Raw genomic sequence first — 144179 nt, 5'->3', positions numbered from 1 at the left:
GGAAGTGTAAGTATGAGAAAATGGGGTGAAGAAATGGTGTGCATGCATAAAAACGTTTTTAGGTTATAAAGGAAAAAAAAGATACCTAACTTTGTTTTCTTGCTAAATAATTCATGCTACTTGACAAATGGTTGGTTCCACATGTTTCTTAATCATTTAAGGCTGCTAAGGAGCAGATTTTTATTGGTATATACCAATAGTAAATACATCTAGAAGCTGCGTATGATACGGGTACATATACCCTAGGTATACGTATAGAAATCTTTGAGAAAACGGAATGAGGATTCAAATATAGCTATCTTTTGTAAATATACTTATATTGTTTTATGTATTTAAGTCTTTAAAAGTGATTAAATACATTACTTATACGATATATGTATAAACATTATAGGTCATAAGTATTTAAGTCAAATAACGTTACGTATGGTTATCGTTTTGAAAACTTAAGTTAGTAGTTTCAAAATATACTTATAACTTATTGTTATTAATACAAAATGAGATATTAAAACATTCTTAGATCATGTTAAATATGTATATATACATATATATACACAAACGTATAATTATCATATATGGTATCAACTATTGTAATTCGGTGTTGTCAAATGACGTGTTGCGTACATAAAGTACCGGTGTTGTCAAATGACATGTTGCGTACAATCATGGGATCTTATGATTAATCTTCTCGTATTGTTTACGGGTGATCCTGAACCATATAAAATTAAATTATGAGTACATATATATAAAATATCATGTTATTTTAAAAAGATGTGATTTATTTAATTTTCTCCAATTATTTTCGTAGCTAAACTAGTCTTAGATATCCGATCTCGTTTTGGTCATAGTTTCTTCGTTACAACTCCGTTTTCGTTGATTCAACTTGCCACTTCCTTGGATCGAGTCCCTCTTTAAGACTATGAACTGTAAATACCTTAGTTTGTATTCGAAATCACAAGTCATAGGTCAAACTTTAGTGAAACTTATGAAGTTAATCATTTTCCGTCTTGTAAACAACCTTAAATGATTATTTTTCTAAAAATACTTATACTTTGAGTTAAATCATGAAATTTTTATGTGTTATCATATTTATAGTAAAAATCATTTTTCCAGAAAATAAACCTCCAATTCAAAGTTTAAGATGGTTTTTAATTATCCAACCCAAAACAGCCCCCGGTTGCACTCCGATGTCGTAAATTCAGTTTTTAAGGTGTTCTTTGAAAACCCAAGTTATACCTTGTTAAATTAGCATATATTTAAGATATATTACAAGTCTTGAAGTATTTTAAAAGTTAAGTTAGAAGGATCTATTTAGTTTGCAAACAAGTTTGAAAACTTTCAAACTATGTTCTTGTTGTTAAACTTTTATACCACAAAATAAGATAGCTATATATATATGAATCGAATAAGGTTATGAACATAGATTCTACCTCAAGTTCCTTGGACAAGGTTGCTGTAAAAGAGGAGTAAGAACCTAGAACCAAAAGGGTGATGGAAGTGGATGAAAGATTGGAAGTAAGTTGGTGTTCTTGGAAGGATTTCTTGAAGTGTTTTTGTAAGGTTTTCTTATGAGGTTTAAGTGTTGTTTTTGAAGCTAAATGATGGGGAAAATGCTTGGAGATGATCAAGTATGAAGTTAAGAGTATTTTGAGAGAGAAATGGAAGTGTAAGTATGAGAAAATGGGGTGAAGAAATGGTGTGCATGCATAAAAATGTTTTTAGGTTATAAAGGAAAAAAAAGATACCTAACTTTGTTTTCTTGCTAAATAATTCATGCTACTTGACAAATGGTTGGTTCCACATGTTTCTTAATCATTTAAGGCTGCTAAGGAGCAGATTTTTATTGGTATATACCAATAGTAAATACATCTAGAAGCTGCGTATGATACGGGTACATATACCCTAGGTATACGTATAGAAATCTTTGAGAAAACGGAACGAGGATTCAAATATAGCTATCTTTTGTAAATATACTTATATTGTTTTATGTATGTAAGCCCTTTAAAAGTGATTAAATACATTACTTATACGATATATGTATAAACATTATAGGTTATAAGTATTTAAGTCAAATAACGTTACGTATGGTTATCGTTTTGAAACTTAAGTTAGTAGTTTCAAAATATACTTATAACTTATTGTTATTAATACAAAATGAGATATTAAAACATTCTTAGATCATGTTAAATATGTATATATACATATATATACACAAACGTATAATTATCATATATTGTATAGTTCGTGATATCATCGGTCGAACTAGACGGTCAAACGTTGTGTAAAACTCTTTTCGAAAACATAAGTCTCAACAATTTGGATTGCTTATCATGTTGGTAAGGTTTAATTTATGTAAATATTAATCTTATAAGTATAGAACGATCGAAAAAGTGCGGGTCGTTACATTACCTCCCCGTTAAATAAATTTCGTCCCGAAATTTTAAAATTGTACCTATTTTGCGTCATCGAGAAACAAGTGTGGATACTTTTGTTTCATCTGATCCTCTCATTCCCACGTAAACTCGGGACCTCTTCTAGCATTCCAACGAACCTTAACTATCGGTATGTTGCTCTGCTTGAGCTGTTTAACTTCACGATCCATGATTTCGATTGGTTCTTCGATGAATTGTAGTTTCTCGTCGACATGGATTTCTTCAAGAGGAATGGTGAGATCTTCCTTTGCAAGACACTTCTTAAGGTTTGAGACGTGAAAGGTATTATGTACTCCGGCGAGTTGTTGCGGTAACTCGAGTCGATAAGCTACCGGTCCAATTCGTTCGATGATCTTGAACGGGCCTACATATCTTGGGTTCAGTTTACCCCTTTTTCCGAAGCGTATTACACCTTTCCAAGGTGACACCTTTAGCATAACCATGTCCCCGATCTGAAACTCTAATGGTTTCCTTCGGACATCGGCGTAGCTCTTTTGGCGACTACGGGCTGTTTTCAATCTCTCCTTAATTTGTACTATCTTCTCAGTCGTTTCGTGTATGATCTCGGGACCAGTTAATTGTCGATCTCCTACTTCATTCCAACAGATAGGAGATCTACACTTCCTTCCATACAATGCTTCGAATGGTGCAGCTTTAATGCTCGCATGATAACTATTATTATACGAGAATTCTGCTAATGGTAGATATTTATCCCATCCGTTTCCAAAATCGATCACACATGCCCTGAGCATGTCTTCAAGAGTCTGAATCGTTCTTTCACTCTGCCCGTCGGTTTGCGGATGATATGCGGTACTCATATCCAAACGAGTTCCTAGTGCCTCCTGTAGTGATTGCCAGAACTTTGAGGTAAATCTACTATCACGATCGGATATAATGGAAATAGGTATTCCATGTCTTGAAACAATTTCCTTTATATACAATCGTAATAGTTTCTCCATTCTATCCGTTTCCTTTATAGGCAGGAAATGTGCAGACTTGGTGAGACGATCAACAATCACCCAAATGGTGTCGTATCCCCAGGCAGTCTTTGGTAACTTCGTGATGAAATCCATGGTAATACCGTCCCATTTCCATTCTGGGATTTCTGGTTGTTGAAGTAATCCTGACGGCTTCTGGTGTTCTGCTTTGACTTTGGAACAAGTTAAACATTCCCCAACATATGTTGTAACGTCTGTCTTCAAATTAGGCCACCAATAATGCGTCTTAAGATCTTGATACATCTTTCCAACTCCAGGATGTATCGAGTATCTTGTCTTATGTGCCTCATTCAATATTAACTTCCTTAATCCACCCAACTTTGGTACCCAAATACGGTTTGCAAAATATCGAATTCCATCTTCCCGCATAATGAGTTGTTTCCCATACTTCTTCATTATTTCATTTCCTATGTTTTCTTTAGTAAGAGCTTCTCGTTGAGCCTCTTTGATTTGTGAGTTGAGATTCATGCGAATTTTTATGTTCATTGCTCGTACTCGAATTGGTTCTCGTTCCTTTCTGCTTAAAGCGTCAGCCACCACATTCGCTTTCCCGGGATGATAACGAATTTCACAATCATAGTCGTTTATTAACTCGACCCACCTACGTTGCCTCATGTTCAGCTGTTTTTGATCGAAAATATGTTGAAGGCTTTTATGATCAGTAAACACAGTGCATTTAACCCCATACAAGTAGTGTCTCCATATCTTCAATGCAAACACGACTGCTCCCAGTTCTAGATCATGCGTCGTATAATTCCGCTCGTGAATCTTTAATTGTCGGGATGCGTATGCAATAACTTTCTTCCATTGCATAAGAACGCAACCAAAACCTTGTCTCGAAGCGTCACAATATATTTCAAAATCATCGTTCCCTTCTGGTAATGATAAAATAGGCGCCGTAGTCAACTTCTTTTTCAGTAATTGAAATGCACTCTCCTGCTCGGAAGTCCATTCATATTTCTTCCCTTTTTGCGTTAACGCTGTCAACGGCTTAGCTATTCGGGAAAAATCTTGAATAAACCTTCTATAATAACCGGCTAAACCCAAAAATTGGCGTATCTGCATTGGTGTCTTAGGAGTCTCCCATTTTTCAATGGCTTCAATTTTTGCTGGATCAACCTGAATTCCTTTGCTACCAACAACGTGGCCAAGAAATTGCACTTCTTTCAACCAGAAAGCACATTTAGAAAATTTAGCATATAGCTGTTCTTTTCTCAATAACTCTAATATCAACCTTAAATGCTGTTCATGCTCTTGCTCACTCTTGGAATAGATAAGAATATCATCAATGAAAACAATAACAAACTTATCTAAATATGGACTACAAACTCGATTCATGAGGTCCATGAATACAGCTGGCGCATTCGTCAATCCAAACGGCATGACCAAAAATTCGTAATGACCGTAGCGTGTCCGAAAAGCAGTTTTCGGTATATCTTCTTCTTTGACACGTAATTGATGATAACCCGATCTTAGGTCAATTTTCGAGTACACACATGATCCTTGGAGTTGATCAAATAAGTCGTCAATTCTCGGTAGTGGATACCGATTCTTGATAGTTAACTTATTTAATTCACGATAATCTATACACATTCGGAAAGATCCGTCTTTCTTCTTGACGAATAAAATTGGAGCTCCCCACGGTGAAGTGCTTGGTCGTATGAATCCACGGTCTAGTAATTCTTTTAACTGACTTTGAAGTTCTTTTAACTCGGACGGTGCAAGTCTATATGGAGCACGAGCCACTGGTGCAGCTCCTGGTACTAAATCTATTTGAAATTCTACAGATCTAAATGGAGGTAATCCCGGCAACTCTTCCGGAAATACTTCAGGAAAATCTCTTGCCACAGGCACGTCATTGATGCACTTCTCTTTTTCTTTCTTTTCGACTTTATTAACATGTGCTAAGATAGCATAGCACCCTTTCTTCAAGCACTTTTGAGCTTTCAAATAACTAATGAGTTTTAGCTTTGAGTTACCCTTCTCTCCATAAATCATTACTGGTGTTTTATTCTTACGAGGAATGCGAATTGCCTTCTTGGCGCACACAACTTCAGCTCCTATTTTGGACATCCAGTCCATGCCGACTATTACATCAAAACTTCCTAATTCTACGGGTATTAAGTCAATTTTAAATGTTTCTCCGGCTAAATTTATTTTACAATCACGGCAAATTTTATCGGCTTTAATTAGTTTACCATTAGCTAACTCAATCATGTACTTAGCATCTAGAGGTAATGATGAACAATTCAATTTAGCGTGAAAGTCTCTACACACGTAACTTCTATCAGCACCAGTATCAAATATAATAGATGCGGATAAGTTATTAATGGTAAACGTACCCGTAACAAGCTCCGGGTCTTCACATGCCTCTCTAGCATTAATAACAAATGCTCTCCCACGTGCAGGTCCGATATTCTTCTCTGGATTCGGGCACTGGCTCTTATAGTGACCTTGTTTTCCACACCCAAAACAAGTAATGGTAGCCAAAGCAGTTCTATTTGCATTGGTGGCAGGAGTCTTGGTACCATTTGTATTTGTAACGAGAGCCCTACAATCTTCAGCAAGATGACCCTTTCGATTACATTTGTTGCATACCACATTACAGTAACCAGAGTGATGTTTGTGGCATCGGTTGCATAAAGGATTTTGTCCTTTATAACCAAAGCTTAGACCACTACCCGCACCTTGCGTGTTTTCTTGTTTCTTAAAAGATTGTTGTTGGTTACCTCGATCATAATTTCCATTCCACTTTCTTTTGTTACCTGATACCTTCACATCAGTATTGGATACTTTCTTATCCATGATGACCTGATCCATTAGCTCGTTTGCCATAGTTATAGCTTCATGAATTGTCTTAGGTTTCGATGCTGTAACATTTGCCTTGACCTTTTTGGGCAAACCATCTTTGTACATTTCAATCTTCCGTTCTTCGGTTGGAACCAATTCAGGACATAGCAAAACTAATTCCATGAATCGCTGATTGTAGTTGGTGATTTCAGTACCAATAACCTTCAGACTTCGTAACTCATCTTCCAACTTCCTAACCTCGTTCCTTGGACAATATTCGTTGATTAACATTGTTTTAAATTCTTCCCATGGAGTATCATAAGCTACATCTCCTCCTACAGCCTTCACATAATTTTTCCACCACGTGAGTGCACTATCTTGTAAAGTGCACGATGCATACTTGGTCATGTCCTTTTCAACACAACCACTGATTTTAAACACAGTCTCCATCTTTTCTATCCACCGGGTTAAACTGATCGGTCCTTCTGTTCCACTGAATGATGAAGGCTTGCAAGCTTGAAAAGTTTTGTAAGTGCACCCCACACAAGGATTTGGGTTAACTGCAGCACCTCTTGCAGCCTCGACCCATAACATTCTGTCGTTCACTTGCTGATTGATGAGTTCCTGGATTTCTTGTTCCGTCATTCGGTTCAATCGCGCCATATTCTTCTATAAGAATGAAAAGAAAATAATTATTCACATGGAATATTATAGATGTAGTGTATATTTACAGTACATTATAGCTTATTAATAATATGAACCAGGTATTATTATAAAAGCCTTTTCTTCTTATTAGCGTTTTATAATTATATCTAGGGTAGTACCTACCCGTTAATGTCCATACTTAATAGCTTAGTACAGAATCAATTACTACCATCTAAATAATACTTAACCATGGAAAATTATTGCATTTCACACTTCACTATTTTACATATGCTTATCTTACATCGAACATTAAACAAACCACACTAATAATATTATACAAAACATTATATGATCCCATGGTTTAATACGGCAGCGCATCGTTTGGTCTATTTTCTAGGACGTTTAGGTTCAAAGAATCGCTTAACGCTTATCCTGGCTGTCTGCCTATATTTTGGCTGTGGGACTGAAGAACTGGATGCCGGGATAGAACGAATAGGAATAGCAGGAATAGGGGTGGTAGTGTCTAGTAGAGTTGGTGCCACATCATCCTTATTAAACTCAGGATTTGAATTTTCTAATTCATTAGCCTTTCGTTTCTTTCCTAGTTCGAACTCTTCTTTTGTAATTTCCTGTAATTCTTCCTCGGGTTCACTTTCCTCCTCGGGTTCACTTTCCTCCTCGGGTTCACTTTCCTCCTCGGGTTCACTTTCCGGGTTCTCTATAGTCGGTTCATCCGGAATTTGTGAGTCTTCCCCAAAGATATTATTTTCGTCATCGGATAGGTTAATGACTGGAACATCATCTGAAGATTCTGGTTCGGAGTCGCTGAATGTGATAACAAGTTTTGAGCCCGACATCTATCACACAACAACTAACCCATTAGTACTACATAATATTTACATATAAATTTTAACCAACGATGATAAGCAATGGTTTTTAAATAAGACCCGGTCAAAGTCCAGACTTACTAATGTATCCTAACGACTTATCAGTTAGACACACTAATGCAAACCTGGTTCGCTAAGACCACCGCTCTGATACCACATGTCATAACCCGTCCTTAACCGTAAGAACGTGTTAGATAACGTATGATTTCATTGCGAGGTATTGACCTCTATATGCGACATTTTTAAAAGAAAAACTGCATATATTATACATTACAAACCATGATTCTTATTTTTGATACAAGCTTTGGACGAAATAAAGATGATTATCGTTTAGCGATAATCTTCGACTTACAAACTTTACAAATGATGATAACAACACGATTTCTAGCATATTTTACAACACAAGTTCTTGGATATGCAGTTTTATTTTTGACACAAACATGCGTACGCAAGATCCTGCTCAAATTCAACATAATGCAGCGGAAGCTTCTAATTATCACCTGAGAATAAACATGTTTAAAACGTCAACATAAAGTTGGTGAGATATAGGTTTAGTGCCGGCAGCAATATATATATAGACCACAAGATTTCGTATATAAACAGTTTAATAAAAATATTCTAAGTGGTTGAGCACTTGGTAACCATACTTAACATTCAATCACGTCGCATATTCCCTTTAATATGAAATCTTACTACACCGTACCAAGTGTAGTCACAAAACGAAGTACTGTGCAACCGTTGAATACTGGTCGTCCAGTCCGGTTGGGGTTGTCAGGCCCGATAGATCTATCAACAGGATTCGCGTTTACAATACCGCTGTAAATATTAGTTACCAAGCTACAGGGAAGTATGCCAGTGGTACAACTCAACGTAGAATATATTTTCAGTTACTTGTGTCCATAACGTAAAACATAAAATACATGTATTCTCATCCCGAAATATTTAGAGTTTAAAAGTGGGACTATATACTCACTTTCGTCTTGAAGATATATATAATTTGACTTGGTCTCCGGTTGATATCACGAACCTATCCATATATAATATATCAATACCTTTTCTTTTTAAACAAACGTCACATATATATACTTGTTATACTTTTAATACTTTTAATAATTCCTTAGTCCGTAGTTAGCAGTTCGTTGTTAGTAATTCAATTTTAATGGTTCATTTTTAGATGTTTAATATACCCGCAATGAAATAAATAAAACCCCCAACGAAATAAATAAAACCCCATCGTATATGTATTGGTCGAGATTAATCTTGACCCATGGTACCGGTGTTGTCAAATGACGTGTTGCGTACATAAAGTACCGGTGTTGTCAAATGACATGTTGCGTACAATCATGGGATCTTATGATTAATCTTCTCGTATTGTTTACGGGTGATCCTGAACCATATAAAATTAAATTATGAGTACATATATATAAAATATCATGTTATTTTAAAAAGATGTGATTTATTTAATTTTCTCCAATTATTTTCGTAGCTAAACTAGTCTTAGATATCCGATCTCGTTTTGGTCATAGTTTCTTCGTTACAACTCCGTTTTCGTTGATTCAACTTGCCACTTCCTTGGATCGAGTCCCTCTTTAAGACTATGAACTGTAAATACCTTAGTTTGTATTCGAAATCACAGGTCATAGGTCAAACTTTAGTGAAACTTATGAAGTTAATCATTTTCCATCATGTAAACAACCTTAAATGATTATTTTTCTAAAAATACTTATACTTTGAGTTAAATCATGAAATTTTTATGTGTTATCATATTTATAGTAAAAATCATTTTTCCAGAAAATAAACCTCCAATTCAAAGTTTAAGATGGTTTTTAATTATCCAACCCAAAACAGCCCCCGGTTGCACTCCGATGTCGTAAATTCAGTTTTTAAGGTGTTCTTTGAAAACCCAAGTTATACCTTGTTAAATTAGCATATATTTAAGATATATTACAGGTCTTGAAGTATTTTAAAAGTTAAGTTAGAAGGATCTATTTAGTTTGCAAACAAGTTTGAAAACTTTCAAACTATGTTCTTGTTGTTAAACTTTTATACCACAAAATAAGATAGCTATATATATATGAATCGAATAAGGTTATGAACATAGATTCTACCTCAAGTTCCTTGGACAAGGTTGCTGTAAAAGAGGAGTAAGAACCTAGAACCAAAAGGGTGATGGAAGTGGATGAAAGATTGGAAGTAAGTTGGTGTTCTTGGAAGGATTTCTTGAAGTGTTTTTGTAAGGTTTTCTTATGAGGTTTAAGTGTTGTTTTTGAAGCTAAATGATGGGGAAAATGCTTGGAGATGATCAAGTATGAAGTTAAGAGTATTTTGAGAGAGAAATGGAAGTGTAAGTATGAGAAAATGGGGTGAAGAAATGGTGTGCATGCATAAAAACGTTTTTAGGTTATAAAGGAAAAAAAAGATACCTAACTTTGTTTTCTTGCTAAATAATTCATGCTACTTGACCAATGGTTGGTTCCACATGTTTCTTAATCATTTAAGGCTGCTAAGGAGCAGATTTTTATTGGTATATACCAATAGTAAATACATCTAGAAGCTGCGTATGATACGGGTACATATACCCTAGGTATACGTATAGAAATCTTTGAGAAAACGGAACGAGGATTCAAATATAGCTATCTTTTGTAAATATACTTATATTGTTTTATGTATGTAAGCCCTTTAAAAGTGATTGAATACATTACTTATACGATATATGTATAAACATTATAGGTTATAAGTATTTAAGTCAAATAACGTTACGTATGGTTATCGTTTTGAAAACTTAAGTTAGTAGTTTCAAAATATACTTATAACTTATTGTTATTAATACAAAATGAGATATTAAAACATTCTTAGATCATGTTAAATATGTATATATACATATATATATACAAACGTATAATTATCATATATTGTATAGTTCGTGATATCATCGGTCGAACTAGACGGTCAAACGTTGTGTAAAACTCTTTTCGAAAACATAAGTCTCAACAATTTGGATTGCTTATCATGTTGGTAAGGTTTAATTTATGTAAATATTAATCTTATAAGTATAGAACGATCGAAAAAGTGCGGGTCGTTACATTTCGGAAATCATCTGCTTATCATCCTTAGGGAACTGCCTGCTTATCATTCTTAAGTCTAGACACGTCTTACTGCATTTAGTGCATCGATAGTGTATAGACAAAATTCATATCCTAGCGTATCTGTTACTATAGACATTGCCTGACGTATTTCAAAGATTCTCCGTAATTCATGGGATTTTGATATTATATATACATATGTAAATTATGTATTGAAGAGTACCAAACCCAACTCCTATAATCTATTCCAAACCAAAAATTCATTTCTCCGACCATACAAGATGGATTCTTCATCCAGCTCAAATTCCTCCGACTTCGATAGCTTCGCCGATATGGATTTCCATTCGAGCTCCGAGAACAGCGTTACCGGAATGGATCAACCAATTTCCCATCATCTATTCTGGATGAATTGGGGATGGGTTCGTAATATACTAAATTTCTGGAGGCAAGAAGAAGGTGATCCATTCCATCCACCAAATTGTCCTCTTAACGATGAACCTGAAGCACTTACCGGCGAACCTATTCGAAACACCATTTTCTCGCTCATTTCTAGAGTATCTCGTCATGACTACATACTATCCCATATTTCGAATCTTGTTCATTCGCTCGTTCCAACTGTCAATCATCCCGGTATAATAGAAGAAGTCAACGAGCTTCGCGCTCGGGTAGTGGCTTTAGAAAATACGGTGCGAAGGTTACAAACACCAGCAGCAGCACCAGCAGCATAATCTGTATCACTATCAACAACGCCGACAGTACTCTTGTCACCCCCAAAATCTCAACATTACAAACTGTATCTCGGATATCAACATCACATACCTCAAAAACCTCATCGGAACTTCGAGTATGATCTTCGTTCTATATATCGTTCTACATCGATTATCTTCGCTTTACGTATCGTTTTACCTCATTTATCTTCGTTCGACCTGGCGATTATGTAATCTCTAATGCTTTAGAAGTTATGTAATCTAATATTAACGATAAATCAAATGAGTTTAATACTTCATTGACTCATTGAATCTATGATTACATCTGAAGAAAATATATATGCAAGTATATTTTTATAAAGATTGTAATTAAAAATTCTTTCGTACAAACTGTTAATGATGAAAATATTTTAACGGGTGGGTAGTACCCGAGGAATATTTAGAATTCACATTAATAAGTTACGTTGTACATTCTCTAAATCTGATTCAACGGTCATTTACTATCCTACTTACAACTACCGATATACGTATCCGTTCACCACAGAATAACCATTTCTATTCAAATTTCATATTTGGATTTTGATCTATCAGAATCCAACAAGTGGCATAATGAAGAAAACATTGGACAAAAATAAAAAGTGTTAGAAACAAACGAATTAATTAATTGAAATTGTGATAGGATTTCACGCTAACTGTTCCGGCTAACTGTTCCCAGATAACTGATTAACATTTAATTTATCGCAATTTACATTCTCGCAATTTTATTTATCATCATTTAATTTCTGTTATTTACTTTTACGCACTTTAAATAACGGGACACGTATGCAAGGTTTCGACTTATCATATCGACCCATCTATATATATATTTCGGAACAACCGTAGACACTCTATATGTGAAGGCGGGAGTTGGCTATACAGGGTCGGAGTTGATTTCAAAATATATATATACTTTGAGTTGTGATCGACACCGAGACCGGTATACGGGTCACGATACGTATTATTTAATTCGAATATTATATATTAAATTATATATGAATCATTGAACCATCGGACTATTGGACTGCTAACTTTGGACAATTAAAATGAATTAAATTAAAATATTGATTATAACATATGAAACTAAATAATTCTTCAAGTTTGCCACTTGATTTCATCCTAAACCTCATTTGTACTTCGACAATTATAATCCTCGTTCAAATATTTTCATGATTCTTGAAAACACTTCAATCGAGAAGTTGAACCAGCCGCACCTCGTTTACGGAAGAAAGATTTATGCATACAGTTATACACCTGAAACTTTCAAAACCGAAGTTATCGTTAAAACTTATCCGCGTCAAATTCCTTATCATTCATTGGCAAAAAACAACCTTACATTTCTCTTTTCAATATAAGTCAATTTTGTCACAGCTCCACTTTGATTTCTCAGTAGGACCACTCTTATTATAACCTCGATATATATACCTTGTCCTTTCACCATTGTTACCGGAGAACCTTTCATATTCCACGACATCATGTACCAGCAGCTTGTCATCTTTTTGGCAGAATCCGCAATTAGTATTTTAAAAATCTCGCAAAACTTCTCAGTCATAACTATAACGTCTATTCCTAAGGATTTCATACTCCGAAGGTGAAGTTTCTGAAAAACACCCTGAATTATGAAGCAGTTCTTTAAATGCTGATGAAGCAGCGAAAATCGTAAACTATTTTAAACAGTCAAAAGTTTGATGATGAAGCACAGTGTGTCGATAAAACTCAGAAAAAGAGAAGAGTTGGAACCGGAAAACGGTTTGAGCAAAGTATGAAAGAGGTTGTGGATAAATAACAAGAACTGAATCTGCTTTCAAAGGATTCAAACGATTCAGTGCCTGCTGAAATCATTAGTAAAAACCCTACCCCTTATTCTAAACCTCTCCCAATGATATTCTTCATCATCATCTTATCTTAGATATTATAAGATATCTTCATATATTCCGTTATACATATTCTCCATATTTCTGGAGATATTTTCACAACTATTCTTATCTGAGAATATTTATCTCTCCGTAATATCTGCATTACAACATAAAAGAAACTGTGTCAATTTCTAAATGTTGAAACCTCCAAGTTTAAAATATGAATGTTTTAAAGTAGTGTTGGGAACTGATGCATGAATTAGTATAATATAATGAAACTTGATCAACTTCATTATATTACAGTAAGTCATGTTAAGTTTCTAATGGAATGTGATGATTCACAGTACCATCATCATGTGCCATGTTACACGGCTCTTACCTTCTATCAAGTCTCCAAACATATTAGAACGTATCACCTTGATAGTTCTATTTTTTCGGAATATTCGAGTAATTTAACGAATCAAGATCGTGCCATTACAATTTCATTCTAAAACCAATAGCTAGGTTCATTCCAAATTTCCTACCTACGAATTTCGGACCATTGTTCGCTTGGCTCGAGGACGGGAAGAAGAAATGAAGGGACAAAACCTCAGAATAGAAATAGGAACATAAACCACAGCAAATAAGAGAGAGCATTAACTGTGGATGACAATGATTTTAAGGGACGGGAGTAGGAACATCGAAATATAAGGGAAGGTATAAAACCTAACAACAACCCCGAAACTACAAACCGTGCATATCAATACGTATTGCAACGTAAAGGCACGGGAGAATTAAAAACATTATAATTCCAAGGAAAGGATAAAAGAGAATAGATTCTTCTGGTGATAGATGAAAAAGAAGAATGAAAGATATGAAAGTTAGAAATATAACAAGGGTTAGAATTGGATGGAGCATATTAGCGAATGTCTTAAAGTAGGAACTAAAGAGAAAGAATAGAAGATGTGGGAAGAAAGAAAGGGAAGGAGGTAAATTTATAGTGAAATATTCGACAAAGAAATCAAAACAGATTGCCGCGTTAAATCAAAGAAGATCCTGATCGCCGCAAAACTAAATTTTATTACATAAGATTTTCTTTAAAACCCTTAAATCCCGGAAATCGATCATAATCACGTCATCGGTTACAACAATTCTATATTTACTCATTTCACTCTTTTGTGATAGCTTCGCTCGTGCGTCTCACATAACCAAATCGTTTTATCTAAATCTTTCAATAATGATAAAATTTCATTATTACCTCATATTCGTCATGAAAACATTCCTATTGTTATTTATGACAACCTCTACCAAATTTCGAGGACGAAATTTCTTTAATGGATGGGTACTGTAACGACCCGGAAATTTCCGACCAAATTTAAACTCTAATCTCTATATGGTTCCGACACGATAAGCAAAAACCCTAAAGTTGACCCGCACTTTTTCGATCGTTCTATACTTATAAGATTAATATTTACATAAATTAAACCTTACCAACATGATAAGCAATCCAAATTTTTGAGACTTATGTTTTCGAAAAGAGTTTTACACAACGTTTGACCGTCTAGTTTGACCGATGATATCACGAACTATATAACATATGATAATTATACGTTTGTGTATATATATGTATATATACATATTTAACATGGTTTATGGATGTTTTAATATCTCATTTTGTATTAATAACAATAAGTTATAAGTATATTTTGAAACTACTAACTTAAGTTTTCAAAACAATAACCATACATAACGTTATTTGATATAAATACTTATGACTTATAATGTTTATACATATAACGTATAAGTAATGTATTTAATCACTTTTAAGGACTTAAATACATAAAACAATATAAGTATATTTACAAAAGATAGCTATATTTGAATCCTCGTTCCGTTTTCTCAAAGATTTCTACACGTATATTTAGGGTATATGTACCCGTATCATACGCAGCTTCTAGATGTATTTACTATTGGTATATACTAATAAAAATCTGCTCCTTAGCAGCCTTAAATGATTAAGAAACATGTGGAACCAACCATTTGTCAAGTAGCATGAATTATTTTAGCAAGAAAACAAAGTTAGGTATCATTTTTTTTCTTTATATACTAAAAACGTTTTTATGCATGCACACCATTTCTTCACCCCATTTTCTCATACTTACACTCCCATTTCTCTCTCAAAATACTCTTAACTTCATACTTGATCATCTACAAGCATTTTCCCCATCATTTAGCTTCAAAAACCTTACTTAATCACCATAAGAAAACCATACAAAAACACTTCAAGAAATCCTTCCAAGAACACAAACTTACTTCCAATCTTTCATCCACTTCCATCACCCTTTTGGTTCTAGGTTCTTACTCCTCTTTTACAGCAACCTTGTCCAAGGAACTTGAGGTAGTAACTATGTTTATAACCTTATTCGATTCATATATATATAGCTATCTTATTTTGTGGTATAAAATTTTAACAACAAGAACATAGTTTGAAAGTTTTCAAACTTGTTTGCAAACTAAATAGATCCTTCTAACTTAACTTTTAAAATACTTCAAGACCTGTAATATAACTTAAATATATGCTAATTTAACAAGGTAAAACTTGGTTTTTCAAAGAATACCTTAAAAACTGTTTTTACGACGTCGGAGTGCAACCGGGGACTGTTTTGGGTTGGATAATTAAAAACCATCTTAAACTTTGAATTGGAGGTTTATTTTCTGGAAAAATGATTTTTACTATAAATATGTTAACACATAAAAATTTCATGATTTAATTCAAAGTATAGGTATTTTTAGAAAAATGGTCATTAAATGATATTTTTGTAACAAAAATGTTTAACTTCATAAGTTTCACTAAAGTTTCACCTATGCCGTGTGATTTTGAATACAAACTAAGGTATTTACAGTTCATAGTCTTAAAGAGGGACTCGATCCAAGGAGATGGCAAGTTGAATCAACAAAAACGGAGTTGTAACGAAGAAACTATGACCGAAACAAAATCGGATATCCAAGACTAGTTTAGCCACGAAAATAATTGGGAGAAATTAAATAAATCACATCTTTCTAAGATAACATGATATTTTATATATATGTACTCATAATTCAATTTTATATGGTTCAGGATCACCCGTAAACAATACGAGAAGATTAATCATAAGATCCCATGATTGTACGCAACACGTCATTTGACAACACCGGTACTTTATGTACGCAACACGTCATTTGACAACACCGGTACCGTGGGTCAAGATTAATCTCGACCAATACATATACGATGGGGGTTTTATTCATTTCATTGGGGGTTTATTAAACACCTAAAAATGAATCATTAAAATTGAATTACTAACATCGGACTGCTAACTACGGACTAAGGAATTATTAAAAGTATTAAAAGTATAACAAGTATATATATGTGACGATTGTTTAAAAATGAAAATATATTGATATATTATATATGGATAGGTTCGTGATATCAACCGGAAGACCAAGTCAAAATATTTATATCTTCAAGACAACAGTGAGTATATAGTCCCCTTTTAAACTCTAAATATTTTTGGGCTGAGAATACATGCGCTATTTTTATAAATGATTTACGTTATGGACACAAGTAACTGAAAAATATATTCTACGTTGAGTTGTACCACTGGCATACTTCCCTGTAGCTTGGTAACTAATATTTACAGCGGTATTGTAAACGCGAATCCTGTTGATAGATCTATCGGGCCTGACAACCCCAACCGGACTGGACGACCAGTATTCAACGGTTGCACAGTACTTCGTTTTGTGACTACACTTGGTACGGTGTAGTAAGATTTCATATTAAAGGGAATATGCGACGTGATTGAATGTTAAGTATGGTTACCAAGTGCTCAACCACTTAGAATATTTTTATGAAAATGTTTATATATGAAATCTTGTGGTCTATATATATATATATATATATATCGCTGCCGGCATTAAACCTATATCTCACCAACTTTATGTTGACATTTTAAAGCATGTTATTCTCAGGTATGAATTAAGTCTTCCGCTGTGCATTAGCTCGTACTAAGGATACTACTTGAGGCTATTAAGGACTTATATCATAAGGCGTTGCATTCGAGTCATTGAAGTTCATAGAGACTATTATTAAGTAAATGGCGGTTTAGGTCATTTGAATATTATGAAATGTCAGGCGATTATGTCAATTCTGGATGTAACTATAGATTGCCTTTTAAGAATAAATGCAACGTTTGTAAGATGTATCATATAGAGGGCAAGTACCTCGGGACACCCTTCGGATATGATATAAATTTCGAAGTACTAAAGTATCCGGTACTTTGGATGGGGTTTGTTAGGCCCAATAGATCTATCTTTAGGATTCGCGTCAATTAGGGTGTCTGTTCCCTAATTCTTAGATTACCAGACTTAATAAAAAGGGGCATATTCGATTTCGATAATTCAACCATAGAATGTAGTTTCACGTACTTGTGTCTATTTTGTAAATCATTTATAAAACCTGCATGTATTCTCATCCCAAAAATATTAGATTTTAAAAGTGGGACTATAACTCACTTTCACAGATTTTTACTTCGTCGGGAAGTAAGACTTGGCCACTGGTTGATTCACGAACCTATAACAATATATACATAAATATCAAAGTATGTTCAAAATATATTTACAACACTTTTAATATATTTTGATGTTTTAAGTTTATTAAGTCAGCTGTCCTCGTTAGTAACCTACAACTAGTTGTCCACAGTTTGATGTACAGAAATAAATCGATAAATATTATCTTGAATCAATCCACGACCCATTGTATACGTATCTCAGTATTGATCACAACTCAAACTATATATATTTTGGAATCAACCTCAACCCTGTATAGCTAACTCCAACATTCACATATAGAGTGTCTATGGTTGTTCCGAAATATATATAGATGTGTCGACATGATAGGTCGAAACATTGTATACGTGTCTATGGTATCTCAAGATTACATAATATACAATACAAGTTGATTAAGTTATGGTTGGAATAGATTTGTTACCAATTTTCACGTAGCTAAAATGAGAAAAATTATCCAATCTTGTTTTACCCATAACTTCTTCATTTTAAATCCGTTTTGAGTGAATCAAATTGCTATGGTTTCATATTGAACTATATTTTATGAATCTAAACAGAAAAGTATAGGTTTATAGTCGGAAAAATAAGTTACAAGTCGTTTTTGTAAAGGTAGTCATTTCAGTCGAAAGAACGACGTCTAGATGACCATTTTAGAAAACATACTTCCACTTTGAGTTTAATCATAATTTTTTGATATAGTTTCATGTTCATAATAAAAATCATTTTCTCAGAATAACAACTTTTAAATCAAAGTTTATCATAGTTTTTAATTAACTAACCCAAAACAGCCCGCGGTGTTACTACGACGGCGTAAATCCGGTTTTACGGTGTTTTTCGTGTTTCCAGGTTTTAAATCATTAAGTTAGCATATCATATAGATATAGAACATGTGTTTAGTTGATTTTAAAAGTCAAGTTAGAAGGATTAACTTTTATTTGCGAACAAGTTTAGAATTAACTAAACTATGTTCTAGTGATTACAAGTTTAAACCTTCGAATAAGATAGCTTTATATGTATGAATCGAATGATGTTATGAACATCATTACTACCTTAAGTTCCTTGGATAAACCTACTGGAAAAGATAAAAGTGGATCTAGCTTCAATGGATCCTTGGATGGCTCGAAGTTCTTGAAGCAGAATCATGACACGAAAACAAGTTCAAGTAAGATCATCACTTGAAATAAGATTGTTATAGTTATAGAAATTGAACCAAAGTTTGAATATGGTTATTACCTTGTATTAGAATGATAACCTACTGTAAGAAACAAAGATTTCTTGAGGTTGGATGATCACCTTACAAGATTGGAAGTGAGCTAGCAAACTTGAAAGTATTCTTGATTTTATGAAACTAGAACTTTTGGAATTTATGAAGAACACTTAGAACTTGAAGATAGAACTTGAGAGAGATCAATTAGATGAATAAAATTGAAGAATGAAAGTGTTTGTAGGTGTTTTTGGTCGTTGGTGTATGGATTAGATATAAAGGATATGTAATTTTGTTTTCATGTAAATAAGTCATGAATAATTACTCATATTTTTGTAATTTTATGAGATATTTCATGCTAGTTGCCAAATGATGGTTCCCACATGTGTTAGGTGACTCACATGGGCTGCTAAGAGCTGATCATTGGAGTGTATATACCAATAGTACATACATCTAAAAGCTGTGTATTGTACGAGTACGAATACGGGTGCATACGAGTAGAATTGTTGATGAAACTGAACGAGGATGTAATTGTAAGCATTTTTGTTAAGTAGAAGTATTTTGATAAGTGTATTGAAGTCTTTCAAAAGTGTATAAATACATATTAAAACACTACATGTATATACATTTTAACTGAGTCGTTAAGTCATCGTTAGTCGTTACATGTAAGTGTTGTTTTGAAACCTTTAGGTTAACGATCTTGTTAAATGTTGTTAACCCAATGTTTATAATATCAAATGAGATTTTAAATTATTATATTATCATGATATTATCATGTATGAATATCTCTTAATATATGATATATATACATTAAATGTCTTTACAACGATAATCGTTACATATTTGTCTCGTTTAAAAATCATTAAGTTAGTAGTCTTGTTTTTACATATGTAGTTCATTGTTAATATACTTAATGATATGTTTACTTATCATAGTATCATGTTAACTATATATATATATCCATATATATGTCATCATATAGTTTTTACAAGTTTTAACGTTCGTGAATCACCGGTCAACTTGGGTGGTCAATTGTCTATATGAAACATATTTCAATTAATCAAGTCTTAACAAGTTTGATTGCTTAACATGTTGGAAACATTTAATCATGTAAATATCAATCTCAATTAATATATATAAACATGGAAAAGTTCGGGTCACTACAGTAAACTTGAAAGTATTCTTGATTACATACTATCCCATATAATATATTAGTCCAAATATCACATCATATATCCGAAGAACCAAATCTTATTACGTAAGATTTTCTTTAAATCCCTTAAATCCCGGAAATCAACAGTAACTACGTCATCGGTTGAAACGAATATATTTATTTACTCATTTCACTCTCTTTTGTGATAGCTTCTCTCGTACACTTCACATGATCGAAATGTTTTATCTATATCTACCAATAATAATAAAACTCCGTTACTACCTCATATTTGTCATGAGAACATTCCTATTGTATTTATGACAACCTCTACCAAATTTCGGGGACGAAATTTCTTTAACGAGTGGGTACTGTAACGACCCGGAAATTTCCGACCAAATTTAAACCTTAATCTTTATATATTTCCGACACGATAAGTAAAATCTATAATATTGAGTCTCAAAAACTTTGAAACAGTTTACATGAAATGCATTTGAAATTGACTGTGCCTGACGATTCACGAACATTATGTGTATATATGATTTATATTTTTTTTATAACATTAAAATTAGTATTATTAATATTATCAGTATTGCTTTTAATTAAAAGATTATAATTATTAAAATAGAGATTTTAAATGATAAGAATGATTAAAATTATAATTATTAATAATACAATAATTATTAATATAATTACATTTTTTTTAACACTAAAAAAAAACCATTGTTATAATTATAATTAGTATTGTTATTATTATAAAAATTTATCATTATTATCAATATACTAATTATTTATATCCTTATTAGTATTATTATTGTATTATTAGTATTTTTATTATTATTAATATTAATAGGTTTATATTTATTAACATATTTATAGTTATTGATATATTTAAATCTGTATAAAAAAAATATATATATATATATATATCAACAACAGATATATCACGTGTAATATTTTTTCAACATCTGGCATTTATCTTCTTTTGTTAATTGTAGATCCGTGACCTCCTGTCTGCATCCCTTTTCGTTTATAAATCTATTGAGGGTACAAATTACTAGATTTTTTTATCAGACACACAAAATACATGCTTTAATTATAAACTGGAAATTTAAAAGAACATCAAGCAGAAGAAATAGCTGCTATTCGACACCTTGTCTGTGTCGCTTTAAATTTTTTTGTCCATAATTTAATTAGGGATCCATTGATAAATCTGTTAATGAAGTTTTGTTAGGATTCTCGAACTTAAACTCTGTGCAAACTTTCAGTTTCCAATCCTTCTAATCCAATCCGAATTTTTGAAGTCAAAGATATAGGTTCAAAGGTCAAACAATGTGTTCATCATCAAATTAGGAATCGTTTTCATGTTTCAAGTTTAATTATGGGTACCAAAAGTTTTTAGGAGTGAAAAGAAATCTTTTTCGTATTATGATCTTCGGCTAAAACAATATTAAACTAGAAAATCATTTTTTTTTACCATCGATGAACACAGCAAATATGGATCCTTCGTTCTATTTTTTTTTCTTTTTCGATTTAAATCCTGGTATTAAACATTAAAAACCTCAATAAAAACTCACGTTCTATTTAAAACTTGTTTTAAGAGTTTGCTGTTTTGAATCTTGGGTATCATTTGGGTCGACTGGACATGTGAACGAGGAAGAAGAAATAACAGAAGTTATGTTCGGGTTATGAATAACAGTGTGGGTATTAAAACAGATAAACAAGCTAGCTTGACTGGTTAGGCATGTAACTTATTATTCGAGAGGTCCCAGGTTCGATGCCTGGCGACTGCAAACAAATTTTTTTTTTAAAAGAAGCTGTCTTGTTAAGTGTGGACTTGTTGAACTGATAATTGGATTGGGCTGCTAGTGGACTAGTTAGCATTTGAATGGACTAGCAGATTTTGAGCTCTTATGAGGCTTCAAGTTTAGGTATAAATCATTACTATTAATATTATAATTACTAACATTATTATTATTATTATTATTATTATTATTATTATTATTATTATTATTATTAATATTAATATTATTATAATTATTATTAATATTAATATTAATATTATTATTATTATTATTATTATTATTATTATTATTATTATTATTATCATTATTATTATTATCATTATTATTATTATTATTAAGTAATATGTATTATTATAAAAATTGTTTTTTTATTATCATTATTGTTAAACTATTTATCTTTATAAAAATTACTGATATTATCAATATTTTATTCATATTATCATTATTATCATTTTATGAATATTAATATTATTATTACTATTACTATTATTATTATTATCATTATTATTATTAACATTAAGATAATTATTATTATTTTTTTTTAACATTATTTATCAAAATAATACATAAAATAAGAACAGCTAAATTATTAATGAAACATATAATTTACCAATGAAACAATTAATAATAATATATAAATTTATTTGATTATAAGTATATGTTTTAATAGAAATACAATTGATATAGGTTCGTGAATCCGAGGTCAACCTTATACGTGATTAATGGTGTTATATGTATTTTTACTACAAAATACAGTATGGTGAGTATATAGTCCCCTTTTAAACTCTAAATATTTTTGGGCTGAGAATACATGCGCTGTTTTTATAAATGATTTACGTTATGGACACAAGTGATTAAAAAATGATATTCTGCGGATTGATGTGCTAGGTAATTTAGTTATATGTTATTATAGCATGTAAGCGCGAATCCTAAAGATAGATCTATCGGGTTTAACACTCCCATCCAATAGGCTGCACTAGACATAAGAACTAGTGGGCGGATGTTTAGTACTTCGAGGATTATTTATACACTTGCGAGTGTACATATCCATCTTTGCGAAGATGACTTATTATATTATTGTTAAGGTTGGTTACTGAGGCCTCAACATAAGCGGAATGATTTTATACACTTGTGAGTGTATTATATTTTTATATACGAAATCTTGTGGTCCATAGTTATAACGCTGCTAGCATCAAACCTATATCTCACCAACTTTATGTTGACTTTTTAAAGCATGTTTATTCTCAGGTACGAATTAAGTCTTCCGCTGTGCATTAGCTCATACTAAGGACTTTACTTGGAGTCGATCATCGCAATGGAACCAAATGTTGAAGACTTCGTCCGGGAGTATAAGGTCGAGGTCTTTACAGGTGGTATCAGAGCTGAAAGGATCCGAAACTAATCATCCGGATGTTGTCCATATTGATTACAAACGAATTACAATAGTTGATAACATTGCGAGGTACTTGCCCTCTATATGATACATCTTAAAAACGTTGCATTTATTCTTAAAAGGCAATCTATAGTTACATCCATAATTGACATATTCGCCTGACATTTCATAATATTCAAATGACCTAAACCGCCATTTACTTAATAATAGTCTCTATGAACTTCAATGACTCGAATGCAACGCCTTATGATATAAGTCCTTAATGACCTCAAGTAGTATCCTTAGTACGAGATAATGCACAGCGGAAGACTTAATTCATACCTGAGAATAACATGCTTTAAAATGTCAACATAAAGTTGGTGAGATATAGGTTTAATGTCGACAGCGATATAAATATAGACCACAAGATTTCATATATAAACATTTTAATAAAAATATTCTAAGTGGTTGAGCACTTGGTAACCATACTTAACAATTAATCACGTCGCATATTCCCTTTAATATGAAATCTTACTACAATGTACCAAGTGTAGTCACGAAACGAAGTACTGTGCAACCGTTGAATACTGGTCGTCCAGTCCGGTTGGGGTTGTCAGGCCCGATAGATCTATCAACAGGATTCGCGTTTACAATACCGCTGTAAATATTAGTTACCAAGCTACAGGGAAGTATGCCAGTGGTACAACTCAACGTAGAATATATTTTTCAGTTACTTGTGTCCATAACGTAAAACATAAAATACATGTATTCTCATCCCGAAATATTTAGAGTTTAAAAGTGGGACTATATACTCACTTTCGTCTTGAAGATATATATAATTTGACTTGGTCTCCGGTTGATATCACGAACCTATCCATATATAATATATCAATACCTTTTCTTTTTAAACAAACGTCACATATATATACTTGTTATACTTTTAATACTTTGAATAATTCCTTAGTCCGTAGTTAGCAGCTCGTTGTTAGTAATTCAATTTTAATGGTTCATTTTTAGATGTTTAATATACCCGCAATGAAATAAATAAAACCCCCAACGAAATAAATAAAACCCCATCGTATATGTATTGGTCGAGATTAATCTTGACCCACGGTACCGGTGTTGTCAAATGACGTGTTGCGTACATAAAGTACCGGTGTTGTCAAATGACGTGTTGCGTACAAACATGGGATCTTATGATTAATCTTCTCGTGTTGTTTACGGGTGATCCTGAACCATATAAAATTGAATTATAAGTACATATATATAAAATATCATGTTATCTTAGAAATATGTGATTTATTTAATTTTTCCCAATTAATCCCGAAGTTAAACAAGTCTAGGATAACCAATTTTGTTTCGGTCATAGTTTCTTCGTTACAAATCCGTTTTCGTTGATTCAACTTGCCATCTCCTTGGATCGAGTCCCTCTTTAAGACTATGAACTGAAAATACCTTGGTTTGTATTCAAAATCACACGGTATAGGTGAAACTTTAGTGAAACTTATGAAGTTAAACATTTTTGTTACAAAAAAAAAACACTTAATGACCATTTTTCTAAAAATACTTATACTTTGAATTAAATCATGAAATTTTTATGTGTTAACATATTTATAGTAAAAATCATTTTTCCAGAACATAAACCTGCAATTCAAAGTTTAAGATAGTTTTTAATTATCCAACCCAAAACAGTCCCCGGTTACACTCCGACGTCGTAAAAACAGTTTTTAAGATATTCTTTGAAAAACCAAGTTATACCTTGTTAAGTTAGCATATATTTAAGTTATATTACAGGTCTTGAAGTATTTTAAAAGTTAAGTTAGAAGGATCTATTTAGTTTGCAAACAAGTTTGAAAACTTTCAAACTATGTTCTTGTTGTTAAAATTGTATACCACAAAATATGATAGCTATATATATATGAATCGAATAAGGTTATGAACATAGATACTACCTCAAGTTCCTTGGACAAGGTTGCTGTAAAAGAGGAGTAAAAAGCTAGAACCAAAAGGGTGATGGAATTGGATGAAAGATTGGAAGTAAGTTTGTGTTCTTGGAAGGATTTCTTGAAGTGTTTTTGTATGGTTTTCTTATGGTGTTTAAGTAAGGTTTTTGAAGCTAAATGATGGGGAAAATGCTTGGAGATGATCAAGTATGAAGTTAAGAGTATTTTGAGAGAGAAATGGAAGTGTAAGTATGAGAAAATGGGGTGAAGAAATGGTGTGCATGCATAAAAACGTTTTTAGGTTATAAAGGAAAAAAAAGATACCTAACTTTGTTTTCTTGCTAAATAATTCATGCTACTTGACAAATGGTTGGTTCTACATGTTTCTTAATCATTTAAGGCTGCTAAGGAGCAGATTTTTATTGGTATATACCAATAGTAAATACATCTAGAAGCTGCGTATGATACGGGTACATATACCCTAGGTATACGTATAGAAATCTTTGAGAAAACGGAACGAGGATTCAAATATAGCTATCTTTTGTAAATATACTTATATTGTTTTATGTATTTAAGTCTTTAAAAGTGATTAAATACATTACTTATACGATATATGTATAAACATTATAGGTCATAAGTATTTAAGTCAAATAACGTTACGTATGGTTATCGTTTTGAAAACTTAAGTTAGTAGTTTCAAAATATACTTATAACTTATTGTTATTAATACAAAATGAGATATTAAAACATTCTTAGATCATGTTAAATATGTATATATACATATATATACACAAACGTATAATTATCATATATTGTATAGTTCGTGATATCATCGGTCAAACTAGACGGTCAAACGTTGTGTAAAACTCTTTTCGAAAACATAAGTCTCAACAATTTGGATTGCTTATCATGTTGGTAAGGTTTAATTTATGTAAATATTAATCTTATGAGTATAGAACGATCGAAAAAGTGCGGGTCAACTTTAGGGTTTTTACTTATCGTGTCGGAACCATATAGAGATTAGAGTTTAAATTTGGTCGGAAATTTCCGGGTCGTTAGTATTGACCTCTATATGCGACATTTTTAAAAGAGAAACTGCATATATTATACATTACAAACCATAACCATTATTTTTGTTACAAGCTTTAGACAATAAAAAGATGATTATCGTTTAGCGATAATCTTCGACTTACAAACTTTACATATAATGATAACAACACGATTTCGAGCATATTTTACAACACAAATCCTTGGGTATGCAGTTTTATTTTTGACACAAATATGCGTACGCAAGATCCTGCTCAAATTCAACATAATGCAGCGGAAGCTTTAGTAATCACCTGAGAATAGACATGTTTTAAAAGGTCAACATAAAGTTGGTGAGATATAGGTTTAATGCCGGCAGCAATATATATATATATAGACCACAAGATTTCGTATATAAACAGTTTAGTAAAAATATTCTAAGTGGTTGAGCACTTGGTAACCATACTTAACATTTAATAATGTCGCATATTCCCTTTATTATGAAATCTTACTACACCGTACCAAGTGTAGTCACGAAACGAAGTACTGTGCAACCGTTGAATACTGGTCGTCCAGTCCGGTTGGGGTTGTCAGGCCCGATAGATCTATCAACAGGATTCGCGTTTACAATACCGCTGTAAATAACAGTTACCAAGCTACAGGGAAGTATGCCAGTGGTACAACTCAACGTAGAATATATTTTTCAGTTACTTGTGTCCATAACGTAAAACATAAAATACATGTATTCTCATCCCGAAATATTTAGAGTTTAAAAGTGGGACTATATACTCACTTTCATCTTGAAGATATATATATAATTTGACTTGGTCTCCGGTTGATATCACGAACCTATCCATATATAATATATCAATACCTTTTCTTTTTAAACAAACGTCACATATATACTTGTTATACTTTTAATACTTTGAATAATTCCTTAGTCCGTAGTTAGCAGTTCGTTGTTAGTAATTCAATTTTAATGGTTCATTTTTAGATGTTTAATATACCCGCAATGAAATAAATAAAACCCCCAACGAAATAAATAAAACCCCATCGTATATGTATTGGTCGAGATTAATCTTGACCCATGGTACCGGTGTTGTCAAATGACGTGTTGCGTACATAAAGTACCGGTGTTGTCAAATGACGTGTTGCGTACAATCATGGGATCTTATGATTAATCTTCTCGTGTTGTTTACGGGTGATCCTGAACCATATAAAATTGAATTATAAGTACATATATATAAAATATCATGTTAACTTAAAAAGATGTGATTTATTTAATTTTTTTCCAATTATTTTCGTGGCTAAACTAGTCTTGGATATCCGATTTTGTTTCGGTCATAGTTTCTTCGTTACAACTCCGTTTTCGTTGATTCAACTTGCCATCTCCTTGGATCGAGTCCCTCTTTAAGACTATGAACTGTAAATACCTTAGTTTGTATTCAAAATCACACGGCATAGGTCAAACTTTAGTGAAACTTATGAAGTTAATCATTTTCCATCATGTAAACAACCTTAAATGATTATTTTTCTAAAAATACTTATACTTTGAGTTAAATCATGAAATTTTTATGTGTTATCATATTCATAGTAAAAATCATTTTTCCAGAAAATAAACCTCCAATTCAAAGTTTAAGATGGTTTTTAATTATCCAACCCAAAACAGCCCCCGGTGGCACTCCGACGTCGTAAAAACAGTTTTTAAGATAATCTTTGAAAAACCAAGTTATACCTTGTTAAATTAGCATATATTTAAGTTATATTACAGGTCTTGGAGTATTTTAAAAGTTAAGTTAGAAGGATCTATTTAGTTTGGAAACAAGTTTGAAAACATTCAAACTATGTTCTTGTTGTTAAAATTTTATACCACAAAATAAGATAGCTATATATATATATGAATCGAATAAGGTTATGAACATAGATTCTACCTCAAGTTCCTTGGACAAGGTTGTTGTAAAAGAGGAGTAAGAACCTAGAACCAAAAGGGTGATGGAAGTGGATGAAAGATTGGAAGTAAGTTGGTGTTCTTGGAAGGATTTCTTGAAGTGTTTTTGTAAGGTTTTCTTATGAGGTTTAAGTGTTGTTTTTGAAGCTAAATGATGGGGAAAATGCTTGGAGATGATCAAGTATGAAGTTAAGAGTATTTTGAGAGAGAAATGGAAGTGTAAGTATGAGAAAATGGGGTGAAGAAATGGTGTGCATGCATAAAAACGTTTTTAGGTTATAAAGGAAAAAAAAGATACCTAACTTTGTTTTCTTGCTAAATAATTCATGCTACTTGACAAATGGTTGGTTCTACATGTTTCTTAATCATTTAAGGCTGCTAAGGAGCAGATTTTTATTGGTATATACCAATAGTAAATACATCTAGAAGCTGCGTATGATACGGGTACATATACCCTAGGTATACGTATAGAAATCTTTGAGAAAACGGAACGAGGATTCAAATATAGTTATCTTTTGTAAATATACTTATATTGTTTTATGTATTTAAGTCTTTAAAAGTGATTAAATACATTACTTATACGATATATGTATAAACATTATAGGTCATAGTATTTAAGTCAAATAACGTTACGTATGGTTATCGTTTTGAAAACTTAAGTTAGTAGTTTCAAAATATACTTATAACTTATTGTTATTAATACAAAATGAGATATTAAAACATTCTTAGGTCATGTTAAATATGTATATATACATATATATACACAAACGTATAATTATCATATATTGTATAGTTCGTGATATCATCGGTCAAACTAGACGGTCTCCCGGACGAAATCTTCAACAGTTGGTCCCATTGCGATGATCGACTCCAAGTAATACCCTTAATTTGAGCTAATGCACAGCGGAAGACTTAATTCATACCTGAGAATAACATGCTTTAAAATGTCAACATAAAGTTGGTGAGATATATAGGTTTGATGCTAGCAGCGTTATAACAATGGACCACAAGATTTCATATTTATAAACATAATACACTCGCAAGTGTATGAAAAGCATTCCAAGCAGTGGGCACCCGGTAACTAGCCTTAACAAGAGTGTGTACCCCTGAGTTATAATAATATGTGCACCGAATCAAGTGCGATCCGTTAACCTCGAAGTACTAAACACCCGTTCTTCTAGTTTAGTAGTAACTAGAACAACATCTGGGTGGGGGTGTAAAACCCGATAGATCTATCTTTAGGATTCGCGCCTACCAGTTCATAAACCAATAGTTAAAGTTACCAAGCTAGGGGATTTTTGATTCAAACCCATGTAGAACGTAATTTTAGTCACTTGTGTCCATAACGTAAATCATTTATAAAAACAGCGCATGTATTCTCAGCCCAAAACATTTAAAGTTTAAAAGGGACTATATACTCACCACACTGTATTTTGTAGTAAAAATACATATAACACCATTGGTCAATTATAAGGTTGGCTTCGGATTCACGAACCTATATCAATTGCATATCTATTAACACATATACCCTTAATCGAATGAATATGTATATAAGTTATTAGTGATATGATTTTTATGTTAATAACATATATATTTTATTATTAAATTAAAGGTATTCATTAAACAAATTAAAGTATTAATATAGTTTAGTTACTGTCTTGTTAATAATAAAATCATAATGATAATACTAATATTATTCATAATCATAATAATACTAAAATGACACAATTTGTAATAATTTTTCTTATAAAAATATATTAATAATATTCCTAATACTTATAGCTATAATAATAAATATATTATTTATAATAATAGTAATGATAATAATAATGATAATAATAATAATATTAATATTTTGTTAGTAATAATAATATTAGTAACAATTCATTTACCATAATCATAATTATATAATACTAATAATTAACAATAATAATTAAATTTATGATGATAATAATGATAATAATTATTATACAAATATAAAACTACCTTAATAAAGTTGGCCTAAAAAAAATAACGTACTCCCAGGGACTCGAACCCCCGACCTCTCGGAACCCGCTAACATCCTACACCAATGCTCTGTGACTGTCTTTCTTGTTATAATTCCCATACGTTTATACTTAACTGCTTTTCTGTTTCACCTATTTCCTTTCTCCCTCAAAACCCAGAAATCGAACCAGGGATTAATCCCACATATTAACAGGTTTTTAATATATTTTAGGGTTAGTAAACAACACGGAAATAATTTAAAGATTGATTGGAAACAACAAACAAATTGAAAAAAAAACTGTAATAGCATCGATGGTGTTCTTCACCAAATAGAATTCGATTTGTTAAATTAAGAAGGTTTTAGAATTATATTATAACATGAAAAAGGTTTAAAATCGTTTATGTAAACTAAACGATTCATTAATGGATCCTGTAACATATAAACGAATTCGAATTTTCACAATCATTTGACTTTGAATATCGATACCTTAACTCAATAATCTGAATTTGATATAAAAGATTGAGATCTCAAACTTCACAGAAAGTCTAAGTGATAGATTTAGAATAAAACGGTTTTATTAGATTTTGAGGATTCACCCAAATTCGATTTCTGGTTCATCTTGGTCGCGATAGCAGGTCTGCCTTTTCTTTTTTTTTTTAACCCCTCGTATGATAAAACAGATATAGCAGTTATTTAAATTAATTTAATTATGAGTAAAAGGAGAGAATCTGCTTTTTGCTCAAAAATTCGAATCAGACAACTGGTATAAATAGGGAAATGTCGACTGGTTCACAAGGTTAATAGAGGATGGCAGAAAAATACAAAACAGCATCCAATGTTATCCTCTTAATATCTGTTGTATAAAATATATATATATATATAAATTTAATTATTATTTATAATAATAACAATAATAATAATCTTAATAATAATAATAACATTAATGAAATAATAATTTGTATAAAACTAACACTACTTATAATAATTCTAATAAGAATAACATTTTTTTTTTTTTTTGTTAAATATGACAATGTAAGAAAATAAATTAATACTAATAAAATGTTAATAATAATTTATACATATCATAATTAATCTTAATACTATAATAATATTAATACTTTTATTAATATTAGTGTTAATAAAAATACTAATGATAATATTAATAGAAGTAATAATAAAATTTCAATAACACTAATAATAATAATAAAGTAGTTACAATTAAAGGTTCGTGAATCGTCGGAACTGGTCAGAGGGTAATCGAATATATGAACATTGTTTCAAAATTTTCTAGACTCAACATTAAGGTTTTTGCTTATCGTGTCGGAAACGTATGGAGATTAAGGTTTAAATTTGGTCGGAAATTTCCGGGTCGTTACAGTACCCACCTGTTAAAGAAATTTCGTCCCCGAAATTTGGTAGAGGTTGTCATAAATAACAATAGGAATGTTTTCATGACAAATATGAGATAATAACGAAGTTTTATCACTATTGATAGATATAGATAAAACATTTCGATCATGTGAAGCGTACGAGTGAAGCTATCACAAAAGAGTGAAATGAGTGATATGATATCGTTTTAACTGATGACGTGGTTATGATCGATTTCCGGAATTCACGAGATTTAAAGAAAATCTTTCGTAATAAGATTTGGTTCTTTGACGATTTAGGAAACAGGATCTCCTTTGATTTAATGCAGCAAATCTGTTGTGATTTCTTTGTCGGATATTTCACTTATAAAACTACCCCCTTCGTTCCCTTATCTCCATATCCCACATCTTCTACTATTTCTCCTTAATTCTTATGTAAAGATATTCTTAATGGCACAATTTTGATTTGTCAAATTACCAGAATATCCAGGAAAATAGAACTATCAAGATAATTTGTTCTTAATACGTTTCGGAATTGGATAGAATGTAAGAGCCGTGTAACATGGCACATGATGACGGTACTGTGAATCATCATATTCCATTAGAAACTTAACATGACTTACTGTAATATAATGAAGTTGATCAAGTTTCATTATATTATACTAATTCATGCATCAGTTCCCAATACTGCTTCAGATCATTCCTATTTTAAACTCGAAGGTTTTAGAACTTAGAAACTAACACAGTTTCTTTTATGTTGTAACGCAGATGTTAAGGAGTGATAAATGATCCCAGATAAGAATAGTTGTGAAAATATCTCCAGAAATATGGAGAATATGTATAACGAAAAATATGAAGATATCTTATAATATCTAAGATAAGATGATGATGAAGAATATCATCTGGAAAGGTTTAGAATAAGGAGTAGGGTTCTTACTAACGGTTTCAGCAGGCACTGAATCGTTTGGATTCTTTGAAGTCGGGTTTAGTTTTCATGATTTGTCCACGGTCTCCTTCATACTTTGCTCAATCCGTTTTCCAGTTTCAACACTTTTCTTTTTTTTCTGGGCTTTTTCAACATACTGTACTTCATCGTAAACTTTTGACTATTAAGGTTGTTTACGGAAATGAACCATTAGTGTAATAGCAAACCGTTTGAGTGACAAATGCCGTATATCAAACCTATACACGGTTTGATATATGTTTATGTCTTAGTAAATACGTATTGATATATGTCCGTAGTTATCAAAGTATTTATATGTAAATATTATGTAGTACTAATGGGTTAGTTGTTGTGTGATAGATGTCGGGCTCAAAACTTGTTATCACATTCAGCGACTCCGAACCAGAATCTTCAGATGGTGTTCCAGTCATTAACCTATCCGATGACGAAAATAATATCTTTGGGGAAGACTCACAAATTCCGGATGAACCGACTATAGAGAACCCGGAAAGTGAACCCGAGGAGGAAAGTGAACCCGAGGAGGAAAGTGAACCCGAGGAGGAAAGTGAACCCGAGGAGGAAAGTGAACCCGAGGAAGAAATACAGGAAATTACAAAAGAAGAGTTCGAACTAGGAAAGAAACGAAAGGCTAATGAATTAGAAAATTCAAATCCTGAGTTTAATAAGGATGATGTGGCACCAACTCCACTAGACACTACCACCCCTATTCCCGCTATTCCTATTCGTTCTATCCCGGCATCCAGTTCTTCAGTCCCACAGCCAAAATATAGGCAGACAGCCAGGATAAGCGTTAAGCGATTCTTTGAACCTAAACGTCCTAGAAAATAGACCAAACGATGCGCTGCCGTATTAAACCATGGGATCATATAATGTTTTGTATAATATTATTAGTGTGGTTTGCTTAATGTTCGATGTAAGATAAGCATATGTAAAATAGTGAAGTGTGAAATGCAATAATTTTCCATGGTTAAGTATTATTTAGATGGTAGTAATTGATTCTGTACTAAGCTATTAAGTATGGACATTAACGGGTAGGTACTACCCTAGATATAATTATAAAACGCTAATAAGAAGAAAAGGCTTTTATAATAATACCTGGTTCATATTATTAATAAGCTATAATGTACTGTAAATATACACTACATCTATAATATTCCATGTGAATAATTATTTTCTTTTCATTCTTATAGAAGAATATGGCGCGATTGAACCGAATGACGGAACAAGAAATCCAGGAACTCATCAATCAGCGAGTGAACGACAGAATGTTATGGGTCGAGGCTGCAAGAGGTGCTGCAGTTAACCCAAATCCTCGTGTGGGGTGCACTTACAAAACTTTTCAAGCTTGCAAGCCCTCATCATTCAGTGGAACAGAAGGACCGATCGGTTTAACCCGGTGGATAGAAAAGATGGAAACTGTGTTCAAAATCAGTGGTTGTGTTGAAAAGGATATGACCAAATACGCATCGTGCACTTTACAAGATAGTGCACTCACGTGGTGGAAAAATTATGTGAAGGCTGTAGGAGGAGATGTAGCTTATGATACTCCGTGGGAAGAATTCAAAACAATGTTAATCAATGAATATTGTCCAAGGAACGAGGTTAGGAAGTTGGAAGATGAGTTACGAAGTCTGAAGGTTATTGGTACTGAAATCACCAACTACAATCAGCGATTCATGGAATTAGTTTTGCTATGTCCTGAATTGGTTCCAACCGAAGAACGGAAGATTGAAATATACAAAGATGGTTTGCCCAAAAAGGTCAAGGCAAATGTTACAGCATCGAAACCTAAGACAATTCATGAAGCTATAACCATGGCAAACGAGCTAATGGATCAGGTCATCATGGATAAGAAAGTATCCAATACTGATGTGAAGGTATCAGGTAACAAAAGAAAGTGGAATGGAAATTATGATCGAGGTAACCAACAACAATCTTTTAAGAAACAAGAAAACACGCAAGGTACGGGTAGTGGTTTAAGCTTTGGTTATAAAGGACAAAATCCTTTATGCAACCGATGCCACAAATATCACTCTGGTTACTGTAATGTGGTATGCAACAAATGTAATCGAAAGGGTCATCTTGCTGAAGATTGTAGGGCTCTCGTTACAAATACAAATGGTACCAAGACTCCTGCCACCAATGCAAATAGAACTGCTTTGGCTACCATTACTTGTTTTGGGTGTGGAAAACAAGGTCACTATAAGAGCCAGTGCCCGAATCCAGAGAAGAATATCAGACCTGCACGTGGAAGGGCATTTGTTATTAATGCTAAAGAGGCATGTGAAGACCCGGAGCTTGTTACGGGTACGTTTACCATTAATAACTTATCCGCATCTATTATATTTGATACTGGTGCTGATAGAAGTTACGTGTGTAGAGACTTTCACGCTAAATTGAATTGTTCATCATTACCTCTCGATGCTAAGTACATGATTGAGTTAGCTAATGGTAAACTAATTAAAGCCGATAAAATTTGCCGTGATTGTAAAATAAATTTAGCCGGAGAAACGTTTAAAATTGACTTGATACCCGTAGAATTAGGAAGTTTTGATGTAATAGTCGGCATGGATTGGATGTCTAAAATAGGAGCTGAAGTTGTGTGCGCCAAGAAGGCAATTCGCATTCCTCGTAAGGATAAAACGCCAGTAATGATTTATGGAGAGAAGGGTAACTCAAAGCTAAAACTCATTAGTTATTTGAAAGCTCAAAAGTGCTTGAAGAAAGGGTTCTATGCTATCTTAGTACATGTTAATAAAGTCGAAACAAAGGAAAAAGTGAAGAGCATCAATGACGTGCCTGTGGCAAGAGATTTTCCTGAAGTCTTTCCGGAAAAGTTGCCGGGATTACCTCCATTTAGATCTGTAGAATTTCAAATAGATTTAGTACCAGGAGCTGCACCGGTGGCTCGTGCTCCATATAGACTTGCACCGTCCGAGTTAAAAGAACTTCAGAGTCAGTTAAAAGAATTACTGGATCATGGATTCATACGACCAAGTACTTCACCGTGGGGAGCTCCGATTCTATTTGTTAAAAAGAAAGATGGATCTTTTAGGATGTGTATAGATTATCGTGAATTAAATAAGTTAACTATCAAGAATCGGTATCCACTACCGAGAATTGACGACTTATTTGATCAACTCCAAGGATCATGTGTGTACTCAAAAATTGACTTAAGGTCGGGCTATCATCAATTACGTGTCAAAGAAGAGGACATTCCGAAAACTGCTTTTCGGACACGTTATGGTCATTACGAATTTTTGGTCATGCCGTTTGGGTTGACAAATGCGCCAGCTGTATTCATGGACCTCATGAATCGAGTTTGTAGTCCATATTTAGATAAGTTTGTTATCGTTTTCATTGATGATATTCTTATCTATTCCAAGAGTGAGCAAGAGCATGAGCAGCATTTAAGGTTGATATTAGAGTTGTTGAGAAAAGAACAGCTATATGCTAAATTTTCTAAATGTGCTTTCTGGTTGAAAGAAGTGCAATTTCTTGGCCACGTTGTTAGTAGCAAAGGAATTCAGGTTGATCCAGCAAAAATTGAAGCCATTAAAAAATGGGAGACTCCTAAGACACCAATGCAGATACGCCAATTTTTGGGTTTAGCCGGTTATTATAGAAGGTTTATTCAAGATTTTTCCCGAATAGCTAAGCCGTTGACAGCGTTAACGCAAAAAGGGAAGAAATATGAATGGACTTCTGAGCAGGAGAGTGCATTTCAGTTACTGAAAAAAAAGTTGACTACGGCGCCTATTTTATCGTTACCAGAAGGGAACGATGATTTTGAAATATATTGTGACGCTTCGCGACAAGGTTTTGGTTGCGTTCTTATGCAACGAAAGAAAGTTATTGCATACGCATCCCGACAATTGAAGATTCACGAGCGGAATTATACGACGCATGATCTAGAACTGGGAGCAGTCGTGTTTGCATTGAAGATATGGAGACACTACTTGTATGGGGTTAAATGCACTGTGTTTACTGATCATAAAAGCCTTCAACATATTTTTGATCAGAAACAGCTGAACATGAGACAACGTAGGTGGGTCGAGTTAATAAACGACTATGATTGTGAAATTCGTTATCATCCCGGGAAGGCGAACGTGGTGGCCGATGCTTTAAGCAGAAAGGAACGAGAACCAATTCGAGTACGAGCGATGAACATAAAAATTCGCATGAATCTCAACTCACAAATCAAAGAAGTTCAACGAGAAGCACTTACTAAAGAAAATATAGGAAATGAAATAATGAAGAAGTATGAGAAGCAACTCGTTATGCGGGAAGATGGAATTCGATATTTTGCAAATCGTATTTGGGTACCGAAGTTGGGTGGATTAAGGAAGTTGATATTAAATGAGGCACATAAGACAAGATACTCGATACATCCTGGAGTTGGAAAGATGTACCAAGATCTTAAGACACATTATTGGTGGCCTAATTTAAAGACAGACGTTGCAACATATGTTGGGGAATGTTTAACTTGTTCCAAAGTCAAAGCTGAACACCAGAAGCCGTCAGGGTTACTTCAACAACCAGAAATCCCAGAATGGAAATGGGATGGTATTACCATGGATTTCATCACGAAGTTACCAAAGACTGCCTGGGGATATGATGTGTGAAATCTAGTATATAAATTATCTCTGGAAATATGCCTGGTTAAAGATTACTACACACTTACGGGCAGTGTACCCGATCGTGTAATAGTATAAAAATGGTAATTCCAAGTATCGTTCCAAGGACAGTATTAACGTGAGAATTAAGTTTGAAACTAATAAAAGTAAACTAAGTTAAACTATGAAAATTGAAATTACGAGATAGTTTGTTTGCGGCTATTTAACGATTAGCCAAATCAAGGAAGCTTTGAAAATAAAAGACAATATTTTTGGTTTTTAAGTTTAAATAAAATAAATGCAGACTCGACAGAAAAATAAAGATATTTGAATTCAATGGATAAAAGAATGTTCGCCTAGATATCCTATTCGCAGTGTTGGATGATTTGTTATTAAGCACTAGTTCTATTAATCAATGCACGCAATTACAGAGTCGGTTTACCCAGAGTTCTCTTTTAGCAAACACATCAAACTAGGACTTATTGGCTTAGGGTTCCCTTTCACCAAAAACTATCTTTCGTTTGTGACTTAGTAACTAACTAATTACAAGATTAAGATTCAATTGGTTACGCGTTCGCTCCACACAATTCACCCCTGTTTTCTTTAATTACCATACCCGGTTTACCCCCTTGGTCCAGTAAGCACCCAATCGGTTAAGACAAATCAATTGGAAATTAGATCACTAAATTGAAACAGGGTTCCCTTTGTTCAAACAAGATTCACTAATCAACCTAGTATCAATAATTAACACCCACAAGAATGGTTCTTAATCAAAACTCATAATTATCATGCATCAATTAATAAAACATTAAAGTATCATCCAAACACTTGCAAATATTCAATCTAGACAAACATTAAGAGTTTAGCCTACAATCATGGCTGAAATCAAAATAACAATCAAAGACATAGAATAATTCATTGTTGATAACAAAAGAATAAAACTAATTAAAGATTGAAATCTGAAAGATACACGAATGGAGACTTGTTCCCGGAATGATTAATACCTTAGAATGACCTTGAAGATCTCCAAAAATCACCTAGGTTCGTCAAAAAGTGGCTGGAATTCGTCTGGATACGATTATTCTTGATTAGGGTTAAATTCGGGCTTAAATACTTGCCAAAATAGCTGAACCGACAGACCTGTCGCGCCGCGGAGTTAATGGTCGCGCCGCGACATTATACATGAAATTTTGATCTTCTTAACTCAAGTTCTGATTTGAAAACACGTGTACGGCCGCGCCGCGGAGGCCTTTCTCGCGCCGCGGCAATTAACTGTTTCTGGTTCCTTCGACTTTTACACACTTTCTTATCTTGAATCATCTAAAAACCCAATATACCTGCTAATTACTTAACGTTTCCATCCTCGGTGCACCATTAGGAATAACAATCCAACAAAATGCCCCATAAACTTCATAAAACACCACTTTCTAATAATTAGCTCGTCAAACTTCGAACAACTCAATATTATCAATATAACCGCCAAATCGTATCCAAATGGACCAAAATGTAACCGATATCGCCAATGAAAATGTGTATAAAATACGCGATATCAAACCACCCCACACTAGAGTTTTGCTTGCCCTCAAGCAATAGAACTCGAAAATTATCTTCTACAATATAATAACGTCTTCAAATATGATTGTAGAACCAATGAAAAAGAAACCAAACAAGCATCTAGCGTGGGCACGATTTGGCAAAAATAACAACCATGGTTCCCACTTGCATTCCCCCGATGTAACTTCCCAAACCGCAATCAATATAAATCAATATAGTAACCAAAAATAATCTCGATAACGTACCATAATGATGAAGTAAAGAATCTCGAATATAATCTTCAATGGAACCGGGAATCAAGTGGGAACCTAGCACCAAAGAATAAGCAATCGAACACATGTGCCAAGAGAACGCACGGGCTACCCCGCAATTGGTCAAGCCAAGCCTCCCACAGTACCTAACATCGCGAGATGTCGGTAGAAAATAATGTGCTTAGGAGGATACACATTACGTCCGGATATCCTTGATGGTTATGAGGTAACCGTCTAATCCGTTAAGTCAACCATAAAGATTGAAGTTCATCAGGCTTAAAAGCTGATATCTTACCTTTCCGGAGGTTATCCACTGGGAATCTGATCAATCACTGACATTTTGTGTATCATGGTGCGCTTCCCATTAAGCTAGCAAATCTCCCTCATTGAGAAAAGCTTCGACTACCAGTTTCCCTGTTTGATGTTGAGGCCTGGTAGATTTCCAGTCGATTTTAGCAATGACTTTTCAAGACTTTTCGTCACCCTACAACTGGTCTGGACTACAACTTCTGAAATAACTCAGCAAGTGTGTCGTTCGGGAGACTTGACTCCCTTTAGGATGGAGTGGATTCATCCTGTATGGTCATAAAAGGTGGTCGAGCGCATACATTGTCCTTGTTAGGAGAAACAATGAAGACCGCCCTATAAAGTTTTCGATCTAGCGTATGGCCCGGCTTCGACCACACGATCCAATCACCGTTCATACGGTTGACACCCGTTTTTGTACAAGTGACCTACGTATGAACTGTCTGTTCATGTAGGATTTCACATTCAAAATAATGAACGTGTTTCCTCTAAAGTACCTCATCGTGAAATGATGGGTAATGAAATGGTACGCCTTTAGAGGAAAACGTACCAAGTAGGACTATCGGAAGACTTTACTTCCTTATGAGTGGATTTGAGTCACTCGGAAGTGCCAATCTGTTTCAATTGACACCAGTTTTGAAAAATCCCGAAAACCTTCGGGTTCCATAGCTTTTGGCTATGGGTTGTGTTGTCTAAGCAAACACAAGCACGTAGCTATTGCTCCTGAAAAGGACAGCACTGGTGAAGCTCAAGGCTCCTCTTCCCACAGTATCACATCATTAAATGATGTAATAATAAAATGATATAGTTTCGGAAGTATACTATACCAAGTAACCAAAAGTTTTTGATCTGGCACGTGATTCGGTCACAATCACGCTATGCAATCACCGCTCTCTCACGGTTTACACCCGTTTTGGTACAGGTGACCTACTATTGAGTTCCCCGAACTCGTAGGATTTCATGTTCAATGGTAATGAACATGTGGAACAACTTTGGCTTCTTTAAACATCATGAAATATAAAAAACCAAGCCATACTCAAACAAAGGTTTTGGTCGAATTTTTAACTATTTTTATATTTTTTTTTTCTTTTTAACTAACTAATTTTTTCATTTTTTTTTATTTTCCCCTAAATTTTCAATTTTTTTTTACGACCAAAACCCCGTGAAACGTCAAGTCTTTTAAATATCAAAACCAAAATAATGATGATTCTATTAATAACCAACCCGAGAGATTTTACATCCCCCACCCCACACTTGAGATCAAGTAATGTCCCCATCACTTGAGATCAAAAATGGATTAAAATCAAAAGGGTAAGAAAAATAAAAACTTATCGAGCTTAACCACAGATCGTGGAATGACAGTGACAGATGGCGCTGAACTGACTGCCAGCATAAGAACATCGTCCATTCCCGATTCTCACACAAATATCATCACTCAAGTAGTTTTGCTGAACTTAATGCCAGACTTGAAAAACCGTTTCACCAACACACCTAACAAAAAGAAAAACACACCAAATACATAAATGGGCAAAGTGGTACCACCCGGTACCGAAACGCCTTGCCCCAAATAGGTCTCAAAGTACATCATACGAAAAATAAAAATATCTAGTACAACCAAATCGAAAAGAAAATAGTCTTAAACCAATACAACAAGATCAACGGGCACGCAGGCCCTCATCACTGAAACCCGTCATACGGCCAGCTGCCGTACGGGTACTGCTGCTCATATCTGCGCTGGGCATCCTGAAATCTCTCACTCTCATCATAAATCGGGGCCTGAACTCGAGGCCTAACCTCACTCCGATAGTATACTGGTTGCTGAGCGATGGTACCAAAATAATTCTCTGGATCGTGGTAATAGAGGCGATCGTTGTGGCGCTGCCAGTCATGACCATAGGCAATCCACTGCTGATCATGGTTTATTTCATCCAACCTTTCCTCCTGCCTAACATTACTCGCCTCAACTCTTTGTTGGCTCGCCCACATTCTGTTATCATGTTCCCGCTGATCACTGCGGAAATCACGAAACCCACTCGACATACCAACCTGTATATTACCCACCGATGAAACCAAACCATCCCAAATTTCTTGGGAAATTCCCCATTGCTGCTCACCCCCAGCTTGCACATTTGGAGCAACCTGCTCCGGCTCATTCACACCCTGATTAGCACCCCCAACCTCGGGTGCTTGTGGCTCAACAAACGGCACCACAACATCTCGACTCTCATTCCACATAACGAAATTTGCATTAAAATAAAACCTTAGATTAAAAGGTTTCATAATCTGCAGCTGATCAGTCAATCTGGTGCATCTACTAAAATCAATATCGAACCATTTTGCAATTCGTGTAACAAAATGGCCACCAAGAATTGGCCGTGTGGATCGAACCTCTCGTGAATGATTTGACAAATATGTGCCAATAAGATTGCACAAATCCACATGTGCACCTCGTGTATACCTAAACAAAATCCATAGCTCGGTGGAATTTACTTTATCATTCCCATTCCGTCGGGCACAAAAAGTACTTGATAAAAGCTTTTGAAACAACCGTAAGTCTTTTCGTTGAATATCAGAGCCCTTGGATTCATTTGACACAAAAGGCACCAAACCCGATATTTCCTCCCAAAAATCACGCTCAAGATAGCCTTCCTGATTACCAATAAACTCTGTCTCCTGTAAATACCGTTTCAAAAGATTATCGGTCCACCCTTCAAACAAATTCAACGCTCGCGCTAAATCGAATCGACTCATCGCTCTTCTCTCGCCCCCCAATCGAAAAGTTAAGAACCCTTTATCTTCCCCATTTCGTCTAGTACGAAAGCTTAGAGAGGAGAAAAATTCAACAATTAATTCCCTATAAAGATGCTCTCGTAGGGACATAGCGCGTTCCCATGCATCTATTTCGAACCCACAATAAGACAACGACAATATGGAAGCAATTTCCTCTTTAACCTCATCAGATGCTCTGTCTAACTCATCCCAGCTGAAGAACCAAGTAGCTTGGATGTTTCGAACCGAAATAAATGCATAGTATTGAGAAAATTCTTCCTGAACTGTTTCCAACCACACTTCCGGGTCGGTTCGTCGTTCTTCCTCCATACGGGCCTGAGCCGTGGAGGAGGATGGTGCACTAGCTCTGCTTCTCTGCACAAATTAAACAAAGACAAATCCAAACACAAACATTGAAGAGTTAGCGTTAAGCGAAATCAACATGTTCCACATACTTGCATCAATTGTCATCAAACTCGTTTCAACTTCAATTAAACATTTAAACAATAGCAAGTATCCAAAACATATGTTTGTGTTTCATGTATCACATTCAAACTAATTCCAAAACTCTTATAGCATAAATGTGTTTCTTTAAACAACTAACTTTAAACTCCATATAACAAACTTCATCATATCAACCATCCAATTACATCAAGATTAAACAACTCCACATTCAAATAGTCATCTCATTAATCACAAAAACTCAACAAACTTAACCAATTCCAAATTCTCACATGAAACCCGCCCAAATTACCCCACACTATCTTAAAACATACCATCATTAACAATCAACACCCTTTCAAACAAAATCCCCAAATATTTAACATGAAATTCGAATTTAATCACTACCATAATTTCAAAAATCAATATCATGCATAATCAACACAATAAATCATGAAGAAACACAATAATATCAAATTCATCAACAATTAATTCATATTAAAGCATAAAAGATTCAATTAAACATAACCCCTTAAATTTTCAAACATAAACCCTAAAATTAACAAGATTAATCAAGATTAATGAAAGAAAAAGCAAGAGATTAGTTAAAATCGGACCTTAACCGGCATGATGTAGCAATTAATTGAAGAAACTAAGAAGTGATTTGGGTAATTGAATTTAGGGTTTGAAAAGCCTTAGGTGTTCTTGAGATAAGTGTGTGATAATATGTGGTGTAAAACTGATGCATATACCCTAAAAAGGGTCAAATTCGCGACGGGTCATGTAATTATTCGGGTTGGCCCATTTAACTTTAAACAAAACCGGGGGTTCAGTATCTGCGCGCCTGAAATGTCGCGCCGCGATGTTAACTGCCGCGCCGCGGCAGTACACTACCCCTGATGGTTAATTCTTTTGAGAAACGTGAATCCCCAACCCAATGATACCTCGCGCCGCGACCAAAATTACCGCGACGCGGTAATACACATATTTAAATATCATCTTTAAGTCCCTTTCTGTTTCCAACCTACGCACTTCTCCGCGCCGCGAAGGCCGTTGCCGCGACGCGGCAATACAAAGGGAACAGCCACTTCGTTTTTTTACAATTCAGCATCCTTTTTTAAAAAAAACAATAACCAAAAACTACCACAAATCCAACTAGTAATCAATCAAAATCAATCATTTAGCAATTTGGACTCAACAAACCCGTGATCGCACCTAATTATACACACTATACAACAATGTGAACCTTATTTAATGAGTCGTTCACGCAACTCGTCCCCAACTTCAAGTGGCGTTGGGATCGGGTTCAACGTGAACCTCGTCATCAATCACTAACGGACCATCAACATACTTCTTCACACGATGTCCGTTAACCTTAAAGGTGATACCATTCGCATTTTTCAACTCGACCGTACCGTATGGGAACACCTTAACAACCTCAAATGGTCCCGTCCACCGGGACTTAAGTTTTCCCGGTAAAAGCTTTAACCTTGAGTTAAACAAAAGCACTCGATCGCCTTCGTTAAACTCTTTTGGACCCTTTAACTTCCTATCATGCCATTGCTTGGTCTTTTCTTTATAAATCAATGAATTCTCGTACGCATCAAGGCGTAACTCACCAAGCTCATTCAATTGCCCCGCCCTTAGGCGTCCGGCTTCCTTCAAATCTAAATTGCACTTTTGAAGTGCCCACATAGCTTTATGCTCAATCTCCAATGGAAGATGGCACGCTTTCCCATAAACCAACCGATAAGGAGTGGTACCAAGTGGCGTTTTGAAGGCTGTTCTAAACGCCCACAAAGCTTCGTCGAGCTTATTTGCCCACTCCTTCGGATTCGACCCCACAGTTTTCTCAAGAATACTTTTAAGAGCTCGATTGGTATTCTCAACTTGTCCGCTCGTTTGGGGATGGTATGAAGTAGAAACTTTATGGACAACTCCATATCGCTTCAATACCTTCTCCATTTGAGCGTTACAAAAATGAGTACCCCTATCGCTAATTAAAGCTTTAGGAGTTCCAAATCGAGAGAATAAACGCTTAAGGAACGAAATCACAACTCGTGCATCATTTGTGGGTAAAGCTTGCGCTTCGGCCCATTTAGACACGTAGTCAATGGCAACGAGTATGTAACTGTAATTCTGAGATTTCGGAAATGGCCCCATAAAGTCAATTCCCCAAACGTCAAATACTTCGCAAACCTGGATGCTTTGTTGAGGCATCTCATCACGTTTGGTGACTTTACCGGCCCTTTGGCACGAATCACATGACTTACAAACCAGGTGGGCATCTTTGAAGATTGTCGGCCAATAAAAGCCGGCATCATAGACTTTACGCCCCGTAATTTGGGGTCCAAAATGTCCACCGGTAGGTCCACTATGGCACTCGGTTAGAATTCGCATACACTCATCACCGGAAACACACCGGCGGATAACTCCATCGGGACAACAACGAAAAAGATAGGGATTCTCCCAGAAATAGTACTTAAGGTCACTGAAGAATTTCTTCCTCTTTTGATGTGACCACCCTTTCTCCAAGAATCTCCCAACTAGATAATTAGCAATGTCCACGTACCACGGCTCATCAACCTTATCCACCTTCATGAGATATTCGCCGGGAAAATCATCACGAATGGTCGTCTCATCGAGAACCTCACGGGAGGGGTTCTCAAGACGTGAAAGGTGATCGGCCGCCAAGTTTTCAGCACCCTTTTTATCCCGGATCTCCACATCAAATTCTTGCAAAAGCAAGATCCATCTAAGAAGTCGTGGTTTTGCATCCGGTTTAGCAAAAAGGTACTTTAGAGCAGAATGGTCCGTAAAGACAATAGTCTTAGATAAGACTAAGTAGGACCGGAACTTATCAAACGAAAAGACCACCGCAAGGAGCTCTTTTTCAGTGGTAGTATAATTTAATTGCGCTCCTTGCAAGGTCTTGCTTGCATAGTAGATGGGTCGGAAATGCTTCTCGACCCTTTGACCCAAAACTGAGCCAACAGCGAAATCAGATGCATCGCACATAAGCTCGAACGGTAAGGACCAATTTGGAGCAATTATGATTGGTGCATTGATGAGTTTCTCCTTCAAAAGCTCGAATGCCTTTTGGCATTCGTCGGAGAATTTCCACGGGGTGTCCTTTTCAAGGAGTTTATTCATCGGGTTGGCAATCTTAGAAAAATCTTTAATGAATCGCCGGTAAAAACCGGCGTGCCCGAGAAAACTCCTAACACCCTTAACATCGGTAGGGGGTGGAAGGTTCTTAATAGCGGTAACCTTTGCGGGATCCACCTCTATACCGTTTTTAGAAATCTTGTGCCCGAGAACGATGCCCCCTTGAACCATGAAATGGCACTTCTCCCAGTTGAGCACAAGATTAGATTTTTCGCACCTGACCAACATCCGTTCTAAATTAAGAAGGCATGAATCGAAAGTGTCACCGAAGACCGAGAAGTCATCCATGAACACCTCCATGCAATCTTCGATCATGTCATGGAATATGGCCATCATGCACCTTTGAAAGGTGGCCGAAGCATTGCAAAGGCCAAAGGGCATGCGTCGATAAGAAAACGTGCCATACGGGCACGTGAAAGTGGTCTTCTCTTGGTCCTCGGGCGAGATAGGAATTTGAAAATAGCCCGAGAAACCATCGAGAAAGCAATAGAAACTGTTTCCCGCCAACCTCTCTAGCATTTGATCCATGAAAGGTAGCGGGAAGTGGTCTTTACGTGTGGCGTCGTTCAACTTACGGTAGTCGATACAAACACGCCACCCCGTGACAGTCCGGGTGGAAATTAACTCATTTTTATCATTGGTGGTAACAGTCATACCACCTTTCTTAGGTACACAGTGTACCGGGCTAATCCACGGGCTATCAGAAATCGGGTATATCAGACCTGCATCAAGGAGCTTAACGATTTCTTTCTTCACGACATCCTGCATGTGCGGGTTCAACCTCCTTTGACGTTGCACCACAGGTTTGGAGTTATCCTCCATTAGGATTTTGTGGGTGCAATAGGAGGGACTAATACCCTTAATGTCGTGAATCTTCCATGCAATGGCCGGTTTATGGGCCTTTAGCATGGCTACAAGCTCAGTTTTCTGACCTGCTGAAAGAGAAGAAGAAATAATTACCGGAAGCTTAGATTCCTCTTGCAAGTAAGCGTATTCCAAATGATCTGGAAGTGGCTTCAATTCAAGCTCGGGAGGTTCTTCAATTGAAGACTTGCTCCGGTAATTTGAATCACGTTCGAGTTCTTTGAACTCCTCTTCAGTCGGCTCATAGCCGTTTTCCATCAAGGTGGTTAAAAGATCCACCTCCTCAACCTGCACATCCTCATCAATCTCAAACAATGAGCATTCTCCTGAACCCTGTAACTCTGGGAATTCCTGCAAAAACTCAGACTGGACATTCACAGTGTTAAGAAAATAACATGTATCATCAGTGTAACCAGGGTATTTCAAAGCATGGTCGATTGAGAATGTTGCACTCAAATCGTCTATCCGAAGGGTCAACTTTTGGCCATACACATCAATCATACACCTAGCAGTATTTAAGAATGGCCGACCCAAAATTAGTGGAATCCTTTCATCCACTTCCATATCCAAAACCACAAAATCTGCCGGAAAAACTAACGACCCGGTCTTCACTAACATATTCTCTATGATTCCACGAGGGAATTTAATAGAGCGGTCGGCTAGCTGCACAGCCATACGCGTGGGTTTTAACTCCCCGGGGTCTAGCTTTAAGTAAATAGAATAAGGCATTAAATTAATGCTAGCCCCCAAATCCGCCAAAGCCCTCATACAGTCCAAATTACCAAGTAAACAAGGAATGGTAAAACTTCCAGGATCTTCAAGCTTCTCGGGAAGCTTGTTTGCAACAACCGCTGAGCATGCGGCATTCAACCTGACTGAAGACACGTTCTCCAGTTTCCGCCTGTTAGTCAGCAAATCCTTAAGAAACCTCGCATACTTAGGTATACCTGCAATAACATCAATAAAAGGCATATTTATGTTAACTTTTTTAATCAAGTCCATGAACTTGGACTTTTCGGCCTCTAGCTTCTCCAATCGCTGTTTCCTCGGGAATGGGAGCGGTGGTTGATACTCTCTAACTACCGGTTTAGCAGCAACAGTAACCGGTTCCTTCACAACTTTTTCAGCCACCTGTTCCGGCTCCTTTTCCTTTGCCGGTTCACTTTCAACAACTGGCTCACTATCATTAACTAACGGTACCCTTAAGTCATACTCGTCGGGCTTCCTCGGTGGATAATATGCTAAACCACTTCGGGTGGTGATAGCATTAACATGCCCGTTTTTCGGGTTAGTATCCGTCTTGCTCGGTAACTCCCCCGGTTTTCTCTCACTACTCTTATTAGCAAGTTGACCAATCTGCTGTTCTAGATTATGAATAGCTGCTTGTTGATTTCGAAACATTTGGTCATTCTTTTCATTATTCTGAGTAACGGTAGTGACAAGTTGAGTCTGAGATATCACTAACTTCTCGATCATAGCCTCAAGGTTGGACTTTTTCTCTTCGACCTGTGGTTTCTGAAAATAACCGGGAGCTTGCTGCTGAAAACCTCCACTAGAACCCGGTTGGAACCTCGAACCCTGATTACCTTGCGGATTATAAGGATTATTGAAATTCCTATTAAACTGAGCACGTCCCTGAAACTGATTGTTATTCTGCTGACTAATATAGTTGACCTCTTCTTTCTGATTCATAGTCAAACCCGCATCACAATCTTTGCCCAGATGCAAACCTCCACAGTATTCACAACCAACCTTCATACCATGAATATCCTTGTTCATCTTCTCCAAATTCCTACCAAACGAATCCAACTTAGCACTGATAGACCCAAAATCATCATAAGCACCTGTACCTGTAGTCTCTGTTCTCTTAACTGAAGCAGATTGGAAAGACTCATGATCCTGATGCCACTCATGAGAGTAAGCAGCTTGCTTTTCAATGATTTCTAACGCCTCTTCTTCAGTCTTATCCATTAACGTACCACCTGCAGCTTGATCAATACACTGACGCGTAGGAATATCACAACCTTTGTAGAAAATCTGAACCTTCTGTAAATCATTCAACCCGTGTTGCGGGCACGAGCGTAACAAAGTAGCAAAACGGTCCCAAGCATCAAACAATGTCTCACTGCTCTTTTGTCTAAATTGAGAAATATCTGCTTGAAGTCGAGCAGCTCGAGATGCAGGGAAAAACTTTGACAAAAACTTATCCTCCAAAGTCTCCCAAGATCTAATCGTACCCTCAGGTTGCTTATCTAACCATCTCTTAGCTTCTCCCTTAAGAGTCCAAGGGAAAAGTCTTGTCTTAATTGAAGTGTCGGCAACCTCATGTAGCTTAAACAAGTTACAAACATCATTAAAATTACGAAGATGCTCGTTAGCATCCTCGGTATCTTTGCCATAGAATCGGCAATCAGAAGAAATCAAATTCAGGATCGGCCCTGTAATTTGAAAAGGCTGAGTAATATTCGGTTGAGTAATCGAATTGCCTTGGCCTCCTCGGGTGGCCTTTAACTTTTCAGCCATAGTCTGAGGACGGGGTGCTTCTCCTTCGGCCATTTCTTCAGTTTCTGTAGTATCAGACGAAGCGTAAGAGTCTTCTTCGTTAAAAATTTCAGGTGGTGTCTCGGGCACCACAGTCTCAGAAGTACTTCCCAAATTAACGTAAGTATCACCCGATGAAACTGATGAATCCACTGTTAACTTTTGCTTCTGACTTAAAGCTTTAAACAACTCTCTTTCAGGCTCGTCAAATGGTTTAACAATTGGAGAATCTGAAGAACGCGTATGTTGCATGCACTACCTGTAACTGCAAGAACACAGCTAACGAACCGATTAAACGCACCGACTCAATTAGAATTAAATTAAACTAAACAGTTAAAATTAACTAAAAACAAACTTAATTTTCAAACTTAATTTTCAACACAACTGTCCCCGGCAGCGGCGCCAAAAACTTGATGTGTGAAATCTAGTATATAAATTATCTCTGGAAATATGCCTGGTTAAAGATTACTACACACTTACGGGCAGTGTACCCGATCGTGTAATAGTATAAAAATGGTAATTCCAAGTATCGTTCCAAGGACAGTATTAACGTGAGAATTAAGTTTGAAACTAATAAAAGTAAACTAAGTTAAACTATGAAAATTGAAATTACGAGATAGTTTGTTTGCGGCTATTTAACGATTAGCCAAATCAAGGAAGCTTTGAAAATAAAAGACAATATTTTTGGTTTTTAAGTTTAAATAAAATAAATGCAGACTCGACAGAAAAATAAAGATATTTGAATTCAATGGATAAAAGAATGTTCGCCTAGATATCCTATTCGCAGTGTTGGATGATTTGTTATTAAGCACTAGTTCTATTAATCAATGCACGCAATTACAGAGTCGGTTTACCCAGAGTTCTCTTTTAGCAAACACATCAAACTAGGACTTATTGGCTTAGGGTTCCCTTTCACCAAAAACTATCTTTCGTTTGTGACTTAGTAACTAACTAATTACAAGATTAAGATTCAATTGGTTACGCGTTCGCTCCACACAATTCACCCCTGTTTTCTTTAATTACCATACCCGGTTTACCCCCTTGGTCCAGTAAGCACCCAATCGGTTAAGACAAATCAATTGGAAATTAGATCACTAAATTGAAACAGGGTTCCCTTTGTTCAAACAAGATTCACTAATCAACCTAGTATCAATAATTAACACCCACAAGAATGGTTCTTAATCAAAACTCATAATTATCATGCATCAATTAATAAAACATTAAAGTATCATCCAAACACTTGCAAATATTCAATCTAGACAAACATTAAGAGTTTAGCCTACAATCATGGCTGAAATCAAAATAACAATCAAAGACATAGAATAATTCATTGTTGATAACAAAAGAATAAAACTAATTAAAGATTGAAATCTGAAAGATACACGAATGGAGACTTGTTCCCGGAATGATTAATACCTTAGAATGACCTTGAAGATCTCCAAAAATCACCTAGGTTCGTCAAAAAGTGGCTGGAATTCGTCTGGATACGATTATTCTTGATTAGGGTTAAATTCGGGCTTAAATACTTGCCAAAATAGCTGAACCGACAGACCTGTCGCGCCGCGGAGTTAATGGTCGCGCCGCGACATTATACATGAAATTTTGATCTTCTTAACTCAAGTTCTGATTTGAAAACACGTGTACGGCCGCGCCGCGGAGGCCTTTCTCGCGCCGCGGCAATTAACTGTTTCTGGTTCCTTCGACTTTTACACACTTTCTTATCTTGAATCATCTAAAAACCCAATATACCTGCTAATTACTTAACGTTTCCATCCTCGGTGCACCATTAGGAATAACAATCCAACAAAATGCCCCATAAACTTCATAAAACACCACTTTCTAATAATTAGCTCGTCAAACTTCGAACAACTCAATATTATCAATATAACCGCCAAATCGTATCCAAATGGACCAAAATGTAACCGATATCGCCAATGAAAATGTGTATAAAATACGCGATATCAGGATACGACACCATTTGGGTGATTGTTGATCGTCTCACCAAGTCTGCACACTTCTTGCCTATAAAGGAAACGGATAGAATGGAGAAACTATTACGATTGTATATAAAGGAAGTTGTTTCAAGGCATGGAATACCTATTTCCATTATATCTGATCGTGATAGTAGATTTACATCAAAGTTCTGGCAATCACTACAGGAGGCCCTAGGAACTCGTTTGGATATGAGTACCGCGTATCATCCGCAAACTGATGGGCAGAGTGAAAGAACGATTCAGACTCTTGAAGACATGCTCAGGGCATGTGTGATCGATTTTGGAAACGGATGGGATAAATATCTACCATTAGCAGAATTCTCGTATAATAATAGTTATCATGCGAGCATTAAAGCTGCGCCATTCGAAGCATTGTACGGAAGGAAGTGTAGATCTCCTATTTGTTGGAATGAAGTAGGAGATCGACAATTAACTGGTCCCGAGATCATACACGAAACGACTGAGAAGATAGTACAAATCAAGGAGAGATTGAAAACAGCCCGTAGTCGCCAAAAGAGCTACGCCGATGTTCGAAGGAAACCATTAGAGTTTCAGATCGGTGACATGGTTATGTTAAAGGTGTCACCTTGGAAAGGTGTAATACGTTTTGAAAAAAGGGGTAAACTAAACCCAAGGTATGTAGGCCCGTTCAAGATCATCGAACGCATTGGACCGGTAGCTTATCGACTTGAGTTACCGCAACAACTCGCCGGAGTACATAATACCTTTCACGTCTCAAACCTTAAGAAGTGTCTTGCAAAGGAAGACCTCACCATTCCTCTTGAAGAAATCCATGTCGACGAGAAACTACAATTCATCGAAGAACCAATCGAAATCATGGATCGTGAAGTTAAACGGCTCAAGCAGAGCAACATACCGATCGTTAAGGTTCGTTGGAATGCTCGAAGGGGTCCCGAGTTTACTTGGGAACGAGAGGATCAAATGAAACAAAAGTATCCACACTTGTTTCCCGATGACGCAAAATAGGTACAATTTTAAAATTTCGGGACGAAATTTATTTAACCCGCACTTTTTCGATCATTCTATACTTGTAAGATTAATATTTACATAAATTAAACCTTACCAACATGATAAGCAATCCAAATTGTTGAGATTTATGTTTTTGAAAAGAGTTTTACACAACGTTTGACCGTCTAGTTTGACCGATGATATCACGAACTATATAACATATGATAATTATACGTTTGTGTATATATATGTATATATACATATTTAACATGATCTAAGAATGTTTTAATATCTCATTTTGTATTAATAACAATAAGTTATATGTATATTTTGAAACTACTAACTTAAGTTTTCAAAACGATAACCATACGCAACGTATTTGACTTAAATACTTATGACCTATAATGTTTATACATATATCGTATAAGTAATGAATTTAATCACTTTTAAGAACTTAAATACATAAAACCATATAAGTGTATTCACAAAAGATAGCTATATTTGAATCCTCATTCCATTTTTCACAAAATTTCTATACGTATATCTAGAGTATATGTACTCGTATCATACGCAGCTTCTAGATGTATTTACTATTGGTATATACCAATAAAAATCTGCTCCTTAGCAGCCTTAAATGATTAAGAAACATGTGGAACCAACCATTTGTCAAGTAGCATGAATTATTTAGCAAGAAAACAAAGTTAGGTATCTTTTTTTTCCTTTATAACCTAAAAACGTTTTTATGCATGCACACCATTTCTTCACCCCATTTTCTCATACTTACACTTCCATTTCTCTCTCAAAATACTCTTAACTTCATACTTGATCATCTCTAAGCATTTTCCCCATCATTTAGCTTCAAAAACAACACTTAAACCTCATAAGAAAACCTTACAAAAACACTTCAAGAAATCCTTCCAAGAACACAAACTTACTTCCAATCTTTCATTCAATTCCATCACCCTTTTGGTTCTAGCTTTTTACTCCTCTTTTACAGCAACCTTGTCCAAGGAACTTGAGGTAGTAACTATGTTCATAACCTTATTCGATTCATATATATATAGCTATCTTATTTTGTGGTATAAAATTTTAACAACAAGAACATAGTTTGAATGTTTTCAAACTTGTTTGCAAACTAAATAGATCCTTCTAACTTAACTTTTAAAATACTTCAAGACCTGTAATATAACTTAAATATATGCTAATTTAACAAGGTATAACTTGGTTTTTCAAAGAACACCTTAAAAACTGTTTTTACGACGTCGGAGTGTAACCGGGGGCTGTTTTGGGTTGGATAATTAAAAACCATCTTAAACTTTGAATTGAAGGTTTATGTTCTGGAAAAATGATTTTTACTATGAATATGGTAACACATAAAAATTTCATGATTTAATTCAAAGTATAAGTATTTTTAGAAAAATAATCATTTAAGGTTGCCTACATAAAGGAAAAGGTTTAACTTCATAAGTTTCACTAAAGTTTCACCTATACCGTGTGATTTTGAATACAAACTAAGATATTTACAGTTCATAGTCTTAAAGAGGAACTCGATCCAAGGAGATGGCAAGTTGAATCAACGAAAACGGAGTTGTAACGAAGAAACTATGACCGAAACAAAATTGGCTATCCAAGACTAGTTTAACTTCGGGATTAATTGGAGAAAATTAAAATAAATCACATCTTTTTAAGATAACATGATATTTTATATATATGTACTCATAATTCAATTTTATATGGTTCAGGATCACCCGTAAACAACACGAGAAGATTAATCATAAGATCCCATGTTTGTACGCAACACGTCATTTGACAACACCGGTACTTTATGTACGCAACACGTCATTTGACAACACCGGTACCGTGGGTCAAGATTAATCTCGACCAATACATATACGTTGGGGGTTTTATTTATTTCGTTGGGGGTTTATTAAACATCTAAATATGAACCATTAAAATTGAATTACTAACAACGAACTGCTAACTACGGACTAAGGAATTATAAAAAGTATTAAAAGTATAACAAGAATATATATGTGACGTTGTTTAAAAAGAAAAGGTATTGATATATTATATATGGATAGGTTCGTGATATCAACCGGGAGACCAAGTCAAAATATATATATCTTCAAGACGAAAGTGAGTATATAGTCCCACTTTTAAACTCTAAATATTTCGGGATGAGAATACATGTATTTTATGTTTTACGTTATGGACACAAGTAACTGAAAAATATATTCTACGTTGAGTTGTACCACTGGCATACTTCCCTGTAGCTTGGTAACTAATATTTACAGCGGTATTGTAAACGCGAATCCTGTTGATAGATCTATCGGGCTTGACAACCCCAGCCGGACTGGACGACCTGTATTCAACGGTTGCACAGTACTTCGTTTCGTGACTACACTTGGTACAGTGTAGTAAGATTTCATATTAAAGGGAATATGCGACGTGATTAATTGTTAAGTATGGTTACCAAGTGCTCAACCACTTAGAATATTTTTATTAAACTGTTTATATACGAAATCTTGTGGTCTATATATATATTGCTGCCGGCACTAAACCTATATCTCACCAACTATATGTTGACGTTTTAAACATGTTTATTCTCAGGTGATAATTAGAAGTTTCCGCTGCATTATGTTGAATTTGAGCAGGATCTTGCGTACGCATATTTGTGTCAAAAATAAGACTGCATATCCAAGAACTTGTGTTGTAAAATATGCTAGAAATCGTGTTGTTATCATCATTTGTAAAGTTTGTAAGTCGAAGATTATCGCTAAACGATAATCATCTTTATTTCGTCCAAAGCTTGTATTATCATAAGAGTTATGGTTTGTAATGTAAAATAAATGCAGTTGTTCTTTTAAAAATGTCGCATATAGAGGTCAATACCTCGCAATGAAATCATACGTTATCTAACACGTTCTTATGGTTAAGGACGGGTTATGACATGTGGTACTGCTAACTACGGACTAAGGAATTATTAAAAGTATTAAAAGTATAACAAGTATATATATGTGACGATTGTTTAAAAATGAAAATATATTGATATATTATATATGGATAGGTTCGTGATATCAACCGGAAGACCAAGTCAAAATATTTATATCTTCAAGACAACAGTGAGTATATAGTCCCCTTTTAAACTCTAAATATTTTTGGGCTGAGAATACATGCGCTACTTTTATAAATGATTTACGTTATGGACACAAGTAACTGAAAAATATATTCTACGTTGAGTTGTACCACTGGCATACTTCCCTGTAGCTTGGTAACTAATATTTACAGCGGTATTGTAAACGCGAATCCTGTTGATAGATCTATCGGGCCTGACAACCCCAACCGGACTGGACGACCAGTATTCAACGGTTGCACAGTACTTCGTTTTGTGACTACACTTGGTACGGTGTAGTAAGATTTCATATTAAAGGGAATATGCGACGTGATTGAATGTTAAGTATGGTTACCAAGTGCTCAACCACTTAGAATATTTTTATGAAAATGTTTATATTTGAAATCTTGTGGTCTATATATATATATATATATATATATATATATATATCGCTGCCGGCATTAAACCTATATCTCACCAACTTTATGTTGACATTTTAAAGCATGTTATTCTCAGGTATGAATTAAGTCTTCCGCTGTGCATTAGCTCGTACTAAGGATACTACTTGAGGCTATTAAGGACTTATATCATAAGGCGTTGCATTCGAGTCATTGAAGTTCATAGAGACTATTATTAAATAAATGGCGATTTAGGTCATTTGAATATTATGAAATGTCAGGCGATTATGTCAATTCTGGATGTAACTATAGATTGCCTTTTAAGAATAAATGCAACGTTTGTAAGATGTATCATATAGAGGGCAAGTACCTCGCAATGTTATCAACTATTGTAATTCGTTTGTAATCAATATGGACAACGTCCGGATGATTAGTTTCGGATCCTTTCAGTTGGTATCAGAGCGTTGGTCTTAGCGAACCAGGCCTTGCATTAGTGTGTCTAACTAGTAGTTGTTAGGATACATTAAGTGAGTCTGGACTTTGACCGTGTCTGCCTGTCAAAAGTTTTGCTTACCAATCCTAGTCGGAAATCATCTGCTTATCATCCTTAGGGAACTGCCTGCTTATCATTCTTAAGTCTAGACACGTCTTACTGCATTTAGTGCATCGATAGTGTATAGACAAAATTCATATCCTAGCGTATCTGTTACTATAGACATTGCCTGACGTATTTCAAAGATTCTCCGTAATTCATGGGATTTTGATATTATATATACATATGTAAATTATGTATTGAAGAGTTCCAAACCCAACTCCTATAATCTATTCCAAACCAAAAATTCATTTCTCCGACCATACAAGATGGATTCTTCATCCAGCTCAAATTCCTCCGACTTCGATAGCTTCGCCGATATGGATTTCCATTCGAGCTCCGAGAACAGCGTTACCGGAATGGATCAACCAATTTCCCATCATCTATTCTGGATGAATTGGGGATGGGTTCGTAATATACTAAATTTCTGGAGGCAAGAAGAAGGTGATCCATTCCATCCACCAAATTGTCCTCTTAACGATGAACCTGAAGCACTTACCGGCGAACCTATTCGAAACACCATTTTCTCGCTCATTTCTAGAGTATCTCGTCATGACTACATACTATCCCATATTTCGAATCTTGTTCATTCGCTCGTTCCAACTGTCAATCATCCCGGTATAATAGAAGAAGTCAACGAGCTTCGCGCTCGGGTAGTGGCTTTAGAAAATACGGTGCGAAGGTTACAAACACCAGCAGCAGCACCAGCAGCATAATCTGTATCACTATCAACAACGCCGACAGTACTCTTGTCACCCCCAAAATCTCAACATCACAAACTGTATCTCGGATATCAACATCACATACCTCAAAAACCTCATCGGAACTTCGAGTATGATCTTCGTTCTATATATCGTTCTACATCGATTATCTTCGCTTTACGTATCGTTTTACCTCATTTATCTTCGTTCGACCTGGCGATTATGTAATCTCTAATGCTTTAGAAGTTATGTAATCTAATATTAACGATAAATCAAATGAGTTTAATACTTCATTGACTCATTGAATCTATGATTACATCTGAAGAAAATATATATGCAAGTATATTTTTATAAAGATTGTAATTAAAAATTCTTTCGTACAAACTGTTAATGATGAAAATATTTTAACGGGTGGGTAGTACCTGAGGAATATTTAGAATTCACATTAATAAGTTACGTTGTACATTCTCTAAATCTGATTCAACGGTCATTTACTATCCTACTTACAACTACCGATATACGTATCCGTTCACCACAGAATAACCATTTCTATTCAAATTTCATATTTGGATTTTGATCTATCAGAATCCAACAAGTGGCATAATGAAGAAAACATTGGACAAAAATAAAAAGTGTTAGAAACAAACGAATTAATTAATTGAAATTGTGATAGGATTTCACGCTAACTGTTCCGGCTAACTGTTCCCAGATAACTGATTAACATTTAATTTATCGCAATTTACATTCTCGCAATTTTATTTATCATCATTTAATTTCTGTTATTTACTTTTACGCACTTTAAATAACGGGACACGTATGCAAGGTTTCGACTTATCATATCGACCCATCTATATATATATTTCGGAACAACTGTAGACACTCTATATGTGAAGGCGGGAGTTGGCTATACAGGGTCGGAGTTGATTTCAAAATATATATATACTTTGAGTTGTGATCGACACCGAGACCGGTATACGGGTCACGATACGTATTATTTAATTCGAATATTATATATTAAATTATATATGAATCATTGAACCATCGGACTATTGGACTGCTAACTTTGGACAATTAAAATGAATTAAATTAAAATATTGATTATAACATATGAAACTAAATAATTCTTCAAGTTTGCCACTTGATTTCATCCTAAACCTCATTTGTACTTCGACAATTATAATCCTCGTTCAAATCTTTTCATGATTCTTGAAAACACTTCAATCGAGAAGTTGAACCAGCCGCACCTCGTTTACGGAAGAAAGATTTATGCATACAGTTATACACCTGAAACTTTCAAAACCGAAGTTATCGTTAAAATTTATCCGCGTCAAATTCCTTATCATTCATTGGCAAAAAACAACCTTACATTTCTCTTTTCAATATAAGTCAATTTTGTCACAGCTCCACTTTGATTTCTCAGTAGGACCACTCTTATTATAACCTCGATATATATACCTTGTCCTTTCACCATTGTTACCGGAGAACCTTTCATATTCCACGACATCATGTACCAGCAGCTTGTCATCTTTTTGGCAGAATCCGCAATTAGTATTTTAAAAATCTCGCAAAACTTCTCAGTCATAACTATAACGTCTATTCCTAAGGATTTCATACTCCGAAGGTGAAGTTTCTGAAAAACACCCTGAATTATGAAGCAGTTCTTTAAATGCTGATGAAGCAGCGAAAATCGTAAACGATTTTAAACAGTCAAAAGTTTGATGATGAAGCACAGTGTGTCGATAAAACTCAGAAAAAGAGAAGAGTTGGAACCGGAAAACGGTTTGAGCAAAGTATGAAAGAGGTTGTGGATAAATAACAAGAACTGAATCTGCTTTCAAAGGATTCAAACGATTCAGTGCCTGCTGAAATCATTAGTAAAAACCCTACCCCTTATTCTAAACCTCTCCCGATGATATTCTTCATCATCATCTTATCTTAGATATTATAAGATATCTTCATATATTCCGTTATACATATTCTCCATATTTCTGGAGATATTTTCACAACTATTCTTATCTGAGAATATTTATCTCTCCGTAATATCTGCATTACAACATAAAAGAAACTGTGTCAATTTCTAAATGTTGAAACCTCCAAGTTTAAAATATGAATGTTTTAAAGTAGTGTTGGGAACTGATGCATGAATTAGTATAATATAATGAAACTTGATCAACTTCATTATATTACAGTAAGTCATGTTAAGTTTCTAATGGAATGTGATGATTCACAGTACCGTCATCATGTGCCATGTTACACGGCTCTTACCTTCTATCAAGTCTCCAAACATATTAGAACGTATCACCTTGATAGTTCTATTTTTTCGGAATATTCGAGTAATTTAACGAATCAAGATCGTGCCATTACAATTTCATTCTAAAACCAATAGCTAGGTTCATTCCAAATTTCCTACCTACGAATTTCGGACCATTGTTCGCTTGGCTCGAGGACGGGAAGAAGAAATGAAGGGACAAAACCTCAGAATAGAAATAGGAACATAAACCACAGCAAATAAGAGAGAGCATTAACTGTGGATGACAATGATTTTAAGGGACGGGAGTAGGAACATCGAAATATAAGGGAAGGTATAAAACCTAACAACAACCCCGAAACTACAAACCGTGCATATCAATACGTATTGCAACGTAAAGGCACGGGAGAATTAAAAACATTATAATTCCAAGGAAAGGATAAAAGAGAATAGATTCTTCTGGTGATAGATGAAAAAGAAGAATGAAAGATATGAAAGTTAGAAATATAACAAGGGTTAGAATTGGATGGAGCATATTAGCGAATGTCTTAAAGTAGGAACTAAAGAGAAAGAATAGAAGATGTGGGAAGAAAGAAAGGGAAGGAGGTAAATTTATAGTGAAATATTCGACAAAGAAATCAAAACAGATTGCCGCGTTAAATCAAAGAAGATCCTGATCGCCGCAAAACTAAATTTTATTACATAAGATTTTCTTTAAAACCCTTAAATCCCGGAAATCGATCATAATCACGTCATCGGTTACAACAATTCTATATTTACTCATTTCACTCTTTTGTGATAGCTTCGCTCGTGCGTCTCACATAACCAAATCGTTTTATCTAAATCTTTCAATAATGATAAAATTTCATTATTACCTCATATTCGTCATGAAAACATTCCTATTGTTATTTATGACAACCTCTACCAAATTTCGAGGACGAAATTTCTTTAACGGATGGGTACTGTAACGACCCGGAAATTTCCGACCAAATTTAAACTCTAATCTCTATATGGTTCCGACACGATAAGCAAAAACCCTAAAGTTGACCCGCACTTTTTCGATCGTTCTATACTTATAAGATTAATATTTACATAAATTAAACCTTACCAACATGATAAGCAATCCAAATTTTTGAGACTTATGTTTTCGAAAAGAGTTTTACACAACGTTTGACCGTCTAGTTTGACCGATGATATCACGAACTATATAACATATGATAATTATACGTTTGTGTATATATATGTATATATACATATTTAACATGGTTTATGGATGTTTTAATATCTCATTTTGTATTAATAACAATAAGTTATAAGTATATTTTGAAACTACTAACTTAAGTTTTCAAAACAATAACCATACATAACGTTATTTGATATAAATACTTATGACTTATAATGTTTATACATATAACGTATAAGTAATGTATTTAATCACTTTTAAGGACTTAAATACATAAAACAATATAAGTATATTCACAAAAGATAGCTATATTTGAATCCTCGTTCCGTTTTCTCAAAGATTTCTACACGTATATTTAGGGTATATGTACCCGTATCATACGCAGCTTCTAGATGTATTTACTATTGGTATATACTAATAAAAATCTGCTCCTTAGCAGCCTTAAATGATTAAGAAACATGTGGAACCAACCATTTGTCAAGTAGCATGAATTATTTTAGCAAGAAAACAAAGTTAGGTATCATTTTTTTTCTTTATATACTAAAAACGTTTTTATGCATGCACACCATTTCTTCACCCCATTTTCTCATACTTACACTCCCATTTCTCTCTCAAAATACTCTTAACTTCATACTTGATCATCTACAAGCATTTTCCCCATCATTTAGCTTCAAAAACCTTACTTAATCACCATAAGAAAACCATACAAAAACACTTCAAGAAATCCTTCCAAGAACACAAACTTACTTCCAATCTTTCATCCACTTCCATCACCCTTTTGGTTCTAGGTTCTTACTCCTCTTTTACAGCAACCTTGTCCAAGGAACTTGAGGTAGTAACTATGTTTATAACCTTATTCGATTCATATATATATAGCTATCTTATTTTGTGGTATAAAATTTTAACAACAAGAACATAGTTTGAAAGTTTTCAAACTTGTTTGCAAACTAAATAGATCCTTCTAACTTAACTTTTAAAATACTTCAAGACCTGTAATATAACTTAAATATATGCTAATTTAACAAGGTAAAACTTGGTTTTTCAAAGAATACCTTAAAAACTGTTTTTAAGACGTCGGAGTGCAACCGGGGACTGTTTTGGGTTGGATAATTAAAAACCATCTTAAACTTTGAATTGGAGGTTTATTTTCTGGAAAAATGATTTTTACTATAAATATGTTAACACATAAAAATTTCATGATTTAATTCAAAGTATAGGTATTTTTAGAAAAATGGTCATTAAATGATATTTTTGTAACAAAAATGTTTAACTTCATAAGTTTCACTAAAGTTTCACCTATGCCGTGTGATTTTGAATACAAACTAAGGTATTTACAGTTCATAGTCTTAAAGAGGGACTCGATCCAAGGAGATGGCAAGTTGAATCAACAAAAACGGAGTTGTAACGAAGAAACTATGACCGAAACAAAATCGGATATCCAAGACTAGTTTAGCCACGAAAATAATTGGGAGAAATTAAATAAATCACATCTTTCTAAGATAACATGATATTTTATATATATGTACTCATAATTCAATTTTATATGGTTCAGGATCACCCGTAAACAATACGAGAAGATTAATCATAAGATCCCATGATTGTACGCAACACGTCATTTGACAACACCGGTACTTTATGTACGCAACACGTCATTTGACAACACCGGTACCGTGGGTCAAGATTAATCTCGACTAATACATATACGATGGGGGTTTTATTCATTTCATTGGGGGTTTATTAAACACCTAAAAATGAATCATTAAAATTGAATTACTAACATCGGACTGCTAACTACGGACTAGATACCACATGTCATAACCCGTCCTTAACCGTAAGAACGTGTTAGATAACGTATGATTTCATTGCGAGGTATTGACCTCTATATGCGACATTTTTAAAAGAAAAACTGCATATATTATACATTACAAACCATGATTCTTATTTTTGATACAAGCTTTGGACGAAATAAAGATGATTATCGTTTAGCGATAATCTTCGACTTACAAACTTTACAAATGATGATAACAACACGATTTCTAGCATATTTTACAACACAAGTTCTTGGATATGCAGTTTTATTTTTGACACAAACATGCGTACGCAAGATCCTGCTCAAATTCAACATAATGCAGCGGAAGCTTTAGTAATCACCTGAGAATAGACATGTTTTAAAAGGTCAACATAAAGTTGGTGAGATATAGGTTTAATGTCGGCAGCAATATATATATATAGACCACAAGATTTCGTATATAAACAGTTTAGTAAAAATATTCTAAGTGGTTGAGCACTTGGTAACCATACTTAACATTTAATAATGTCGCATATTCCCTTTATTATGAAATCTTACTACACCGTACCAAGTGTAGTCACGAAACGAAGTACTGTGCAACCGTTGAATACTGGTCGTCCAGTCCGGTTGGGGTTGTCAGGCCCGATAGATCTATCAACAGGATTCGCGTTTACAATACCGCTGTAAATAACAGTTACCAAGCTACAGGGAAGTATGCCAGTGGTACAACTCAACGTAGAATATATTTTTCAGTTACTTGTGTCCATAACGTAAAACATAAAATACATGTATTCTCATCCCGAAATATTTAGAGTTTAAAAGTGGGACTATATACTCACTTTCGTCTTGAAGATATATATAATTTGACTTGGTCTCCGGTTGATATCACGAACCTATCCATATATAATATATCAATACCTTTTCTTTTTAAACAAACGTCACATATATATACTTGTTATACTTTTAATACTTTTAATAATTCCTTAGTCCGTAGTTAGCAGTTCGTTGTTAGTAATTCAATTTTAATGGTTCATTTTTAGATGTTTAATATACCCGCAATGAAATAAATAAAACCCCCAACGAAATAAATAAAACCCCATCGTATATGTATTGGTCGAGATTAATCTTGACCCATGGTACCGGTGTTGTCAAATGACGTGTTGCGTACATAAAGTACCGGTGTTGTCAAATGACATGTTGCGTACAATCATGGGATCTTATGATTAATCTTCTCGTATTGTTTACGGGTGATCCTGAACCATATAAAATTAAATTATGAGTACATATATATAAAATATCATGTTATTTTAAAAAGATGTGATTTATTTAATTTTCTCCAATTATTTTCGTAGCTAAACTAGTCTTAGATATCCGATCTCGTTTTGGTCATAGTTTCTTCGTTACAACTCCGTTTTCGTTGATTCAACTTGCCACTTCCTTGGATCGAGTCCCTCTTTAAGACTATGAACTGTAAATACCTTAGTTTGTATTCAAAATCACACGGCATAGGTCAAACTTTAGTGAAACTTATGAAGGTAATCATTTTCCATCATGTAAACAACCTTAAATGATTATTTTTCTAAAAATACTTATACTTTGAGTTAAATCATGAAATTTTTATGTGTTATCATATTCATAGTAAAAATCATTTTTCCAGAAAATAAACCTCCAATTCAAAGTTTAAGATGGTTTTTAATTATCCAACCCAAAACAGCCCCCGGTGGCACTCCGACGTCGTAAAAACAGTTTTTAAGATAATCTTTGAAAAACCAAGTTATACCTTGTTAAATTAGCATATATTTAAGTTATATTACAGGTCTTGGAGTATTTTAAAAGTTAAGTTAGAAGGATCTATTTAGTTTGCAAACAAGTTTGAAAACATTCAAACTATGTTCTTGTTGTTAAAATTTTATACCACAAAATAAGATAGCTATATATATATGAATCGAATAAGGTTATGAACATAGATTCTACCTCAAGTTCCTTGGACAAGGTTGTTTTAAAAGAGGAGTAAGAACCTAGAACCAAAAGGGTGATGGAAGTGGATGAAAGATTGGAAGTAAGTTGGTGTTCTTGGAAGGATTTCTTGAAGTGTTTTTGTAAGGTTTTCTTATGAGGTTTAAGTGTTGTTTTTGAAGCTAAATGATGGGGAAAATGCTTGGAGATGATCAAGTATGAAGTTAAGAGTATTTTGAGAGAGAAATGGAAGTGTAAGTATGAGAAAATGGGGTGAAGAAATGGTGCGCATGCATAAAAACGTTTTTAGGTTATAAAGGAAAAAAAAGATACCTAACTTTGTTTTCTTGCTAAATAATTCATGCTACTTGACAAATGGTTGGTTCCACATGTTTCTTAATCATTTAAGGCTGCTAAGGAGCAGATTTTTATTGGTATATACCAATAGTAAATACATCTAGAAGCTGCGTATGATACGGGTACATATACCCTAGGTATACGTATAGAAATCTTTGAGAAAACGGAACGAGGATTCAAATATAGTTATCTTTTGTAAATATACTTATATTGTTTTATGTATTTAAGTCTTTAAAAGTGATTAAATACATTACTTATACGATATATGTATAAACATTATAGGTCATAAGTATTTAAGTCAAATAACGTTACGTATGGTTATCGTTTTGAAAACTTAAGTTAGTAGTTTCAAAATATACTTATAACTTATTGTTATTAATACAAAATGAGATATTAAAACATTCTTAGGTCATGTTAAATATGTATATATACATATATATACACAAACGTATAATTATCATATATTGTATAGTTCGTGATATCATCGGTCAAACTAGACGGTCAAACGTTGTGTAAAACTCTTTTCGAAAAACATAAGTCTCGACAATTTGGATTGCTTATCATGTTGGTAAGGTTTAATTTATGTAAATATTAATCTTATAAGTATAGAACGATCGCAAAAGTGCGGGTCGTTACATTACCTCCCCGTTAAATAAATTTCGTCCCGAAATTTTAAAATTGTACCTATTTTGCGTCATCGAGAAACAAGTGTGGATACTTTTGTTTCATCTGATCCTCCCGTTCCCACGTAAACTCGGGACCTCTTCGAGCATTCCAACGAACCTTAACGATCGGTATGTTGCTCTGCTTGAGCTGTTTAACTTCACGGTCCATGATTTCGATTGGTTCTTCGACGAATTGTAGTTTCTCGTCGACATGGATTTCTTCAAGAGGAATGGTGAGGTCTTCCTTTGCAAGACACTTCTTAAGGTTCGAGACGTGAAAGGTATTATGTACTCCGGCGAGTTGTTGCGGTAACTCGAGTCGATAAGCTACCGGTCCAATGCGTTCGATGATCTTGAACGGGCCTACATATCTTGGGTTCAGTTTACCCCTTTTTCCAAAACGTATCACACCTTTCCAAGGTGACACCTTTAGCATAACCATGTCACCGATCTGAAACTCTAATGGTTTCCTTCGGACATCGGCGTAGCTCTTTTGGCGACTACGGGCTGTTTTCAATCTCTCCTTGATTTGTACTATCTTCTCAGTCGTTTCGTGTATGATCTCGGGACCAGTTAAATGTCGATCTCCTACTTCATTCCAACATATAGGAGATCTACACTTCCTTCCATACAATGCTTCGAATGGTGCAGCTTTAATGCTCGCATGATAACTATTATTATACGAGAATTCTGCTAACGGTAAATACTTATCCCATCCGTTTCCAAAATCGATCACACATGCCCTGAGCATGTCTTCAAGAGTCTGAATTGTTCTTTCACTCTGCCCGTCGGTTTGCGGATGATATGCGGTGCTCATATCCAAACGAGTTCCTAGTGCCTCCTGTAGTGATTGCCAGAACTTTGAGGTAAATCTACTATCACGATCGGATATAATGGAAATAGGTATTCCATGTCTTGAAACAATTTCCTTTATATACAATCGTAACTTCGTGATGAAATCCATGGTAATACCGTCCCATTTCCATTCTGGAATTTCTGGTTGTTGAAGTAACACTGACGGCTTCTGGTGTTCTGCTTTGACTTTGGAACAAGTTAAACATTCCCCAACATATGTTGCAACGTCTGTCTTCAAATTAGGCCACCAATAATGCGTCTTAAGATCTTGGTACATCTTTCCAACTCCAGGATGTATCGAGTATCTTGTCTTATGTGCCTCATTCAATATTAACTTCCTTAATCCACCCAACTTTGGTACCCAAATACGGTTTGCAAAATATCGAATTCCATCTTCCCGCATAATGAGTTGTTTCCCATACTTCTTCATTATTTCATTTCCTATGTTTTCTTTAGTAAGAGCTTCTCGTTGAGCCTCTTTGATTTGTGAGTTGAGATTCATGCGAATTTTTATGTTCATTGCTCGTACTCTAATTGGTTCTCGTTCCTTTCTGCTTAAAGCGTCAGCCACCACATTCGCTTTCCCGGGATGATAACGAATTTCACAATCATAGTCGTTTATTAACTCGACCCACCTACGTTGCCTCATGTTCAGCTGTTTTTGATCGAAAATATGTTGAAGGCTTTTATGATCAGTAAACACAGTGCATTTAACCCCATACAAGTAGTGTCTCCATATCTTCAATGCAAACACGACTGCTCCCAGTTCTAGATCATGCGTCGTATAATTCCGCTCGTGAATCTTTAATTGTCGGGATGCGTATGCAATAACTTTCTTCCGTTGCATAAGAACGCAAACCGTGTAATAAGTCTAGTGTGTAGGTAAATACGTATATGTTAATCTTAGGGAATTGCCTGCTTATCATTCATAAGTCTAGACACGTCATACTGCATTTACTGCATCGATAGTGCATAGACAAAATTCATATCTTAGCGTATCTGATAATTCCTATCTTAGCGCATCTGTAGATTTGCCTGACATATGCCGTATATTCCTCCGTAGTCTACAAAATCTTTAGTATTATATACATAGATATTCTATGAAGTTAGAATATCATCCTATATTCGAAAATCATTTCACGACGAAGATCCTTTTCATCCACCGAATTGCTCTTTTGGCGGCGAATCTGAAGCGCTTACCGGCGAACCAGTTCGAGAAACCATTTTCTCTCCCCTTTTCCGAGTACCTCGTCACGATTACATACTATCCCATATTTCATTCGCTCGCTCCAACCACCAATCATTCCGATGTACTAGCAAAAGTTAACGAACTTCGCGCTCGTGTGACGGCTTTGGAGAACATGGTGCGAAGGTTGAAAACACCAGCAGCAACACCAGCAGCATAATTCGTATCACCATCATCAACGCCGACTGTACCCTTATCACCCTCAACCACAACCGTGTCGTAAACCTCAACATTTCAATCTACACCTCGGATATCAACATCACACGCCTCAATATCTCATTCTGTACTTCGAGTATGATCTTCGTTCTACATATCGTTCTATATCGATTATCTTCGCCTTATGTATCGTTCAATCTCATTTATCTCCGTTCGACATGGTGATTATGAAATCTCTAATGTTTTAGAGATCTTGTAATCCAGTATTAACGATAAATCAAATGAGTTTAATATCTTATTGACTCATTAAATCCATAATTACATCTGAAGAAAATATATATGCAAGTATATTTTCATAAAGATCGTAATTAAAAATTCTTTCGTACGAACTGTTAATGATGAAAATATTTTAACGGGTGGGTAGTACCCGAGGAATATTTAGAATTCACATTAATAAGTTACACTGTACATTCTTCGAATCTGATTCAACGATCATTTACTATCCTACTTACAACTATCGATATACGTATCCGTTCACCACAGAATAACCATTTTCATTCAAATTTCATTTTTGGATTTTGACCTATCAGAATCCAACAAGTGGCATAACGAAGAAAACATTGGACAAAATAAAAAGTGTTAGAAACAGACGAATTAACTAATTGAAATTTGGTTAGGATTACACGCTAACTGTTCCGGCTAACTGCTCCCAGCTAACTGATTAACATTTAACTTATCGCAATTTACATTCTCGCAATTTACATTCTCGCAATTTACATTCTCGCAATTTTATTTATCGTCATTTAATTTCTGTTATTTATTTTACGCACTTTATTTATCGTCATTCTGTTATTTACGCATTCTAAATATCGGGACACGTATACAATGTTTTGACATATCATATCGACCCATCTATATATATAGTTTGAGTTGTGATCGAGTCTGAGACATGTACACGGGTCATGATACGTATTAACTAATTCGAATATTATATATCTAATTTATATATGAATTTATTGAACCATTGGACAATTGGACTGCTAACTTTGGACAATTAAAATGAATTAAAATATTGACTATAACATATGAAACTAAACAATTCTTCAAGTTTGCCACTTGATTTCCTCCTAAACCTCATTTGTACCTCGATAATTACAATCCGTGTTCAAACCTTTCATGATTCTTGAAATTACCTCAATTGGGAAGTTGAACCAACCGCACCTCGTCTATGGAAGAAAAGATTCTTGCATATAGTTATGCACCTGAAAACTCTCGGAATCTGAGTCAACGCTTAACACGTAGCAGTGTTAATTCCTTTGGTATTATTATTACCCAAAATAACTTTGCAATTCCTTTCCAAATTAGCCAAATTTTGTCACAGCTCCAGCAAGTTGATTTCGATTTTTTTTTTTTTCGTTCAAAACAACCTTGTTATAACCTCGGAATATATACGTGTTTATTTATTGTTACCAGAGAACCTTTTATAATCCACCATACTACCATCAGCGTATAATCATCTAAAAACACAATGCTCCTGAAATCACCTCGGTTTGATAACCAATGATCCGGATCTGTTAACTTTAAAAAATGCTGACGAAGCAGCATGTTGTAGATGGTCTTAATGGTCAAAAGTTGATGATAAAGAAGGAAGTGTTAGAAACACTCGATAACAAATTTGGTAATGAAAAATGGATTGAGCTAACCGTGAAGGAAACAAAGAACAAATACAAGAACTGAATCTGCTTTCAAAGAATCCAAATGATTCAGTGCCTGCTAAAATCATTAGTAAGAACCCTACTCCTTATTCTAAATCCTTCTAGATGATATTCATCACAATCATCTTATCTTAGATATTATAAGATATCTTCGTATCTTCCGTTATACATATTCTCCATATTTCTGGAGATATTTTCACAACTATTCTTATCTGGGATCATTTATCTCTCCGTAACATCTGCGTTACAACATAAAAGAAACTGTGTTAGTTTTTAAATTCTAAAACCTTCGAGTTTAAAATAGGAATGTTCTGAAGCAGTGTTGGGAACTGGTACATGAATTAGTATAATATAATGAAACTTGATCAACTTCATTATATTATAGTAAGTCATATTGAGTTTCTAATGGAATGTGATGATTCACAGTACCATCATCATATGCCATGTTACACGGCTCTTACATTCTATCTAACCTCTAAACATATCAAGAAAATATTCTCCTGATGATTCGGTCTTTTCCAGGATATTTTGGTAATTTGACAAATCAAAATCGTGCCATTACCATTTCTATCTTAGAGCATTAGATATGCTCATTCTAAATTTCATACCTACGAATTCTGGACCATTACAAGAGATGTTTAATCGTAAGAAGAGGAAACGAAAGAATGAGGCTCCGAAATAGAAATTGGAGTATAAATCGCAGCAAATAAAAGAAAGTATTGGATGTGGATAACAATGGTTATGGAAGACAGAAGTAGGGACATAGAAATATAAGGGAAAATATAAAACCCAATAGCAAACCCGAAACTACAAACCGTGCATATTGATACGTATTGCCACGTAAAGGCACGAGAAGATTAATAACACTATCACCCCAAGATAATAGTAGAAGTAAATAAAATTCTCCGGTGGTAGGTGAAAGAGGAGAATGATAGATGTGAAAATTAAGAGTATATCAAGAATTAGACTGGGATGGAGCATACTGGCGAATGTCCTAAAGAAGGAATTAAGGAGAAAGAATAGAAGATGTGAGTTGTGGAAAATAAGGAAACGAAGGAGTGGATTTATAGTGAAGTATCCGACAGAGAAATCGAAACAGATTGCCACATTAAATCAAAGAAGATCCTGATCGCCGAAAACCAAATCTCATTACATAAGATTTTCCTTAAATCCCTTAAATCCCGGAAATCAATCATAACCACGACATCGGTTGAAACGAATATATTTATTTACTCATTTCACTCTGTTGTGATAGCCCCACTCGTGCACTTCACATGATCGAATCGTTTAATCTATATCTCTCGATAATGATAAAACTCCATATTTACCTCATAATTGTCATGAAAACATTCCTATTATTATCTATGACGACCTCTATCAAATTTCGAGGAAGAAATTTCTTTAACGGGTGGGTACTGTAACGACCCGGAAATTTCCGATCAAATTTAAACCTTATACTTTATATGTTCCCGACACGATAAGCAAAATCTGTAATTTTGAGTCTAGAGAATTTGAAATCTATATTTGGAAAACTAGTTACCCTTTTGACTATGCCTGACGATTCACGAACAACTATTTATATATATATATATATATATATTTAAATGTGTGTATAGATAGATATATAATTTGAAATAAATAATAATACGAACCTTTTTGATCAAGTTTTAATAGTAAGTGACTGGATTAATTAAATGAACTTAATTTATGAATTTGAGAATTTTATGAACACTTTTATCCACCACTATTTATCAACGGGACGATATAGCACTCCCTTACAACTGTTGGTTGTATGCAATTAACTTATGTTCCTGAGGGTTTGATTATTAAAAGTAATGTACTATAATAGTGTGCTTAATTAGTAATTGAAGATTTTGTATTGCTACACGTTTCTAGTTCAAATTAATAATTGAAAGTGGGTTCACTGTTTTTAAATATCATTCACAATATCAACTCCATTGATAATTGATAGTACAATTAATTTCTGATCTAATTTCAAAATTCGGACTGTAGTTATTTTTGTCATTTGTTACTAGTCCATATCAAGTTGCATAACAAACCAAAGTTTATCAAATCATCTTTGTGGACAGCAAATATTCGATTACCAACTATATATGAGGTTATCTTCATTTACAAATAGAATTTAAAAACTGAAAATAAAGAACACACACATATAACAAATCACCACCTCGATCACCCTCTCTTTCACCATAACCCGTCACCAAGAACCACCTTCAACCTCTACAATCATCACAACTAACTACTAGCGGGAACTACTTCTGTTTATTCTTTTACGACACCCAAACACCATAACAACAAAACTACAACTACGACTATCATCTTCTGTTTCTTGTTATCCGAATGTTAACCAACCACAACAAATTCACTCAAATCACCTCCACCACATATAACCTCCAAACCCTGTTGCATCGAGACCCAAAAAGAACCTGCTACTATTTTCGTGTCAAACCACACCTAGTCAAACCTTCACCATCCCATTTAATCTATTTAGATTTTCTGTTTTATACCCGTCTCAAGCAAGGCTGCTACTGCTATGTTTATTCGGCTAAAAACAGCCTGAGTTAATCGATTTGATCACCATAAACCACCCTTAAACACCACCTGTTATCTCCTTCTGTTTACAACTCGAGAACCACAATACGCCAAACAGTTACTGTCAAAATAATTTTACCAAATTTAATTCAACTATTATTCTTTAACCACCAAGAACATCACAAATCATTAATATTGTTTTTAGGGGAAATTAAAGGAATTAAGAGAATACTAGTTGAATCGAATACTTACTTGGATCAATTGATTGACTGATTAGTTGATTGATGAGGGATGACGATTAGTAGATAGGATGAAAACCGACGATGACCTTGAAGGGTGATAATATTGAATCGGTGACCTATTAAACACTTTTGAACTTGATTTGTTTTTCCTGTTGAAAAATTTAAGTAACCTAGTTTGAGATCGATCTCCTGCAATTCACCTGTTCTATACTCGATCTACTTCTGATAGCCGGCAACCAAACAAATACGGGGTATAAATGGAAGGGTAATTAATTTATGGATTGATCTTGGGCTTAATTTGTCTCTTGGGCCGGAGCTAATCTTGTGTTTTTGTTGTTGGGTCAAATCTTTAAATAAAATGGACGGGTCATATACTTTAAGATAGGAGATGTAACCGAATGTCACAACAGATCTGCTGGCTAGGGGATTAATTCGGTATTCGAAAGGTCATGGGTTCGAGTCCCATCGCGGGCATTTCTTTTTAAATAAGCTTTGGAAGGTATTTATCATTTCTAAAATTATTATTATTATTACTACTAATATTTTTTATAATTGTAATTGTAATTATTATTATTATTATTATTATTACTATAAAGATTATCATTTAAGATTATTATGATTATAATTAGGATTAGGATTATTATTATTAGTATTATAAAAATAATACAAGATATTATTATTTTCATCTCCGTTAATATTATTATTAGTATTATCATTATTACTAAAATTATTATTAATATTCGAAATTTATTTATATAATTTTCATAACCGGTATTATAAAAAAAATAAAAATTAACATAGCTATTATTAAGTGTATCATTACTTTTAATCTATCATTTTGTTAAAACTACTATTAATACAATCATTATTTTTACTAGAACTATTTTTATTACCATTATACTTATTTTGGTACTATTATAATTATAACTTTGTGAATAAAAGATTAATTATATAAAATATATTTAAAGCTCATATTCTAAATATATAAATACTTTCATATATAAGAGGAATATATAAAGAGTTGGCTAGATTAGTCATATAACAATTATATTACAATTAGAGATATATATATTCGATTGCAAATTATGTGTGTTAATATATATATACGAATGATATAGGTTCGTGAATCCGAGGGCAACCCTACATTTGTTCAATGATGTTATATGTATTTTTACTACAAAATACAGTATGGTGAGTATATAGTCCCTTTTAAACTCTAAATATTTTTGGGCTGAGAATACATGCGCTGTTTTTATAAATGATTTACGTTATGGACACAAGTAACTGAAAATATATTCTACGTTGAGTTGTACCACTGGCATACTTCCCTGTAGCTTGGTAACTAATATTTACAGCGGTATTGTAAACGCGAATCCTGTTGATAGATCTATCGGGCCTGACAACCCCAACCGGACTGGACGACCAGTATTCAACGGTTGCACAGTACTTCGTTTCGTGACTACACTTGGTACGGTGTAGTAAGATTTCATAATAAAGGGAATATGCGACGTGATTAAATGTTAAGTATGGTTACCAAGTGCTCAACCACTTAGAATATTTTTATTAAAATGTTTACATATGAAATCTTGTGGTCCATAGTTATAACACTGTTAGCATCAAACCTATATATCTCACCAACTTTATGTTGACCTTTTAAAGCATGTTATTCTCAGGTATGAAATAAGTCTTCCGCTGTGCATTAGCTCAAATTAAGGATATTGTTTGAAGTCGATCATCGCAATGGGACCAACTGTTGAAGACTTCGTCCGGGAGGATTAGGTCGAGGTCTTCACAGGTGGTATCAGAGCGGTGGTCTTAGTGAACCAGGTCTTGCATTAGTGTGTCTAACTAGTAGCTGTTAGGATACATTAATGAGTCTGGACTTCGACCGTGCCTGCATGTCAAAAGTTTTGCTTATCATTTCTAGTCGTAAATTATTTGCTTATTATCCTTAGGGAATTGCCTGCTTATCATTCATAAGTCTAGACACGTCTTACTGCATTTAGTGCATCGATAGTGTATAGACAAAATTCATATCTTAGCATATCTGTTACTTTGGACTTTAGTTGACATCTTTTCAAAGATTCTCCGTAATTTACGGGATTTTGGTATTATATATACATATGTAAAGTATGTATAGAAGAGTACCAAATCTAACTTCTATAATCTATTTCATACCAAAAATTCATTTTCCGATTATACAAGATGGATTCCGCATCTAGTTCGAATTCCTCAGATTATGACAGCTATGCCGATATGGATTTTCATTCAAGCTCCGAAGGCAGCATCACCGGAATGGATCAACCAATCTCCCATCATCTATTCTGGATGAATTGGGGGTGGGTTCGTAATATACTAAGTCACTGGAGACATGAAGAGGGTGATCCCTTCCATCCACCAAATTGCCCTCTTGGCGATGAACCTGAAGCACTTACCGGCGAACCTGTTCGAGAAACCATTTTCTCTCTCATTTCTAGAGTATCTCGTCACGATTATATACTATCCCATATTTCAGATCTTGTTCATTCGCTCACTCCAACCACCAATCATCCTGGTGTACTAGCAGAAGTTAACGAACTTCGCGCTCGCGTGACGGCTTTGGAGAATATGGTGCGAAGGTTACAAACACCAGCAGCAGCACCATCAGCATAATCCGTACCACCATCATCAACACCGACAGTACCCATATCACCCTCAACCACAATCACGTCGTAAATCTTAACATCACGATCTGTATCTCGGGTACCAACATCACACGCTTCAATATTACCATCTGTACGTCGAGTATGATCTTCGTTCTACATATCGTTCTACATCGATTAATTTCGCTCTACGTATTGTTCTACCTCATTTACCTTCGTTCGATATGGCAATTATGTAATCTCTAATGTTTTAGAGATCATGTAATCAAGTGCTAACAATAAATCAAATGAGTATAATATCTTATTGACTCATTAAATCCATGATTACATCCGATGAAAATATATATGCAAGTATAGTTTCATAAAGATTGTAATTAAAATTTTTTTTTCGTACAAACTGTTAATGATGAGAATATTTTAACGGGTGGGTAGTACCCGAGGAATATTTAGAATTCACATTAATAAGTTACACTGTACATTCTTCGAATCTGATTCAACGATCATTTACTATCCTACTTACAATCACCGATAAAGGTATCCGTTCACCCCAGATTAACCATTTTCATTTAAATTTCATATTTGGATTTTTACCTATCCAAATCCAACAAGTGGCATAATGAAGAAACTGTGATGACCCGAAAATTTTTGACTTATTTAAACCAATTCTCTATACGATTTATTATTTTAACACGCTAAACAAAGTCTGTTAGATTGAGTCTCAAAATTTTAGAACGGTTTCATATATACAATTACCTTTGATTACTCTCGACGATTCATGAACAATTATATGTATGTATATATATATGTACAAGTAAAAACGACTTTCCTACAGTAAAACCCTATTTGCTACAGTAAAACACTATTTGCTACAGTGAAACCGTATTTTGCTACAGTAAACACTATTTGCTACAGTAAACACTATTTGCTACAGTAAAACACTATTTGCTACAGTAAAACACTATTTGCTACAGTAAACACTATTTGCTACAGTACACTATTTGATGTCGACGAACTAGCAAACGAAAACAGAAAAGGCGGCCATGCGATCGCATGGCAAAAACACTGAAAACTCATGCGATTGCATGAGCTACAGTAAACGGAAAAGTAATATAAATACGCCTGTTTTGCTCGACGAATTATCATATATTTTTCTTCAGTAATAAAATTTTATATTTAAATTATAATTATAATTTTAAATTTAAGTTTAATAATAATAAGGTATATTCGAGGGTGTTTTTAATTCGGGTTTCAAATCGCTTTAAGCTAAGGAAATATTGGGTATTGTTCGGGGTATTATTCGGGGTATTGTTCTTGAATCCCAGGCCAACCATACAGTCATCTACCATCATTACGTCTACGCAATTTTCCTACAATATTGAATCGCAATATTGAACTGTGAGTTATAGTCTCCCTTTTTAAATACTTTAAATATTTTTGGGCTGAGAATACATGCAATTTATTTTAAACGCAATAAGACACAAGTACATACAAAATTCTACACTGAGTTAAACCGGAAATCCCTTAGCTTTGGTAATTAGTAGCTGCCAGTACATAGGATATGGACTGGTGGGCGCGAATAATTGTATATGGATCCATAGGGCTTGACATCCCCGTCCGAGCTAGAGCACTAGCCTTTTAACGGACGTATGTTATTTGAGTTTAAGACACGTTGGTTTGCGTGTATTAAAACGAATGGGGTAATTATCACTATAGCGTTAAGTTTAGTTACCAGGGTGCTCTGTTACGTAGAATCTATTGATAAACTTTTGATGAAATCTTGTGGTCTATCTTTATATATGTTTATGACTCGAGCAATTAAACCTATAACTCACCAACATTCGTGTTGACTTTTTAGCATGTTTTATTCTCAGGTCCTTAGAATGCTTCCGCTGTGATGTGCTTGTTGCCTGCATGGAGTCTCTCATGCTTTGTACAAAGTTTATTGCATTCAAAATAAAACTGCGTTGTGTAATAAATAATTGGACTGTGATGTCAACCTGTAAATTAAAGACTTATGTATTTCGGGGTTTTGCTTATACCTAAGCACTCGCCCACATGTTTATAACTTTCTATGTTTAGAAAGTCACTTATTTTAATGAATGCAATATTTTATCAAAACGTATCATATAGAGGTCAAAACCTCACTATGGAATCAATGATTAACGTGCCGCGTCAATAGCGATTTTGACGGGTCGTTACAGAAACATTGGACAAATTAAAAATTGTTAGAAACACACGAATTAACTAATTGAAATCTGTTAAGGATTCCACGCTAACTGTTCCTAGTTAACTGTTCCCAGCTAACTGTTAATTCCGTATTACATTTTATCGCAATTTAGTTTATTGTCATTTAAGTTCTGTTATTTATTTTACGCACTTTAAATAACGGGACACGTATACAAGGTTTCAACCTATCATATCGACCCATCTATATATATATTTCGGAACAACCATAGACACTCTATATGTGAATGTTGGAGTTGGCTATACAGGGTCGGAGTTGATTCCAAAATATATATATACTTTGAGTTGTGATCGACACCGAGACCGGTACACGAGTCACGATACGTATTATGTAATTCGAATATTATATATTAAATTATATATGAATCATTGAACCATCAGACTATTGGACTGCTAACTTTGGACAATTAAAATGAATTAAATTAAAATATTGATTATAACATATGAAACTAAATAATTCTTCAAGCTTGCCACTTGATTCCATCTTAAACCTCATTTGTATCTCGACAGTTACAATTACATTCAAATCTTTTCATGATTCTTGAAAACACTTCGATCGAAAAGTTGAACCAACCGCACCTCGTTTACGGAAGGAAGATTTATGCATATAGTTATACACCTGAAAACTCTCGAAAACCGAGTCAACAGTTAACACGTAGCAGTGATAATTCCTTTGGTGTTATTATTACCCAAAATAACTTTGTAATCCCTTTCCAAAATTAGCCAATTTTATCACAGCTTCAACAAGTTAACTTCGACTTCTCAGAAAGGTTAGTCTCGATATATACGTTATTCTTGCGCAGTCGCTACCAGAAAACCCTTTTATATTCCACCATACTACCATAAGCGTTTAATCATCTAAAAACACAATTTGCTCGAAAACACCTCGGATTGATAACCGACGATTCAGTTATGGCTGCATTAAATGCAGAGGAAACAGTAAATTCGTAGATAGCCTAAATAGCCAAAAGTTTGATGATAAAGAAGGGAGTGTTAGGAACGCTCGATAGAAAATTTGGTACTGAAAAACGGTTTGAGCTAACCGTGAAGGAAACAAAGAACAAATACAAGGACTGAACCTGTCTTCAAAGAATCCAAACGATTCAGTGCCTCCTGAAACCGTTAGTATGAACCCTACTCCTTATTCTAAACTTTTTCAGATGATATTATTCATCATCATCTTATCTTAGATATTATAAGATATCTTCATATCTTCCGCTATACATATCCTCCATATTTCTGAAGATGTTTGCACAGCTATCCTTATCTGAAATCATTTATTCCTCCGTAATATCTGCGTTACAATATAAAAGAAACTGTGTTAGTTTCTAAGTTCTAAAATCTTCAAGTTTAATATAGGAATGTTCTGAAGCAGTGTTGGGAACTGATGCATGAATTAGTATAATATAATGAAACTTGATCAACTTCATTATATTACAGTAATACATGTTAAGTTTCTAATGGAATGTGATGATTCACAGTACCATCATCATGTGCCATGTTACACGGCTCTTACAATCTATCCAATCTCTAAACATATCAAGAAAATATTCTCTTGATGATTCGGTCTTTTCCAGGATATTCTGGTAATTTGACAAATCAAAAATCGTGCCATTACCAATTCTCTCTTAGGACATTAACTATATTCATTTCGAATTTCATACCTACGAATTCCGGACCATTACAAAAGATGCTTAGTTGAAAAGGAGGAAAAGAAAAAGAATGAAGCTCCGAAATAGAAATTGGAGTATAAATCGCAGTAAATGGAAGAGAGTATTAACTGTGGATGATAATGATTATAGAAAACAAAAGCAAGGACATCGAAGTATAAGGGAAGATATAAAACCCAATAATCACCCAGAAACTACAAACCGTGTATATCAATACGTATTGCAACGTAAAGACACGGGAGAATAAGAAACATTATAATTCCAAGAAAATCATAAAAGTAAATAGATTCTTCTGGCGACAAATGAAAAAGAAGAATGAAAGATATGAAGGTTAGAAGTATAATAAGAATCAGGATTGGATGGAACATATTAAGAATGAGTAGAGGAAGAAAGAATAAAAGGTGTGGAGAATAAGGAAAACGAAGGGGGTGGATTTATAGCAATATATCCGACAGAGAAATCAGGAACAGATTATTGCATTAATTAAAGAAGATTTTGATTTTCTAAATCGCCGAAGAACCAAATCTTATTACGTAAGATTTTCTTTAAATCCCTTAAATCCCGGAAATCAACAGTAACTACGTCATCGGTTGAAACGAATATATTTATTTACTCATTTCACTCTCTTTTGTGATAGCTTCTCTCGTACACTTCACATGATCGAAATGTTTTATCTATATCTACCAATAATAATAAAACTCCGTTACTACCTCATATTTGTCATGAGAACATTCCTATTGTATTTATGACAACCTCTACCAAATTTCGGGGACGAAATTTCTTTAACGAGTGGGTACTGTAACGACCCGGAAATTTCCGACCAAATTTAAACCTTAATCTTTATATATTTCCGACACGATAAGCAAAATCTATAATATTGAGTCTCAAAAACTTTGAAACAGTTTACATGAAATGCATTTGAAATTGACTGTGCCTGACGATTCACGAACATTATGTGTATATATGATTTATATTTTTTTTATAACATTAAAATTAGTATTATTAATATTATCAGTATTGCTTTTAATTAAAAGATTATAATTATTAAAATAGAGATTTTAAATGATAAGAATGATTAAAATTATAATTATTAATAATACAATAATTATTAATATAATTACATTTTTTTAACACTAAAAAAAAAACCATTGTTATAATTATAATTAGTATTGTTATTATTATAAAAATTTATTATTATTATCAATATACTAATTATTTATATCCTTATTAGTATTATTATTGTATTATTAGTATTTTTATTATTATTAATATTAATAGGTTTATATTTATTAACATATTTATAGTTATTGATATATTTAAATCTGTATAAAAAAAAAATATATATATATATATATCAACAACAGATATATCACGTGTAATATTTTTTCAACATCTGGCATTTATCTTCTTTTGTTAATTGTAGATCCGTGACCTCCTGTCTGCATCCCTTTTCGTTTATAAATCTATTGAGGGTACAAATTACTAGATTTTTTTATCATACACACAAAATACATGCTTTAATTATAAACTGGAAATTTAAAAGAACATCAAGCAGAAGAAATAGCTGCTATTCGACACCTTGTCTGTGTCGCTTTAAATTTTTTTGTCCATAATTTAATTAGGGATCCATTGATAAATCTGTTAATGAAGTTTTGTTAGGATTCTCGAACTTAAACTCTGTGCAAACTTTCAGTTTCCAATCCTTCCAATCCAATCCGAATTTTTGAAGTCAAAGATATAGGTTCAAAGGTCAAACAATGTGTTCATCATCAAATTAGGAATCGTTTTCATGTTTCAAGTTTAATTATGGGTACCGAAAGTTTTTAGGAGTGAAAAGAAATCTTTTTCGTATTATGATCTTCGGCTAAAACAATATTAAACTAGAAAATCATTTTTTTTTACCATCGATGAACACAGCAAATATGGATCCTTCGTTCTATTTTTTTTCTTTTTCGATTTAAATCCTGGTATTAAACATTAAAAACCTCAATAAAAACTCACGTTCTATTTAAAACTTGTTTTAAGAGTTTGCTGTTTTGAATCTTGGGTATCATTTGGGTCGACTGGACATGTGAACGAGGAAGAAGAAATAACAGAAGTTATGTTCAGGTTATGAATAACAGTGTGGGTATTAAAACAGATAAACAAGCTAGCTTGACTGGTTAGGCATGTAACTTATTATTCGAGAGGTCCCAGGTTCGATGCCTGGCGACTGCAAACAAATTTTTTTTTTAAAAGAAGCTGTCTTGTTAAGTGTGGACTTGTTGAACTGATAATTGGATTGGGCTGCTAGTGGACTAGTTAGCATTTGAATGGACTAGCAGATTTTGAGCTCTTATGAGGCTTCAAGTTTAGGTATAAATCATTACTATTAATATTATAATTACTAACATTATTATTATTATTATTATTATTATTATTATTATTATTAATATTAATATTATTATAATTATTATTAATATTAATATTATTATTATTATTATTATTATTATTATTATTATCATTATTATTATTATCATTATTATTATTATTATTAAGTAATATGTATTATTATAAAAATTGTTATTTTATTATCATTATTGTTAAACTATTTATCTTTATAAAAATTACTGATATTATCAATATTTTATTCATATTATCATTATTATCATTTTATGAATATTAATATTATTATTACTATTACTATTATTATTATCATTATTATTATTAACATTAAGATAATTATTTTTTTTTTTTAACATTATTTATCAAAATAATACATAAAATAAGAACAGCTAAATTATTAATGAAACATATAATTTACCAATGAAACAATTAATAATAATATATAAATTTATTTGATTATAAGTATATGTTTTAATAGAAATACAATTGATATAGGTTCGTGAATCCGAGGTCAACCTTATACGTGATTAATGGTGTTATATGTATTTTTACTACAAAATACAGTATGGTGAGTATATAGTCCCCTTTTAAACTCTAAATATTTTTGGGCTGAGAATACATGCGCTGTTTTTATAAATGATTTACGTTATGGACACAAGTGATTAAAAAATGATATTCTGCGGATTGATGTGCTAGGTAATTTAGTTATATGTTATTATAGCATGTAAGCGCGAATCCTAAAGATAGATCTATCGGGTTTAACACTCCCATCCAGTAGGCTGCACTAGACATAAGAACTAGTGGGCGGATGTTTAGTACTTCGAGGATTATTTATACACTTGCGAGTGTACAGATCCATCTTTGCGAAGATGACTTATTATATTATTGTTAAGGTTGGTTACTGAGGCCTCAACATAAGCGGAATGATTTTATACACTTGTGAGTGTATTATATTTTTATATACGAAATCTTGTGGTCCATAGTTATAACGCTGCTAGCATCAAACCTATATCTCACCAACTTTATGTTGACTTTTTAAAGCATGTTTATTCTCAGGTACGAATTAAGTCTTCCGCTGTGCATTAGCTCATACTAAGGACTTTACTTGGAGTCGATCATCGCAATGGAACCAAATGTTGAAGACTTCGTCCGGGAGTATAAGGTCGAGGTCTTTACAGGTAAGCTTCGTTGTTGATTCAACTGTTGAATACAAATAATTGTTGAGACTTATGTTTTCGAAAAGAGTTTTACACAACGTTTGACCGTCTAGTTTGACCGATGATATCACGAACTATACAATATATGATAATTATACGTTTGTGTATATATATGTATATATACATATTTAACATGATCTAAGAATGTTTTAATATCTCATTTTGTATTAATAACAATAAGTTATAAGTATATTTTGAAACTACTAACTTAAGTTTTCAAAACGATAACCATACGTAACGTTATTTGACTTAAATACTTATGACCTATAATGTTTATACATATATCGTATAAGTAATGTATTTAATCACTTTTAAAGACTTAAATACATAAAACAATATAAGTATATTTACAAAAGATAGCTATATTTGAATCCTCGTTCCGTTTTCTCAAAGATTTCTATACGTATACCTAGGGTATATGTACCCGTATCATACGCAGCTTCTAGATGTATTTACTATTGGTATATACCAATAAAAATCTGCTCCTTAGCAGCCTTAAATGATTAAGAAACATGTGGATCCAACCATTTGTCAAGTAGCATGAATTATTTAGCAAGAAAACAAAGTTAGGTATCTTTTTTTTCCTTTATAACCTAAAAACGTTTTTATGCATGCACACCATTTCTTCACCCCATTTTCTCATACTTACACTTCCATTTCTCTCTCAAAATACTCTTAACTTCATACTTGATCATCTCCAAGCATTTTCCCCATCATTTAGCTTCAAAAACCTTACTTAAACACCATAAGAAAACCATACAAAAACACTTCAAGAAATCCTTCCAAGAACACAAACTTACTTCCAATCTTTCATCCAATTCCATCACCCTTTTGGTTCTAGCTTTTTACTCCTCTTTTACAGCAACCTTGTCCAAGGAACTTGAGGTAGTATCTATGTTCATAACCTTATTCGATTCATATATATATAGCTATCATATTTTGTGGTATACAATTTTAACAACAAGAACATAGTTTGAAAGTTTTCAAACTTGTTTGCAAACTAAATAGATCCTTCTAACTTAACTTTTAAAATACTTCAAGACCTGTAATATAACTTAAATATATGCTAACTTAACAAGGTATAACTTGGTTTTTCAAAGAATATCTTAAAAACTGTTTTTACGACGTCGGAGTGTAATCGGGGACTGTTTTGGGTTGGATAATTAAAAACTATCTTAAACTTTGAATTGGAGGTTTATGTTCTGGAAAAATGATTTTTACTATAAATATGTTAACACATAAAAATTTCATGATTTAATTCAAAGTATAAGTATTTTTAGAAAAATGGTCATTAAGTGTTTTTTTTTTTGTAACAAAAATGTTTAACTTCATAAGTTTCACTAAAGTTTCACCTATACCGTGTGATTTTGAATACAAACCAAGGTATTTTCAGTTCATAGTCTTAAAGAGGGACTCGATCCAAGGAGATGGCAAGTTGAATCAACGAAAACGGATTTGTAACGAAGAAACTATGACCGAAACAAAATTGGTTATCCTAGACTTGTTTAACTTCGGGATTAATTGGGAAAAATTAAATAAATCACATATTTCTAAGATAACATGATATTTTATATATATGTACTTATAATTCAATTTTATATGGTTCAGGATCACCCGTAAACAACACGAGAAGATTAATCATAAGATCCCATGTTTGTACGCAACACGTCATTTGACAACACCGGTACTTTATGTACGCAACACGTCATTTGACAACACCGGTACCGTGGGTCAAGATTAATCTCGACCAATACATATACGATGGGGTTTTATTTATTTCGTTGGGGGTTTTATTTATTTCATTGCGGGTATATTAAACATCTAAAAATGAACCATTAAAATTGAATTACTAACAACGAGCTGCTAACTACGGACTAAGGAATTATTCAAAGTATTAAAAGTATAACAAGTATATATATGTGACGTTTGTTTAAAAAGAAAAGGTATTGATATATTATATATGGATAGGTTCGTGATATCAACCGGAGACCAAGTCAAATTATATATATCTTCAAGACGAAAGTGAGTATATAGTCCCACTTTTAAACTCTAAATATTTCGGGATGAGAATACATGTATTTTATGTTTTATGTTATGGACACAAGTAACTGAAAAATATATTCTACGTTGAGTTGTACCACTGGCATACTTCCCTGTAGCTTGGTAACTAATATTTACAGCGGTATTGTAAACGCGAATCCTGTTGATAGATCTATCGGGCCTGACAACCCCAACCGGACTGGACGACCAGTATTCAACGGTTGCACAGTACTTCGTTTCGTGACTACACTTGGTACATTGTAGTAAGATTTCATATTAAAGGGAATATGCGACGTGATTAATTGTTAAGTATGGTTACCAAGTGCTCAACCACTTAGAATATTTTTATTAAAATGTTTATATATGAAATCTTGTGGTCTATATTTATATCGCTGTCGACATTAAACCTATATCTCACCAACTTTATGTTGACATTTTAAAGCATGTTATTCTCAGATATGAATTAAGTCTTCCGCTGTGCATTATCTCGTACTAAGGATACTACTTGAGGCCATTAAGGACTTATATCATAAGGCGTTGCATTCGAGTCATTGAAGTTCATAGAGACTATTATTAAGTAAATGGCGGTTTAGGTCATTTGAATATTATGAAATGTCAGGCGAATATGTCAATTATGGATGTAACCATAATTAACAATTAATCACGTCGCATATTCCCTTTAATATGAAATCTTACTACAATGTACCAAGTGTAGTCCCGAAACGAAGTACTGTGCAACAGTTGAATACTGGTCGTCCAGTCCGGTTGGGGTTGTCAGGCCCGATAGATCTATCAACAGGATTCGCGTTTACAATACCGCTGTAAATATTAGTTACCAAGCTACAGGGAAGTATGCCAGTGGTACAACTCAACGTAGAATATATTTTTCAGTTACTTGTGTCCATAACGTAAAACATAAAATACATGTATTCTCATCCCGAAATATTTAGAGTTTAAAAGTGGGACTATATACTCACTTTCGTCTTGAAGATATATATAATTTGACTTGGTCTCCGGTTGATATCACGAACCTATCCATATATAATATATCAATACCTTTTCTTTTTAAACAAACGTCACATATATATACTTGTTATACTTTTAATACTTTGAATAATTCCTTAGTCCGTAGTTAGCAGCTCGTTGTTAGTAATTCAATTTTAATGGTTCATTTTTAGATGTTTAATATACCCGCAATGAAATAAATAAAACCCCCAACGAAATAAATAAAACCCCATCGTATATGTATTGGTCGAGATTAATCTTGACCCACGGTACCGGTGTTGTCAAATGACGTGTTGCGTACATAAAGTACCGGTGTTGTCAAATGACGTGTTGCGTACAAACATGGGATCTTATGATTAATCTTCTCGTGTTGTTTACGGGTGATCCTGAACCATATAAAATTGAATTATAAGTACATATATATAAAATATCATGTTATCTTAGAAATATGTGATTTATTTAATTTTTCCCAATTAATCCCGAAGTTAAACAAGTCTAGGATAACCAATTTTGTTTCGGTCATAGTTTCTTCGTTACAAATCCGTTTTCGTTGATTCAACTTGCCATCTCCTTGGATCGAGTCCCTCTTTAAGACTATGAACTGAAAATACCTTGGTTTGTATTCAAAATCACACGGTATAGGTGAAACTTTAGTGAAACTTATGAAGTTAAACATTTTTGTTACAAAAAAAAAACACTTAATGACCATTTTTCTAAAAATACTTATACTTTGAATTAAATCATGAAATTTTTATGTGTTAACATATTTATAGTAAAAATCATTTTTCCAGAACATAAACCTCCAATTCAAAGTTTAAGATAGTTTTTAATTATCCAACCCAAAACAGTCCCCGGTTACACTCCGACGTCGTAAAAACAGTTTTTAAGATATTCTTTGAAAAACCAAGTTATACCTTGTTAAGTTAGCATATATTTAAGTTATATTACAGGTCTTGAAGTATTTTAAAAGTTAAGTTAGAATGATCTATTTAGTTTGCAAACAAGTTTGAAAACTTTCAAACTATGTTCTTGTTGTTAAAATTGTATACCACAAAATATGATAGCTATATATATATGAATCGAATAAGGTTATGAACATAGATACTACCTCAAGTTCCTTGGACAAGGTTGCTGTAAAAGAGGAGTAAAAAGCTAGAACCAAAAGGGTGATGGAATTGGATGAAAGATTGGAAGTAAGTTTGTGTTCTTGGAAGGATTTCTTGAAGTGTTTTTGTATGGTTTTCTTATGGTGTTTAAGTAAGGTTTTTGAAGCTAAATGATCGGGAAAATGCTTGGAGATGATCAAGTATGAAGTTAAGAGTATTTTGAGAGAGAAATGGAAGTGTAAGTATGAGAAAATGGGGTGAAGAAATGGTGTGCATGCATAAAAACGTTTTTAGGTTATAAAGGAAAAAAAAAGATACCTAACTTTGTTTTCTTGCTAAATAATTCATGCTACTTGACAAATGGTTGGTTCCACATGTTTCTTAATCATTTAAGGCTGCTAAGGAGCAGATTTTTATTGGTATATACCAATAGTAAATACATCTAGAAGCTGCGTATGATACGGGTACATATACCCTAGGTATACGTATAGAAATCTTTGAGAAAACGGAACGAGGATTCAAATATAGCTATCTTTTGTAAATACAGTTATATTGTTTTATGTATTTAAGTTATTAAAAGTGATTAAATACATTACTTATACGATATATGTATAAACATTATAAGTCATAAGTATTAATGTCAAATAACGTTACGTATGGTTATCGTTTTGAAAACTTAAGTTAGTAGTTTCAAAATATACTTATAACTTATTGTTATTAATACAAAATGAGATATTAAAACATCCATAAACCATGTTAAATATGTATATATACATATATATACACAAACGTATAATTATCATATGTTATATAGTTCGTGATATCATCGGTCAAACTAGACGGTCAAACGTTGTGTAAAACTCTTTTCGAAAACATAAGTCTCAAAAATTTGGATTGCTTATCATGTTGGTAAGGTTTAATTTATGTAAATATTAATCTTATAAGTATAGAACGATCGAAAAAGTGCGGGTCAACTTTAGGGTTTTTGCTTATCGTGTCGGAACCATATAGAGATTAGAGTTTAAATTTGGTCGGAAATTTCCGGGTCGTTACAGTACCCATCCGTTAAAGAAATTTCGTCCTCGAAATTTGGTAGAGGTTGTCATAAATAACAATAGGAATGTTTTCATGACGAATATGAGGTAATAATGAAATTTTATCATTATTGAAAGATTTAGATAAAACGATTTGGTTATGTGAGACGCACGAGCGAAGCTATCACAAAAGAGTGAAATGAGTAAATATAGAATTGTTGTAACCGATGACGTGATTATGATCGATTTCCGGGATTTAAGGGTTTTAAAGAAAATCTTATGTTATATTAAGTCTAAACGTCCTAGAAAATAGACCAAACGATGCGCTGCCGTATTAAACCATGGGATCATATAATGTTTTGTATAATATTATTAGTGTGGTTTGTTTAATGTTCGATGTAAGATAAGCATATGTAAAATAGTGAAGTGTGAAATGCAATAATTTTCCATGGTTAAGTATTATTTAGATGGTAGTAATTGATTCTGTACTAAGCTATTAAGTATGGACATTAACGGGTAGGTACTACCCTAGATATAATTATAAAACGCTAATAAGAAGAAAAGGCTTTTATAATAATACTTGGTTCATATTATTAATAAGCTATAATGTACTGTAAATATACACTACATCTATAATATTCCATGTGAATAATTATTTTCTTTTCATTCTTATAGAAGAATATGGCGCGATTGAACCGAATGACGGAACAAGAAATCCAGGAACTCATCAATCAGCAAGTGAACGACAGAATGTTATGGGTCGAGGCTGCAAGAGGTGCTGCAGTTAACCCAAATCCTCGTGTGGGGTGCACTTACAAAACTTTTCAAGCTTGCAAGCCCTCATCATTCAGTGGAACAGAAGGACCGATCGGTTTAACCCGGTGGATAGAAAAGATGGAAACTGTGTTCAAAATCAGTGGTTGTGTTGAAAAGGACATGACCAAATACGCATCGTGCACTTTACAAGATAGTGCACTCACATGGTGGAAAAATTATGTGAAGGCTGTAGGAGGAGATGTAGCTTATGATACTCCGTGGGAAGAATTCAAAACAATGTTAATCAATGAATATTGTCCAAGGAACGAGGTTAGGAAGTTGGAAGATGAGTTACGAAGTCTGAAGGTTATTGGTACTGAAATCACCAACTACAATCAGCGATTCATGGAATTAGTTTTGCTATGTCCTGAATTGGTTCCAACCGAAGAACGGAAGATTGAAATGTACAAAGATGGTTTGCCCAAAAAGGTCAAGGCAAATATTACAGCATCGAAACCTAAGACAATTCATGAAGCTATAACCATGGCAAACGAGCTAATGGATCAGGTCATCATGGATAAGAAAGTATCCAATACTGATGTGAAGGTATCAGGTAACAAAAGAAAGTGGAATGGAAATTATGATCGAGGTAACCAACAACAATCTTTTAAGAAACAAGAAAACACGCAAGGTACGGGTAGTGGTTTAAGCTTTGGTTATAAAGGACAAAATCCTTTATGCAACCGATGCCACAAATATCACTCTGGTTACTGTAATGTGGTATGCAACAAATGTAATCGAAAGGGTCATCTTGCTGAAGATTGTAGGGCTCTCGTTACAAATACAAATGGTACCAAGACTCCTGCCACCAATGAAAATAGAACTGCTTTGGCTACCATTACTTGTTTTGGGTGTGGAAAAAAAGGTCACTATAAGAGCCAGTGCCCGAATCCAGAGAAGAATATCGGACCTGCACGTGGAAGAGCATTTGTTATTAATGCTAAAGAGGCATGTGAAGACCCGGAGCTTGTTACGGGTACGTTTACCATTAATAACTTATCCGCATCTATTATATTTGATACTGGTGCCGATAGAAGTTACGTGAGTAGAGGTTTTTACGCTAAATTGAATTGTTCATCATTACCTCTCGATGCTAAGTACATGATTGAGTTAGCTAATGGTAAACTAATTAAAGCCGATAAAATTTGCCGTGATTGTAAAATAAATTTAGCCGGAGAAACATTTAAAATTGACTTAATACCCGTAGAATTAGGAAGTTTTGATGTAATAGTCGGCATGGACTGGATGTCCAAAGTAGGAGCTGAAGTTGTGTGCGCCAAGAAGGCAATTCGCATTCCTCGTAAGGATAAAACGCCAGTAATGATTTATGGAGAGAAGGGTAACTCAAAGCTAAAACTCATTAGTTATTTGAAAGCTCAAAAGTGCTTGAAGAAAGGGTTCTATGCTATCTTAGCACATGTTAATAAAGTCGAAACAAAGGAAAAAGTGAAGAGCATCAATGACGTGCCTGTGGCAAGAGATTTTCCTGAAGTATTTCCGGAAGAGTTGCCGGGATTACCTCCATTTAGATCTGTAGAATTTCAAATAGATTTAGTACCAGGAGCTGCACCAGTGGCTCGTGCTCCATATAGACTTGCACCGTCCGAGTTAAAAGAACTTCAAAGTTAGTTAAAAGAATTACTGGATCGTGGATTCATACGACCAAGTACTTCACCGTGGGGTGCTCAAATTTTATTCGTCAAGAAGAAAGACGGATCTTTCCGAATGTGTATAGATTATCGTGAATTAAATAAGTTAACTATCAAGAATCGGTATCCACTACCGAGAATTGACGACTTATTTGATCAACTCCAAGGATCATGTGTGTACTCAAAAATTGACTTAAGGTCGGGCTATCATCAATTACGTGTCAAAGAAGAGGACATTCCGAAAACTGCTTTTCGGACACGTTATGGTCATTACGAATTTTTGGTCATGCCGTTTGGGTTGACAAATGCGCCAGCTGTATTCATGGACCTCATGAATCGAGTTTGTAGTCCATATTTAGATAAGTTTGTTATCGTTTTCATTGATGATATTCTTATCTATTCCAAGAGTGAGCAAGAGCATGAGCAGCATTTAAGGTTGATATTAGAGTTGTTGAGAAAAGAACAGCTATATGCTAAATTTTCTAAATGTGCTTTCTGGTTGAAAGAAGTGCAATTTCTTGGCCACGTTGTTAGTAGCAAAGGAATTCAGGTTGATCCAGCAAAAATTGAAGCCATTAAAAAATGGGAGACTCCTAAGACACCAATGCAGATACGCCAATTTTTGGGTTTAGCCGGTTATTATAGAAGGTTTATTCAATATTTTTCCCGAATAGCTAAGCCGTTGACAGCGTTAACGCAAAAAGGGAAGAAATATGAATGGACTTCTGAGCAGGAGAGTGCATTTCAGTTACTGAAAAAGAAGTTGACTACGGCGCCTATTTTATCGTTACCAGAAGGGAACGATGATTTTGAAATATATTGTGACGCTTCGCGACAAGGTTTTGGTTGCGTTCTTATGCAACGAAAGAAAGTTATTGCATACGCATCCCGACAATTGAAGATTCACGAGCGGAATTATACGACGCATGATCTAGAACTGGGAGCAGTCGTGTTTGCATTGAAGATATGGAGACACTACTTGTATGGGGTTAAATGCACTGTGTTTACTGATCATAAAAGCCTTCAACATATTTTCGATCAAAAACAGCTGAACATGAGGCAACGTAGGTGGGTCGAGCTGATAAACGACTATGATTGTGAAATTCGTTATCATCCCGGGAAGGCGAACGTGGTGGCCGATGCTCTAAGCAGAAAGGAACGAGAACCAATTCGAGTACGAGCGATGAACATAAAAATTCGCATGAATCTCAACTCACAAATCAAAGAAGTTCAACGAGAAGCACTTACTAAAGAAAACATAAGAAATGAAATAATGAAGAAGTATGAGAAGCAACTCGTTATACGGGAAGACGGAATTCGATATTTTGCAAACCGTATTTGGGTACCGAAGTTGGGTGGATTAAGGAAGTTGATATTGAATGAGGCACATAAGACAAGATACTCGATACATCCTGGAGTTGGAAAGATGTATCAAGATCTTAAGACACATTATTGGTGGCCTAATTTAAAGACAGACGTTGCAACATATGTTGGGGAATGTTTAACTTGTTCCAAAGTCAAAGCTGAACACCAGAAGCCGTCAGGGTTACTTCAACAACCAGAAATCCCAGAATGGAAATGGGATGGTATTACCATGGATTTCATCACGAAGTTACCAAAGACTGCCTGGGGATACGACACCATTTGGGTGATTGTTGATCGTCTCACCAAGTCTGCACACTTCTTGCCTATAAAGGAAACGGATAGAATGGAGAAACTATTACGATTGTATATAAAGGAAGTTGTTTCAAGGCATGGAATACCTATTTCCATTATATCTGATCGTGATAGTAGATTTACATCAAAGTTCTGGCAATCACTACAGGAGGCCCTAGGAACTCGTTTGGATATGAGTACCGCGTATCATCCGCAAACTGACGGGCAGAGTGAAAGAACGATTCAGACTCTTGAAGACATGCTCAGGGCATGTGTGATCGATTTTGGAAACGGATGGGATAAATATCTACCATTAGCAGAATTCTCGTATAATAATAGTTATCATGCGAGCATTAAAGCTGCGCCATTCGAAGCATTGTACGGAAGGAAGTGTAGATCTCCTATTTGTTGGAATGAAGTAGGAGATCGACAATTAACTGGTCCCGAGATCATACACGAAACGACTGAGAAGATAGTACAAATCAAGGAGAGATTGAAAACAGCCCGTAGTCGCCAAAAGAGCTACGCCGATGTTCGAAGGAAACCATTAGAGTTTCAGATCGGTGACATGGTTATGTTAAAGGTGTCACCTTGGAAAGGTGTAATACGTTTTGAAAAAAGGGGTAAACTAAACCCAAGGTATGTAGGCCCGTTCAAGATCATCGAACGCATTGGACCGGTAGCTTATCGACTTGAGTTACCGCAACAACTCGCCGGAGTACATAATACCTTTCACGTCTCAAACCTTAAGAAGTGTCTTGCAAAGGAAGACCTCACCATTCCTCTTGAAGAAATCCATGTCGACGAGAAACTACAATTCATCGAAGAACCAATCGAAATCATGGACCGTGAAGTTAAACAGCTCAAGCAGAGCAACATACCGATCGTTAAGGTTCGTTGGAATGCTCGAAGAGGTCCTGAGTTTACTTGGGAACGAGAGGATCAAATGAAACAAAAGTATCCACACTTGTTTCTCGATGACGCAAAATAGGTACAATTTTAAAATTTCGGGACGAAATTTATTTAACGGGTAGGTACTGTAATGACCCGCACTTTTTCGATCGTTCTATACTTATAAGATTAATATTTACATAAATTAAACCTTACCAACATGATAAGCAATCCAAATTGTTGAGACTTATGTTTTCGAAAAGAGATTTACACAACGTTTGACCGTCTAGTTTGACCGATGATATCACGAACTATACAATATATGATAATTATACGTTTGTGTATATATATGTATATATACATATTTAACATGATCTAAGAATGTTTTAATATCTCATTTTGTATTAATAACAATAAGTTATAAGTATATTTTGAAACTACTAACTTAAGTTTTCAAAACGATAACCATACGTAACGTTATTTGACATTAATACTTATGACTTATAATGTTTATACATATATCGTATAAGTAATGTATTTAATCACTTTTAATAACTTAAATACATAAAACAATATAAGTGTATTTACAAAAGATAGCTATATTTGAATCCTCGTTCCGTTTTCTCAAAGATTTCTATACGTATACCTAGGGTATATGTACCCGTATCATACGCAGCTTCTAGATGTATTTACTATTGGTATATACCAATAAAAATCTGCTCCTTAGCAGCCTTAAATGATTAAGAAACATGTGGAACCAACCATTTGTCAAGTAGCATGAATTATTTAGCAAGAAAACAAAGTTAGGTATCTTTTTTTTTCCTTTATAACCTAAAAACGTTTTTATACATGCACACCATTTCTTCACCCCATTTTCTCATACTTACACTTCCATTTCTCTCTTAAAATACTCTTAACATCATACTTGATCATCTCCAAGCATTTTCCCCATCATTTAGCTTCAAAAACCTTACTTAATCACCATAAGAAAACCATACAAAAACACTTCAAGAAATCCTTCCAAGAACACAAACTTACTTCCAATCTTTCATCCAATTCCATCACCCTTTTGGTTCTAGCTTTTTACTCCTCTTTTACAGCAACCTTGTCCAAGGAACTTGAGGTAGTAACTATGTTCATAACCTTATTCAATTCATATATATATAGCTATCTTATTTTGTGGTATAAAATTTTAACAACAAGAACATAGTTTGAATGTTTTCAAACTTGTTTGCAAACTAAATAGATTCTTATAACTTAACTTTTAAAATACTTAAATACCTGTAATATAACTTAAAAATATGCTAATTTAACAAGGTATAACTTGGTTTTTCAAAGAACACCTTAAAAACTGTTTTTACGACGTCGGAGTGCAACCGGGGGCTGTTTTGGGTTGGATAATTAAAAACCATCTTAAACTTTGAATTGGAGGTTTATTTTCTGGAAAAATGATTTTTACTATAAATATGATAACACATAAAAATTTCATGATTTAACTCAAAGTATAAGTATTTTTAGAAAAATAATCATTTAAGGTTGTTTACATGATGGAAAATGATTAACTTCATAAGTTTCACTAAAGTTTGACCTATGACCTGTGATTTTGAATACAAACTAAGGTATTTACAGTTCATAAACTTAAAGAGGGACTCGATCCAAGGAAGTGGCAAGTTGAATCAACGAAAACGGAGTTGTAACGAAGAAACTATGACCAAAACGAGATCGGATATCTAAGACTAGTTTGGCTACGAAAATAATTGGAGAAAATTAATTAAATCACATCTTTTAAAATAACATGATATTTTATATATATGTACTCATAATTTAATTTTATATGGTTCAGGATCACCCGTAAACAATACGAGAAGATTAATCATAAGATCCCATGATTGTACGCAACACGTCATTTGACAACACCGGTACTTTATGTACGCAACACGTCATTTGACAACACCGGTACCATGGGTCAAGATTAATCTCGACCAATACATATACGATGGGGGTTTTTATTTATTTCATTGGGGGTTTATTAAACACCTAAAACTGAACCATTAAAATTGAATTACTAACATCGGACTGCTAACTACGGACTAAGAAATTATTAAAACTATTAAAAGTATAAAAAGTATATATATTTGACGATTGTTTAAAATAGAAATATATTGATAAACTATATATGGATAGGTTCGTGATATCAATCGGAGACCAAGTCGAAATTACATATCTTCAAGACGAAAGTGAGTATATAGTCCCACTTTTAAACTCTAAATATTTCGGGATGAGAATACATGTATTTTATGTTTTACGTTATGGACACAAGTAACTGAAAAATATATTCTACGTTGAGTTGTACCACTGGCATACTTCCCTGTAGCTTGGTAACTAATATTTACAGCGGTATTGTAAACGCGAATCCTGTTGATAGATCTATCGGGCCTGACAACCCCAACCGGACTGGACGACCAGTATTCAACGGTTGCACAGTACTTTGTTTCGTGACTACACTTGGTACGGTGTAGTAAGATTTCATAATAAAGGGAATATGCGACGTGATTAAATGTTAAGTATGGTTACCAAGTGCTCAACCACTTAGAATATTTTTATTAAACTGTTTATATATGAAATCTTGTGGTCTATATATATATTGCTGCCGGCACTAAACCTATATCTCACCAACTTTATGTTGACGTTTTAAACATGTTTATTCTCAGGTGATAATTAGAAGTTTCCGCTGCATCATGTTGAATCTAAGCAGGATCTTGCGTACGCATATTTGTGTCAAAAATAAGACTGCATATCCAAGAACTTGTGTTGTAAAATATGCTAGAAATCGGGTTGTTATTATCATTTGTAAAGTTTGTAAGTCGAAGATTATCGCTAAACGATAATCATCTTTATTTTGTCCAAAGCTTGTATCAAAAATAAGGATCATGGTTTGTAATGTATAATATATGCAGTTTTTCTTTAAAAAAATGTCGCATATAGAGGTCAATACCTCGCAATGAAATCATACGTTATCTAACACGTTCTTATGGTTAAGGACGGGTTATGACATGTGGTATCACTGTAACGACCCGGAAATTTCCGACCAAATTTAAACTCTAATCTCTATATGGTTCCGACACGATAAGCAAAAACCCTAAAGTTGACCCGCACTTTTTCGATCGTTCTATACTTATAAGATTAATATTTACATAAATTAAACCTTACCAACATGATAAGCAATCCAAATTGTTGAGACTTATGTTTTCGAAAAGAGTTTTACACAACGTTTGACCGTCTAGTTTGACCGATGATATCACGAACTATACAATATATGATAATTATACGTTTGTGTATATATATGTATATATACATATTTAACATGATCTAAGAATGTTTTAATATCTCATTTTGTATTAATAACAATAAGTTATAAGTATATTTTGAAACTACTAACTTAAGTTTTCAAAACGATAACCATACGTAACGTTATTTGACTTAAATACTTATGACCTATAATGTTTATACATATATCGTATAAGTAATGTATTTAATCACTTTTAAAGACTTAAATACATAAAACAATATAAGTATATTTACAAAAGATAGCTATATTTGAATCCTCGTTCCGTTTTCTCAAAGATTTCTATACGTATACCTAGGGTATATGTACCCGTATCATACGCAGCTTCTAGATGTATTTACTATTGGTATATACCAATAAAAATCTGCTCCTTAGCAGCCTTAAATGATTAAGAAACATGTGGAACCAACCATTTGTCAAGTAGCATGAATTATTTAGCAAGAAAACAAAGTTAGGTATCTTTTTTTTCCTTTATAACCTAAAAACGTTTTTATGCATGCACACCATTTCTTCACCCCATTTTCTCATACTTACACTTCCATTTCTCTCTCAAAATACTCTTAACTTCATACTTGATCATCTCCAAGCATTTTCCCCATCATTTAGCTTCAAAAACCTTACTTAAACACCATAAGAAAACCATACAAAAACACTTCAAGAAATCCTTCCAAGAACACAAACTTACTTCCAATCTTTCATCCAATTCCATCACCCTTTTGGTTCTAGCTTTTTACTCCTCTTTTACAGCAACCTTGTCCAAGGAACTTGAGGTAGTATCTATGTTCATAACCTTATTCGATTCATATATATATAGCTATCATATTTTGTGGTATACAATTTTAACAACAAGAACATAGTTTGAAAGTTTTCAAACTTGTTTGCAAACTAAATAGATCCTTCTAACTTAACTTTTAAAATACTTCAAGACCTGTAATATAACTTAAATATATGCTAACTTAACAAGGTATAACTTGGTTTTTCAAAGAATATCTTAAAAACTGTTTTTACGACGTCGGAATGTAACCGGGGACTGTTTTGGGTTGGATAATTAAAAACTATCTTAAACTTTGAATTGGAGGTTTATGTTCTGGAAAAATGATTTTTACTATAAATATGTTAACACATAAAAATTTCATGATTTAATTCAAAGTATAAGTATTTTTAGAAAAATGGTCATTAAGTGTTTTTTTTTGTAACAAAAATGTTTAACTTCATAAGTTTCACTAAAGTTTCACCTATACCGTGTGATTTTGAATAAAACCAAGGTATTTTCAGTTCATAGTCTTAAAGAGGGACTCGATCCAAGGAGATGGCAAGTTGAATCAACGAAAACGGATTTGTAACGAAGAAACTATGACCGAAACAAAATTGGTTATCCTAGACTTGTTTAACTTCGGGATTAATTGGGAAAAATTAAATAAATCACATATTTCTAAGATAACATGATATTTTATATATATGTACTTATAATTCAATTTTATATGGTTCAGGATCACCCGTAAACAACACGAGAAGATTAATCATAAGATCCCATGTTTGTACGCAACACGTCATTTGACAACACCGGTACTTTATGTACGCAACACGTCATTTGACAACACCGGTACCGTGGGTCAAGATTAATCTCGACCAATACATATACGATGGGGTTTTATTTATTTCGTTGGGGGTTTTATTTATTTCATTGCGGGTATATTAAACATCTAAAAATGAACCATTAAAATTGAATTACTAACAACGAGCTGCTAACTACGGACTAAGGAATTATTCAAAGTATTAAAAGTATAACAAGTATATATATGTGACGTTTGTTTAAAAAGAAAAGGTATTGATATATTATATATGGATAGGTTCGTGATATCAACCGGAGACCAAGTCAAATTATATATATCTTCAAGACGAAAGTGAGTATATAGTCCCACTTTTAAACTCTAAATATTTCGGGATGAGAATACATGTATTTTATGTTTTACGTTATGGACACAAGTAACTGAAAAATATATTCTACGTTGAGTTGTACCACTGGCATACTTCCCTGTAGCTTGGTAACTAATATTTACAGCGGTATTGTAAACGCGAATCCTGTTGATAGATCTATCGGGCCTGACAACCCCAACCGGACTGGACGACCAGTATTCAACGGTTGCACAGTACTTCGTTTCGTGACTACACTTGGTACATTGTAGTAAGATTTCATATTAAAGGGAATATGCGACGTGATTAATTGTTAAGTATGGTTACCAAGTGCTCAACCACTTAGAATATTTTTATTAAAATGTTTATATATGAAATCTTGTGGTCTATATTTATATCGCTGTCGACATTAAACCTATATCTCACCAACTTTATGTTGACATTTTAAAGCATGTTATTCTCAGGTATGAATTAAGTCTTCCGCTGTGTATTATCTCGTACTAAGGATACTACTTGAGGCCATTAAGGACTTATATCATAAGGCGTTGCATTCGAGTCATTGAAGTTCATAGAGACTATTATTAAGTAAATGGCGGTTTAGGTCATTTGAATATTATGAAATGTCAGGCGAATATGTCAATTATGGATGTAACTATAGATTGCCTTTTAAGAATAAATGCAACGTTTGTAAGATGTATCATATAGAGGGCAAGTACCTCGCAATGTTATCAACTATTGTAATTCGTTTGTAATCAATATGGACAACGTCCGGATGATTAGTTTCGGATCCTTTCAGTTGGTATCAGAGCGTTGGTCTTAGCGAACCAGGCCTTGCATTAGTGTGTCTAACTAGTAGTTGTTAGGATACATTAAGTGAGTCTGGACTTTGACCGTGTCTGCCTGTCAAAAGTTTTGCTTATCAATCCTAGTCGGAAATTATCTGCTTATCATTCTTAGGGAACTGCCTGCTTATCATTCTTAAGTCTAGACACGTCTTACTGCATTTAGTGCATCGATAGTGTATAGACAAAATTCATATCCTAGCGTATCTGTTACTATAGACATTGCCTGACGTATTTCAAAGATTCTCCGTAATTCATGGGATTTTGATATTATATATACATATGTAAATTATGTATTGAAGAGTACCAAACCCAACTCCTATAATCTATTCCAAACCAAAAATTCATTTCTCCGACCATACAAGATGGATTCTTCATCCAGCTCAAATTCCTCCGACTTCGATAGCTTCGCCGATATGGATTTCCATTCGAGCTCCGAGAACAGCGTTACCGGAATGGATCAACCAATTTCCCATCATCTATTCTGGATGAATTGGGGATGGGTTCGTAATATACTAAATTTCTGGAGGCAAGAAGAAGGTGATCCATTCCATCCACCAAATTGTCCTCTTAACGATGAACCTGAAGCACTTACCGGCGAACCTATTCGAAACACCATTTTCTCGCTCATTTCTAGAGTATCTCGTCATGATTACATACTATCCCATATTTCAAATCTTGTTCATTCGCTCGTTCCAACCGTCAATCATCCCGGTATAATAGAAGAAGTCAACGAACTCCGTGCTCGGGTAGTGGTTTTGGAGAATATGGTGCGAAGGTTACAAACACCAACAGCAGCACCAGCAGCATAATCCGTACTACCATCGTCAACGCCGACAGTACCTTTATCACCCCAATCACAACCGCGCCTTAAATCTCAACATCACAATCTGTATCTCGAATATCAACATCACACGACTCAATATCTGTACTTCGAGTATGATCTTCGTTCTATATATCGTTCTACATCGATTATCTTCGCTTTACGTATCGTATGACGATTATGTAATTTCTAAAGTCTTAGAGATTATGTAATCTAGAATTAACGATAAATCAAATGAGTTTAATATCTTATTGACTCATTAAATCTATGATTATCTCTGAAGAAAATATATATGCAAGTATATTTTTATAAAGATAGTAATTAAAAATTCCTTCGTACAAACTATTAATGATGAAAATATTTTAACGGGTGGGTAGTACCCGAGGAATATTTAGAATTCACATTAATAAGTTATATTGTACATTCTTGAATCTGATTCAACGGTTATCTATTATCTTACTTACAACCACCGATATTCGTATCCGCTCACCCCAGAATAACCATTTTCAATCAAATTTCATATTCGGATTTTGACCTACCAGAATCCAACAAGTGGCATAAAGAAGAAAACATTGGACAAAATAAAAAAAAAAATTGTTAGAAACACACGATTTAACTAATTAAAAATCTATTAAGGATTCCACGCTAACTGTTCCGGCTAACTCTGGACAATTAAAATGAATTAAAATATTGATTGTAACATATGAAGCTAAACAATTCTTCAAGCTTGCCACTTGATTTTATCTTAAACCTCATTCGTAACTTGACGATTACAATTCGCATTCAAATCCTTGCATGATTCCTGAAAACACCTCGACCGAGAAGTTGAACCCGCCGCACCTCGCCTACGGAATGAAGATTTATACATACAGTTATACACCTGAAGAACTCTCGAACCCAAATTCATAATTTAACACATAACGTATTGAATCCTTTGCCATTTATTAGCAAGAACAACCCTACAATTCCTTTTCAAGAAGCTAATTTTGTCACAGCTCCACTTCGACTTTTCAGTGAGAATATTTCTATTATAATCATGATATTTATACCTTGTCCTTTCGCCGTCATTACCGAAAAACCTTTTATATCCCTCGACAACATCAACAGGTGCACCAGCAGATCGTTATCCTTTTGGCGAAATCAACAATCAGTATTTTGAAAATCTCGCGGAACTTCTTCCATCATATCTATAATGTCTATCCCTAAGAATTTCATAATCTGAACGTGAAGTTTCTGAAAAACACCCGGGACTATGAAATAGTTCTTGAAATGCTAACGAAGCAGCAAAAACTGTAAACGACTTTAACGGTAAAAAGTTTGATGACAAAGAATAGTAAGGTGGTAAAGCTGAAAAAAAAAGTTTAGAACTAGAAAACGGATGAAGCAAAGTATGAAAAAGGCTGTGGATAAATCACAGGGACTGAACCTGCTCTCAAAGAATACAAACGATTCCGTACCTGCTGAAACCGTCAGTAAGAACCCTACTCTTTATTCAAAACCTTGCCCGGATGATATTTTTCATCATCATCTTATCTTAGATATTGTAAGATATCTTCATATCATTCGTTATACATATTTTTCATATTTCTGGAGATATTTTTACAACTATTCCTATCTGCGATCATTTATCTCTCCGTAACATCTGCGTTACAATATAAAAGAAACTGTGTTAATTTCTAAATTCTGAAACCTCCGAGATTAAAATATAAATGATTTGAAGTAGTGTTGGGAACTGATGCATGAATTAGTATAATATAATGAAACTTGATCAACTTCATTATATTACAGTAAGTCATGTTAAGTTTCTAATGGAATTTGATTCACAGTACCGTCATCATGTGCCACGTTACACGGCTCTTACATTCTATCAAGTCTCCAAACATATTAGAACGTATCACCTTGATAGTTCTATTTTTCCGGAATATTCGAGTAATTTAACGAATCAAGATCGTGCCATTACAATTTCATTCTAAAACCAATAGCTAGGTTCATTCCAAATTTTCTACCTACGAATTTCGGACCATTGTTCGCTTGGCTCGAGGACAGGAAGAAGAAACGAAGGGACAAAACCTTAGAATAGAAATAGGAACATAAACCACAGCAAATAAGAGAGAGCATTAACTGTGGATGAAAATGATTTTAAGGGACGGGAGTAGGAACATCGAAATATAAGGGAAGGTATAAAACCTAACAACAACCCCGAAACTACAAACCGTGCATATCAATACGTATTGCAACGTAAAGGCACGGGAGAATTAAAAACATTATAATTCCAAGGAAAGGATAAAAGAGAATAGATTCTTCTGGTGATAGATGAAAAAGAGGAATGAAAGATATGAAAGTTAGAAATATAACAAGGATTAGAATGGGATGGAGCATATTAGCGAATGTCTTAAAGTAGGAACTAAAGAGAAAGAATAGAAGATGTGGGAAGAAAGAAAGGGAAGGAGGTAAATTTATAGTGAAATATTCGACAAAGAAATCAAAACAGATTGCCACGTTAAATCAAAGAAGATCCTGATCGCCGCAAAACTAAATCTTATTACATAAGATTTTCTTTAAAACCCTTAAATCCCGAAAATCGATCATAATCACGTCATCGGTTACAACAATTCTATATTTACTCATTTCACTCTTTTGTGATAGCTTCGCTCGTGTGTCTCACATAACCGAATCGTTTTATCTAAATCTTTCAATAATGATAAAATTTCATTATTACCTCATATTCGTCATGAAAACATTCCTATTGTTATTTATGACAACCTCTACCAAATTTCGAGGACGAAATTTCTTTAACGGGTGGGTACTGTAACGACCCGGAAATTTCCGACCAAATTTAAACTCTAATCTCTATATGGTTCCGACACGATAAGCAAAAACCCTAAAGTTGACCCGCACTTTTTCGATCGTTCTATACTTATAAGATTAATATTTACATAAATTAAACCTTACCAACATGATAAGCAATCCAAATTGTTGAGACTTATGTTTTCGAAAAGAGTTTTACACAACGTTTGACCGTCTAGTTTGACCGATGATATCACGAACTATACAATATATGATAATTATACGTTTGTGTATATATATGTATATATACATATTTAACATGATCTAAGAATGTTTTAATATCTCATTTTGTATTAATAACAATAAGTTATAAGTATATTTTGAAACTACTAACTTAAGTTTTCAAAACGATAACCATACGTAACGTTATTTGACTTAAATACTTATGACCTATAATGTTTATACATATATCGTATAAGTAATGTATTTAATCACTTTTAAAGACTTAAATACATAAAACAATATAAGTATATTTACAAAAGATAGCTATATTTGAATCCTCGTTCCGTTTTCTCAAAGATTTCTATACGTATACCTAGGGTATATGTACCCGTATCATACGCAGCTTCTAGATGTATTTACTATTGGTATATACCAATAAAAATCTGCTCCTTAGCAGCCTTAAATGATTAAGAAACATGTGGAACCAACCATTTGTCAAGTAGCATGAATTATTTAGCAAGAAAACAAAGTTAGGTATCTTTTTTTTCCTTTATAACCTAAAAACGTTTTTATGCATGCACACCATTTCTTCACCCCATTTTCTCATACTTACACTTCCATTTCTCTCTCAAAATACTCTTAACTTCATACTTGATCATCTCCAAGCATTTTCCCCATCATTTAGCTTCAAAAACCTTACTTAAACACCATAAGAAAACCATACAAAAACACTTCAAGAAATCCTTCCAAGAACACAAACTTACTTCCAATCTTTCATCCAATTCCATCACCCTTTTGGTTCTAGCTTTTTACTCCTCTTTTACAGCAACCTTGTCCAAGGAACTTGAGGTAGTATCTATGTTCATAACCTTATTCGATTCATATATATATAGCTATCATATTTTGTGGTATACAATTTTAACAACAAGAACATAGTTTGAAAGTTTTCAAACTTGTTTGCAAACTAAATAGATCCTTCTAACTTAACTTTTAAAATACTTCAAGACCTGTAATATAACTTAAATATATGCTAACTTAACAAGGTATAACTTGGTTTTTCAAAGAATATCTTAAAAACTGTTTTTACGACGTCGGAGTGTAACCGGGGACTGTTTAGGGTTGGATAATTAAAAACTATCTTAAACTTTGAATTGGAGGTTTATGTTCTGGAAAAATGATTTTTACTATAAATATGTTAACACATAAAAATTTCATGATTTAATTCAAAGTATAAGTATTTTTAGAAAAATGGTCATTAAGTGTTTTTTTTTTTGTAACAAAAATGTTTAACTTCATAAGTTTCACTAAAGTTACACCTATACCGTGTGATTTTGAATACAAACCAAGGTATTTTCAGTTCATAGTCTTAAAGAGGGACTCGATCCAAGGAGATGGCAAGTTGAATCAACGAAAATGGATTTGTAACGAAGAAACTATGACCGAAACAAAATTGGTTATCCTAGACTTGTTTAACTTCGGGATTAATTGGGAAAAATTAAATAAATCACATATTTCTAAGATAACATGATATTTTATATATATGTACTTATAATTCAATTTTATATGGTTCAGGATCACCCGTAAACAACACGAGAAGATTAATCATAAGATCCCATGTTTGTACGCAACACGTCATTTGACAACACCGGTACTTTATGTACGCAACACGTCATTTGACAACACCGGTACCGTGGGTCAAGATTAATCTCGACCAATACATATACGATGGGGTTTTATTTATTTCGTTGGGGGTTTTATTTATTTCATTGCGGGTATATTAAACATCTAAAAATGAACCATTAAAATTGAATTACTAACAACGAGCTGCTAACTACGGACTAAGGAATTATTCAAAGTATTAAAAGTATAACAAGTATATATATGTGACGTTTGTTTAAAAAGAAAAGGTATTGATATATTATATATGGATAGGTTCGTGATATCAACCGGAGACCAAGTCAAATTATATATATCTTCAAGACGAAAGTGAGTATATAGTCCCACTTTTAAACTCTAAATATTTCGGGATGAGAATACATGTATTTTATGTTTTACGTTATGGACACAAGTAACTGAAAAATATATTCTACGTTGAGTTGTACCACTGGCATACTTCCCTGTAGCTTGGTAACTAATATTTACAGCGGTATTGTAAACGCGAATCCTGTTGATAGATCTATCGGGCCTGACAACCCCAACCGGACTGGACGACCAGTATTCAACGGTTGCACAGTACTTCATTTCGTGACTACACTTGGTACATTGTAGTAAGATTTCATATTAAAGGGAATATGCGACGTGATTAATTGTTAAGTATGGTTACCAAGTGCTCAACCACTTAGAATATTTTTATTAAAATGTTTATATATGAAATCTTGTGGTCTATATTTATATCGCTGTCGACATTAAACCTATATCTCACCAACTTTATGTTGACATTTTAAAGCATGTTATTCTCAGGTATGAATTAAGTCTTCCGCTGTGCATTATCTCGTACTAAGGATACTACTTGAGGCCATTAAGGACTTATATCATAAGGCGTTGCATTCGAGTCATTGAAGTTCATAGAGACTATTATTAAGTAAATGGCGGTTTAGGTCATTTGAATATTATGAAATGTCAGGCGAATATGTCAATTATGGATGTAACTATAGATTGCCTTTTAAGAATAAATGCAACGTTTGTAAGATGTATCATATAGAGGGCAAGTACCTCGCAATGTTATCAACTATTGTAATTCGTTTGTAATCAATATGGACAACGTCCGGATGATTAGTTTCGGATCCTTTCAGTTGGTATCAGAGCGTTGGTCTTAGCGAACCAGGCCTTGCATTAGTGTGTCTAACTAGTAGTTGTTAGGATACATTAAGTGAGTCTGGACTTTGACCGTGTCTGCCTGTCAAAAGTTTTGCTTATCAATCCTAGTCGGAAATCATCTGCTTATCATCCTTAGGGAACTGCCTGCTTATCATTCTTAAGTCTAGACACGTCTTACTGCATTTAGTGCATCGATAGTGTATAGACAAAATTCATATCCTAGCGTATCTGTTACTATAGACATTGCCTGACGTATTTCAAAGATTTTCCGTAATTCATGGGATTTTGATATTATATATACATATGTAAATTATGTATTGAAGAGTACCAAACCCAACTCCTATAATCTATTCCAAACCAAAAATTCATTTCTCCGACCATACAAGATGGATTCTTCATCCAGCTCAAATTCCTCCGACTTCGATAGCTTCGCCGATATGGATTTCCATTCGAGCTCCGAGAACAGCATTACCGGAATGGATCAACCAATTTCCCATCATCTATTCTGGATGAATTGGGGATGGGTTCGTAATATACTAAATTTCTGGAGGCAAGAAGAAGGTGATCCATTCCATCCACCAAATTGTCCTCTTAACGATGAACCTGAAGCACTTACTGGCGAACCTATTCGAAACACCATTTTCTCGCTCATTTCTAGAGTATCTCGTCATGACTACATACTATCCCATATTTCGAATCTTGTTCATTCGCTCGTTCCAACTGTCAATCATCCCGGTATAATAGAAGAAGTCAACGAGCTTCGCGCTCGGGTAGTGGCTTTAGAAAATACGGTGCGAAGGTTACAAACACCAGCAGCAGCACCAGCAGCATAATCTGTATCACTATCAACAACGCCGACAGTACTCTTGTCACCCCCAAAATCTCAACATCACAAACTGTATCTCGGATATCAACATCACATACCTCAAAAACCTCATCGGAACTTCGAGTATGATCTTCGTTCTATATATCGTTCTACATCGATTATCTTCGCTTTACGTATCGTTTTACCTCATTTATCTTCGTTCGACCTGGCGATTATGTAATCTCTAATGCTTTAGAAGTTATGTAATCTAATATTAACGATAAATCAAATGAGTTTAATACTTCATTGACTCATTGAATCTATGATTACATCTGAAGAAAATATATATGCAAGTATATTTTTATAAAGATTGTAATTAAAAATTCTTTCGTACAAACTGTTAATGATGAAAATATTTTAACGGGTGGGTAGTACCCGAGGAATATTTAGAATTCACATTAATAAGTTACGTTGTACATTCTCTAAATCTGATTCAACGGTCATTTACTATCCTACTTACAACTACCGATATACGTATCCGTTCACCACAGAATAACCATTTCTATTCAAATTTCATATTTGGATTTTGATCTATCAGAATCCAACAAGTGGCATAATGAAGAAAACATTGGACAAAAATAAAAAGTGTTAGAAACAAACGAATTAATTAATTGAAATTGTGATAGGATTTCACGCTAACTGTTCCGGCTAACTGTTCCCAGATAACTGATTAACATTTAATTTATCGCAATTTACATTCTCGCAATTTTATTTATCATCATTTAATTTCTGTTATTTACTTTTACGCACTTTAAATAACGGGACACGTATGCAAGGTTTTGACTTATCATATCGACCCATCTATATATATATTTCGGAACAACCGTAGACACTCTATATGTGAAGGCGGGAGTTGGCTATACAGGGTCGGAGTTGATTTCAAAATATATATATACTTTGAGTTGTGATCGACACCGAGACCGGTATACGGGTCACGATACGTATTATTTAATTCGAATATTATATATTAAATTATATATGAATCATTGAACCATCGGACTATTGGACTGCTAACTTTGGACAATTAAAATGAATTAAATTAAAATATTGATTATAACATATGAAACTAAATAATTCTTCAAGTTTGCCACTTGATTTCATCCTAAACCTCATTTGTACTTCGACAATTATAATCCTCGTTCAAATCTTTTCATGATTCTTGAAAACACTTCAATCGAGAAGTTGAACCAGCCGCACCTCGTTTACGGAAGAAAGATTTATGCATACAGTTATACACCTGAAACTTTCAAAACCGAAGTTATCGTTAAAACTTATCCGCGTCAAATTCCTTATCATTCATTGGCAAAAAAACAACCTTACATTTCTCTTTTCAATATAAGTCAATTTTGTCACAGCTCCACTTTGATTTCTCAGTAGGACCACTCTTATTATAACCTCGATATATATACCTTGTCCTTTCACCATTGTTACCGGAGAACCTTTCATATTCCACGACATCATGTACCAGCAGCTTGTCATCTTTTTGGCAGAATCCGCAATTAGTATTTTAAAAATCTCGCAAAACTTCTCAGTCATAACTATAACGTCTATTCCTAAGGATTTCATACTCCGAAGGTGAAGTTTCTGAAAAACACCCTGAATTATGAAGCAGTTCTTTAAATGCTGATGAAGCAGCGAAAATCGTAAACGATTTTAAACAGTCAAAAGTTTGATGATGAAGCACAGTGTGTCGATAAAACTCAGAAAAAGAGAAGAGTTGGAACCGGAAAACGGTTTGAGCAAAGTATGAAAGAGGTTGTGGATAAATAACAAGAACTGAATCTGCTTTCAAAGGATTCAAACGATTCAGTGCCTGCTGAAATCATTAGTAAAAACCCTACCCCTTATTCTAAAACTCTCCCGATGATATTCTTCATCATCATCTTATCTTAGATATTATAAGATATCTTCATATATTCCGTTATACATATTCTCCATATTTCTGGAGATATTTTCACAACTATTCTTATCTGAGAATATTTATCTCTCCGTAATATCTGCATTACAACATAAAAGAAACTGTGTCAATTTCTAAATGTTGAAACCTCCAAGTTTAAAATATGAATGTTTTAAAGTAGTGTTGGGAACTGATGCATGAATTAGTATAATATAATGAAACTTGATCAACTTCATTATATTACAGTAAGTCATGTTAAGTTTCTAATGGAATGTGATGATTCACAGTACCGTCATCATGTGCCATGTTACACGGCTCTTACCTTCTATCAAGTCTCCAAACATATTAGAACGTATCACCTTGATAGTTCTATTTTTTCGGAATATTCGAGTAATTTAACGAATCAAGATCGTGTCATTACAATTTCATTCTAAAACCAATAGCTAGGTTCATTCCAAATTTCCTACCTACGAATTTCGGACCATTGTTCGCTTGGCTCGAGGACGGGAAGAAGAAATGAAGGGACAAAACCTCAGAATAGAAATAGGAACATAAACCACAGCAAATAAGAGAGAGCATTAACTGTGGATGACAATGATTTTAAGGGACGGGAGTAGGAACATCGAAATATAAGGGAAGGTATAAAACCTAACAACAACCCCGAAACTACAAACCGTGCATATCAATACGTATTGCAACGTAAAGGCACGGGAGAATTAAAAACATTATAATTCCAAGGAAAGGATAAAAGAGAATAGATTCTTCTGGTGATAGATGAAAAAGAAGAATGAAAGATATGAAAGTTAGAAATATAACAAGGGTTAGAATTGGATGGAGCATATTAGCGAATGTCTTAAAGTAGGAACTAAAGAGAAAGAATAGAAGATGTGGGAAGAAAGAAAGGGAAGGAGGTAAATTTATAGTGAAATATTCGACAAAGAAATCAAAACAGATTGCCGCGTTAAATCAAAGAAGATCCTGATCGCCGCAAAACTAAATTTTATTACATAAGATTTTCTTTAAAACCCTTAAATCCCGGAAATCGATCATAATCACGTCATCGGTTACAACAATTCTATATTTACTCATTTCACTCTTTTGTGATAGCTTCGCTCGTGCGTCTCACATAACCAAATCGTTTTATCTAAATCTTTCAATAATGATAAAATTTCATTATTACCTCATATTCGTCATGAAAACATTCCTATTGTTATTTATGACAACCTCTACCAAATTTCGAGGACGAAATTTCTTTAACGGATGGGTACTGTAACGACCCGGAAATTTCCGACCAAATTTAAACTCTAATCTCTATATGGTTCCGACACGATAAGCAAAAACCCTAAAGTTGACCCGCACTTTTTCGATCGTTCTATACTTATAAGATTAATATTTACATAAATTAAACCTTACCAACATGATAAGCAATCCAAATTTTTGAGACTTATGTTTTCGAAAAGAGTTTTACACAACGTTTGACCGTCTAGTTTGACCGATGATATCACGAACTATATAACATATGATAATTATACGTTTGTGTATATATATGTATATATACATATTTAACATGGTTTATGGATGTTTTAATATCTCATTTTGTATTAATAACAATAAGTTATAAGTATATTTTGAAACTACTAACTTAAGTTTTCAAAACAATAACCATACATAACGTTATTTGATATAAATACTTATGACTTATAATGTTTATACATATAACGTATAAGTAATGTATTTAATCACTTTTAAGGACTTAAATACATAAAACAATATAAGTATATTCACAAAAGATAGCTATATTTGAATCCTCGTTCCGTTTTCTCAAAGATTTCTACACGTATATTTAGGGTATATGTACCCGTATCATACGCAGCTTCTAGATGTATTTACTATTGGTATATACTAATAAAAATCTGCTCCTTAGCAGCCTTAAATGATTAAGAAACATGTGGAACCAACCATTTGTCAAGTAGCATGAATTATTTTAGCAAGAAAACAAAGTTAGGTATCATTTTTTTTCTTTATATACTAAAAACGGTTTTATGCATGCACACCATTTCTTCACCCCATTTTCTCATACTTACACTCCCATTTCTCTCTCAAAATACTCTTAACTTCATACTTGATCATCTACAAGCATTTTCCCCATCATTTAGCTCAAAAACCTTACTTAATCACCATAAGAAAACCATACAAAAACACTTCAAGAAATCCTTCCAAGAACACAAACTTACTTCCAATCTTTCATCCACTTCCATCACCCTTTTGGTTCTAGGTTCTTACTCCTCTTTTACAGCAACCTTGTCCAAGGAACTTGAGGTAGTAACTATGTTTATAACCTTATTCGATTCATATATATATAGCTATCTTATTTTGTGGTATAAAATTTTAACAACAAGAACATAGTTTGAAAGTTTTCAAACTTGTTTGCAAACTAAATAGATCCTTCTAACTTAACTTTTAAAATACTTCAAGACCTGTAATATAACTTAAATATATGCTAATTTAACAAGGTAAAACTTGGTTTTTCAAAGAATACCTTAAAAACTGTTTTTACGACGTCGGAGTGCAACCGGGGACTGTTTTGGGTTGGATAATTAAAAACCATCTTAAACTTTGAATTGGAGGTTTATTTTCTGGAAAAATTATTTTTACTATAAATATGTTAACACATAAAAATTTCATGATTTAATTCAAAGTATAGGTATTTTTAGAAAAATGGCCATTAAATGATATTTTTGTAACAAAAATGTTTAACTTCATAAGTTTCACTAAAGTTTCACCTATGCCGTGTGATTTTGAATACAAACTAAGGTATTTACAGTTCATAGTCTTAAAGAGGGACTCGATCCAAGGAGATGGCAAGTTGAATCAACAAAAACGGAGTTGTAACGAAGAAACTATGACCGAAACAAAATCGGATATCCAAGACTAGTTTAGCCACGAAAATAATTGGGAGAAATTAAATAAATCACATCTTTCTAAGATAACATGATATTTTATATATATGTACTCATAATTCAATTTTATATGGTTCAGGATCACCCGTAAACAATACGAGAAGATTAATCATAAGATCCCATGATTGTACGCAACACGTCATTTGACAACACCGGTACTTTATGTACGCAACACGTCATTTGACAACACCGGTACCGTGGGTCAAGATTAATCTCGACCAATACATATACGATGGGGGTTTTATTCATTTCATTGGGGGTTTATTAAACACCTAAAAATGAATCATTAAAATTGAATTACTAACATCGGACTGCTAACTACGGACTAAGGAATTATTAAAAGTATTAAAAGTATAACAAGTATATATATGTGACGATTGTTTAAAAATGAAAATATATTGATATATTATATATGGATAGGTTCGTGATATCAACCGGAAGACCAAGTCAAAATATTTATATCTTCAAGACAACAGTGAGTATATAGTCCCCTTTTAAACTCTAAATATTTTTGGGCTGAGAATACATGCGCTACTTTTATAAATGATTTACGTTATGGACACAAGTAACTGAAAAATATATTCTACGTTGAGTTGTACCACTGGCATACTTCCCTGTAGCTTGGTAACTAATATTTACAGCGGTATTGTAAACGCGAATCCTGTTGATAGATCTATCGGGCCTGACAACCCCAACCGGACTGGACGACCAGTATTCAACGGTTGCACAGTACTTCGTTTTGTGACTACACTTGGTACGGTGTAGTAAGATTTCATATTAAAGGGAATATGCGACGTGATTGAATGTTAAGTATGGTTACCAAGTGCTCAACCACTTAGAATATTTTTATGAAAATGTTTATATATGAAATCTTGTGGTCTATATATATATATATATATATCGCTGCCGGCATTAAACCTATATCTCACCAACTTTATGTTGACATTTTAAAGCATGTTATTCTCAGGTATGAATTAAGTCTTCCGCTGTGCATTAGCTCGTACTAAGGATACTACTTGAGGCTATTAAGGACTTATATCATAAGGCGTTGCATTCGAGTCATTGAAGTTCATAGAGACTATTATTAAGTAAATGGCGGTTTAGGTCATTTGAATATTATGAAATGTCAGGCGATTATGTCAATTCTGGATGTAACTATAGATTGCCTTTTAAGAATAAATGCAACGTTTGTAAGATGTATCATATAGAGGGCAAGTACCTCGCAATGTTATCAACTATTGTAATTCGTTTGTAATCAATATGGACAACGTCCGGATGATTAGTTTCGAAACGAATTACAATAGTTGATAACATTGCGAGGTACTTGCCCTCTATATGATACATCTTACAAACGTTGCATTTATTCTTAAAAGGCAATCTATAGTTACATCCAGAATTGACATAATCGCCTGACATTTCATAATATTCAAATGACCTAAACCGCCATTTACTTAATAATAGTCTCTATGAACTTCAATGACTCGAATGCAACGCCTTATGATATAAGTCCTTAATAGCCTCAAGTAGTATCCTTAGTACGAGCTAATGCACAGCGGAAGACTTAATTCATACCTGAGAATAACATGCTTTAAAATGTCAACATAAAGTTGGTGAGATATAGGTTTAATGCCGGCAGCGATATATATATATATATATATAGACCACAAGATTTCATATATAAACATTTTCATAAAAATATTCTAAGTGGTTGAGCACTTGGTAACCATACTTAACATTCAATCACGTCGCATATTCCCTTTAATATGAAATCTTACTACACCGTACCAAGTGTAGTCACAAAACGAAGTACTGTGCAACCGTTGAATACTGGTTGTCCAGTCCGGTTGGGGTTGTCAGGCCCGATAGATCTATCAACAGGATTCGCGTTTACAATACCGCTGTAAATATTAGTTACCAAGCTACAGGGAAGTATGCCAGTGGTACAACTCAACGTAGAATATATTTTTCAGTTACTTGTGTCCATAACGTAAATCATTTATAAAAGTAGCGCATGTATTCTCAGCCCAAAAATATTTAGAGTTTAAAAGGGGACTATATACTCACTGTTGTCTTGAAGATATAAATATTTTGACTTGGTCTTCCGGTTGATATCACGAACCTATCCATATATAATATATCAATATATTTTCATTTTTAAACAATCGTCACATATATATACTTGTTATACTTTTAATACTTTTAATAATTCCTTAGTCCGTAGTTAGCAGTCCGATGTTAGTAATTCAATTTTAATGATTCATTTTTAGGTGTTTAATAAACCCCCAATGAAATGAATAAAACCCCCATCGTATATGTATTGGTCGAGATTAATCTTGACCCACGGTACCGGTGTTGTCAAATGACGTGTTGCGTACATAAAGTACCGGTGTTGTCAAATGACGTGTTGCGTACAATCATGGGATCTTATGATTAATCTTCTCGTATTGTTTACGGGTGATCCTGAACCATATAAAATTGAATTATGAGTACATATATATAAAATATCATGTTATCTTAGAAAGATGTGATTTATTTAATTTCTCCCAATTATTTTCGTGGCTAAACTAGTCTTGGATATCCGATTTTGTTTCGGTCATAGTTTCTTCGTTACAACTCCGTTTTTGTTGATTCAACTTGCCATCTCCTTGGATCGAGTCCCTCTTTAAGACTATGAACTGTAAATACCTTAGTTTGTATTCAAAATCACACGGCATTGGTGAAACTTTAGTGAAACTTATGAAGTTAAACATTTTTGTTACAAAAATATCATTTAATGACCATTTTTCTAAAAATACCTATACTTTGAATTAAATCATGAAATTTTTATGTGTTAACATATTTATAGTAAAAATCATTTTTCCAGAAAATAAACCTCCAATTCAAAGTTTAAGATGGTTTTTAATTATCCAACCCAAAACAGTCCCCGGTTGCACTCCGACGTCGTAAAAACAGTTTTTAAGGTATTCTTTGAAAAACCAAGTTTTACCTTGTTAAATTAGCATATATTTAAGTTATATTACAGGTCTTGAAGTATTTTAAAAGTTAAGTTAGAAGGATCTATTTAGTTTGCAAACAAGTTTGAAAACTTTCAAACTATGTTCTTGTTGTTAAAATTTTATACCACAAAATAAGATAGCTATATATATATGAATCGAATAAGGTTATAAACATAGTTACTACCTCAAGTTCCTTGGACAAGGTTGCTGTAAAAGAGGAGTAAGAACCTAGAACCAAAAGGGTGATGGAAGTGGATGAAAGATTGGAAGTAAGTTTGTGTTCTTGGAAGGATTTCTTGAAGTGTTTTTGTATGGTTTTCTTATGGTGATTAAGTAAGGTTTTTGAAGCTAAATGATGGGGAAAATGCTTGTAGATGATCAAGTATGAAGTTAAGAGTATTTTGAGAGAGAAATGGGAGTGTAAGTATGAGAAAATGGGGTGAAGAAATGGTGTGCATGCATAAAAACGTTTTTAGTATATAAAGAAAAAAAATGATACCTAACTTTGTTTTCTTGCTAAAATAATTCATGCTACTTGACAAATGGTTGGTTCCACATGTTTCTTAATCATTTAAGGCTGCTAAGGAGCAGATTTTTATTAGTATATACCAATAGTAAATACATCTAGAAGCTGCGTATGATACGGGTACATATACCCTAAATATACGTGTAGAAATCTTTGAGAAAACGGAACGAGGATTCAAATATAGCTATCTTTTGTGAATATACTTATATTGTTTTATGTATTTAAGTCCTTAAAAGTGATTAAATACATTACTTATACGTTATATGTATAAACATTATAAGTCATAAGTATTTATATCAAATAACGTTATGTATGGTTATTGTTTTGAAAACTTAAGTTAGTAGTTTCAAAATATACTTATAACTTATTGTTATTAATACAAAATGAGATATTAAAACATCCATAAACCATGTTAAATATGTATATATACATATATATACACAAACGTATAATTATCATATGTTATATAGTTCGTGATATCATCGGTCAAACTAGACGGTCAAACGTTGTGTAAAACTCTTTTCGAAAACATAAGTCTCAAAAATTTGGATTGCTTATCATGTTGGTAAGGTTTAATTTATGTAAATATTAATCTTATAAGTATAGAACGATCGAAAAAGTGCGGGTCAACTTTAGGGTTTTTGCTTATCGTGTCGGAACCATATAGAGATTAGAGTTTAAATTTGGTCGGAAATTTCCGGGTCGTTACAGTACCCATCCGTTAAAGAAATTTCGTCCTCGAAATTTGGTAGAGGTTGTCATAAATAACAATAGGAATGTTTTCATGACGAATATGAGGTAATAATGAAATTTTATCATTATTGAAAGATTTAGATAAAACGATTTGGTTATGTGAGACGCACGAGCGAAGCTATCACAAAAGAGTGAAATGAGTAAATATAGAATTGTTGTAACCGATGACGTGATTATGATCGATTTCCGGGATTTAAGGGTTTTAAAGAAAATCTTATGTAATAAAATTTAGTTTTGCGGCGATCAGGATCTTCTTTGATTTAACGCGGCAATCTGTTTTGATTTCTTTGTCGAATATTTCACTATAAATTTACCTCCTTCCCTTTCTTTCTTCCCACATCTTCTATTCTTTCTCTTTAGTTCCTACTTTAAGACATTCGCTAATATGCTCCATCCAATTCTAACCCTTGTTATATTTCTAACTTTCATATCTTTCATTCTTCTTTTTCATCTATCACCAGAAGAATCTATTCTCTTTTATCCTTTCCTTGGAATTATAATGTTTTTAATTCTCCCGTGCCTTTACGTTGCAATACGTATTGATATGCACGGTTTGTAGTTTCGGGGTTGTTGTTAGGTTTTATACCTTCCCTTATATTTCGATGTTCCTACTCCCGTCCCTTAAAATCATTGTCATCCACAGTTAATGCTCTCTCTTATTTGCTGTGGTTTATGTTCCTATTTCTATTCTGAGGTTTTGTCCCTTCATTTCTTCTTCCCGTCCTCGAGCCAAGCGAACAATGGTCCGAAATTCGTAGGTAGGAAATTTGGAATGAACCTAGCTATTGGTTTTAGAATGAAATTGTAATGGCACGATCTTGATTCGTTAAATTACTCGAATATTCCGAAAAAATAGAACTATCAAGGTGATACGTTCTAATATGTTTGGAGACTTGATAGAAGGTAAGAGCCGTGTAACATGGCACATGATGACGGTACTGTGAATCATCACATTCCATTAGAAACTTAACATGACTTACTGTAATATAATGAAGTTGATCAAGTTTCATTATATTATACTAATTCATGCATCAGTTCCCAACACTACTTTAAAACATTCATATTTTAAACTTGGAGGTTTCAACATTTAGAAATTGACACAGTTTCTTTTATGTTGTAATGCAGATATTACGGAGAGATAAATATTCTCAGATAAGAATAGTTGTGAAAATATCTCCAGAAATATGGAGAATATGTATAACGGAATATATGAAGATATCTTATAATATCTAAGATAAGATGATGATGAAGAATATCATCGGGAGAGGTTTAGAATAAGGGGTAGGGTTTTTACTAATGATTTCAGCAGGCACTGAATCGTTTGAATCCTTTGAAAGCAGATTCAGTTCTTGTTATTTATCCACAACCTCTTTCATACTTTGCTCAAACCGTTTTCCGGTTCCAACTCTTCTCTTTTTCTGAGTTTTATCGACACACTGTGCTTCATCATCAAACTTTTGACTGTTTAAAATCGTTTACGATTTTCGCTGCTTCATCAGCATTTAAAGAACTGCTTCATAATTCAGGGTGTTTTTCAGAAACTTCACCTTCGGAGTATGAAATCCTTAGGAATAGACGTTATAGTTATGACTGAGAAGTTTTGCGAGATTTTTAAAATACTAATTGCGGATTCTGCCAAAAAGATGACAAGCTGCTGGTACATGATGTCGTGGAATATGAAAGGTTCTCCGGTAACAATGGTGAAAGGACAAGGTATATATATCGAGGTTATAATAAGAGTGGTCCTACTGAGAAATCAAAGTGGAGCTGTGACAAAATTGACTTATATTGAAAAGAGAAATGTAAGGTTGTTTTTTGCCAATGAATGATAAGGAATTTGACGCGGATAAGTTTTAACGATAACTTCGGTTTTGAAAGTTTCAGGTGTATAACTGTATGCATAAATCTTTCTTCCGTAAACGAGGTGCGGCTGGTTCAACTTCTCGATTGAAGTGTTTTCAAGAATCATGAAAAGATTTGAACGAGGATTATAATTGTCGAAGTACAAATGAGGTTTAGGATGAAATCAAGTGGCAAACTTGAAGAATTATTTAGTTTCATATGTTATAATCAATATTTTAATTTAATTCATTTTAATTGTCCAAAGTTAGCAGTCCAATAGTCCGATGGTTCAATGATTCATATATAATTTAATATATAATATTCGAATTAAATAATACGTATCGTGACCCGTATACCGGTCTCGGTGTCGATCACAACTCAAAGTATATATATATTTTGAAATCAACTCCGACCCTGTATAGCCAACTCCCGCCTTCACATATAGAGTGTCTACGGTTGTTCCGAAATATATATATAGATGGGTCGATATGATAAGTCGAAACCTTGCATACGTGTCCCGTTATTTAAAGTGCGTAAAAGTAAATAACAGAAATTAAATGATGATAAATAAAATTGCGAGAATGTAAATTGCGATAAATTAAATGTTAATCAGTTATCTGGGAACAGTTAGCCGGAACAGTTAGCGTGAAATCCTATCACAATTTCAATTAATTAATTCGTTTGTTTCTAACACTTTTTATTTTTGTCCAATGTTTTCTTCATTATGCCACTTGTTGGATTCTGATAGATCAAAATCCAAATATGAAATTTGAATAGAAATGGTTATTCTGTGGTGAATGGATACGTATATCGGTAGTTGTAAGTAGGATAGTAAATGACCGTTGAATCAGATTTAGAGAATGTACAACGTAACTTATTAATGTGAATTCTAAATATTCCTCGGGTACTACCCACCCGTTAAAATATTTTCATCATTAACAGTTTGTACGAAAGAATTTTTAATTACAATCTTTATAAAAATATACTTGCATATATATTTTCTTCAGATGTAATCATAGATTCAATGAGTCAATGAAGTATTAAACTCATTTGATTTATCATTAATATTAGATTACATAACTTCTAAAGCATTAGAGATTACATAATCGCCAGGTCGAACGAAGATAAATGAGGTAAAACGATACGTAAAGCGAAGATAATCGATGTAGAACGATATATAGAACGAAGATCATACTCGAAGTGCCGATGAGGTTTTTGAGGTATGTGATGTTGATATCCGAGATACAGTTTGTGATGTTGAGATTTTGGGGGTGACAAGAGTACTGTCCGCGTTGTTGATAGTGATACAGATTATGCTGCTGGTGCTGCTGCTGGTGTTTGTAACCTTCGCACCGTATTTTCTAAAGCCACTACCCGAGCGCGAAGCTCGTTGACTTCTTCTATTATACCGGGATGATTGACAGTTGGAACGAGCGAATGAACAAGATTCGAAATATGGGATAGTATGTAGTCATGACGAGATACTCTAGAAATGAGCGAGAAAATGGTGTTTCGAATAGGTTCGCCGGTAAGTGCTTCAGGTTCATCGTTAAGAGGACAATTTGGTGGATGGAATGGATCACCTTCTTCTTGCCTCCAGAAATTTAGTATATTACGAACCCATCCCCAATTCATCCAGAATAGATGATGGGAAATTGGTTGATCCATTCCGGTAACGCTGTTCTCGGAGCTCGAATGGAAATCCATATCGGCGAAGCTATCGAAGTCGGAGGAATTTGAGCTGGATGAAGAATCCATCTTGTATGGTCGGAGAAATGAATTTTTGGTTTGGAATAGATTATAGGAGTTGGGTTTGGTACTCTTCAATACATAATTTACATATGTATATATAATATCAAAATCCCATGAATTACGGAGAATCTTTGAAATACGTCAGGCAATGTCTATAGTAACAGATACGCTAGGATATGAATTTTGTCTATACACTATCGATGCACTAAATGCAGTAAGATGTGTCTAGACTTAAGAATGATAAGCAGGCAGTTCCCTAAGGATGATAAGCAGATGATTTCCGACTAGGATTGATAAGCAAAACTTTTGACAGGCAGACACGGTCAAAGTCCAGACTCACTTAATGTATCCTAACAACTACTAGTTAGACACACTAATGCAAGGCCTGGTTCGCTAAGACCAACGCTCTGATACCAACTGAAAGGATCCGAAACTAATCATCCGGACGTTGTCCATATTGATTACAAACGAATTACAATAGTTGATAACATTGCGAGGTACTTGCCCTCTATATGATACATCTTACAAACATTGCATTTATTCTTAAAAGGAAATCTATAGTTACATCCAGAATTGACATAATCGCCTGACATTTCATAATATTCAAATGACCTAAACCGCCATTTACTTAATAATAGTCTCTATGAACTTCAATGACTCGAATGCAACGCCTTATGATATAAGTCCTTAATAGCCTCAAGTAGTATCCTTAGTACGAGCTAATGCACAGCGGAAGACTTAATTCATACCTGAGAATAACATGCTTTAAAATGTCAACATAAAGTTGGTGAGATATAGGTTTAATGCCGGCAGCGATATATATATATATATATATATATATATATATACAGACCACAAGATTTCATATATAAACATTTTCATAAAAATATTCTAAGTGGTTGAGCACTTGGTAACCATACTTAACATTCAATCACGTCGCATATTCCCTTTAATATGAAATCTTACTACACCGTACCAAGTGTAGTCACAAAACGAAGTACTGTGCAACCGTTGAATACTGGTCGTCCAGTCCGGTTGGGGTTGTCAGGCCCGATAGATCTATCAACAGGATTCGCGTTTACAATACCGCTGTAAATATTAGTTACCAAGCTACAGGGAAGTATGCCAGTGGTACAACTCAACGTAGAATATATTTTTCAGTTACTTGTGTCCATAACGTAAATCATTTATAAAAGTAGCGCATGTATTCTCAGCCCAAAAATATTTAGAGTTTAAAAGGGGACTATATACTCACTGTTGTCTTGAAGATATAAATATTTTGACTTGGTCTTCCGGTTGATATCACGAACCTATCCATATATAATATATCAATATATTTTCATTTTTAAACAATCGTCACATATATATACTTGTTATACTTTTAATACTTTTAATAATTCCTTAGTCCGTAGTTAGCAGTCCGATGTTAGTAATTCAATTTTAATGATTCATTTTTAGGTGTTTAATAAACCCCCAATGAAATGAATAAAACCCCCATCGTATATGTATTGGTCGAGAATAATCTTGACCCACGGTACCGGTGTTGTCAAATGACGTGTTGCGTACATAAAGTACCGGTGTTGTCAAATGACGTGTTGCGTACAATCATGGGATCTTATGATTAATCTTCTCGTATTGTTTACGGGTGATCCTGAACCATATAAAATTGAATTATGAGTACATATATATAAAATATCATGTTATCTTAGAAAGATGTGATTTATTTAATTTCTCCCAATTATTTTCGTGGCTAAACTAGTCTTGGATATCCGATTTTGTTTCGGTCATAGTTTCTTCGTTACAACTCCGTTTTTGTTGATTCAACTTGCCATCTCCTTGGATCGAGTCCCTCTTTAAGACTATGAACTGTAAATACCTTAGTTTGTATTCAAAATCACACGGCATAGGTGAAACTTTAGTGAAACTTATGAAGTTAAACATTTTTGTTACAAAAATATCATTTAATGACCATTTTTCTAAAAATACCTATACTTTGAATTAAATCATGAAATTTTTATGTGTTAACATATTTATACTAAAAATCATTTTTCCAGAAAATAAACCTCCAATTCAAAGTTTAAGATGGTTTTTAATTATCCAACCCAAAACAGTCCCCGGTTGCACTCCGACGTCGTAAAAACAGTTTTTAAGGTATTCTTTGAAAAACCAAGTTTTACCTTGTTAAATTAGCATATATTTCAGTTATATTACAGGTCTTGAAGTATTTTAAAAGTTAAGTTAGAAGGATCTATTTAGTTTGCAAACAAGTTTGAAAACTTTCAAACTATGTTCTTGTTGTTAAACTTTTATACCACAAAATAAGATAGCTATATATATATGAATCGAATAAGGTTAGTTACTACCTCAAGTTCCTTGGACAAGGTTGCTGTAAAAGAGGAGTAAGAACCTAGAACCAAAAGGGTGATGGAAGTGGATGAAAGATTGGAAGTAAGTTGGTGTTCTTGGAAGGATTTCTTGAAGTGTTTTTGTAAGGTTTTCTTATGAGGTTTAACTTAAAATGTTGTTATTAATAATGATATTAGGGACGACGATGATGATGATGAAGCAATTAGTGATAATTCGTTAGGATTAGTTTAAAATTAATGGAGACTGTTATGATTACGATACCTGATAATCATATAGTGTTGATTATGGGTGATGAAAATGAAAACCCTAGTAATTAGATGATGAAGAAGAAAGAGGAAAACAGTTAACAAGATAAATAAATTTTCGTATGGGTTAAATCAGGAAAAATGTATCAGCTTAGACGGTTGTGGGTGTTTGTGGTTAAGCGAGGGGTCTCGGGTTCAAGTCCCGTGTTGGGCAATTCTTTTTACAAAACTATGTAAAAGGTATAACTTCTTAATTCTAATTCTATTATTATTATTATTATTATTATTATTATTATTATTATTATTATTATTATTATTATTATTATTATTACTATTATTATTAGTACTAACCTTATTATTAATTTTTATCATTATTATTATTAAAAACATCAATTATAGTAAAAATTATTATTATTATTAATTATTAACTTTATTAAAAGTATCATTTTAAAAATTAACATTTTCTTAATACTATTATATTATTACTGCTATTATTATTATTATTCTTAACCTAGTATTATTACAATTATTGATTTAACAAATAAATGATCTTTATATTAAAATATAATTTAAATTTACATAACTTAACTATATTAATAATTACATAATATATAAAATGAAATATATAAATAATTAATAATATTTATACATTATTAAATTACGTCACTAATATTATTATGTAAGTTATTCGATTACAATTATGTTTATTAATAAATATATAAATGATATAGGTTCGTGAATTCAAGGCCAACCTTATACGTGTTGACTGATGTTATGTGTATTTTTACTACAAAATACAGTATGGTGAGTATATATATCCCTTTTAAACTTTAAATATTTTTGGGCTGAGAACTCATGCGCTGTTTTTATAAATGATTTACGTTATGGACACAAGTGACTAAAATTACGTTCTACATGGGTTTGAATCAAAAATCCCCTAGCTTGGTAACTTTAACTATTGGTTTATGAACTGGTAGGCGCGAATCCTAAAGATAGATCTATCGGGTTTTACACCCCCACCCAGATGTTGTTCTAGTAAACTAGAAGAACGGGTGTTTAGTACTTCGAGGTTAACGGAACGCACTTGATTCGGTGCACATATTATTATAACTCAGGGGTACACACTCTTGTTAAGGCTAGTTACCGGGTGCCCACTGCTTGGAATGCTTTTCATACACTTGCGAGTGTATTATGTTTATAAACTTTAAATCTTGTAGTCCATAGTTATAACGCTGCTAACATTAAACCTATATATCTCACCAACTTTATGTTGACATTTTAAAGCATGTTATTCTCAGGTACGAATTAGGTCTTCCGCTGTGCATTTGCTCGTGTTAAGAACATTACTTGGAGTCGATCATCGCAATGGAACCAGATGTTGTTGATTTCGTCCAGGGGGATAAGGACGGGTCACTACAGTTGGTATCAGAGCGTTGGTCTTAGCCTTGCATTAGTGTGTCTAACTAGTAGTTGTTAGGATACATTAAGTGAGTCTGGACTTTGACCGTGTCTGCCTGTCAAAAGTTTTGCTTATCAATCCTAGTCGGAAATTATCTGCTTATCATTCTTAGGGAACTGCCTGCTTATCATTCTTAAGTCTAGACACGTCTTACTGCATTTAGTGCATCGATAGTGTATAGACAAAATTCATATCCTAGCGTATCTGTTACTATAGACATTGCCTGACGTATTTCAAAGATTCTCCGTAATTCATGGGATTTTGATATTATATATACATATGTAAATTATGTATTGAAGAGTACCAAACCCAACTCCTATAATCTATTCCAAACCAAAAATTCATTTCTCCGACCATACAAGATGGATTCTTCATCCAGCTCAAATTCCTCCGACTTCGATAGCTTCGCCGATATGGATTTCCATTCGAGCTCCGAGAACAGCGTTACCGGAATGGATCAACCAATTTCCCATCATCTATTCTGGATGAATTGGGGATGGGTTCGTAATATACTAAATTTCTGGAGGCAAGAAGAAGGTGATCCATTCCATCCACCAAATTGTCCTCTTAACGATGAACCTGAAGCACTTACCGGCGAACCTATTCGAAACACCATTTTCTCGCTCATTTCTAGAGTATCTCGTCATGATTACATACTATCCCATATTTCAAATCTTGTTCATTCGCTCGTTCCAACCGTCAATCATCCCGGTATAATAGAAGAAGTCAACGAACTCCGTGCTCGGGTAGTGGTTTTGGAGAATATGGTGCGAAGGTTACAAACACCAACAGCAGCACCAGCAGCATAATCCGTACTACCATCGTCAACGCCGACAGTACCTTTATCACCCCAATCACAACCGCGCCTTAAATCTCAACATCACAATCTGTATCTCGAATATCAACATCACACGACTCAATATCTGTACTTCGAGTATGATCTTCGTTCTATATATCGTTCTACATCGATTATCTTCGCTTTACGTATCGTATGATGATTATGTAATTTCTAAAGTCTTAGAGATTATGTAATCTAGAATTAACGATAAATCAAATGAGTTTAATATCTTATTGACTCATTAAATCTATGATTATCTCTGAAGAAAATATATATGCAAGTATATTTTTATAAAGATAGTAATTAAAAATTCCTTCGTACAAACTATTAATGATGAAAATATTTTAACGGGTGGGTAGTACCCGAGGAATATTTAGAATTCACATTAATAAGTTATATTGTACATTCTTGAATCTGATTCAACGGTTATCTATTATCTTACTTACAACCACCGATATTCGTATCCGCTCACCCCAGAATAACCATTTTCAATCAAATTTCATATTCGGATTTTGACCTACCAGAATCCAACAAGTGGCATAAAGAAGAAAACATTGGACAAAATAAAAAAAAAATTGTTAGAAACACACGATTTAACTAATTAAAAATCTATTAAGGATTTCACGCTAACTGTTCCGGCTAACTCTGGACAATTAAAATGAATTAAAATGTTGATTGTAACATATGAAGCTAAACAATTCTTCAAGCTTGCCACTTGATTTTATCTTAAACCTCATTCGTAACTTGACGATTACAATTCGCATTCAAATCCTTGCATGATTCCTGAAAACACCTCGACCGAGAAGTTGAACCCGCCGCACCTCGCCTACGGAATGAAGATTTATACATACAGTTATACACCTGAAGAACTCTCGAACCCAAATTCATAATTTAACACATAACGTATTGAATCCTTTGCCATTTATTAGCAAGAACAACCCTACAATTCCTTTTCAAGAAGCTAATTTTGTCACAGCTCCACTTCGACTTTTCAGTGAGAATATTTCTATTATAATCATGATATTTATACCTTGTCCTTTCGCCGTCATTACCGAAAAACCTTTTATATCCCTCGACAACATCAACAGGTGCACCAGCAGATCGTTATCCTTTTGGCGAAATCAACAATCAGTATTTTGAAAATCTCGCGGAACTTTTTCCATCATATCTATAATGTCTATCCCTAAGAATTTCATAATCTGAACGTGAAGTTTCTGAAAAACACCCGGGACTATGAAATAGTTCTTGAAATGCTAACGAAGCAGCAAAAACTGTAAACGACTTTAACGGTCAAAAGTTTGATGACAAAGAATAGTAAGGTGGTAAAGCTGAAAAAAAAAAAGTTTAGAACTAGAAAACGGATGAAGCAAAGTATGAAAAAGGCTGTGGATAAATCACAGGGACTGAACCTGCTCTCAAAGAATACAAACGATTCCGTACCTGCTGAAACCGTCAGTAAGAACCCTACTCTTTATTCAAAACCTTGCCCGGATGATATTTTTCATCATCATCTTATCTTAGATATTATAAGATATCTTCATATCATTCGTTATACATATTTTTCATATTTCTGGAGATATTTTTACAACTATTCCTATCTGCGATCATTTATCTCTCCGTAACATCTGCGTTACAATATAAAAGAAACTGTGTTAATTTCTAAATTCTGAAACCTCCGAGATTAAAATATAAATGATTTGAAGTAGTGTTGGGAACTGATGCATGAATTAGTATAATATAATGAAACTTGATCAACTTCATTATATTACAGTAAGTCATGTTAAGTTTCTAATGGAATTTGATTCACAGTACCGTCATCATGTGCCACGTTACACGGCTCTTACATTCTATCAAGTCTCCAAACATATTAGAACGTATCACCTTGATAGTTCTATTTTTCCGGAATATTCGAGTAATTTAACGAATCAAGATCGTGCCATTACAATTTCATTCTAAAACCAATAGCTAGGTTCATTCCAAATTTTCTACCTACGAATTTCGGACCATTGTTCGCTTGGCTCGAGGACAGGAAGAAGAAACGAAGGGACAAAACCTCAGAATAGAAATAGGAACATAAACCACAGCAAATAAGAGAGAGCATTAACTGTGGATGACAATGATTTTAAGGGACGGGAGTAGGAACATCGAAATATAAGGGAAGGTATAAAACCTAACAACAACCCCGAAACTACAAACCGTGCATATCAATACGTATTGCAACGTAAAGGCACGGGAGAATTAAAAACATTATAATTCCAAGGAAAGGATAAAAGAGAATAGATTCTTCTGGTGATAGATGAAAAAGAGGAATGAAAGATATGAAAGTTAGAAATATAACAAGGATTAGAATGGGATGGAGCATATTAGCGAATGTCTTAAAGTAGGAACTAAAGAGAAAGAATAGAAGATGTGGGAAGAAAGAAAGGGAAGGAGGTAAATTTATAGTGAAATATTCGACAAAGAAATCAAAACAGATTGCCATGTTAAATCAAAGAAGATCCTGATCGCCGCAAAACTAAATCTTATTACATAAGATTTTCTTTAAAACCCTTAAATCCCGAAAATCGATCATAATCACGTCATCGGTTACAACAATTCTATATTTACTCATTTCACTCTTTTGTGATAGCTTCGCTCGTGCGTCTCACATAACCGAATCGTTTTATCTAAATCTTTCAATAATGATAAAATTTCATTATTACCTCATATTCGTCATGAAAACATTCCTATTGTTATTTATGACAACCTCTACCAAATTTCGAGGACGAAATTTCTTTAACGGGTGGGTACTGTAACGACCCGGAAATTTCCGACCAAATTTAAACTCTAATCTCTATATGGTTCCGACACGATAAGCAAAAACCCTAAAGTTGACCCGCACTTTTTCGATCGTTCTATACTTATAAGATTAATATTTACATAAATTAAACCTTACCAACATGATAAGCAATCCAAATTGTTGAGACTTATGTTTTCGAAAAGAGTTTTACACAACGTTTGACCGTCTAGTTTGACCGATGATATCACGAACTATACAATATATGATAATTATACGTTTGTGTATATATATGTATATATACATATTTAACATGATCTAAGAATGTTTTAATATCTCATTTTGTATTAATAACAATAAGTTATAAGTATATTTTGAAACTACTAACTTAAGTTTTCAAAACGATAACCATACGTAACGTTATTTGACTTAAATACTTATGACCTATAATGTTTATACATATATCGTATAAGTAATGTATTTAATCACTTTTAAAGACTTAAATACATAAAACAATATAAGTATATTTACAAAAGATAGCTATATTTGAATCCTCGTTCCGTTTTCTCAAAGATTTCTATACGTATACCTAGGGTATATGTACCCGTATCATACGCAGCTTCTAGATGTATTTACTATTGGTATATACCAATAAAAATCTGCTCCTTAGCAGCCTTAAATGATTAAGAAACATGTGGAACCAACCATTTGTCAAGTAGCATGAATTATTTAGCAAGAAAACAAAGTTAGGTATCTTTTTTTTCCTTTATAACCTAAAAACGTTTTTATGCATGCACACCATTTCTTCACCCCATTTTCTCATACTTACACTTCCATTTCTCTCTCAAAATACTCTTAACTTCATACTTGATCATCTCCAAGCATTTTCCCCATCATTTAGCTTCAAAAACCTTACTTAAACACCATAAGAAAACCATACAAAAACACTTCAAGAAATCCTTCCAAGAACACAAACTTACTTCCAATCTTCCATCCAATTCCATCACCCTTTTGGTTCTAGCTTTTTACTCCTCTTTTACAGCAACCTTGTCCAAGGAACTTGAGGTAGTATCTATGTTCATAACCTTATTCGATTCATATATATATAGCTATCATATTTTGTGGTATACAATTTTAACAACAAGAACATAGTTTGAAAGTTTTCAAACTTGTTTGCAAACTAAATAGATCCTTCTAACTTAACTTTTAAAATACTTCAAGACCTGTAATATAACTTAAATATATGCTAACTTAACAAGGTATAACTTGGTTTTTCAAAGAATATCTTAAAAACTGTTTTTACGACGTCGGAGTGTAACCGGGGACTGTTTTGGGTTGGATAATTAAAAACTATCTTAAACTTTGAATTGGAGGTTTATGTTCTGGAAAAATGATTTTTACTATAAATATGTTAACACATAAAAATTTCATGATTTAATTCAAAGTATAAGTATTTTTAGAAAAATGGTCATTAAGTGTTTTTTTTTTTTGTAACAAAAATGTTTAACTTCATAAGTTTCACTAAAGTTTCACCTATACCGTGTGATTTTGAATACAAACCAAGGTATTTTCAGTTCATAGTCTTAAAGAGGGACTCGATCCAAGGAGATGGCAAGTTGAATCAACGAAAACGGATTTGTAACGAAGAAACTATGACCGAAACAAAATTGGTTATCCTAGACTTGTTTAACTTCGGGATTAATTGGGAAAAATTAAATAAATCACATATTTCTAAGATAACATGATATTTTATATATATGTACTTATAATTCAATTTTATATGGTTCAGGATCACCCGTAAACAACACGAGAAGATTAATCATAAGATCCCATGTTTGTACGCAACACGTCATTTGACAACACCGGTACTTTATGTACGCAACACGTCATTTGACAACACTGGTACCGTGGGTCAAGATTAATCTCGACCAATACATATACGATGGGGTTTTATTTATTTCGTTGGGGGTTTTATTTATTTCATTGCGGGTATATTAAACATCTAAAAATGAACCATTAAAATTGAATTACTAACAACGAGCTGCTAACTACGGACTAAGGAATTATTCAAAGTATTAAAAGTATAACAAGTATATATATGTGACGTTTGTTTAAAAAGAAAAGGTATTGATATATTATATATGGATAGGTTCGTGATATCAACCGGAGACCAAGTCAAATTATATATATCTTCAAGACGAAAGTGAGTATATAGTCCCACTTTTAAACTCTAAATATTTCGGGATGAGAATACATGTATTTTATGTTTTACGTTATGGACACAAGTAACTGAAAAATATATTCTACGTTGAGTTGTACCACTGGCATACTTCCCTGTAGCTTGGTAACTAATATTTACAGCGGTATTGTAAACGCGAATCCTGTTGATAGATCTATCGGGCCTGACAACCCCAACCGGACTGGACGACCAGTATTCAACGGTTGCACAGTACTTCGTTTCGTGACTACACTTGGTACATTGTAGTAAGATTTCATATTAAAGGGAATATGCGACGTGATTAATTGTTAAGTATGGTTACCAAGTGCTCAACCACTTAGAATATTTTTATTAAAATGTTTATATATGAAATCTTGTGGTCTATATTTATATCGCTGTCGACATTAAACCTATATCTCACCAACTTTATGTTGACATTTTAAAGCATGTTATTCTCAGGTATGAATTAAGTCTTCCGCTGTGCATTATCTCGTACTAAGGATACTACTTGAGGCCATTAAGGACTTATATCATAAGGCGTTGCATTCGAGTCATTGAAGTTCATAGAGACTATTATTAAGTAAATGGCGGTTTAGGTCATTTGAATATTATGAAATGTCAGGCGAATATGTCAATTATGGATGTAACTATAGATTGCCTTTTAAGAATAAATGCAACGTTTGTAAGATGTATCATATAGAGGGCAAGTACCTCGCAATGTTATCAACTATTGTAATGTAAAAATCATTTTTCCAGAACATAAACCTCCAATTCAAAGTTTAAGATAGTTTTTAATTATCCAACCCAAAACAGTCCCCGGTTACACTCCGACGTCGTAAAAACAGTTTTTAAGATATTCTTTGAAAAACCAAGTTATACCTTGTTAAGTTAGCATATATTTAAGTTATATTACAGGTCTTGAAGTATTTTAAAAGTTAAGTTAGAAGGATCTATTTAGTTTGCAAACAAGTTTGAAAACTTTCAAACTATGTTCTTGTTGTTAAAATTGTATACCACAAAATATGATAGCTATAGATATATGAATCGAATAAGGTTATGAACATAGATATTACCTCAAGTTCCTTGGACAAGGTTGCTGTAAAAGAGGAGTAAAAAGCTAGAACCAAAAGGGTGATGGAATTGGATGAAAGATTGGAAGTAAGTTTGTGTTCTTGGAAGGATTTCTTGAAGTGTTTTTGTATGGTTTTCTTATGGTGTTTAAGTAAGGTTTTTGAAGCTAAATGATGGGGAAAATGCTTGGAGATGATCAAGTATGAAGTTAAGAGTATTTTGAGAGAGAAATGGAAGTGTAAGTATGAGAAAATGGGGTAAAGAAATGGTGTGCATGCATAAAAACGTTTTTAGGTTATAAAGGAAAAAAAAGATACCTAACTTTGTTTTCTTGCTAAATAATTCATGCTACTTGACAAATGGTTGGTTCCACATATTTCTTAATCATTTAAGGCTGCTAAGGAGCAGATTTTTATTGGTATATACCAATAGTAAATACATCTAGAAGCTGCGTATGATACGGGTACATATACCCTAGGTATACGTATAGAAATCTTTGAGAAAACGGAACGAGGATTCAAATATAGCTATCTTTTGTAAATATACTTATATTGTTTTATGTATTTAAGTCTTTAAAAGTGATTAAATACATTACTTATACGATATATGTATAAACATTATAGGTCATAAGTATTTAAGTCAAATAACGTTACGTATGGTTATCGTTTTGAAAACTTAAGTTAGTAGTTTCAAAATATACTTATAACTTATTGTTATTAATACAAAATGAGATATTAAAACATTCTTAGATCATGTTAAATATGTATATATACATATATATACACAAACGTATAATTATCATATATTGTATAGTTCGTGATATCATCGGTCAAACTAGACGGTCAAACGTTGTGTAAAACTCTTTTCGAAAACATAAGTCTCAACAATTTGGATTGCTTATCATGTTGGTAAGGTTTAATTTATGTAAATATTAATCTTATAAGTATAGAACGATCGAAAAAGTGCGGGTCAACTTTAGGGTTTTTGCTTATCGTGTCGGAACCATATAGAGATTAGAGTTTAAATTTGGTCGGAAATTTCCGGGTCGTTACAGTACCCACCCGTTAAAGAAATTTCGTCCTCGAAATTTGGTAGAGGTTGTCATAAATAACAATAGGAATGTTTTCATGACGAATATGAGGTAATAATGAAATTTTATCATTATTGAAAGATTTAGATAAAACGATTCGGTTATGTGAGACGCACGAGCGAAGCTATCACAAAAGAGTGAAATGAGTAAATATAGAATTGTTGTAACCGATGACGTGATTATGATCGATTTTCGGGATTTAAGGGTTTTAAAGAAAATCTTATGTAATAAGATTTAGTTTTGCGGCGATCAGGATCTTCTTTGATTTAACGTGGCAATCTGTTTTGATTTCTTTGTCGAATATTTCACTATAAATTTACCTCCTTCCCTTTCTTTCTTCCCACATCTTCTATTCTTTCTCTTTAGTTCCTACTTTAAGACATTCGCTAATATGCTCCATCCCATTCTAATCCTTCTAATATTTCTAACTTTCATATCTTTCATTCCTCTTTTTCATCTATCACCAGAAGAATCTATTCTCTTTTATCCTTTCCTTGGAATTATAATGTTTTTAATTCTCCCGTGCCTTTACGTTGCAATATGTATTGATATGCACGGTTTGTAGTTTCGGGGTTGTTGTTAGGTTTTATACCTTCCCTTATATTTCGATGTTCCTACTCCCGTCCCTTAAAATCATTGTCATCCACAGTTAATGCTCTCTCTTATTTGCTGTGGTTTATGTTCCTATTTCTATTCTGAGGTTTTGTCCCTTCGTTTCTTCTTCCTGTCCTCGAGCCAAGCGAACAATGGTCCGAAATTCGTAGGTAGAAAATTTGGAATGAACCTAGCTATTGGTTTTAGAATGAAATTGTAATGGCACGATCTTGATTCGTTAAATTACTCGAATATTCCGGAAAAATAGAACTATCAAGGTGATACGTTCTAATATGTTTGGAGACTTGATAGAATGTAAGAGCCGTGTAACGTGGCACATGATGACGGTACTGTGAATCAAATTCCATTAGAAACTTAACATGACTTACTGTAATATAATGAAGTTGATCAAGTTTCATTATATTATACTAATTCATGCATCAGTTCCCAACACTACTTCAAATCATTTATATTTTAATCTCGGAGGTTTCAGAATTTAGAAATTAACACAGTTTCTTTTATATTGTAACGCAGATGTTACGGAGAGATAAATGATCACAGATAGGAATAGTTGTAAAAATATCTCCAGAAATATGAAAAATATGTATAACGAATGATATGAAGATATCTTATAATATCTAAGATAAGATGATGATGAAAAATATCATCCGGGCAAGGTTTTGAATAAAGAGTAGGGTTCTTACTGACGGTTTCAGCAGGTACGGAATCGTTTGTATTCTTTGAGAGCAGGTTCAGTCCCTGTGATTTATCCACAGCTTTTTTCATACATTGCTTCATCCGTTTTCTAGTTCTAAACTTTTTTTTTTTCAGCTTTACCACCTTACTATTCTTTGTCATCAAACTTTTGACCGTTAAAGTCGTTTACAGTTTTTGCTGCTTCGTTAGCATTTCAAGAACTATTTCATAGTCCCGGGTGTTTTTCAGAAACTTCACGTTCAGATTATGAAATTCTTAGGGATAGACATTATAGATATGATGGAAGAAGTTCCGCGAGATTTTCAAAATACTGATTGTTGATTTCGCCAAAAGGATAACGATCTGCTGGTGCACCTGTTGATGTTGTCGAGGGATATAAAAGGTTTTTCGGTAATGACGGCGAAAGGACAAGGTATAAATATCATGATTATAATAGAAATATTCTCACTGAAAAGTCGAAGTGGAGCTGTGACAAAATTAGCTTCTTGAAAAGGAATTGTAGGGTTGTTCTTGCTAATAAATGGCAAAGGATTCAATACGTTATGTGTTAAATTATGAATTTGGGTTCGAGAGTTCTTCAGGTGTATAACTGTATGTATAAATCTTCATTCCGTAGGCGAGGTGCGGCGGGTTCAACTTCTCGGTCGAGGTGTTTTCAGGAATCATGCAAGGATTTGAATGCGAATTGTAATCGTCAAGTTACGAATGAGGTTTAAGATAAAATCAAGTGGCAAGCTTGAAGAATTGTTTAGCTTCATATGTTACAATCAACATTTTAATTCATTTTAATTGTCCAGAGTTAGCCGGAACAGTTAGCGTGGAATCCTTAATAGATTTTTAATTAGTTAAATCGTGTGTTTCTAACAATTTTTTTTTTATTTTGTCCAATGTTTTCTTCTTTATGCCACTTGTTGGATTCTGGTAGGTCAAAATCCGAATATGAAATTTGATTGAAAATGGTTATTCTGGGGTGAGCGGATACGAATATCGGTGGTTGTAAGTAAGATAATAGATAACCGTTGAATCAGATTCAAGAATGTACAATATAACTTATTAATGTGAATTCTAAATATTCCTCGGGTACTACCCACCCGTTAAAATATTTTCATCATTAATAGTTTATACGAAGGAATTTTTAATTACTATCTTTATAAAAATATACTTGCATATATATTTTCTTCAGAGATAATCATAGATTTAATGAGTCAATAAGATATTAAACTCATTTGATTTATCGTTAATTCTAGATTACATAATCTCTAAGACTTTAGAAATTACATAATCGTCATACGATACGTAAAGCGAAGATAATCGATGTAGAACGATATATAGAACGAAGATCATACTCGAAGTACAGATATTGAGTCGTGTGATGTTGATATTCGAGATACAGATTGTGATGTTGAGATTTAAGGCGCGGTTGTGATTGGGGTGATAAAGGTACTGTCGGCGTTGACGATGGTAGTACGGATTATGCTGCTGGTGCTGCTGTTGGTGTTTGTAACCTTCGCACCATATTCTCCAAAACCACTACCCGAGCACGGAGTTCGTTGACTTCTTCTATTATACCGGGATGATTGACGGTTGGAACGAGTGAATGAACAAGATTTGAAATATGGGATAGTATGTAATCATGACGAGATACTCTAGAAATGAGCGAGAAAATGGTGTTTCGAATAGGTTCGCCGGTAAGTGCTTCAGGTTCATCGTTAAGAGGACAATTTGGTGGATGGAATGGATCACCTTCTTCTTGCCTCCAGAAATTTAGTATATTACGAACCCATCCCCAATTCATCCAGAATAGATGATGGGAAATTGGTTGATCCATTCCGGTAACGCTGTTCTCGGAGCTCGAATGGAAATCCATATCGGCGAAGCTATCGAAGTCGGAGGAATTTGAGCTGGATGAAGAATCCATCTTGTATGGTCGGAGAAATGAATTTTTGGTTTGGAACAGATTATAGGAGTTGGGTTTGGTACTCTTCAATACATAATTTACATATGTATATATAATATCAAAATCCCATGAATTACGGAGAATCTTTGAAATACGTCAGGCAATGTCTATAGTAACAGATACGCTAGGATATGAATTTTGTCTATACACTATCGATGCACTAAATGCAGTAAGACGTGTCTAGACTTAAGAATGATAAGCAGGCAGTTCCCTAAGAATGATAAGCAGATAATTTCCGACTAGGATTGATGTGGTAGCGTGGGGGTACGTGATAGTACTATATTTTACTACGAAATACGTTACAAATTACACAAGTTTTAATTATTTATTTACAAATGGGATATACCTAAACCTTGCTACAACACTATAGGCAGTGTACCTAATCGTAGAGTAGTATAGTTTTTAGTAAGTCCGGTTCGTTCCACAGGGAGCGGGCTTATTGCACACTATATTTTTAAACAACTATATTTGTACAAAATATATATAATTATATATAATAATATATAAAAGGGGGTTTACCGTTTAATGACCGGTTTGTCGATTTATATTTTAAGCGAAGCGTATAGTAAATGACGATATTTAAATAACAATATAAAATAAATAACAATAATTGAAATGACAATAAATAAAAGTACGAGGAAAAATGAAATAAAATATATTATGCTTATTTAAACTTCCGTAACCATGATGTTTGACGTTTTGATTTTAATTTATTGTCCTGGGCTAATTGTCCTTTGTCCTGGATGTATTTGAAACCTATCTGGTTTTTGTCCATAATAGTTCATCGGTCATAATTATAAACTGCTCGGCAAATTTAACCTTATACCCGAAGTCAAATATTCCAACTAACTGGGGATTCGAACTGTAACAAGGTCTTAATACTTTGCTTAATGAATACACCAGGTTATCGACTGTGTGTAAACCAAGGTTTTAATACTTTGTTAACAATTACACCAATTACCCTTGAATGTAATCCACCCCTGTTTTAATGAGTCCATTGACGATTAATCCATCCCCGTGTCCGGTCAAATGAACAATAATTCGTACTTATAAATATCCTGCCCATCGTGTCCGATTAAGCGTATGTGGTTATATATAGATACTTAAAATCATAACCTTTATATTAAATTAACGAGGTATCGTTAATTTAATATAAAGCCCATTAGTAGCCCATAGTCTAATTTCTACAAGTGTCGTTCTTTTGTCCAAACCCCAATTATGGTACAAAACCCAATTACCCCGTCTTTAATATTTAGTCCAACATCATGATTACTTTGGCTCAAATAAGCATAATAATAACTTAAGTACGAGACATTAATTTAAAAAGGAGAACATAGCTTACATTGATTATTTATCGCGTAGTGTTACACGGACAGAGCTCCGACTTTAAAAACCCGTAAAAATAACTTTTACATAACCCAAACTAATCTAATATAACACTAATCTATACTATATATACATATATATATTTATTTATATTATATTAGGGAGTATTATTATTATTATATTTTTTTACTCGCAGAATTCGTGAGCTTTTATAGGAGTTTTGATTTTTGACAGCTCCGCGAGTCGTGGTGTTTTTAGCCTTCAAACTCCGCGAGTCGCGGAGTTTGAAAATCCAGCTCAGGATCATTTGTCTCATAGCTTGTCGACATAATTTTTAAATATATATAATATATAAATAATTTATATAATTATTTAAATATTATATTATATTCTTGTGCATAGTTGACTTGTAATTTTTGGTCCTTTGCGTCGGGCGTTGATAGTTGACTCATGTCCCGGTTCCGGATTTTCGAACGTCCTTGCGTACAATTTAATATCTTGTACTTTGCGTTTTGTAACTTGTACTCTTGTCATTTTTAGACGTTTTTCATCAATAAATTGAACCTTTTGAATTGTATCTTGAACATTTGAGCTTTTTGGACGTTTGTGTCTTCAAATCTTCGTTTTCGCCTTTTGTCTTCGCACTTATTTATTTAAACAATTACAATGAAAATATAATACAATTACATATGAAAACCTATTATTTAGGAGGAATATTGCTATGAAATATATGTTCCTTTTTAGCCTTATCAAATATCCCCACACTTGAGCGTTGCTTGTCCTCAAGCAATACAGAACTTGAAATAAAAACATACATGAATCACTTTTTTATTCATCACACTTTGTACATCAGTGATTTTGATATGGTGGTATAAACAATGAAAGTAACGATAGAACCATGGTTAAAGGTGGGTGTGTCATCCACAGTTGCCTCGGGTTTAGGTCAACGACACTTGCAATCAAATAGCCGATTTACTTTCGGTTTCCAAAGCAAAGTGCACATTTGAAAGGCGGTTTACAGTCCCACATGACTATGAAAATGTAGATCCTTAAGGAAATTGGATCTTTATGAAAATATTTGATCTTTTGAAAATTCAATCTAGCTTTTACCCTAGATAAGTTTTCCGGAATAACCCTTCACCGGTGTTTGCAAAATATTTTTGTGGGTTGTGCGGGTTTCAGATTCGAAAATTTTAGCTCAACACTTGTGGTTTTGTGTTACCCACTTGCTAACCTTGTATTAGGAAAGCAACACGTCCAGTTTACTTGTCCCGTATATTACCTTTCGGAAAACTACCGTCCGGTTGTAAAGGAAAGTGATGAACAAGCAACTGTTAAGGCAATGTCCCGTGACATGCTTTTGATTATGGTCTATAAACGTGTCGGATGCTATTACTATCCTTTGTAGGAGCAATAGTAAAGATCATCCTATGATTTTTCAGTCTGGCACAAGGTCTTGTCTTTGACCATGCTATGCAACCACCGTTCTTACGGTTGACACCCGATTTGGTTCAGGTGACCTAATGAATTCCAGGTGAATTCCTAGGATTTTACGTTCAATGGTAATGAATGCATTGAAAATAGGGTTTTCAGAAAACAAATCGGTTTGTAATTTTGATCAAAATATTTTCTCGTTCAAGCTCGAGTTTAGATATCATTGAATTCCATGAGTTTGTAATTCTCAATCTTTAAGGTCAATCTCAAGGATTGAGTAATATCAGGCTTAAAAGCTGATTTTTAATCTTTAAGGAGATTATCCTTTCTGGGGGTCTGATTCATTAGTCTTATCAAGCTAATTTGCACGGCGCCCTCCCCATTTTACGAGATAAATCCTTCTCATGGTTAGGATAAATCTGACCACTTGGCGACCCTGTTTGATGCTGAGGTCCGTGGATTTCCTGCTGATTTTAGAGATGACTTTTCTAGATTTTTCGTCAACCTACAGCTGGTCTGGACGACAACTTCATGACCTAAATCAAGAAGCGCGTGTCTTTTTCGGAAGACTTTACTTCCTTTAAATGATTGAATTGATTCATCGTGTAGATCCATCTTTCATTACAGTAAATCGGGTAAAATAGTTAATTTAGTCCAAAACAAAAGCACCTGCAATAAACTTTACAGAAACATGTGATAGATAGTTTTTAATTGAATAACTTGGCACATTCTCCCCACACTTAGTTTCTTTCTTTGCCTTTTTATTCTCCTTTATTCCATTTTAAATGAATTCAATCGTTTTAGGGTGTTTCTCAATTTATGTCCTTTCCGAGGTAACGATAATTTCGGTATTAACACCTAGTTTTCATCGTTTATAAATATGTATAAACATGATTTTGACTTCATTTAGTTGAAATTTTTTTTCAAATTTTCACAAAATTTGGAAAATAAAACCAAGTGTAAACCCGAGAGAATTTATAACCCTTCCCCACACTTAAGATCATGCAATGCCCTCATTTGCATGAAATCAGACTATAATTATAAATTCATGAGGGTGATTAGTGTAGAAAGTAGTTAAAGATACCATAAAATTGCAGGATGATAGATGGTGCACCTCATCGTTCATTCCTTCTTGTTTTATCACACATGTTTTTTTTTTTCAAAAACGGTTGCTTTTCTGAACTGTTTGATAATTTTTGAAAATGCGTCTTTTACCCTAATTTATTATGCATGTTTATTAACGAGTTATGCACTAACCCGAACCCCTAATTTAACGTTAAGTGGGGTTAGACTTCCCCACACTTAGCTGACGACATGTGAAGTCGGTAGAATAAGTTCCATGAATTAGAGTAGTGAGCCAGTTATTTACATTTCGGGTGGTGTAGAATATATCAATGGGTTTAAAGTTTAGACTCACCCGATCGTCACTACTTAATTCTTTTGTAAGTGTAGCTTTTAGTAAATGGATATGTCTCTTTTCTGGTTCTTGGTCAAATGGATCGATATACACCGACATACTTATATCTATAGGGTGGACAATTCCTAACATTTCCTTCCGTTTATTCTCGACGTCAAAGTTTTCACCTCTATTACCCAATTGGGTGAAATTCGAGGTGTCATTATCTATTACAGCTCGTAGTTCATTTCCGGTGGATGACTCGTCTATTGAGAATATTGGGTTGGAAGGTTGTAGAATGGTGAAGTTCGGTTTGGCCTTGGGGGTAAAATTTTCAACGTTATCGTATTCCCAAGAGTACCAATTTGTTACCCTTACTTCTTCTTTATCCATTGATGGATCGATGATTTCGTCGGTAGAGGCTAATGTGTCGATATGTTGTGAAATTGGTAAGACTGAATAAAAAGTATCATCGGGATAGTTGGTGATTTCGGAGCTCTCGAATTCATCAAAATTTGATGATATGAGATTTTCTTGCACACGACTCCTCAGATCAACAGGTGTGTAGTCTGATAGAGTTTCAGCTTGCCGGTTTACAAACTCTCTCATTTGTTCATTTTGAGCATTGAGTTCTTCGAGTTTGATTTTCATATTGTCTAATAAATTTTCAGACACGTAATTTTCCTCGTCTACTGGTTGTTGAGTTTGGATATATTCTTGGGAATAATCCCAATTTGAATTGTATTCTTCATAATCATTCCATTCAGGTTCCGTGGGTGCGTAATTTTTCATAGGAACGTAATAATAACATTCCCATGTTGAGTGATAATTTCCACAGATTTCACAACCAGTTATTGTTTCGTCATTCGTGATCCAAGATTGACCGAACGAATTGTCATCAACACTCGTTTGAGAGTATTGATTTAATTGATTTTGGATATCAAAAAGAGTTTCCATAGCCTTGTTTTCAAAATTTTCCATTTTATTGCGATGGCCAAATTTTAGCTACAATGTGGTGCATTTACTAATTATCCTATTAGTTATAAAAATAGAAAAACTTATATAAGTTGTCCAATTAATAGACTTTTCTGCTTTTGCCCACGTTTCGAATAGCCAAAAGATGCAGCAGGGAGCCAGAACCCTTTAAATCGGAAGCTCACAACTCAGCCACTAACAAATCCAACTATTACTACGAAGCAGAAAATTGTCAACGTCCATTAATTTAACCACTTAAATAATTTTTCTTTCTGTTTGAGATATTAGATAAGAAATAGAGAAAATTTCTAAGTCCTAAAAACTAAAGCGTCGAGAAATAAGAAAGAAAAAGAATGCGCGTCGAAAAACGTCAAAAAATAAAAATAAGAAAATAGCTCGTCGTAACTTAAAAAGGAATTAAAAACTAAGAATTAAAAGTTGCGTCTAAAAATATTAAAGCTTAAAAGAAAAACTATATCCTAAATGGTAATAACTTAAAAAGGTACTAAAACTTAAAAAGGCGTCGCAAAATTCTAAAGCACCTAAATCTTAGTCTAAATAAAAAGCACTTAAGGGATTTTACAGCAAAGCCTAAAAATCTAGAAGTAAAAATAACTATGGCAAAAACTAAGTTTAAAACTAAATATGAGCTAAAAATACAAATATTACGCTAAAACGATTAAAAAGGGACAAAATATAAAAATATACAAAAAGTTGTAAAAAGTACAATTTTTATAAAAATATTATTTTTATATTATTTATTTATTAAAACTATTAATTTTACAAATTAATTAAACTAATTTAACTAAAATATATAAATTAAATAAAAAGTAAAAGTAATTATAATAATAATAATTAGTTAGGGTTATAATAATAATAATTAATAATTATCTGTAATTAATGCTGAATTAGGGTTCTGTGTACCCGTGTCAGAGTGTCTCCGCGAGTTGCGGTAATCGATGCAGCAAACCCCGCGAGTCGCGGGGTTCCAAAATTTAACTCTGGTACAGTTTTTAATTTGACGTGTTTTTTTTTATTTTTTTTTTATTTTTCTGTTTTAAAATCTAAATATTTATATAATAAAAACTTATATAAAAATAGAACTACTTTATAATTTTATAAATAAAAATCGTAAAACTAGATTTATATATATATTTTATTTTTTTATTTTTTTTTTCGGTTTTTTTTTTTTTAAATTTGATATTGTTTTTCTAAAAATATATTTATACAAATATATATTAAAAATATAGCATTTCGCCAAGTCCCCGGCAGCGGCGCCAAAAACTTGATGTGGTAGCGTGGGGGTACGTGATAGTACTATATTTTACTACGAAATACGTTACAAATTACACAAGTTTTAATTATTTATTTACAAATGGGATATACCTAAACCTTGCTACAACACTATAGGCAGTGTACCTAATCGTAGAGTAGTATAGTTTTTAGTAAGTCCGGTTCGTTCCACAGGGAGCGGGCTTATTGCACACTATATTTTTAAACAACTATATTTGTACAAAATATATATAATTATATATAATAATATATAAAAGGGGGTTTACCGTTTAATGACCGGTTTGTCGATTTATATTTTAAGCGAAGCGTATAGTAAATGACGATATTTAAATAACAATATAAAATAAATAACAATAATTGAAATGACAATAAATAAAAGTACGAGGAAAAATGAAATAAAATATATTATGCTTATTTAAACTTCCGTAACCATGATGTTTGACGTTTTGATTTTAATTTATTGTCCTGGGCTAATTGTCCTTTGTCCTGGATGTATTTGAAACCTATCTGGTTTTTGTCCATAATAGTTCATCGGTCATAATTATAAACTGCTCGGCAAATTTAACCTTATACCCGAAGTCAAATATTCCAACTAACTGGGGATTCGAACTGTAACAAGGTCTTAATACTTTGCTTAATGAATACACCAGGTTATCGACTGTGTGTAAACCAAGGTTTTAATACTTTGTTAACAATTACACCAATTACCCTTGAATGTAATCCACCCCTGTTTTAATGAGTCCATTGACGATTAATCCATCCCCGTGTCCGGTCAAATGAACAATAATTCGTACTTATAAATATCCCGCCCATCGTGTCCGATTAAGCGTATGTGGTTATATATAGATACTTAAAATCATAACCTTTATATTAAATTAACGAGGTATCGTTAATTTAATATAAAGCCCATTAGTAGCCCATAGTCTAATTTCTACAAGTGTCGTTCTTTTGTCCAAACCCCAATTATGGTACAAAACCCAATTACCCCGTCTTTAATATTTAGTCCAACATCATGATTACTTTGGCTCAAATAAGCATAATAATAACTTAAGTACGAGACATTAATTTAAAAAGGAGAACATAGCTTACATTGATTATTTATCGCGTAGTGTTACACGGACAGAGCTCCGACTTTAAAAACCCGTAAAAATAACTTTTACATAACCCAAACTAATCTAATATAACACTAATCTATACTATATATACATATATATATTTATTTATATTATATTAGGGAGTATTATTATTATTATATTTTTTTTACTCGCAGAATTCGTGAGCTTTTATAGGAGTTTTGATTTTTGACAGCTCCGCGAGTCGTGGTGTTTTTAGCCTTCAAACTCCGCGAGTCGCGGAGTTTGAAAATCCAGCTCAGGATCATTTGTCTCATAGATTGTCGACATAATTTTTAAATATATATAATATATAAATAATTTATATAATTATTTAAATATTATATTATATTCTTGTGCATAGTTGACTTGTAATTTTTGGTCCTTTGCGTCGGGCGTTGATAGTTGACTCATGTCCCGGTTCCGGATTTTCGAACGTCCTTGCGTACAATTTAATATCTTGTACTTTGCGTTTTGTAACTTGTACTCTTGTCATTTTTAGACGTTTTTCATCAATAAATTGAACCTTTTGAATTGTATCTTGAACATTTGAGCTTTTTGGACGTTTGTGTCTTCAAATCTTCGTTTTCGCCTTTTGTCTTCGCACTTATTTATTTAAACAATTACAATGAAAATATAATACAATTACATATGAAAACCTATTATTTAGGAGGGATATTGCTATGAAATATATGTTCCTTTTTAGCCTTATCAAGGATTGATAAGCAAAACTTTTGACAGGCAGACACGGTCAAAGTCCAGACTCACTTAATGTATCCTAACAACTACTAGTTAGACACACTAATGCAAGGCCTGGTTCGCTAAGACCAACGCTCTGATACCAACTGAAAGGATCATCGCAATGGGACCAACTGTTGAAGACTTCGTCCAGGAGGATTAGTCGCGGATGTTTCAGTTGGTATCAGAGCGTTGGTCTTAGCGAACCAGGCCTTGCATTAGTGTGTCTAACTGGTAGTTGATAGGATACATTAGTGAGTCTGGACTTTGACCGTGTCTACCTGTCAAAACGTTTTGCTTATCATTTCTAGTCGGAAACCATCTGCTTATCATCCTTAGGGAATTGTCTGCTTATCATTCTTTAGTCTAGACACGTCTTACTGCATTTAATGCATCGATAGTGTATAGAAAAAAAAAAAAAAAAAAACTCATAACTTAGCGCATCTGTAGACTTGCTTGTCATATGCCGTAAGTTCCTCTGTAGGCTACGAAATCTTTAGTATTATAGATATTCTATGAAGTTAGAATATCATCCTATATTCGAAAATCATTTCACATCAAAGATTCTCCTCAAATTGCCCTCTTGGCGATGAACCTGAAAGCACTTACCGGCGAACCTGTTCGAGAAACCATTTACCCTCTCATTTCTAGAGTATCTCATCATGATTATATATTATCCTATATTTGAATCTTACTCACCCGCTCGTTTCAATCGTCAATCATCTCGATATAATATAAGAAGTTAACGAACTACGTGCTCGAGTAATGGCTTTGGAAAATCTGGTGCGGAGGTTACAAACACCAGCAGCAGCATCAGCAGCATAATTCGTATCACCATCATCAACGCCAACAGTACCCTCATCACCCTCAACCACAACCGCGTCGTAAACCGCAACATTACAATCTGTACCTCGGATATCAACATCACACGCCTCAATATTACCATCTGTACTTTGAGTATGATCTTCGTTCTACATATCGTTCTACATCGATTATCTTCGCTTTACGTATCATCCTACCTCATTTATCTTCGCTCGACATGACAATTATGTAATCTCTAATGCTTTAGAGATTATGTAATCTAGTATTAACGATAAACCAAATGAGTTTAATATCTTATTGACTCATTAAATCTATGATTACATCTGAAGAAAATATATATGCAAGTATATTTTCATAAGGATTGTAATTTAAAAATCCTTTCGTACAAACTGTTGATGATGAAAAATATTTTAACGGGTAGGTAGTACCCGAGGAATATTTAGATTTCACATTAACAAGTTACATTGTACATTCTTCGAATCTGATTCAATGGTCATCTATTATCCTATTTACAATCACCGATATACGTATCCGTTCACCACAGAATAACCATTTCCGTTCAAATTTCATATTTGGATTTTGACCTATCATAATCCAACAAGTGGCATAATGAAGAAAACATTGGACAAATTAAAAATTTGTTAGAAACAAACGGATTAACTAATTGAAATATTGTTAAGATTCCACGCTAACTGTTCCTAGCTAACTGTTCCCAGCTAACTGATTAACATTTAATTTATCGCAATTTACATTCTTGCAATTTTATTTATTGTTATTTAATTTCTGCACTTTACATACCGTCGGGACACATGTACAACAATACGTCGGATTAATTCTGAGACAACACGTTGTATAATGGGTTATGATATATATTTATTTATTTTACGCACTTTAAATAACGGGACACGTATACAAGGTTTCGACCTATCATATCGACCCATCTATATATATATTTCGGAACGACCATAGACACTCTATAGTTGGCTATACAGGGTTGAGGTGGATTCCAAAATATATATATACTTTGAGTTGTGA

This window comes from Rutidosis leptorrhynchoides, chromosome 6 (genome assembly GCF_046630445.1).
Source record: "Rutidosis leptorrhynchoides isolate AG116_Rl617_1_P2 chromosome 6, CSIRO_AGI_Rlap_v1, whole genome shotgun sequence".
Taxonomy (NCBI): Eukaryota; Viridiplantae; Streptophyta; class Magnoliopsida; order Asterales; family Asteraceae; genus Rutidosis; species Rutidosis leptorrhynchoides.
Note: the sequence above shows the minus strand (reverse complement) of the source record.